Source organism: Amblyomma americanum, chromosome 9 (genome assembly GCF_052857255.1).
Source record: "Amblyomma americanum isolate KBUSLIRL-KWMA chromosome 9, ASM5285725v1, whole genome shotgun sequence".
Taxonomy (NCBI): Eukaryota; Metazoa; Arthropoda; class Arachnida; order Ixodida; family Ixodidae; genus Amblyomma; species Amblyomma americanum.
Genome location: NC_135505.1, coordinates 109,279,503 through 109,423,681, shown reverse-complemented (window position 1 = coordinate 109,423,681; position 144,179 = coordinate 109,279,503).

The following is a 144,179-nucleotide window of genomic DNA, read 5'->3' as shown; positions in this document are numbered from 1 at the left end:
GGAGAGGCCTTTGCCTTCCGGAGCGTCACACCGAGGTTCCCCGCACTCCTCAGCTGCTTTGAGGAGAAGCGCAAAATTCAATCGTCGGTTATCTCACTATTTTAAATGCAAGCGCAAAACCATTTTGCACGTTTTACCTACAACCTATATAGATTCGGAATTGAACATCGCAGAATTCTAAAAGAGTAGTACATTTGCCCTATAAAGCAGAAATATGACTAAGGTATTGTTTGGGAACAGCCAATCTTTCTTTTTTTACCGGCGACGTATAACATCCCCTGAAAACTATTTCTGGCTACGCCACTGTTCCACAGATATGTTCTGCAAAGTATGTCGGGATAACATCTGCTACCTCTCTCTCCCCTGGCGGACACATATAGATCAGGTTGCTGCGAAAGTGGTTCGGGCGGTCGGTCTCCTGCGCAGCCTGAGTAGCCCACGCTGCGGTATGCGCTGACACGCTCTTCTGATGATTTACATAATGTATATCGGGCCTGTCTAAGAATTTGGCTGCGTTCTGTTTTCTGGAGTGGCTGTATACAAACTGTGCCCAGTTTTGCTGTTAAAGCGTGAAGCACTGCGCCCCTATTTGCGACTCCCTAAATAAGTGGCCAACAGTGTTTTCTATCTTGAAGCGCAGCGGCCATCTCTTACTGCAAGGTTTCGCTGCTGGCTGTACAAGCGTTCTTAAAGTTTTGCGATTCGGAGCAGCATGTGTCCCAGTTGATTTTCCGTTGGGAAGCCAGCGGATTTCTTGGGTCTCGGATGGTCTCGTTTTCAAAACACAAATCTGTTTGGTTGAATCCTTCTTTAGCCCACTAAACGAGCGAATGCCTGAATTTGTGCTGGTGCGATCAATCACCTCATTTGTTGACATCAGTTTCGAATATATTTGTCCACGAATGCCAAATAATCAATTTCCCCTTGTTAAACAGTATGCTGAAGCAATACGCAGATGTAGGTATTTTCTTCTAATCTCTTGACTGGTCTTTTTCTCTCCGTCTTCAAGACTTCATGTCTATTTGGCGGAGTTTCAAGCGGTAGCTCTTGCGCTGCGGAAGATACTCAACTCTTTTACCGCAGTACTAATAATTGTGGACGCACTATGATTATGCACTTCCCTGTCCGCGTTTACTGATTCGCAACCGTTTCAATATCCAGATTACGGATCCCTCCACATGTTCAATCAATTTCGTTTGTTTGAGCGCTTAGACATACGGGCTTTCACTTAAATGAATCAGCTGGTGCTTTATCGAAGGCAGCCCTGAGCGGCCCGATCCTTGACTCCCTTCCAACCTGTGCGTTCATTACGGCGGCATGGTTTCGTACGTGCATTTAATAAAAGAATTTGGTGCGTCAGCGCTTTTTTCCTTGGATGATTTTCAGCACTTCCTGTTCCCTTGGAGGAGTGAAGCTTGATGATCTGGCAAACTTGAAGTTCAAGTCTCCTACACGCGACTACATTGTCATGAGCCGCAACTAAATTTTTACCTCTGCTGGCCCGGTCTTGAGATCTCCCCACTATTTCCGTATTGGGCTGAGCCGGAAACGGTAGAGCACTTTCTTCCCTAGTTGTCATCGCTACTCATCGCTAAGGAGGCGATTGTTAGAAGTTCCATTGCAGAAATTCAGTTCGCGCCTGACTTCCGCGGTTGTTTTATCCCTTGGTACTTCTAGAAATGCTTGGACATAAGAATAGAAATGTTTACTCCACCATTCAAAATTTTCCTATAGAATCAAAACTGTCAATAACATAAGCTTTCGTAATGCCCCTTTTGCCCAATTTTTGATATTTCCTATTTTGCTATTCCTGTATGTTTCTTTTTTCTCTTTCTTTCTTTTACTCTCTACCTCCTACAAATTTAAGCCTAGTAGGCCCCCTTACCACCTCTGTCACGGAAACTGAATTGCCCAAATTTTTTAGATCATCCCGTGTTTGCCGCATGCAATCTGCAGTATAGACTCACCGCATGGTTATGAAAATCCCCCTAGTGGGTATGTGCCATTTTATGAGGCCGACAAGAACTTAACACGGGGCGTGACGGATTGCGGCGATCGCATAATTGAGAAGAAGAGGTCCTTCTGAATGGCCACATTTAACTATGTTCTTAGCCGGAAACAGCGCACAGACCGCTGGTCGAGGTATTTCCACTCCTGGATTTGTGATGGACGCCTATAGGAATGTGCTGTCTCGTCTCCCAACCGGTAACGTTGTTTTCAACAACGTGTTTATGCATGCAGAACTCAATGGCCATCCGTACAGTTTCCTGACTTCTATACCCATGCTACCATTATGGATCGTCGGGATGTTGTTTATATAGCACAATACCAGATGAGACACGTTTGATTGTCACATGTGAAACGAGTCTTTCAAAGCAGAGGCTAGCTCACATGACTGAGCTTTGCGTTAAGGGCCTTAAATGTGTGGTGTTGGATCCTGAAACCAGCAAAGTCACGTTAAAGCTTCTATAATTTCCACGCCACATGGAGCACCACCGGATAATGGAAGCTGTGGAGCCGTACGGCTGTGTCCATTCAGTGGAACGAGAACAGGTGCCGTGTCAGGACATCGAACACATAAAAGCGGCGAGTCGTGAGGTCTCGCTGGCACCGAAGGAAGGTGTTTCAATTTTTAGTTGCCCCATAGCCTGTCGCTATTTGGCATCGATTAGTTGGTTTTATTCCACTGCAGAACTCATCTGTGTCTTCGATGCAGCAGGGTTGATCATGTACGAAGAAATTGCCGTACGTACGCCTCGACGTACAAAATGCCGTCGCTTTGCCCACTCTGTCAATAACTGTGTCATGGCGTACGCCGAGTAGTTGCGAAATGAACATTGGTCGAAAGAGGAAGATGGCGCCACTGATCACATCATGGATATTTCGGAAGTTGTGGAAGTTGTGGCCTCTCATGAGGTCAGCTGTGAGGTTTCATGTGTCGACCGCCAAAAGCTGGTACCGCTCTATAGCGAGAAAGCGGAAGGCACTGGACTGAAGCCTCCTGATCCCACGCATCCGGACCCTGGTCTGGGCGAGCTTGATGCACTGCGGCCTGCGCTTTGCGAGAAGCCTTTTGTCATCCAAGTGCCTCAGCTGATGGAAGCTCCTCCCGAGGGGCCTCTGGATGGTGCGTCGTCAGAGTGCAGTGCTGTGCCGCTGGCACAGTCAGCCTCGGGCATGCGCGTTGAGCTGTCGACTGAAACAAGGGCTGTGGGTAACGTGGTTCTCCCGACTTCATGGGCGGAGGCCTTGACACAATTGGATGCCTCCATGGACAGCAGCGCACCGCTGAAGCGTTCCGCAGAGGAGGAGCCATGTAAAAGCGGAGATCGGAACATGGCCTCTGAAGCTGAGGCAACAGGAAGAACGGTTTCAAAAAGAGGGCGGCTAGTGTACTGAAAGCCGCCAACTCTAAGGCGGTTCTCCCCGCCCCGGCGGATGTAGTTCAGTAAGGCAAGCAGCAGAAATGGCGGCGGTTGCTGCATTTGAGGTCGCTACCCTCAACTTGAGCTGTCATCCAGGAAACTACATTGCCTTCTTACGAGGAGCCGGAGTTTGCTCTGAATCTGTTTTTGCTTGGCTATAATATTATTGTCAGCTACTAGAAAGGCCTCTCTGGAGGTTGTTCGCTTTTCCTGAACAACAGATTATATATTTCTGGCCTTTCGTATAGCACAGAGAGGTGAGGGGGGGGGGGGGCGCTTTGTATGCTGCGACCTTGCCCTTTCAGGGAAACAGTGCCGGGTGATTTGTGTGCACGCACCTGCTAATCAACGAGGAAGGATGGTTTTGCTTCTGACGCTGGATAATGTTTTGCGCCTTAATAGCAAAATCATATTGCTTCGTAATTTCAATTGTTTTTGCAAAGATGAGTGCTACGTGTGCGTAATGGCGCTAGTTCTGCTATATTAATTAGTTTGCTCTGTGAACACATCCTTGTTGACACTGCGCGACAAAAATACGATAGTCTTGATTTCACCCATTTCCAATTTTCTTCAAACGCTTCTGCTGGAGTGTTATCTAATGTGCATGGCTACTCGATGCGTTCGATTCTTCTAGTGACCATTGCATGTTTTTTACGCTTCGATGGGAAAGTGCAACCGCCGTATTCTCCCGCCTCGGTTGGAGTTCTGGGAGCTTAATAATTCTCTCCTGGCAGATGAAATTTATCAGCGTGCTGTCACTTCTTAATTAAAAGATGCATAGGCCTGCGGCGGTCTTTCGGTTTTCAGAAGTGGGACCTATTCAAGGAGGAGGCTAAAGATATGGAAATCGAAGTGTCAGCACGAATCGCGTTTTTGAATCGTCATCACCTTAGTGAGCTCGGACATACCTGAAATGAATTGGATGAGCTAGAAAGAATTAATCTGGGTCTGATTTTGTTGACATAAACAATATTAAAGCACAGTTACAACCCTTTACCACAGGAAAATGCCAGGCGGCCTTAATTATATATGGGACGCATAATTTCCTTGAAGAACTACCACCTCGACAGGCATTAAGTAATGAAAGGCAAGGTGCTCTTCAAAGAACGTATTAGAAATTAAGTATGATGAAAATACTTATAGTGACACCCCGGGGATTCTCGCATCTATTTATGGAATTATGTTTATCTAATGTATGCCTTTCGTGGGGTTTCGTGGATGATTATTCCGCAAGAAAAGACCCCATACATCAAAAGTCCTTTATCGCCTCTTTCCTTCGCAGCAAGAAAAAAAACTATGGTATCAAAACATCAGATGATCGTACTTTCAAACCAATCATTCAAAACGCCTTAGTTTAGGTTTTTTTCATTTGGTCCAGATAATGCATCACAGCAATAGCCGATTTGCGCATGAATGGCTGTGAAAATTAAAAAAAAAATTGGTATCCTGATTTGAGTCAAGATGAAATGCCAATTGAAGTGCTACAATAGAAAACATTAATTCAACCTTGACGGCCGCCGGTGGAGCGGCTAAGCAAAGGCAGACTTCAATCTAATCCGATTAAAACAATTTACTAGTAACTCGAGGCAATATACTGCAACCTGGGCGCGGTCCGTCGCAACTCCGAGTACACGGGATCCAAAGAACATAAATCAAAGGCACAGACCGGGGGAGTAACACCTGAAGCTGCAGCATTGTCTGATCCGGCTCTCCAATCTGTACAAGTTGATCTTATCTGTTCAACTCAATTGATGATCTCTGTTCGTTTCCTACGTGTAACCTGGCCATGGCTTCCGCTTGAAACGATCAAGGCTGGATTGTACAAGCTGGCGCCACTCGGTACTGTGCCGTGCTTCGTATCGATTTTCCGGTGCTTTATTAATGTCTCGGGGGTTCATCTCACCCCCTACCTCAACCTTAGCAAGTCTTCGTGCCGTTTTCATACATCTCCCGGTTGGCTGGGCTGTGTTTACGTCAAGCGCAGTTTTCGGATTGTGTTATTGATTCGTGTGCGATACAACCAACACAAACTTGCGGCGCTGTCTGGTGGCGCTCTTGCGTTCTCCCAAGGCCGGCTATGATTAGGGGAGTGGTCGAAGCGGTGCAGCACTTCAGACACCTGCGCCATGACTTCGTCTCCTATTGAACTATCGAGTTATCCCGTCCTTTAGTGGATTTGATCTGTGTGTGGTGATCGATTCACTTCTTCAACTACCTTCATTTTGCTTTACTGCACTGCGAAAAAAACTAATTGAAACGGACCGGACCTTGTGTGAGCTTTGCTATTTCTTTTTATACTTGTTCTTTCTTTTTCTTTCACTATATATTTTTTTTACATTTCACTGTGTATTTTTTACAGAACGAACACAGGACGGTTCGATTTTTTCGTCTATAATAGCGCATGTCATGTTCCACGAGTTTATGATTTAGTTGAACGGCAATTGCTGCTGAACACACAAAACGTTTGTTGGCGAAAAGCCGGTCATGCCTGCCTGTCAGTGTTGGTGAATCGTTATTTCTCGATCTCCAGACAAAAAGTATGAGAAAGGCAGCTGAAGAAAGATATGTATTGGTAAAAGGTAAAGTCTTTAGACCGATTTGGAAAGTGTCGCTTAGTGAAGATATATTTGTAAAGCAAGTATACATCACGGGCGGAATAGGGGTGTAGTCGGCCAGAATACGTTGGCATCTTTCGCAGTTCAGCATATAAAAATATTTCGCAAAATTCGCTCAGGAGATGTGAACCGGTTACGTTCACGAGTTCACGGTTACGCTCACGGTCTGTACGATGTGAAGGAGGAATTTAGACGTCGTAGCGGTGTCATTTTGCAAACCTGTGATCTTGTCATATGCAGTTCAACGAAAAATTTAACATCTCTGAGCTTTTAAATCAGTGATTGAGTACTCGCAACCCACACAATACACAGACAAATGCCCATGGTGCCATGAAACACCCACGCTCTATCACACAACGTGAGCCTGCCGGAAAATAGAGGTGGCACCAAAAATACCAAACCCGTGTGCGGAGCAATGGGAAGTAATGTCCTCCAGCGACCGTAAGGACGTTCAACTTGGTCTAATCGGGCGAGCGCAGCTGGCACCGGCATCCAGCGGAGCCCTGGACTAGACGCAGACGACCATTGCTAAGAAGATGGAAGACACCATCTGACTCCGCCAAATTCCTCACCGACTCTCTAGAGCTCAATAAACGTTTTCCTTCCTTCCTTCCTTCCTTCCTTCCTTCCTTCCTTCCTTCCTTCCTTCCTTCCTTCCTTCCTTCCTTCCTTCCTTCCTTCCTTCCTTCCTTCCTTCCTTCCTTCCTTCCTTCCTTCCTTCCTTCCTTCCTTCCTTCCTTCCTTCCTTCCTTCCTTCCTTCCTTCCTTCCTTCCTTCCTTCCTTCCTTCCTTCCTTCCTTCCTTCCTTCCTTCCTTCGCTCTCTTACTCACTCACTGAATAACTGATCGGCCGACTGTAGGCCTCAACAACCAACCCATCTCCTATCTGGCTGGCTTAGCAACCAACCGATGGCTTACTGACTGAGCAAGCGAGAAACTAATGACTGAGAAATGGACCGATCGGCCGACTGACTGATTAAACCACTCAGCCTGATTTTTAAATGGGTTAATGAATGAGCGAAAGAACAAGCAAAAGCGTCACTGAATTTTGTATGAAATCTGTCATTCTTTTATTCTTTTATAGACAGACTGGACGAGAGATAGTCCGGATGATGGTAGCGTGCTTCGATGGGAAACGTTACACAAAACATCAGGATTTCAGCACTAACCTGAAACCAAGAAGTCTGCGGAATTTCAGGACGTCCCTGCTTCTCTTTGCGTTCCCTGTCCCCCTTCGTTCTCTGCCCGCTCACTCTCGTCCCTCCCTTCACCCGCTCTATTCATTTTCACCGAAAAGTGGGGAAGAGAGGGAGGTATAACGTGCACCTTAAGCACGTCCGGCAGTGTCAGCTGTGCTCTCGGAGTACGAACATCAGCTAGATTATTCGGGCTTATGCGATCTGGATACAAGCTGTATGTAACATGAATAAAAAACGTATTTATTTATTTATTACCTTACTTGGCGATGTATTTGACACGCGAGGCCAACCCCAGTTTTGCAGCTCGTCGTGTTCCTCCCAATATTCCACTGTTGAAGCGCATCCGAAAGGTTTTGATCACATCGGCTCACTCCTCAGTCTTCCGAAACGATCTACCTCTAACTCACCTATCTCAAGTATGGGGACTTTAGTTGGCAATGTCGGGTTTTACGAAGAAGAATAAAAAATACAAGAAAAACACGACTGGTATTGATTTCTTAAGAACCGCCAGAGGGTGCAACACTGCAGTAATAGTTACGCAAAATTTTTATTTGTTTGGTTTTAATTATATCGTTTTTTTATTGCTACCCATCCAAATAGACCCTCAGACCAGTATTGACTGAATCGATTCCTCCTATAAAGCAACCCGGGTTCAGTACATTGCACAAACAAGAACGGACAGAGATCGTCGAGTGTTACTCAACTGTCTGGTTCAACAATTTGTTTAAAGTCCTAGCATCAGGGTCGGAATTCCAGAATTATGCAATGCAGACATGACAGACATTCGACGATGAGAGATAAAAGGCTGGATATTGATCGATATATTATGCAGTAGATAATGTAGAATGAGAATGAATGAGGAAAGCAGCAAGACAAACAATGTGCTTTTGTTGCTTCAGTATATCTTTAAACATTATGTTTCCTGACAAAACATAAATACTTGGCTGGTTTTTTCAGCGTATGTGGGTACTTTTCAGCTTTTCCGCCGTCATTTCTTTTTTCTGTCAAAAAGGGGACGAAGAAAGAAGGGAAGAACGACATTCCTGACGTGTAGTTGACACCACGTTTACACGCAGTAACCACGCAATCAAGCGTTAGCCACTTCTTGTTGGTCTTCCACTCTGCTACAGAAAAGGGGCGAGAGAGATAAGACCAGAATAATTTGATTGCATTGACCACTGGCAGTTGGCAGCCTTGGACTAGATTCAAGCCGTCCTACATAGCTGGAATACAGAACCCCAATGAATGCTCATGACTACGGTTTGATCCTACTACTCTCTAAGATTTCAAGCATCCACTCTCCATACTGCACACCTGTCACTCAGCGACAAGGCCGTACCCTGTGGTGTCCGTAATTCATCTCCCTTGAACCTCCCTCAAATGTTCTCTAGAGGCCAACAGCGCTTGCGCTGTTGGTGGGTGGCGGTAATGGCGGTAAATATGAGTACCCAGTAAAACTAAGCAAAAACGTTAAAATATAAATTCAGTGTATGAAGTATACAAAAAGAGTTAGCTGCGCATTCAGGTCATACTGTCTATTACTTTCTGCAGCAGAAGTATCTCGGAAAAAAAGGGCACAAGATTTAAAAAAGGCAATAACACGAAGTAGTGAAACCTGCATTCAAAGGATTAGCCCGAATTAAATTCACTCTTGGGTGCTGTCTTCCGTAAATCTGGGCTTCTTCGATTAGGATAAGCCCACAAATCTCACGGCAAAAACTAAGCAGGTTGTTCATTCTAGCAGGGTGATTGCTCACTAGCATCAATCCAAGCGCCGCCCGACGGCTGCACTTTTGTGAAGCGCTTTATCACATGTCTAACATTGTTAGACAAGAATTTTGAATATTGGTATATTCAGAGGTATTCTGAGGCAAGCCATACAGAACCAATCGGGAACGTTTTTGGCGACCGCAAAAATGTTTAGAGCAAGAAAATACAAGCCTGTCAACGGGAGGTCTACATATGTATTGGTTGTTATAGCGAAATGTCCAAATACATGAAAAATTGACTTCGTAAACTCTCTTTCGTCGAATAATGCTTTCGTCCAGAATTTTTAATTATGTTTCATAACTACATGCTAAACTTCAGGAAACAATGCTGTCAGACTATAAAGTGGCTTCATTGTTTCAGCCTAGGTAACACTACAAGCACATCGCAATCCACGTTACGAAACACTTAGGCCGAGTAAAAGGTGATTGCTACAGAGCAGCCGTGTCTGCGGCCGTGTGGCTCCTCGCTTGTGGTGACGTCCCGAACACCCCCTGTCAAACGTGACCATGTCACGCCACCCATCGTTTGCGCAACCTGCTTATGATGCCTGACTGTGAAAACACAGCAAGAAACCGCTGCGTGCCTATTCGTTGCTAAGCCGAAGGCGACACTGTCTCAGTTTTGTTTGCTTTGTCCCAGAGAGGACTACGAGTGAGACAACCATTATCGTAGTTACGGCGGATCAACCCGTTCATTCGGAGGCGAAGCTGCTTAATGTATGGCATTTCCTGCGCTTGGTTGCACGGGTCGATGACAGGGTGTACTTTGGCTGGGCCAGCCATTCACCGGTACAACCCCTTCTCTAGCTGTAGGCTGGTGAAGGCAGCGTTCATGGCTGTATGTGCTTAGCTGCTCACTTGAGGAATGGTGTCTGGACGGCGGATCAAACACAATCCCCCTAATTTCCTGTTGGCGTCCAACCGAAAAGCGGGTGTCAGAACGTTTCCTCACTAGCTTCGTACAGCTTTAACATAGACGAGCACAATGGTGCACTCAAGGGGGTAGGGACGTGAACATCCGTTAATGCGATGTGTCGAACTAATTCGCTGAGGCAACATCTAGAGCTCTTTACGAAATGATTTCGTGAGCGCGTGTGCGTAGCCCTGAGTCAACGGGACTTCTTGAGCTAAACGTTACAAGTCATCCAGAAAGGCGAGTTAATTCAGTAAGCAGGCGGTGATAATGAAATCAGTGATGCAAAATATTTGAAGTGGCTCATGAGTTTACGATTTGAAACAGCATTCCTTGAAAACGACGAGTGGCTAAAGGACCTTCGACGAACAACACCTCGGAAAACGTGGAAGGTGTAAGGGAACTTGTGCATGGTGATCGTCGGAGGTCCATCTATAAGGAATTTCAGGTATCCTCGGTGTGTCGTACGCGTCAGTGAACACTGTCTTTACTTCGAAATCAAACATGAAGCGTGTGACTGTAGAGTCGGTCCCCCGGTTGACTACCCTAGAGCAGAGGGAACAACGTATTCTAATGTGCACCCCTCAACGAGCACTAAACGTTCCGGAGTTTCTTGTTAACCACAAAATACAATCCCATACGTGTCCGCCCTAACATTCAGGATTAGCAGCCGTTGACCTTTTCTTCCCACGAATGAAGACGCAGCTAAAAGGTCGCGGTTCGAACGACATCGTGATATTTGGCCCAAATCGCAAAACATTATGGATGCGGTTTCGGAAAATCACTCTCAGGCCGCTTTGCGGCAATGGAATGAACGGTGGAGCGGCTACATTACTGCATAAGGTGAATATTTTAAGCTTATGCTTTTCCAACTTTGGATCACAATGCACGCGTTTGTTAAAGGAGCCGGTCCAGAAACTTTTCTGACATGCCGTCGCAGACCTTAACGACCAGAACCAAAACACTCCCGACTGTTTTAACTGTGACGCATTGCGACTGCGATGTCAACTGCAGCCCAGCAAGTCCAATATTTGCGAAATCCTTGGATGCTATCCACATCGATCGTTAGCCCACAGAGCTTTCGAGGGAGTGCCCCTGATTTTGAGGGCATCATTATTGATCGGGGGATACGATGTGACTTGCCACTATACCAACGTCCTTAACTCGTATTCTTAGTCCTTACTTACGCACTCTGATTTTACAATTTCCCTTACAACCGTTCTTCCGTTTTACCACTGCCGGGTCTAATTGCATCTCTTGCGAACGTGCATATAAACTGAACCGTACCGCTACTTTGAGGCTTATTGAAAAGCCCATCGAAAATATTTTGTTTCGACACCCCGAATGAGCCATTTGTAATGCCCGCAGTGCTTGCCAATTTTGCAGTGAACATGGAACCACTGACTCTCACTGGTTAGCTTTCATGACTGCATTATAGCTTAGTCACTTTACGCTTATGAGTGTAACGTGAACCCAGGAGATTTGGTGCCTCAAAGCTTGACAGCCTGATGTGAACAAGAGACCAACGCGCCCATCTCCCTTCTTGGCCACCTGGTAAAGGTCATGCAGGGCGTGCATGAATGCTGAACCACGGAGAGGAAGCAAAATTCACAACACGTTACAAGCTTATGAAGCGAATGATACAGCGCTCGGAATCTCTGAAATGAGCCATATGGCACTTCAATGAAACTAGACTGAATTTTGAGGCTGCCGAAAATCGCTGCAGGATAAAATACTAGGGCTCCTTAGCAGAGCATTTTAGCATCTCGTCTGTTTTGCATTTTGCTTTAATGTGCGAAAGAAATTTCGGAGGCTGTACTGTTTCTATCTTAGGTATCAGTATTTGTACATTGTTGTTCACGATTGCTATGATTTGATTTTAATGTCAGAAGAGCGCCATGCCTAAGTTACTAGTTACAGAGAGTAGTTTATAGGGTCAGGAAATCTAAAAATGACTTATGATGCAGCGTGGTTTGGATAAGTGCGAATTAAGCACTTCGGTTTACACTTGAGTTTCGGTTCGAGAGTCCGGTTTCAAGTTCAAACAGGCTTCTGACAATGGGCCTCTGCGCCAGCACGCACGCTGTAGCGTTAATCGGTTAATGTTCATATATGTGGAATCGGCTGCTTTCTACATTATATTCATAGATCCCTGGAAGTCACCATACCACTCCTGGCACTGTAGTGCAGCGGTTAAGCGATGTGCCACCGCCCTCCGGTGGCAGCTGTGGCCACCGGTGGGGCTTGGGAGGCCTAGGTTGCTCTTCCCGAGCGACCAGTGTCCCCAGAGAGAGAGAGAGAGTGGCGAAATTGTTGAGTAGGGGTCTTAGTGCTAGAGCTCTAAGAACCACCGAATAGAAGTCGGCAGCATCAAATCCAGGTTATGTAGTTCCTGTAAGTCTCACTGAATGTTCCTTATTCTCGCAATGAGACAGTGGCTGTGGGCGCATATCAAGGCTCCATCAGGCTCTCAACGTTAAGGGTAGACGGATATCATGAAGTGCATGTTTAAAGAGAACAAATAGGGCTAACAATGATAAGTGATACCTGATTACAACTTTGCTAGAGGTCAAAAGAGTGAAACGCAAATAAAGCTGCACATTGAACGACCATTTGAAAGTAACGGGGAAAGTTATTGATTATACTGCTGCCGATTCTCACATTTTAGAGCTGAATGTGAAGGTACCCCAGTAAACTATAGTAAGCTATACGAGAGTCAGAGGATAAAATTTTTTCGAAAAAGCAGCACACAACCAAAGCCCGAAACGAAGTTTCTGCCTTCGCAAACCACTTAAGTTGTTGCTGTTTCCTTTCTCCCTCCCGGTGATATTTTTACCGGGCCGGACTAAACTCTGCCCGATCAGGGTGCACAGCCTTCCAGCCTAATCTCCGCCGACGGCTGGACAGTCCGTAACACCGCCATCAAAGGCATGTCCTTTACCTGCGACCTAACGGGACCACAGCACACTCTGAAGCCTTGTTCACAGACGCTGTCACGCCTCGTTCCATCAATTGCAAAGACATGAGGCCGCCTTTCGACCCACTTTCCCCTTCTTTGTTACTTTATCTGTCCATTCACCGCAACTCCGGTGTCTCTCAGCGCGCCCTTCCTTGCGTCATAAAAGCACACAGAAAACGGCTCATATAACAAAACAAAGCGAGCTGGGGTTTTCTGGCGCCTGCCCAAAAAGCAACAATGCCTAAGGAATAAGCGGCAGATCGACGGTGTATACAGACGCAGGAGCACGTTTTCGCAATACCCCATGAGTCGCCTTCTTCCACCTCTCCTTCTCTCACACTTCCGAGATATTCTGAAGGACAAAGAAGGCTCTAGCAGCTCCGTGCACTTCCGGGGCATTGTTGTGTCCCAGTGGGCATCAAAGCGTAGTGTACAGTTCGGTCCTTAATCTGGCCGGAGGCTGCTTGGCGTTCCCTTTGAGTCCTGCGGGGGTAAAAGAAGAGAGAGGGAAACCTGAGCAAGACGAAGGCCGAAGAGGATTTGGCGCGAGATAAAAGCGGTCTCGTAGTGTTTCTCCTCCCGTATAGGGAATAAGCGGGCAGCCAATGCGATCTCTTAATTTCGCCGGGGATATCGCGCCCGATCGAACCACATGGGGCCTACCGGAAACTCTTTGTGGATCCTCTGTCTACGACGCTTGATGGACACTCAATGAAGCTGTGGTTTGTACATGCACTTTGATTGTATTAAAAGCGTGTCATCATTTTGGAGTGTATAGAGAGGGTCGTGGAGCCCTGATTCCGTTAAGAAAATGCATAGTAGCGCGAAACTCTTTCACGTGAAGATAGAGTTCGCATCTTTTGATATGTCTAAAGGAGCAGACGTAACAGTAGTTTCACGTTTGAGAATTTTCCGTTTTACGGATTATCCTCACTCCTTCTTCATTGCTGCGACAAAAGTTTGTAAAGAATGTAAGGCAAGCTCAATAAATCCTCACTGCTCACACTTTCAGAAGACGGTAGGTCTTTCTTTGTGGCAGGTTCATGATAATAAGAGCTTACTGGTGATTACAGAGGGTGATTTTGTACCCCCCCCCCCCCCCACGCTTTTAGGGAACGTCCATGACCGTTCCTTCATTAGTTTGTGTTCTGTTCGTTCTTATCAGCTGTTCTCTTTTCCAAACTCATCGGCCTGTAGGTGGAACAAAAGCAATCCGATAAAGCTGAGATTTTGCGAAGTTGGTAAGCATTCAGCGCCTTTGTTGCGCTGTTGGCCCACCATGAAAGCGTCCCGGTTTTGTGAACTATGCTGAAACCTGCATCGAGAAACATTTCGATTCGCACTGTGAAGGTTGCAGAAGTAACATAAGTATGCACATACTACAGCTGAGTGTGACAGTGAACGCCAACCAATAGGTTTTGTTTGGCTGCCAAATACCGTGCCGTATTGAAACTTATTCGAAAATTCCACTGTAGGTCTTAGAACTGTGTGAACGAATGGGCGATAAATGCATGACAGAGCACCGAATTTCGGCAGATCAAAGAGACCAAGCTTGCCGGACGAATGCCCGCCTCTTAGCAATGTTTTAGAGTAACCAAGAAGTACACCAAAGCTGCTTCGCCTCAGGGCGCCATCAATACCACATAACACACGCGAAACCTGCGGCGGAATATGCAAAGTGCTAGGAGCCAAAGCAAGATCAATGGCCGGAACGCAATGCATTTAGCGCAAATAAGTTTTCCGTGAACATTTGGAATCCAACGCCACCTTGAACTTTGATTTCAAATCAAATCTGAGAAAATTTATTGTAGTAAGATGTAAACATGGCCGAGTTGGTACAGGTGCATTTTGGGTGGCACATTGCCGCCGGACGAAAGACAGACAGATGAAGGAAAACAATACAGACGAGCGCCGAGTTGTCTGCCTACCGTCCGGTTGCGCTGTTTTACCCAATATGCACATGTACCAACTCGCCCATGTCTCCATGCTCCTTCAATGAAGTTGATCTGATCGATCCGCCGTGTGCGAGAAGCCCTGTCAAGCCCGTATTGTTCTTAATATCAATGGCGGGAAAACCCAAAATAAAATCTCAAAAGGCGTTTACTTTTGCGTAACGAGAGAATCAGCGGTAAGTGTTCAGGTAGTACTCTCGCTCTTTCTTCCAAGATAAGTACTCTCCAAGTTCTTCCCGTGACAGAAACCCTTCGGTTACTCATTCCTCCGGACTCGTCATGCCCTCCTCTTTCCATGGTAATTGCCCTCCTCGTGCTTCGAGGGCAAACACCCATCGGTTACGCCGACCCCTACAGCTACCACTACTATACCTACGACATTGATGTGCAACCCCGGAATGAACAATTAACAGCTGTCGCTCTTAAAGAAAATTACAAAATGGAGATACTTTCATGTACCATGCCTACCTGGAAAACACTTGCTTCGCTCCTTCCTGCTCGTCCATACACTTCCTTTATCTTTCAAGAACTCCGCTCTGTGTCACCCAAACGAAGTGGTTTGAGCGAATTCTGGTGCCTTTTCCTACACTTTTCCACTTCTTAGACACCTCACTTGCAGCGCAAGTGCAGTGAGAGGGACAGAGCACGCCATGACTAACCACACAATACAAAAAATGAGCGAAAACAAGGTTTTGCTCCCTTTTGTTAGCGCCAGCCGGCGCTTTGTAGAGATTGGTGGCTAAAATGAAGACAAGAGTAAAATTTCACAAGTCATGGCTAGGTGGCTTGAACCGCCGCCCGATTTAAAGTTAAAGGGTTAAGCCTTATCCATCCATCCGTCCGTCCGTCCGTCCATCCATCCATCCATCCATCCATCCATCCATCCATCCATCCATCCATCAACCCACCGACCCACCCACCCACCCACCCACCCACTCACCCATCCATCCATCCATCCATCCATCCATCCATCCATCCATCCATCCATCCATCCATCCATCCATCCGTCCGTCCGTCCGTCCGTCCGTCCGTCCGTCCGTCCGTCCGTCCGTCCATCCATCCATCCATCCATCCATCCATCCATCCATCCATCCATCCATCCATCCATCAACCGTGGGGCATGCCAGCAGCTCGAGTTATGACGTCAGCCGCCGCTTACAGTTAATGGCGCCACATCGCGATGAGTTACGAAACGAGTGGTCGGAAGTGATGTTTATCATGAAACTATATGAAAACAGCCAGACACAAAGGAAGGAAAGGTGTGTAACTCTCTATCCTATTCGGACAAGTTCGGCGCATTACTTTGCCCAAAGAAGAACCTTCAAAAAACGATGACGGTGATGGATTTTTACGACGCAAGGGCATCTGTGGCCAAAGAGCGCCACGGCGCAAGGTATTTTTCTTCAACTCAAGTTGGGGTCAAAGACCCATTTCCCAATCATTCCACCCTAGATAAGCCGAGCACCAGACAAGGAGAAAGCTTTTAACCATTTGTACCACCGGTTGGTGGATATCCGGCGGCACTAGGGATCGAACCCCGCACCTCCCGCATGTAAGACGGATGCTCAGGCCAATTGGGTACCGCTGCGGTCCTTTTAAAGAAAGAAAAAAACGTTACGCAGAAGTTGGTCAGATGGTTCTTGATAATCACAAAGTGAACAAGGCAGGGAAAACGTCAGAAAGTGCCCAGACGAAGACAAGTCCACTTGTCGAAATGTTGGCGTGAGGTTTCCCCTGCCTTGTTCACTTTGTGATTTTCGGAAAATGTTGTTGTTCACTTCGCTGTCAACCCTGTGCTTAGCGTTTTTCTCTAGTTTTCGATGTAGGGTATGTCAGAAACCTGCAACAAGGGTATCGGATTATTGGATAGATTGCGCCTTTGTTCCTCATTATTTTTTCCTCGTCTCTCAGCTGACACCCGAGGTGGCCCTAGAGGAAGAAGACCTATGCAAACAGCTGTGTCCACTGTGGAAGTAGGGTGAAAAGAAATAGTTACAAACAGTGGCATGAGCGATATTTGTGAGTACGGTGCTTCTATGAAGGACTGTGCCGCTTTCATTTACTCAGTTAGATCTAATATTTCTTAATTCTCTTTTCGCAGGCTGGATATCGTAAAGCTTCTCTTGCTCCAGTATTTTTATGCTCTTAGATGAATTTTCTCATATTGTTTGTGGCCAATTTTAAACCTTGTTTTAATGTTTGTTCTTTTCATTCGCTCCTTTCCTTCAGACCGTCTTTCTTTCTGGCCGGTTTTTTCTTCCGTTCCTTCTTTTTTCCTCCGTTGTATTTATTCTATCCATTCATCTATGATGATTTCCTTTTTTGGGGTTTTGTTTGCTATCATAACCAGTCGGGAATAGACAAAAGTTTATACATCCTGCCAGCTAACCGCCGCTATACGCGCTCATATCACACCAAAAAAGTCCTAGATTTTTTGTGCAGGACTAACGCATTTAAAAATTAATTTTTTCCGCGCACTATTTGCGATTGTAATGCGTTATCCGCCGACACGGTTGATTGCCCAACGGTTTCGTCATTCCTCTATGCACTTGCGCATAAATCCTGAATGACATGTGCCTCCCCCCATAAAAATGACATTCATGTTGTAAATAGTACCTTGTGTTTTTGTTTTTGTTCTGATTTATTATTCAGCGTCCTGTATCTTGTTTGCTGATTGGGATGTTTTTGAATTTGTTGATTTGTGTTGTCCACTCCTGCCTAAGGCCTGATAATAAGGCTGGCAGTACCTGTAAAATAAATAAAATAAAATTACTTGTTTTGTCGTTTGTTTCTCGCATTTTTTTCTTTCCTAATTGACTCCTTCCTTCTTAAATTTCGTTACCCTTTTCTTTCCATTACGCACTCCTTTCACTCTTTCTTTTACTCTCTTTTTCCTTGCTATCTTATTGTTTACTTTTGGCTTCCTCACTTTCTTTACCTCACCGCACGACGCTGTGGTCTGTCGGTTGCAGCAAGTGCGCAGTAATTAGTTTTCTAGCCAGCATGTCTCGTCAGCCACTTGGCGGCGAGCCTGTCCTGCTGTGCTGAGCGCTACAAGGGCTCTGCAGTGAAAACATACGCAAGTGTTAAAATAGCGCCAGAACGTGTTGGGTCCGGTCACTGCCCCGCAAAACGAAAAACGAAAGCGTCGTTAGCCTGTTACCTGCATGTGGAAAGCCCTATAGCTTTCTGTTACATAAAATTCAGCGAATTAATATGAGTTAAGGTCTCGTTAACCACCTAAAAGATAAGAGCCGGCTGCTGCCGCATCGCCTAGGTGCGCCCCATTGCGAAGATCTGTTCGTGAGATGCAGATTTTTTCCCCGCTATCATACTCCTAGAGGCTTGCTGGTGAGAGTATTACAGATGGGCAGGGGCGAGAGAGGGTTAACATTTTAGTACAAAATGAACAAAGTAAACGACACATCGAAGAAGTTAGCTATAAGATAGCAGTCTGACCGAAATTGCTAAAACTATAAGACACGTACAAGACAAAAAAATTCGATATCCTGGTATTGAATAAAAAAAAAATTAGGCGCTACAAGCCACATAAACCAAATGTTATCGTGCGATTTTGCACGCGCATTCCTCTTGGCAGCGCGTGGAAGTTAAATCCAACGGCCCAAACATGGTAAATGCTGATGTTCGCTAAGGTACCGTCCATCTGTGCACTGAAGGCATAGAGCACCGTGATTGTTCTCTTCACTTGTGCCCCTGCTCATAGTGTGACGAATAAAAACTCGAAAAACGGGGCAGCGCACTAACACTTGGCCAGTGGTGGATACGTTGCACATATATGAAACAAATATCTTCAGACATTTGCTATGCGTTAGCGTAGCTAATTATTGCTGCTCATATTAACGGTCACCCCTAACTTAATTCATTGCCTGATTCATTGCCTAAATCATTGCTTAATTTATTGCCTAACCACGACGGCTTCCCGAAAGGATTTTTATGGCAGATGCAAATACCACGAATTCCCACTGAGTTACACTTCATTATGACACTAATTTTTAAACAGAGTATGTTTGTTTAGTTCATCTTTGGTTAAAGGCGTGAAACAGACACGGACACAAGTAAGCTATAGATGGGACTGCGCACCTCCTTTCCTTGTACCTGTGTGTGTGTGTGTCGTGCTTTTTACCAAAAATGAACAATTGCCAACTAATCCAACAAGACGCTGTTTTAAAATATTTCTTTAGATTTGATAAGCTTTTGACAGTTGCCCACTCCAGATTGCTTTTTAAGTTATCTGCGCTTCGCCTAGTCTCTTTAACATTGTGATGGCTTTGCAACTCTATATTATTTCGTTGGCTGTTCACAGAAGCTGGCATTTTCTCCTTTCATGCTTTGAGAATAACATCAAGTTCGAATCAGAGCAATGTCCTAGGCACAATTAATTCCACAGATGCTCTCCTCGCTTCCCAAAGTGAGCTTAGCCTCATTTGCATTTAGTGTAATATATGGCAGATGACGCTTAACTTAACGGAAAGCAAGATCAAGTCTGTCAACCACAAATGTGCCAATTTTTGTATCTAGCACATCATAGATAGCAGTACAGTGTCTCGATCATCAGTCTATGAATATTTCGCCATTCACGTCACGCATTGTCTTTCACGAGCCATGCATATTAACGCCATTTAAGCAAAGCTCACAGGTCGCTTAGATTCTTGAGCCGGAGCATGAGAAAATTGGGACCACAATAGAAGAATTCTTGTATATCTCACAGCTATCAATCAATCAATCAATCAATCAATCAATCAATCAATCAATCAATCAATCAATCAATCAATCAATCAATCAATCGATCGATTTGCCTATTTTCCAGATACAACTGGAGGGTTTCCTTGAGAAATGCTGTCTATGCAGCTTCACTGGGTCCAGGAAACCCCCCAGCTGCATCTGGAAAATAAACCTATTGATTGATTTATTTATCAATTCGCCCCTAGCAAGAATTTGTGTCACCAACATGGTCTCCAAACCAAAATTACTTAAGGACCATGCTGGGATCCGCACAGGATATAGCCGATCGCTTCATTACACGTAACCGAATTCCCAATTCGGGCATAGCACACAATAAGCTTAACGTCTCTCTCGAGCCATTAGATATTCGTCGTGCTATCCCTCTTTTATGTCTATTTCACTATTACCATTACAACCCCAACCTCTCGAAGCACCGACACGCATTTCACTCCGAGTCGCCATTTCTGCTTGCGAAGACACTTGTGATGCTAACGCATTATAAATTCTTAAATATATGGTCTTACTGCACTGGGAGAAGACTTCTAAACATTTCGTATATTTAAAATATACCAAAAAAAGTGCTGTCTCCACGTTTACTTGTGCACAGGATCGCGGCCTGCACACAACACACTGAGTAAAAAAAAGAAAGAAATACAAAAATGTGGCCCATCTTCTTGAAGCAGGATCAAAATGTGAGCACACAAAACGAACGAACATCGAATATCCTTTCGTCTCGAACAGCAAAGTAAGAGTCTTCTACTTTCTGATATAGCGTAACGATTTTTAATTTTGTTCATTCTTTATATATTTTCCACATTCTCATTCGGCAATGTCAAGAAGGGATCACTGCCCAGAAGTTCTGATTGATTGAGTTTGAGTTCCTGCCGGGGCAAGATTCCGTTTCTCCGAAGAACGTTGAGATTCCCGTCGTACTTTTTGCTTAGCTCTTGCATGTGGCCCCCTTATATCTCGCTCCTCTCTCTTTCCTTCTTTTTTCTTTCTTTCAAACGGTCTTCACTCCGTCAGGGCCTCCACATATCATTTCCTGCTGCCCCGAGCCCTTCAAAACGCGCTCCCCCAGCAGCCAAGCTCGCGAGTTCCCGGAAAGTTCTTCCTGGCAGCGCTTGCGGCTCTAACACCACCCTCTGAATAAACATTCGAACCACTGAAGTTCACGTAAGCGAATTTTGGGAGCGCATACTCCCCGCTCCTGTGCTAGGGCACTCAGGTCAGCTGTATGAGGTTAAAACACGCTCCAGTTTTGATTTCGTGTTCACACTACATACATCAACCGCGTGCCTTGAACAGAGACGTTCATTGCACTAGCAGATGCCATAGAAGAAAACTCTTATATCCATTTTTCTCTTGCGATCAAGCTTATGACACGCTTGTAGAGCATTGAAGACTAGATAACGCAGAGAAAGTTGAGTTTGTTATTTCGATCAACTTTCAAGGGAAAGAAGTGCCTGACGGTAAAGTATTGATTTCTGCATAAAAGGAAAAGGTAAAGCAAGAGATGGAGTCAGAATAGAAGACAGCATATAGTTAGAGCAGGCAGTACACAATACTGTCTAGAGAACATCAGTTAAGCTTGCAGTGAAAGGTCAAGAACACAGACAAAAGAGATAGCGCAGCCTGTTGTGAGCGCTCCAAGACCGTGATAAGAGTAGCATAAAAATGCAAGCAAACAATGGTCAACAAACACAACCAAACAAAAAATTGAAACAAACAGAAGGACATTGAAGAAATTAGGCAACAGAAATATGAGAGGAGAATGAATGGCATGCGTCTCGAACCATCTGCTTTTTGAAAAAATTGAAGGGTACAAATAAGCTCCGCCTTAAGGGTATGATGCGATAGCGTAATTGGTTAACTGAAATTTATGCAGAAAGTCATTGTCATCTTTACGTTCATAGATCCCTGGGAGTTCTCGTGCCCCTACTGGCGCAGTGGTACCGGGGGGAGGGGGTTAAGCGATACAACACTGCCCTGCGATGGCAGGGTCACTAAGCGGTGGGATTTGTGCGTCCCAGGTTGCCCTTCCCGAGCGACCAACCATTAATTTAACTGCCACCTGCCACGGTGTGCAGCCTGCTCGCAATCCGGCGGGGAGGTTGTGATGACCCAGCAAAGTCACGTGACCAAGGTAGCCCACCTTCAAACTACGTTTCTCTCTGGGGACCGCCTGCCAGAGTCATGCTCGTGAGTTTTCGCTCACAACGCAGACGGGGGATTTTCTGTACATTGAGGCCTTTAGCGCTATCTCTTTAATATAAAAAATACAGCGTCGTGAGTGAGACTACTGTATATCTGCTGTAAAACAGCAAAAATGAGCAATATGTTTAAAGTAGGCGCCAGTTATAGAATAGTGAGATGATATTTAAGTTAAGAAGAAGAATCTTCCCGTTAACTAGAAGGCATGTTCTTGATACGTGCGGATTGATGCCGTCGGCGTTGCAGAAAAATCCTTACGGAACTTTTGTTTGCTTTTTTACCGAGATATTACCATGGTTACTTCTAATTGTGTTGTCAAAAGGAATCATCTTATTGCCTATTAGCAAGACAGAGTTTTCAGTAGCAAATACTGGACGGAAGAACGGACTGGTCTGTTTTTCTTATCTTCTTTCGCTCTAAATAAATACAACAATTTAAACGAACGGCTACGCTACTTTAGGAGAAAATAAAACAGTAAAGGGGTTTAGATAATCCGCATGTTTTTTCAGCCAATTGAAACCAAGCTTTCCTTTTTTCAGGCACGTATGCACCTGTGCAAATCAACAAAATATGTCCCCTGCCTTCCTAAGATCTATTCCTTTACATCCACTCCCCCACCCGTTCAGTCATTTCGAAGCCTGAAAAGCCTGATGTATGAAAAAAATAAGCAATCGTGTCCTGGAATTCAAACATCATTGAGCAAGAAGTATTGCGCTAATTAATTACCCTGCACACGCCTGTATCATAAAAAATGAAGACGTAATCCTCTTCCTGTTCATTAGAGAATAGCGCGAGGCTTTTTTCCTCATTGGCGCACCGGGCGCCGTTCGATCGAAGGGCAGCGGTACGCGGGGCAGTGAATTTCGTTGGCCTTCCATTTCGATGCTAGCTTCCCTTGTATTCCAGTTTATTTTCTTGCTTAGTCCGAGTTTTCGGCGTGCTGTCGTCTGGCCGCTCCTGGCGCAGTGCCTGCTGAATACAGAATCGTTAACAAGCGCTCCCAGCCTCTGTGCGCCGCTTTTCGATTTTAGCTTTACCAAAAAGCGCTTCTCTCACCGTGCATTTATGGCCGAATTCCGCGTTGCCGACCAGCACTTCTATTCTTCGTGTTGCTCCGGCTCATTTCAGATTTGTTTAAAAGGTCTTCTCTCGTTTCACTCCCTAGTTGAGTCGGGCGAGCGAGCGTTTGGGCTCATTTTACAATCATCACTAAGTTCAGCATTGCCTATAAGCGCTTCTGTTCACTATGCACTGCTGCTGGTTAAGTTCAGCATCTCAGAAAAGTGCTTGTGCTCACGCGCACTCCTTGCGGAGGTTAGCGTTGCCAAGAAATGCTTGTGCTCAACGTGCATTGCTATTTGTGTTCAGCATTGTCAACAAGCGCTTGCTCTCCCTATGTACTGCTGAGTTCAGAAGTACCAGAGAGCGCTAGTGATTAACATTCGCTGCTGGGTAAGTTCAGCATTGCCAACAAGCGGTTGTGATCAACATGCATTGCTCATTGAGTTCAGCATTTCCAATAAGCCCTTGCATCCAACATGCACAGCTGATTGATTTCAGCATTGCCAACAAGCAGTTGTGATCAACATCCACTGCTGATTGAGCACAGCATTTCCACGAGCTCTTGTGCTCAACATGCATTGCTGACTCAATTCAGCATTGCCAACAAGCAGCTGTGATCAACATGCACTGCTCATTGAGTTCAGCATTTCCAAAAAGCCCTTGTGTTCAACTGCACTGCTGATTGAGTTCAGTATTGCCAACAAGTGGTTGTGATCAACGTGCACTGCTGATCGTGTTCAGCATTTCCAACAAGCCCTTGTTCTCAACATGCACTGCTGATTGAGTTCAAACTTTTCAACAAGCCCCTGTGCGCAACATGCACTGCCGATTGATTTCAGCATTTCCAACAAGCCCTTGTGCTCAACATGCACTGCTGATTCAATTCCGCATTTCCAGCAAGCCCTTGTGCTCAACAGGCACTGCTGATTGAGTTTAGCATTTCCAACACGCCCTTGTGCTCAGCATGCACTGCTGATTGAGTTCAGCATTTCCAACAAGCCCTTGTGCTCAACATGCACTGCTGATTCAATTCCGCATTTCCAGCAAGCCCTTGTGCTCAACATGCACTGCTGATTGAGTTCAGCATTGCCAACAAATGTCAGGTGATTTATTCTCTTCATCTCTGTGAATGCTGTTTTTAGGCTGTATTACTGTTGCATCATGGTTGCATTGTATGTGCTGCACTTTGTTACCTTTCTTTTCGTTTGTATGATGTGTTATTCCCCCCCCACTGTAATGCCACTTGTGGCGCTGTGGGTATTACAATAAACAAATAAACAAATAAACAAGCGGTTGTGATCAACATGCACTGCTGATTGAGTTCTGCATTGCCAACAAGCGGTTGTGATCAACATGCACTGCTGATTGAGTACAGCATTTCCAACAAGCCCTTGTGCTCAAAATGCACTGCTGATTGAGTTTAGCATTTCTAACACGCCCTTGTGCTCAGCATGCACTGCTGATTCAATTTCGCATTTCCAGCAAGCCCTTGTGCTCAGCATGCACTGCTGATTGAGTTCAGAATTGCCAACAAGCGGTTGTGCTCACTGCCACTGGTGATTGTGTTCGGTGCTGCGAACAAGCACCTGTGTTCTGGTGCACGGGCTGGACTTTTAGCGTCGGAAACAAGCTCCTCTAATCAGAGTGCATTACTGGCCTATATCAGCGCTGCCGACAAGCGCATATGCTTCCAGCTGAGTTCACACCGGCGAGCACAATATTCTAACCTCCTTGTGCTCACGAATGAATTCAGCATTGTGAACAATATTATTTGCGAGCTTTTTCTAGACGTACGTCTGACTGCATTCGTTCCAACGACGGTTTGTATTGCAGAGCTTAAGAAAGACTTTTTAGCAATCTCTATTCTTCATTTTCCTAGTGCATACAGTTTATTAATGCTAAATTTGGTTGGATGTCCATTGATGCATACTGCGTTATTGCTTTTTGCCGTGTGCCTTATCCTTCTAGTCTCCTCAACAACCTATTCGTTTCATTAACAGATAGGGTATGGTATCAGGTTTGACTACGAGCTTGGAGCCGGTGAAAATTGTTTTGACTTTTCGAACTTTTCAGGATAAAAGTGTGCCTTGCAGGAAAATCAATACATCCCGTGTGAAGAATCCTGTCAGAACTGAGAATGCTGTGAAACCGTGGTCACTTCCACTCTTTAAGAATATACTCCCCGTTCTAACGGGACTATGTTATGTGGGACTAGGACGAGAAAAGGTAGATGCTTGCCCGAGCGCTGTGGAGCCTTGTAGAGGTCGCTATTAGAAGCCACGTGTAAAGTAAATAGGGAATGGGGAGAGTTGGAAGCATGCCTATCGTCACCTCAAAATTTGTAGAGAGAGAAAACATGTGGATTTTTTTTGCCTGTTGAAGATCAAGAGTGTGAAAAAAGCTGGAGATAACACTTAGGCTCTGTCTTAGGAGTATGACGCGATAGCGTAATTGGTTAGGCTTTCCATTTTGAGCAGTTTGAAACCTTTGAACGCATTTTTCATTTTTTATTTGTTTCAAATAAGTAGTTGATCATTTGCACACTCCAATTTTCTTAATTAGCATCATAAAGCATTGTATTTTTTTTATTTTTAGCATTTTGACACCTTTGAACCCCTTTTCTAAAGTTTTCTTTTCTTAATGAATCAATTAATTACAATGATTTCATTAACTCGTGATCGCCTATCACACACCGATCAATCATCATTCACTAGAGCGACAAATTACCATGATACGATTTTTTTTACGCAGCCCCCAATTATTTCTGACACGAGGTGCTACGCCGACGGCTTTTCGACCCAACGAGCTGTATACGCTCTGGCGTAATAGAGAAGCCTCGTTGTTGATCTCTATTCGTATAAGCGTGAAACCTCAGTGGTATGAAAAAAAAAAATTAAGAGCTCCAAAAGATTATCGACAGTCTTTCAAAAATTATCATTCTCTAATTCAGCTAGCTAACCTAGCAGATTTGATGCAATGACTGCCGCGCAACTAGCCCGTGCCCTGATGGCTCAAAGTGTGTAACCACTCAGAGAACGCGTAGTGACCAGATCTCAATACAACAGTACACATCACAGCATGCACACTTTTTATCTGTCTCGTGCAAAGGCAGGTGCACATGTTGGTCGGCCCGACACTGTAATGCACGAAACTAGACAATGCGCACGCATATATCCCTTCTGCTTGATTGTACTGGCGCTCCTTACCCCGCACGGTTCACGCAATGTTCCGGGTCCGAGATTAATTCTGTTCGCTACTTTCCTTTTTCTCTCTCTCCGCTCGGTCACCTTGCACGGTAACAAATTTTATTGGGAGTGAAACGCCTAAGTATGTCGTGTTCGGCATAGCGACGGCGTACGAAGCCGAGATGAGCATTCGCGACCCTTTTGTGTACTTTACTGCCGTGGATGGGTCGCGACTGCGGAGAGAGAGGGTAGGAACCCAAAAAGCACAGGAAATCAGCCCAATATTGAATATGGATGGTTTTACTCCCGCCCTTTGTAGCACCAGCCGTTTCCAGTATATTTCCAATGTTGTACCAATTACTTGTGCTGCTTGGGAAGCCATAAAGAATAATAAAGGAATCGACGCGTTGCTGCAATTTTTCTCCCCCACTCCACGTTTTCATCAGATTCTGCAACTCACCGCAGAAGAAAGATTCCATACTCTGCCGAATCTTGCTTGCGTAATATATTCGGTTATGAAATGGAAACATAGAAACGATGGCTCTGCAAACAGAACTCTGCGAAACGTAACGTGTGCCGTCAGTCTTTTTTATTTGAAGTTATGCTCTGAAATCAATATTTTGGCGCGGAAACTTAGTCTTAGAAAGTTTCTCTGAAGACGAAAAATTGCATCGTCTAAGGAATGGTGGCGAGGTGCCGGTATGAAAAAAAGGAGCGATCTGATTGATTTTTCAGGGTTAATGCGTTTGGATATGATTGGTTTCTCAGGGTTAATGCGTTTCCCCAAACTTTGTACAATTTACCAGATCAATATTGAAGCGTGTAGACGACGACGACATTGATCGAGTGAACGAGTGGACGAAGACGACAACGAAGTTCTGACGGTGTTCTGTGTGCCGCTCGTAGCTATTACTTCGCTTGTGTACATAGCTGCAAATGTATTCCTTCCCGCGACGTATTTGGTGCGGGTGCGGCTTTCCCCTACGCCTACCGACGACGGAGCTCCGCGCGCAGCGGCCGCCAGCTGCCTTCGCTCACCATGACCCAAGACACTTTCCAGCAAACATCGCCATCGGCCATGCCATCGCTCGTTCTTTCTTCTCCTCTTGACCCTGGGACATTTTCTGGCACCGACTACGCTGATGTGGACGACTGGATCCACATGTATGAACGCGTGAGTGGATACAACCTCTGGGATCCGACACTTTTGCTCGCGAATGTCATCTATCTAAGACACCGCCCGAGTCTGGTACGAAACTCACGAAGATGATTTGAACAGCTGGGACGTCTGCAAGCAGAAACTGCGCGAGCTGTATGGACGGTCGCTCGGCCAAACACTCGCCGCTAAGAGGGACCTCGCATCCCGAGTTTAAACTTCTACGGAATCTTATGTTTCCTACATTCAGGACGTGCTGACCCTCTGCTACAAAGTTGACAATAACAAGCCCGAATCTGACGAAGTGGGTCACGTGTTGAAGGGGATCGCCGACGAAGCCTTCAACCCTCTCGTTTACAAGAGCTGCACTACTGTCGACGTCATTATTCAGGAATGTCACCGCTTCGAGGAAGCTAAAAGCAGGCGTATTAGCCAGCCGTACACACGCCTCCCCAACTCGGCTGCGACTTCCTAGCGTGAAGACCTGCTGCACCGGCAAACTCCAGCGCCTCCAGAAAATGTGACCCGCATCATTCGACGCGAACTCGAAACTATGTCCCCTGCCTCCCTGCATCTACGTGATGGCGACACCCACTTGCCCACCATCTCTATGGTGCAAGCCGTCGTCCGTCAAGAGCTTGCAAACCTTGGTCTCCAGCCCGTCAGCCCCGTAAGTCCTTCATCACCACCCAAAATCACTGCTATTGGTCCTGAACGACCTTCGTACTTCACTCCACGTCGACGTAACCCGAAAGACTGGCGGACACCCGACGACAGGCCCATTTATTTCCCCTGCCACCGCATTGGCCACATCTCCCGTCACTGTCGCAATTATTGGTCTCGTCATAGCACATACAGTCCTCTATGCTCTCACCTCAACGACGAAAAGTCCAGCCACTTCACGCTCCCTCCAGCCCTGCAGAGTGCTACCGTCGACGGCCAGATTTCCCGCTCCAGCCGCTCCCCGTCCCCCCTGCGTCGACAGTCTCGTTCGCCACTAGGCCGTCGCTCCTCTCCTGGCCCCCAAGGACGCTCTCAAGCTGAAAACAAGACAATGCAGTGTCTGGAGGTGAAGCTGCAGTACAGCCTTCGTCCCAAAATCTTCGCTTAGCCCTCCGCGCACACCAAAATTTGCTCTATATTCATGTCGATGGAGTCTCTCTGAGAGTCCTGATCGAAACGAGCGCGCACGTGTCCTTCATGAGTTCACCCCTACGACGCCGCCTCAGAAAAGTACTGACTCCTGCACCCACAGCCTTTCTACGCGTTGTCGACGGCAGAACGCCTCCTGTGGTTGGACTTTTCACAGCCCGTGTGACCATATCCGGCCGCCATGCATCCGTTCTTTTATCTGTTCTGGACCAGTGCCCTCAAGACGTCATTCTTGGCCTCGGCGTCCTGCCTGAGCATTCAGGCCTCATCAACTGCGCCACCAGTGTTGTCCAGCTTGACATTCCCCTTTCTGCTGAGTCGCCGTCCCCAGTTGTAACTCGTTTTGTGCTGTCGAGTTTGTCCGTCTACCGCCTCAAGCCGCAATTTACATTTCTTTCTCATCTGTTCTCCGTGACCCTGATGGTCCCTACGTAGTCACTCCGGACCTTGACGTCGCTCTCTCGCGAAGTATTGCGCTTGCTCACACTGTCTTTACAATGTCGGCCAACCAAGCGTACTTTCCGGTTCTGAACTTTGACTCGTCTATCCAACCGCTCCCTTAAGCCATCTCACTCGCCACGCTGTGCCTTGCTGCCGAATGTGTTACATCAGTGCTGGACAGCTGCTTACCTTCCACTCATCAATGCCTGTTGCCTGCGGCCACATCAACAGAGAAACCAACGGACGACTATGCCGACATGATCTGTACTGAACTACCGCCGATGCGAGCTCACGATATTAAGTGCTTTTTAGCATCTTTTTGCTACATCTTCGACTTTGAGGCCCGTGCTTTCGCTCGTACCTCTGTTGTGACGCATCACATAAACACCGCTGATGCCTCTCCTCTCTACAGACGTCCCTAACGCGTGTCCAGAGCTGAACGCACCGTCATAAATCAAGAGGTGGACAAGATGCTCGCCAAAGACATCATCGAGCCCTCGTCAAGCCTTTGGGCTTCACCAGTTGTCCTGGTAAAAAAGATGGACAGCAGCTGGCGCTTCTGCGTTGATTACCGGCACCTCAACCGCATTACAAAAAAAGGACGTATATCCTCTCCCGAGGATCGATGACGGCGCCAAATATTTCTCTTCAACTGATCTTCGATCGGGGTACTGGCAAATTGACGTTGATGAAAAGGACCGCGAAAACACCGCCTTCGTGACGCCTGATGGCTTATGGCAATTTAAATCATGTTACTCGGACTCTCTAAGGCGCCGGCTGCCTTTGAACGAATAATGAACTCCCTTCTTCGCGGCTTTAAGTGGTCTACCTGCCTCTGCTACCTAGACCATGTTGTGGTTTTCTCGCCTACTTTTGCCACGCACCTCGAACGCCTCTCCAGTATTCTGAAAGTGTTCCGTAACGCCGGACTTCCGCTGAACTCATCGAAATGCAAATTCGGTGGTCGCCAACTCACTGTTCTCGGACGCCTGGCTGACGCTTCTGGTGTCCGCCCAGATCAAGTAAAAAATCAAGCCATGAAGGACTTTCCTCTTCCTAGGTCATCGAAAGATAAGCGCAGTTTTGTCGGCTTGTGCTCGTATTTTCGCCGTTTTATCAATGATTTCGCCGGCATCGCTCGCCCCCTCACCGAATTCTTAAGAACGACACTGGGGCCCTGCTCAAGAGAACTCATTTTCCTGCCTCGTTCATTTGCTAACCTCTCCGCCCATCTTAGCCCATTTTGACCCGTCGTCTCCCACAAAGGTTCGCACCGACGCCTCCGGATATGGGATCGGTGCCGTGCTAGCCCAACGTAAACAGGGCTAAGATCGCGTCATCGCTTATGCCAGCCGCCTACTTCCCGCCGCATAGCAAGTTACTCCATTACTGAGCGCGAGTGTCTCACCCTTGTCTGGGCTGTAACTAAATTCCGACCGAACCTGTTCGGCCGCTCATTCGCTGTTGTCACTGATCACCACGCTCTCTGTTGGCTGTCTTCACTAAAATATCCGACTGGTCGCATTGATCGCTGGGCTTTGCGCCTACAGCAATATTCATACTCCGTCCTGTACAAGTCCGGTCGTCACCACCAGGACGCTGACTGTTTATCCCGATACCCTGCGGAGCCACCTCACCTAGAAGACGCTGAGACCCTGCCCTGCCTCTTAGCTATGCCTGCTCTCACCGATATCGCCAACGAACAGCGCCACGACTAATCTTCACGACCTATATTTGATGGCCTCCGCTCTGCAAACCGATCTCCGTCTGTGCAACTTTATGCGCTCCATAATGGGATTTTTGTATCGCCGCAGCCTACGCTCCGATAGTCCTCCGCTGCTGCTCGTCGTACCTCAACATCTACGCTCTTTTGTCCTTGAAGAATTGCACGATCTGCCGACAGCCGGCCACCTTGGCTTGTCCCGCACGTACGCTCGTGTGCGGCACCGCTTCTTTTGGCCTGTTGTGTATCGTTCCACCAGGCGTTACGTTGCCGCTTGCCACCTGTGTCAACGTCGGAAACGCCCTCTACTTTGCCTGCCGGTTTTCTACAACCCATTGACGTACCTCCGGAACCTTTTCACCGTGTTGGCCTCGACCTTCTTGGCCACTTCCCACAACAATAAGTTTACTTTCTCTAATCCATACTTTTCTAATGGAAGCAATAAGGTGCGGTATCTTGCCATATTTATCCCTAAAACGAAGTGGATTAAAATAAGCAGAAAGAGGTGTGAAACTTCCTCCGAGGAGGAACGTACCACCTTCGCCAAGAAATAGGGTGCATGTTGTTGGGAAATAGATCCCGAAAGGTGTTTAATTTGAGAGGAACTTCTACGTCACGCAGTTATCGCATTTGTGGCTCCCGCAATGTCTGCGGCAAGGGGATATGTGTTCGAAAAGCGGTGTGTGGTATTGTAACTTCAGTTATCACGCATAGTATGGGCCTCTTTGCTTCTGACTTTCTGGAATCGTGGTGGTAGGGTCGTTGTGTGTTTTAGCAGCTCTAAAAAGAGAACTTTCTTTGTGCGGCTGCCAGGGATGTTGAGGTGGATTGTAGCATTCAGGACAGAGCATTGGAGGTCCTGGACCTCCTCAAGCGCGGCATGCAGAGTGCATGGGTACTTGAGCTTCCTATCGCACCCTTATCTCCTATCGCACCCTTATATCTGGTATCCTTTTAGAATGTGTGGAAAGGTCAAGATGAGACGTTTGCGGCTGGAGCGGGACGTTTTAAGTATAAAATGTAGCGGAAGCTAGCAAGATCCTAATAGAGGTATTCGTTTTCCTGCTTGTTTTAGAGCGCTAGCTCTTATAGTGGCCATTCCCCGCATTTAGGCTTTGTGCGACTTTCTCTGACTGTCTGTCTCAAGCCGATTTTGTGGCAGGCTTCCCACCAGATGGTGGCCAACCTGTCCACCATGTCAGGTGGCAGCCCATTTAATCGCGAGAGGTGCTCAAGAAAAGCAACCTGGGTCGCAACCCAAACCAAAGCAACCCAAGTCCCACCGATGGCAACACCTGCCATACCACCTGCGTTCTGCAGTTTCGCCACTGCTCACCTGCTCAACAGGTGGCTTACTTGCCGAAGCGAGGCTGGTGGCAATCAGGTGAGAACCTGGGGCGCAATTATGACGGCACCTCCACCCCTAACGCACTGAGCTATACAGAATAAGCAGCAGCGCTAGAAGTAGAATGAGATTTGTATGATGTTTGCCAGTAGCTAAACAGAAAAGCTTGTGTTGGTAGCCTGGTTTCACTTAGTAGGTCGTAGGTTCAAACGGCAACTGACGTCATGCTAGCGCACATGTCCGTATTTGGCCCAATTACCCAAGTCGAGTGATTTTTTTTTCTTTGCAGTAAGATGCATATGAGTTGGTTACACCTCAACCCTTTTTTGTGAGATGTACTCCTTTGAGTCAAAAGTCAAGAATGGAGTACGTGTCGTTCCATAAAGAAAGAGAGGACATGGAGTAAATTATCCACAAGTAATTTGCAGCAAACAAAGGGATTCCGTTCGTTTCCCGTGCCCGGGATGGCCCCTTTCAGGATTCTACGCGATAAGTCACATAGAAAAATTACGGTACCGAATAACTGAACTATCTGCTGATGTTTTATTAAAAGCGCGCCCAAAAAAGTATGAATCGGCTTTCTCTTATCGCTGCTGGTTTCCGGCGACGAAGCATGCATGCACAAAGCCTCGATCGATCACCTTAAGCGGCGGGTTGGAAACGTTAATGATACACAGCTGGTGTGAACGGGTATCATAGAAGCGATCGGCCGTCCGGATATGGTGTGAACGGATTATTAAAAGCGGCACCACGCACCGGGGTTGCTCTGTGGCTTTGGCATTCGGTTCCTCAAGTGGCTTATGATTACTTTTGCTTTCAGTGGGGCGCAGCTTAGACCGTTTCAAATTAGTTTTCGTTGAACACTGCTAAACTTTTTAATTGTTCAACAGATCTGCGCAAATTGATGGCTGCATCACAGAGTGAACGAATAAGAGCCATATTTAGGCATGTAGTCTTCTGGGCTTGCTTCACTCCCAGGAAGAAAACCATAAAACGGGATCTAATAAACACAGGCCCCGGGATGGAATCACCGCCGCCGCAGCCGTGTGTCGATGGAGACGAAATACAACAACGTCTACGTGCTTTGCAATATCAGTCCAAGTTAAAAATCCCTAGGTACTAGAAATTACTCTGCAGCCCACCACTGCGGCGTCCTTCTTAACCCATGTGTGGCAAAGGGGCGTTATATCCCACATACAAGTTCAAGCGGCAGCCAATGGTTTCCGCCAAACATGTCCCAGTCGCAGTTTTGCCAGAAAGAACACAACCGTAAATAAGCTGCAAGGAGATCTAAATAAGGTACACCGAGGACGACCTCGTGAGATGTCTGTTCTGTGTAAAATTCGTTTGATTGGCTTCGTGTCGCTCTGTTGAAGTTCGCTTGGTATTAAAAGACGCACTCATCGCTTAGAAAGTGACAGTTAAAACACGTTCTTTTACAGTCATTAGGTCCAAACGTGGGACGTTGATTATGGCTCTGATTACTTCATTGAGACTGTTAAGGACTACTCCTATTATGCTCGCTATCTGGGCACTCAAGATTTCGATGATACTGACTGTGCTTGTGCCTACACCTGAATGTATACTGCCACATTCTAGCAAAATATGCACAATTGCTACATCAGATTCACGACCCCTGCATATGTTTCAACATCTCGGTTATATTTCTTCTCATACATGCACATTCTCTGGCACAAAACAATAAAGCTTTGTCTCTTGAGTAATCATAGAATGATTCATTCTTGATTTTCCTTTTCCATTTTCTATATAAATCCCCAGCCTGCTTTTCTTTTGATTTGAATTTCTCTCTTTACAAAACCTGCCTTTTTGTTTCGGCGTTGAAGATTCATTATTTCCCCGTTCAAGTTTTCTTCATGCTTACTTACAGTCACATGTCCAACATTCTGGGGCAAAATTTTTGAAAACTGAAAGCTTGTAAGCTACTCTAATGAACACAATGAAAGTAGTAACACATTCTTTTGATATGCAGCAAAAACTTTATTTTAAAATGTTTCCATTGATTGTATCGAGCAGTGAAAGCTCGCGCAGAAACCAATGGGAACGCTTTTGACGATTGCAAAAACGTGACTCGAAAAGAAATGTAATATTACCGTCTCATCTTAGGATATATTGATTGTTATGCTGAAGTCTTAAATTGTATGAAAAACTTGCGTTCATAAACAGTTTCTCGCTGAAAAATGCTTTTTTCCATAATTCTTCGGTATAACCTCATCCAACGTTTGTCAAGCCGTTTTCATTCTAATTACTTGAATTAATTTGCTCCTTCGTTTGAAGATAAACACCCTTACTCGACAAAGAGCAGTGCTAATACATTTTTCATAATCTTCCGCTGAAAACTGATCTCAAGTTTGCTGCCCTTCCGCCCCCAACCATTTGCGGAATAGCCTCTCAGGAACCCTTAAGGGTAACGGAGTAGATTCCAAGAGAAAGAAAGCGTAGCAGAGGGCGGCAGAAAGTTAAGTGGGCGGATGAGATTAAGAAGTTTGCAGGCATATGGTGGATGCAGCTGGCAAAGGACAGGGTTAATTGGAGAGAAGAGGCCTTTGCCCTGCGGTGGGTGTAATAAGGCTGATGATGATGATGATGAAAAATGAAAGATACCACTTGCTTCCTATGATTAGCATGTCTTCAGAAATTGAAAGCTTTAAATACAAGTGATCTTCAAGAGGTGAATCTCAACGAATTTGTTGCTCCAGGGTACAGCATCAGTAGTGTTTGGGCTGGCCAGTTTCGAATGATATCGGCAAAAAAGCACTCAGAACGAAGAAAGCAGAAAAAGCTTTTCTTAGACTACCCTCGATTCCAGATAAATTTCAATGTGCTATGCTTAATGTTTTATAGGAATCAAAGACGTTTATGGCGAAGCCTTCTCTGATGATCGGGTGGAGTCCTTAGTAAAGGGCCAGTGCGCAGCAGCTCACACCCAGTGCACCGCGCGTCGCTTATGCTATAGTTTGTTTTTGTAATTTGAATGCTACCTTGAAAATGCTTACAAAGGAAGTGGTTTGCAAATTTCTAAGGGAGGATGCATATGTTTTTTACCAAGCAACCCTCCGCAACAATGAAAAGTCATTATTTTGCGCAGCACTATCGAAGCGACACTAGCTTTCGCACTTACCGCCAGGATGCTATATTTCTCGGCTTCTAAGATCTCTCCCATTTCTCATTCGCTCTTAAAATACTGGAGAGGATACTTAAGCTCTGTCTTACAGTTATGGCGCGGTACCGTTAATGGGTATACGGAATTGGTATGTTGATATATGGGTATGCGGATACACGGAATTGGTCATTGTTTCTATTTTACGTTAATAGATCACTGCGAGTCCTAACAACACCCCTGGCGCAGTGGTGCAGTTGTTAAGACATGCGCCACTGCTCTGCGATGGAAGGTGCTGCGGAAAGTTAATCTAACTGCCACCTGGCAGGATGGACAGTTAATTCAAAATCCGGTGGGCAGATTGCAATGGCGTCACAAGGTCACCTGACTTAGGTGGCACTGCTGCCACGTAGTTCGCTTCCCAAGGGGTTTTCCGTGGTTATTTCACTTACGGCCAACGATGCCGAAGCAGGCTTTTCTTTGTCACGGGACGCTTAACACTGTCGTGTTAAAAGCGTTTCCCGTCTTTGGAGGTCATGGAAGAAGGCACAGTTTTAAGTTCGAGATCCCAGGTGTCCTGCTGCCTTTACTTTCTACTTTATAATCTTGCTTATTTAACTTTGATGACACATTTTCCTCATTGTACACTGCAGCATTTCCCACCAGTGAAGTGCACTTTATATCAACCCTTCTGGCCTCTTTTAGCATTTTGTCGGACGTCGGGTTGTGTAAACAGGCTTATGGACAATAAAAACAAATGCATCATTAACTACTCACGGTCCAAGCCATTTGTAAGCTTGCGCCGGGAAGCATATCATAGACACTGAAACCGCACTCCATTAAAATTCAGTTGGAAGAAAGCGCATGTTTGTCTTTTGGCGTCTTCGTGCTTTGGGGCGCTTTGCCGTCCTCATAAAGCACAGTAGCGGCATATAAATAAAAAAGAGATGCCGACAAGTTCTGGCTGCGACATGTGCTTCGCAGATGGATTGTTGGGCTTTGCCGCTTGTTGAACTCGATGATGTTCTCACATTACCAGAACTTTCAACTCCGTGTTCTCACAGAGTTTCGCTGGAACAGTGCCGGACTGTTCAGTATTTCGTCGCATCGAGTTCCCTTTCTACATTAATGAGCTGGAATAACATTAATTATCATACAGAAGCTCGGTCCATCGCGGACGGTTTGAATCTAAAGGGTCAAGTTGAAAGATAAAGATAACTGCGTTAGTGTGAACATTTCTTTCAGAATGTGGAAGTAAGCCTGTTAATAAAATATGAATATTCATTCCAAACCTAGCTACATTAATGATTCCGTAGCATATCACACAAGGCATAATCCGGCAAGAGAGCTTGTTTTAGCTTCCGAGGGCCCCATTCGGCCATTGCTCTCACCGGAATGGGGTTATTAACATGGTTGTTATTAAGAACAAGTTGCACAGGCATTAACGATGAACGCAGGGAAGATTATGTCTTTCATTGTCTTAAGTCGTATTTCCTGTGTTCGTCTCTGTGTCTGCTCAACTCGTTCTTAACAATAGCCTTACTCCAACTCGTTAATCAAGAAGTTCGTCTAAATTAATATGGTGCTCCGCAAAGACGGCTGAGAGGGAAAGAGAACGGTAAGTTTAAGGTAACATTTCAAGGTCACATTGTGCAACGACCTTCCGCGATCGAGATTCTTTCCATTCATGTGGCACTTACACTTGAACGCACACATGCATACGGACAACCCAACGTTATTTTATTATGCACCATCAATGTGAACTGTAACCCAAACAGGATAACCTAAACACTAACGAAAGAACATAAAAATATTTGGTGCTGAAAGGAAGTACACGCAGGGCCCATGAACACTTCCCGGCAGTAGTCTTCACGCCATCCAAATCAAAATTAATTGTGTTGAATCCAATATCACTCAACTAAAATCTAGTTTTGCATTTCGGTTCAAACTGGCTTGTTTGTGTTTCATATAGCACTCAGATAACGTAGAAGTAAACACATTTCATCTTAATGCACTAACAAACCGTGCCGCACAGTTAAATCTTGTAACTGCGCCAGGTAACGCCACAGCCTCATGTACGTACACTGCTGCTACAATGTCTGGCCAGTAACGAAAAACGAGGCACCACATCGGTGGTCAATCATATGTGCGATATCATTCATGAAAAGAAAAAAATAAAGCCAGAACTGTACCGCTAAGGACAGCAGAAAGCACCTGATTTAAGACAGAACGTTGTCCATCAGCAGATACATTTGATAACGGCGCGACAAAAAGTCCTTCTAGTAATTAGTTATGCTGTTATTTTCAAAGAAGTCGCATAAATGTATACAGAGAAGTTTAGAATGTGACACGGGAGCGAAGGCTTTAGATAAGTCCAGATATATCACATCCTCTTTTCCCGGATGATCTATTTTCAGGGCAAAATCATTTATCGCTTCACTCAGTTGTGTGGTCGGGGATCCGCTTTTTCAAACGCAGTGCGGGTTATTGTCAATTAAAGTACTGTCTTCTACAAAGGTCGTTATGTGATTAGGCACAATGTGGTCCAAGAGATTATAGACACTGCACGTAAACGCGATAGTCCTTCAGGTAGAGAGAACATGGCCAGAATAGCAAGACACCCCAGAAGGCTAGACTCGACAAGCGCTTACGAGGGACGAAAGCTGTTACTGGAACGCTCGAAATAAGCACACGTACCGTCATGAAAGAAGGCCAACTTTTCTTGCTACACCTATGGTAGTTTCCAATCGTACATCAATTGCTAGGGGGATTTGGTTCCTGCACTACAAAATCTGGACACAGCAGATGCAGCAAAAGAGCAGCAAAGCTTTGTTAATACTCAGCACTCTCCCTTTACCTGTCGTCTCCCTCCTTCCGCTCCCCTTTGCCCCTCTCCTGTAGTGCCCGGCGATTGAAGGCGTCGCTCGAAGACCACTTCCCACAGGTAAACCATGCCCGAGATATTCTGAGCGCATGATATCTGGTCTTTACTAAAATGGAAACACACTCTGCCTGTATGGATCAATACTGCATGCAAAGGGATATACCAAGACAAAAAATAAGGAAGTCCTGATGTCTGACTGCACTTTTCACTTTTTTACTTTTTGTTTGCCTGAGAATAAAGAATTTCACACTCATCTAAAGAAAGGCTGTGAACACATGTGTACCCCCCCCCCCAATAAAAAAAATCACCAAAACACTGACTTGCACGCGAAATCCAGGCGACCACAAGCGGCGTGCAGGAAAAGAAGTATCCCAGCTGATTAAGCAGCCCCCCATTGTATTTGTTTGCCTCTCCGTCAAACGCGTAGCGCTTAGTCTTATACGGTGTTCATCTTAGAAAAACGCCACAGGTCCAGTTGTAACGCGCGTGAGGGTACTTAGATGACCAACAACGCCATTAAGGCAACACTGAATGGCTCTAGTGATAACTGCATCCAAAGGTGGTGTTGCGATATTTGAGCGCTCGACAATCCAAATTTCATTTTCAATGTAATATTCTTCAAATCCATGCCTTCATGGTAGATACAGCACAGGAGGTGAAACTCATTGAGTTGCCCTTTTATTTGATCCACACGTGCACAGAAAACCATGGGTAAGCGACATGCAGCCGACGAAGGACAAAGCAATAAGCAGCGCCAAACCAGCACGAGAATCCTAAAGCTTATCGTTTACTTTCACTAAATGCAAGGCACGCAGATCAATACACTGAGGCATATTTTCGCATAAACAAAGTTTTCGCATGTCTTCCAGGATAGTAGCCCTGTTGGTTCATTGATTTTCTCTCTGAGCAGTGCGCTTATGATGAATATACTTGCGCAAGTCTCTGTTGTGTTCAAATAAAGTTATTAGTTGGCGGTTAGTAGAGTATATGGGCCCTTCTTTCTTTTTTTTTGGCTTCTCCAACTGGACAGTTACCATGCAGGTATGGTTTGGTTTGGTTTACAGGGTTTATTGTTCCAAACCGACCCACGCTATGAGCGACACCTTAGTGGAGGGCTCTGGTAATTTCGACCAACGGCGGTTCTTTAACGTGCACGGATATCGCACAGTACAAAGAACTCCATAATTTCGCCTCCGTCTAAATGCACCGCCGCAGCCGGGATGGAACCTGCGTCTTACCGGTCAACAGCCGAGCTCCTTAACCACTGAACCACCACAGCGGCACTATGTGGGTATATCGGCCAACTAGACCTACAGCGCCTTTTCGCCTTCTCTTCTCTGTCAGCAAGCGACAATTCATAGCTGGTTTTGTTGTCCTTGTATTTTACGTTAGCATTACACGCTTTTTCATGTGTTGAAGACATTGTTTCAGTGTGCGCCCATGATCGATCAGCGCAAGAAGTCATGACTGTTGCTGCACTTCCTTTTGTCATACACTGTTTCGCTTAAGAATCCGTTTACAACAAAGCGCGTACTTCATACTAAGTTGCTTAATATCGCTTGAGCTTAAGTTTATTCTACGCTGTGCGTCATAGAATTAGGCCTACAGCTGGACAATAATTAAACTCCAAGGGCTTGCTTTCTCAATGACCCACTAATTAATAATGATCTAACCTCAAATAAAAGCTATCGATACAAAGTCAGAACACGAAAACAAGGCCCTGAAAAGCGAATTGATTGCTAACTTTGTAGAACTGGTGCTTTGTCGAACCGTTCAATCGACAGACGTCTCGGCAGCTTTGCAGAGCTCTTCGGAAACATCCCGCCGTGCAAGGAAGCCGATAAAGATCGATGAGCGCAGCTCGGCTTCAACTCGACAGGCGGCGACATTTGTGGATTCACCCCTAGTTCCACCTAATCATCAATACGGCAGCTGGTACATTATCTGAAAGAAGCCAACAGGGCAGGTTGAGAGAATGAAAGATGTAAAGAAGTGTACTCTTCAGTCTTTAAATTTGTTGTTTTTTTCGCAACCCTGACTATGCGTGGCAGTGTTAGTCATTAGTCGGTGTATTAATGTGGTCTCCGAGGCTTACCAAAAGCGCCCTGCGCTCATGAGCCTGCGAAAGAAACATGACCAACTCGCCACGTAGTCCTTGTCGATGGGTTGTAAGCACGCTAGAGTTGTCCCAAGAGGCTTTTATGTCGCGACTGCATCCTGCATACGGAGATAGATTAGACTCTGCTACTCACCCCTGTAGCGTACGCCTTCGAACCATTCTTCCGCTAAGTTCAAACTAAAATGATGAAAGGCTCGTACCTCTAGACGTGGTCATATTAAATAGCCCTTGTCATCGAGGGTCCTGTTGCACACACATTTGTGCGGATTGACTGCGTTTATTTACGGCATTCTTATTTACGACAAAGAACGAAACATATGTCAGCCGTATGCCTTATCCTACCTGTCAGGTAGGAATAAACATAAAGCTCCTTATAATTGATTCGGTGCCTTTGTCTCATTGTTTAAAGACAGCATGTTTCTATCAAACAGCTATGTGCCGGCTGTCGTATTCCGCTGACGACAAGGTCTAGAAATAATATAAAGGATCGAAGCCGGTACAACGACAGCGATTATTGCGATGGGTCTTAGTTCATGATAATGATCATGGCAGGAGAAAGGAAGTGAATGGAAAGACGGAATAGAGATGGTAGTGTTAATCTCGTGGCTGTTCTGCAGCGCAAAAAGAAAAAAACTAAAGGAAAGCAGTAACTGCTGTGGAAGATGTGAAAACAAATAAAATTAAAACAATTTGAAAAGGTTCAAAATATAAGGCACAAGAACGAATATAGCATACGTGCACACACTTCTACACAGTGTGAAATCTGCAGCGCTGGATTGTGGGTCCTGCATAAGAAAATATCGAATGGTACATTCATGCGCACAACCGGTCTGGGTATATCACGATGAACTTAAAAGGCATGCAAGAAATGGAGACCTATATGCATGTGGGAATTCTGTATAACATGTACTTCAGTCAAGCTGACAATGTAGACAACAGCACAGACATTTGGGCGAGTTGATGCATTGCTCTCACGTACAAGTGCAAAGAATATGGATAGAGAAGGTCTTGGACAACACGAGTGCCGGAAAACACGAAGCGCTCGCTTTGTCCAAGTCCTTCCCTGTCCACGTTCTTTGCGATTGTGCGTGATTGCAATCTAGACAAAGTCAAGTTTATCAAGACGGACATATTAATAAATCCTGTAGTCAAATTAGCACTTCTTAGCGACGAAGAGCCTAGTTTTATTAGAAGCGGAATCTCGTGCGCCCACCTAATTAACCTTCTGCCGCCCCCTGCTATGCTTGCCTTCTCGTGGAATCCACTCCGTTACTCCAGTGGTTATCTTGCCTTTGCATTACATGCTCTGCCCATGTCCATTTCTTCCTCTTGATTTCGACTAGAATGTGATTAATTCGCATTTCTTCCCTTCCCAACTCTGCCACTTACGGAACCTTTACGTTGCACCTATCATTTTTCTTTCCATAGCAACAAGTACGCTGTGTTCTAAGTAATGTTCTGCCATGTCGTTCTGAGTAATGTAGCCAAATGGTGTACTGATAATCGGTTAGTGATTAATCTTAATGCGCTAACTGTACTGTAATTATTTCTTCTATTATTGATCTACCGAGGGTCCTTGTACAGTCTTTGACTATTGGACCCTCGTTTGTACATTTATCATCTTTTGTATATATTCTGGAACCAATAAACTTCTTTCTCACCCCAAATCTAGCGGCTTGCGAAGCATCCTTGTCCTCGTGAGATACTGGCATCGGTATAAGCCTGTGCCGCGCTCTTAAACATTACTCGTTTGAATGGCACAAGATTTCTTTTCACTAGATTCGAACACAACTTAAAACTCCGACCACACTTACGATTGCCGCAAGCTGCTGATATTAAGAAAAAAGAACAAGAACTTGGACTACGCTTAGCATACCTTTGAGAGTACAATGCAATATCAATAGATATTCATCCAGCGCAAGTACTCCTTCTCTTTCACAGACTCATAGACCGCGGAGAGTTCTCATACTGCTACTGGCGCATTGGTGCAGCGGTTTAGAGATGCGCCACTGTCCCGGCAGGTAGATGTTTCAAGCAAGCATAGCCACCGCTGGGGCTTGTGAGACCCAGCCTTCTACTCGTGACGTCCTGTAAGGCTAATTTCGCGCAGTAGTTATTCGGAAGGCTGTCTATCTCCCGATCAATGATCTGATGCAAAGCACCCCGATGGGCAAGTAATAATTGAATTGTTAAATTTTAATTAATTTTATTCCTACAGGTCGTGGCGGGCGGGTGGCCCACAACCCGGTGGACAGGTTGCCACCTGCCAGGTGGCTGATGAGCCACCTGTTTTTTGTGACGAGGATGGACAGACGCCGGCTCTTCTCGGGAACGGCACCATTAATGGTATGGCATTTAAACTACGACTGCAAGTATTTGGTTGCCATGACTTCCTCGCTACACTGATTATTGAGTATTAAAATGCTTTTTTCGCTTATTGCTCTGATTGGCTAACAAAGTAATGTTGCACCCTGCGAGCCAATTCAATGTTGTTACATCTCTTGTTCTCTTAAGTTGTCTCATGCATGCCTACGTTATGCGATAAGATTCTTGCGCCATGGTCGGTATCATTTGTTGTCTATAAGAGCTCTCTTACGCTCTGCTCGCCCTCTACCATAATACTATGAGAGCGGTCAAGAATGTTAGAACAAAGAAAGCACATTATTCTAGGACGCATCATACCACTCCCGTAAATAAAATTGTGCTCGCACAGTTTCCACGTTGATTTTTATAATTCATTGATAGCATCTTATCGTTTAAATATTAGACATAGTTTGGTGGTCTGAAAATAAACATGAAATTCAGAACATGCTTAATTTTTAGCTTAAACTCAAACATTCGCTCATTGTCGGATTACTTTCGCGCGTTATTCATTTCCATGGAAATGAATAACGGCAGAGTTCTGCTTTTACAAACGCACTCTATACCGCTGCATTTAAAATATGGCCTGGAGCAAGTACTGTACGAATTTGTAAGGCGGTGTACTGAGCTAAGACGACAAGGGAAGAAAGCAGCGATGTCGACGAAAAAGAGAATGAAATAGAATTAAACAGGCAGCGTTAGAAGGAACACCTGGTCCAGTTTGAACCTTCACAATGGCACAGTCGTCTAAACAGAGACCAAAGACGATCCACAGTCAGACCCATTCATGCTTCGGAACGGGTAGGAAGATCCAAGGTTAGTTGCCTTGTCGGAAGCTGCCAACCCTCTCAGCTTTCTCATCGATCTATCCAGTCATCATTCTACCTAACTCTGAGCAGGAATTGCATCTCTTGTTTTGGGTCTGCACCAAACTCTGACCAATAAACCGCCATGGGTTTGTGCCATTTCAACTAAAGTCAAACAGTCTGATCGACGATTTTTGCCAGGAACATCCCCAGGCCATTAAAAACAATCAAACTAACCCGCGCGTAAGTAACATGCCTGTAGAATAGTCGTGTTCTCCCCTCAGAGAGCACGCTGTGCAAAATCCGGTGAAAGCTTTGGACAATGATGCTTTCGTCTAATGGTCTGAGCTGCATTTAGCTGGCACCTCAACGTCAAGGCGAACAAAATGTTGCCATAAAGAACACGGCTCAAACTCAGTCCTTACATTCGGCACTCAAGTCTGCCTCAGATCTTTCCTTCAATACACCATCACTACCTCCTTCTGCCGCACCCTAGCAGCGAATAAACGCTGTAACACTCAGTGCGCAAACACATCCGCAGAAATGTAGGCTTCTTTATGAGAGCTTGAGCCGACGGGACAGTGCTTACGGGACTCTGTCGACGTACAAAGAGAGAAAACTCCAGTGGTCCGTCCGGTGCACTCTGGGACGTCATAAATATTTGACGCGTTATGCGTGAAGAAGCCAGGAAGTGGGAAGTTGGCTGAGTTCCCAGCCAGCTTTTATTTGCAGTTGTTTATCGCAGTGGCGATAGTTTTGCTTTTTCTAAAGCTCTTTTGTGCCCGCATGTATTCAAGCTCATTCTTTATTCATTCGGGTCGGTTATTACGCCACCCATGGTTTCCTCGCAGACGTAGTCGTCCGTCCACTGTCTGCTCGGTTATGTATTTCTTGATAGAACCATGTTTACACGCCGTCGTTAATGAATCGATGACCCGAGATCAACGGCGCTCGGTCTGCGCAAAAGTCGAGGACTGGTCTCAGCCTAGCCAAACATTTATGTTTATTACGCACTGCATAATGCAGTCGCGAAAGAGCCGAGCAAGGTGTGGACGCCACCGCAGGATCAGCAGTGCATCCACACGCTACGAACGTGTTTTTGCAGGTTTTTGGATCCGGAAACTGTCTCAGTTGAGCAGACGAAGGCGAATTTTAGGCACCTTTTCACACCCAATAACTTGTCGAAGAAAATAAAAAGCGTCAGAGCTGCCTGGATGGATGGAAGATAAGCACGTCCCTTAGCCTCATGTTGCAAATGACATTGTCAGGTAGAGAGACATGGGAGAGGCCGTTGTCCTGCAGTGGGCGTACTCCAGCTGATGATGAAGATGGTGGTGAACAGGGTGATGCCACCACGATCGGCTTTTTTCTTTCCTTCAATTTTTTTCTCTATGTTTCTTTAACGCTGTTATAAATCGGTCTCCACATTCCCCTATATATTCATAGATTCCGCTTCACTGGCGCCACCAAGCGGCCATACCGGCTTAAAGGGCATCCCAGCAAGCCCAGTCAAGGCCAGTGGCTCGTCACGTTTCTCTTTTGTATAAAGTTAGTTCATTACCTGATATACAACTTGGCGTCAATCTTCTGCAAGTCCTACGCTTGGAGTCCTACGTCCTACGCTTGGAGACATATTAACGTTATCTTGTTTTCTTATCGTAACGACGTAATTTTCTTTAAGTTTTACCTCCCGGTCTCGCAGTTCAACAGAGAGGACACTAACGCGCACCGGAAAAGAACGCGCTTCCTTTTTTTTTCCTTTATGTCGGCAGACATGGCTTAACTTCGCGTGAGACCTTCGTTTCCGGAACAAAGCACTGAGTGCATTCAAGCTCGGTGCCCAACAGTGCGCCTTGTCCCAGCGGACAAAACACGGCTGTGCATTCTCGGGCCGCCTTTCTTTTCCTCCGTTCGCCCATCTGCCTGCGAAAGTACCTGCATAAAAATGGAGAGACAGATAACGTGCTGCATGTCGCGGTGGAAGTGGAAATGCGCTTGCAGCGTTGCGGACGTATTGTTTCCACACCGCGCCGGCCGCCGCCGAGAGTTCTCCGTGGGGACCCGAGTGTCACGTACGCGCAGGTGAAACGGAGACGTGACTCGGCGCGCTTTTCCGTTGATAAACGAACCGACAACAGACGCTTCCTGCTGCGTGGGGGTGCTGATGCGTGTATCTTTGTTGAGTGCTGGCATCCGGGTTTGATTCCGCTGCCACATTCTACCCCATATTTTTTACCCCGGGGTTTTTTATATGTGTCTCCTGTCCCGGTTATATCTGTCCCTTCCCAAGGGACTGAGAGCGCAGACGTCTGAGCTTGTTTTGCGATGCGAGGCCTACCTATATATTTCAGGACGACGAGCCACGCTAGCATATTTGTATGCGTGCACAAATCGTTTTGCTCATTACTCTAGTGTGGACGTCGTGTGTGCGTGATCTTCTTGGGGGCGTATACGCGTGCTTGCGTCGCCGTTATGTGCGGAGTTCTTCAGTCGTAAACATTACGCTCCTAATAAGTCAGAGTCCGAGAGAGGCTTCGTTTTTGAATACCTCGCTTCGTTTTTAAATGGGCCGCTGTTCGTTCAAGGCTTTTGGCTCAGCGAACTAGGGAATTTGATTCGATAGATACGGATGGTTTGTATATCCGGCTTTTCAGAGAGATTGGTATCTAGTAAGGTCGTCTTTAGCTGCAATGTGTTACCGGATTGAAATAAAAGAAATCCACAACAGAAACTTGTTCTAAAGGTTTTGAATCAGATTACGATCCGGTCAGTTTCGTTTACGCCTGATAACGGCGTCCACTGGAAAAAGGGTCGGGTCGTTGTCCTGACTTCCCCATCTACCTGAATGTAATTTGCCGATCGCTTGGGTGCAAGCACATTATTTTGGTGCTGACAGCCACCAAAACAAACTTAGCTACTTGATAGCGGGCCTGCGTCCGAAGTCTCATCTATTTAGGCCAATCGATTCGACATATGACTGCGATATGCTTGCCGCAGTCTAATGCCACAAAGCACGGCTACTACGTGGATCTGATAACGAGTACTACATCTTTTTGGATTCTAGAAAAGATGTCTTCTTCCACACGTCTTGTTTGAAGAAAAATGTAGCAGGTCTAATTTGTTTGAATGGAGTGCGTTCGATGCCTGCCCGGCGTGGACAGCGGGCAGCGACAAAAGAGAGCTCGAAAAGTTCTTCCAAGGCAGTCATGTTGCAAATGCGCTGAATTAAAGTTTGGTTTATGGGGAGGTTTAACGTCCCAAAGCTACTCAGGCTATGAGGGACGCCGTATAGTGAAGGGCTCCGGAAATTTCGACCACCTGGGGTTCCTTAACGTGCACTGACATCGCACAGCACACGGGCTTCTATAATTTCGCCTCCATCGAAATTCGACCGCCGCAGCCGGAATCGAACCCGCATCTTTCCGGCCAGCAGCCGAGCGCCACAACCACTCAGCCACCGCGGCGGCCTGCGCTGAATGAAAGTGACGACCTCCATACTGCGCGGGTCCACACGGGACGAAGAGGCATAGGAACACCATTTGACTTAGTTGGAACAGAACATATATATCCCAGAATTACGTATTAGCGAGTACTTGATGGAGAGGCTTGGGTGCCCAAGCATACATGCTGCTGCGTTGGCGCCAGAGTCTTCCTTAGAAGGAATGGAGGGACTGCGGATTTGACCATGTAGCTCAGGCCTATCTTCTTCCCGGATGGCCTGGGCGCTTCGGTCACCGGAGGACCGACTGCCAGTGGCGTCGTCTCGGGTCTCCCTCGTCACCCACCGTGACTGGCTTCTCTTCTCCTTTCTTTTCCTGTCCATTCGGGCGATCATTCTTTCCAGGCTGCAGCACCTCTCTCGCTCTCCTCTCAGCGCCGGCGCCTGCGGCATTCCCCGTCTTCCCCTGCACCTTCCCACTAGCTTGGGCCTTTTCTCCTACGGTCGGCGCCGATGTACTTGATCAGTTGAATACTCTTGAAGATGAGGGCCAGGTAGTCATCCTTCAGACCCATAATGAGCCTTGGCCACCGACATCCGGCGATTCCTGGCACCATACATTCTCTTGCTCAAGCACCCTCAGGGCTCCCACAAAGGGAAGATGTCGCCGTAGATGGCGACACTCTGGAGACGCACAGCGCACTGCCACACAAGTCAGCTATGATTCTCATCATATATGTCAGTATAGACACAGAAGTGGCCCGCTTGAAAATGGTGTGAGCAGCTTTTTAATCACTGATCTATAAGCAGAGTTCATCACCTGCGCTTGCTTCCCTGCGCGCCATCTAATGTGTCGAACACCAAGTCTGTGACCTCAACATAGCGTGAAGTTCGTTCAGCCAGACTGCGGCATAATAAACAATAGCGTTTAAATGACAACTGAAGTTAATTTGACAAACTGTTGCACTTTTGTGGGAGGCACCGTTCTGGCTCCTCCGGCTGTATCGCCCAGCAGTCAGGCTGCCTCCAAAAGAGGCCGCCCTCACCTTGCTTTTGGGAGATGCCTCAACGCGGGCAGTGACTATCGCGAAACAGTCTTGATCCTAACATAGCATAGCAAGGCTTCACTCTATAAAACTATAATTGTAAAATTCTTAAACGTGCATAGAAAATGGATTTGTTTTGTTAAGTGTAGTGCGAATTAGCCCTTCAAAATTAGCGTTGCTTTTGTTCAAAATGATCTTTATGATATTTTCTATTTCTAGATGCCGCATTTTACCCTTTCGGGAAAATTCTTCACCAGTTGCCCAGCAAAAGGAGGCCGCTGCAAACCCGTATGCGTTGTTGCATACTATGTAAACATCACATCAAGATATTCTTCCCCAAGTAACCCAAGAAACCTGCGGCAAGCCTTCTGTGATCATAAGACGGCAGCCTCCTAGGACTGCTTTCTTCGGCTAGCAATAGAGCAGATTGTTTCGTTACGCCCAGCTGCTCTATCCTTTCAGGCAATGGCAGACGATGCGCTGCTCCTGTTCGTATATGGGCGTCCAGAAAAGTGGCAGAAATGCATTCCTGTGTAGTTCCAGCAGCTGTTTGAACACTTCACTGCATAGCTTATTTTTGAATTGTCCAGATATTGCATGAGTCAGAGGCTCTATTTTTTTTGCCACTTTTAATTCACACGCACGCTCAACTGCGTGGTAAACTGGCGTCGGCAGCCCCCCCCCCCCCCCCCCCCCCACCCCCTCAAATTTTACTGACAGCGTTTCGCGTCGTCGACGGTAGGCGCCGCCAGCTTAAATGCTCGCGGGCATACCTGCCCCTTTGCTTCGGCGGCGAAGCAAGGAATGTACCAAACCCCTTCTGATCACGGTGCCTTTTTGTAAAGAAAACACTTCAGCCCGTTTACAAAGAAAGCACAAATGGGATGCGTTTTAAGGATTTTTAGGTAGACGAATTTTCTTTTGAACTTTTTAGCCCGAATGGCGGCATTAGTTCAGTATATTATATCGAACATGTATCTTTGCTCGCCAAGAGAATTCGAGACAATGCTCTTAATGGCATACGGACAAGGATATGCATTTCCTGCAACGTATAGTTCCTTCGAGTACCTTATAAAGCGGAATAACTGAGCCCATTTCTTAATTCGAATACTGGTTTAAATTTCCTTCAGTATTTGTTTTTTTGCCAGTCTTATATTTATGTTATTCGGCTTATTACTTGTCATTCATTGATAAATACCACATAACATTTTAACGTCTCTCTATATCATTTACAAAAGCCACTGTTAATGGGCTGCATGCTTCAAGCGAACGGTAAACCTTTCCCGTCAATTATTCCCGTTGTTGATGTGGGCATTCGGACAACCTGGCGGCATTTTCTCGAAGTGCATGGGTTGCTATTTGCAATGAATTTTGAGTGTACGTAAAAACATCAACGCAAATCTCGCTTGCTCATTCCTCGCAAATGCATGAGCATTGTTCTGCAATTAAACGCAGTATCAGAAGTTCTTCACCCCCATCAGCATCATATGTGGTTTCGTGCCATTGTTCATCGAAGCCGATTAAAACGACGCCTTGTAAAGAAAAAAAAATTGGTACATCGTAAATTGAATCGAAAGCGTCAGAACGCCTTTTTTTTCGTTTCGACGACATAATAAAAAAAAATAGCCACGTTTTCAAAGCTCTACTGGCTGTGAAAAGTGAGACTTACACACCTTCATTTGGCATCCGTAAGATACAATCTAATCAGTTAAGATAAAACGTGAAATTACGCAATGCGAGAAATCGTTACCTTCTGCTGCGTGTGCCCGGAGAACTGCTATATGTTCGGCTAGCTTTTCATGACCCCACTTAATTAATTTACCAGTTAATTCAATGATCTTGGGTAATTTTGGCGCAATCTCTTGCGACACGTACAGGACACGCGGGGCGAAAACAATAGGAACCAAATGAGTACTCCAGAATCTATTGTGTTGTCTTATCTGACATCTGGCTTCCGGGTCTTTACATGGTGATCTAATCTGTTTACCCTTATTGATGGTCTAGCTCCGGTCCTTCCCCTTGAGTACCCTGGCTAGAACATTAGCTGCTCTGGTCAAAATTAGCGAAGCCGGCTCGTACGCAGCGCCGCTCGGTGCCGGTCTGCGCTTCGTATCGATTTGTCGGTACCCGTTTTATGTCTCGGGGGTGCGTCTAAGTCCCCTCCCTTTAGTACCGTGTTCTTACATCTCTCGCTTCGCTAAATTTGTTTACGTCGGGCAGCTTACGGGCTTCTGGTTGTCTTATTCACTTGTGTTGGAGGGTGTTAGTGTTGGACGGCTGGGATTAGGGGAGGAGTGGTCGACGAGGTGGAACACTTGAGACACCTGCGCCTGGTCATCGTCTACTATTGTGCATTCGATTTTTCTTGTTCTTATGTCGATTTTATTGGTCTGTCTTCATCGATTCACTTTATAAGCACCCGAGCTTTTTTCGAGCTCCACTGCACTCGCAGAGTGGGGATAAAACAGCTAAGGGAACAAAAAAAGTTCATTCTTTAGTTTTATTTCGTTCGTTCTTTATTTGTTTCTTCGTTACTTCTATTTTCTCAATGATACAATCAACACTCGGCAACTTTATTTTTCTTTCCACCTTCCTACTTGTTCATCTACGTGGCGACGCCTTTTTGCCCGAAAAGCACTCCACGACCTTCAAAAACCGCCAAATTTCGAGTTATGCTGATGGCAGAAAAAAAAATTGTTGACAGAAAGCCGGCATCGTTTACGTGCCTGTATAGATGAATCATAATCCGCTAAACTCGAGGTAAAATAACGTGAGAACACTATCCCAAGGCAAAGACTAACTGACGGCTAAAGTTAGCTTTGACGTTTCGGAATATGTTGCTCAGTGCACAAATCTGCAAAACAGGGAAAGAACTGGCGGGCAATAGGAGTAAAGCTGACCCGAATATCTCGGTCTCCTGGAGAATAAGCCTAGGCAAAATACTTTTTCTGGCTAGGTTAAAGCTATAGATCCACCTATGTTCACCAGATCAGCCGCTCTGAACTGTGCAGGAGATGAACTGGCTGTGTCCCTCAAAACACTGACGACACCTTCATACACATTCCGAGGGATGTCTTCGCAGCCCAAGAGAAGTGATAAGCGATGACCTACTAACCATCGACCGTAAGCCGGTCTGTTTACGTGCCTGTATAGATCAATAATAATCACCTAAATTCGGGGCAAAATAACGTATAATAAATATGACAGAGCGACAGATTGATCGACTGACTGACTGCACTGAATATATGAATGAATCAAAGAACGAAGAAATGAATGCTCCGCTGTAAAATCAGTTATTTCTTTATTCGTTGACCCAGCCTCCAACCAGAAAACAGACCAGAGGATGTTAGCGTGCTTCTATCAGTGAGAGTTACGCAAAACTTCGGGTTTTCAGTGGTGCCCTGTGCCGATGCAGCGTCTGTGAAATGCCAGGAAGGCCTTGCGTTTCCAATATACTTCTTCTCTCCTCCTTAACCGTCTTCACATCGTGACTTTAATTTCGCTATCGCCTGGAGGAGGGACAGAGTTTCAGGAATCACCCCCTAGTGTTTACGGCGGTGTCACTTGCATTTTTCGTGTACTAGGGGCAGCTCGATTTGCTAAGAGGACGCAGTACGCGTGGCGCCCTCTACTTCTGCAGCTCGTCACTTCCTTCCGAATCTGCCGTCGTTGAAACGTACCGGTGAAATTGCAGGTCCCATTTCTCGCACCTCCGACTCCTGAAAAGTATGCGCACTCTTAAATCGCATCATCGTATTGAAGAAGGAGAAAAATGCAAGACTCAATGTAGAACAAAAAGAGGACGGGTTTGGGCTTCTCAAGAAATTCCTCGGGGAGAAACAAAATTGGAGTTAAATCTTCCATTTTTCTCTTCACTTTTTTCCATTGCGTGAGGCAAATTGAAATTAAGGTCTGATGATGCCCGTGTAATGAGACAACGAGTGCAAGAGACTGAGCGCTATGCGTACAGGGAACGCCCTGTATTACTCAGCTGTGAGCTTCAACTAAATTTGTGGAGTATTTTGAGTCGCGAAGGAACTATGGACACACTGCCGCGATTAATAGACACGAGAAACACGATGACGGAAGATAAAAGCGTGAGATTCCTCGGTATCATTAACACTGTGCATTGCACAAAATATAAGTTGATATGTCCAGCGGGATAATAAACAGTGGATTTTTTTTCATTCAAATGGGATCATATATCTTTCAGCACAATCGTCAGTGGCAGACCATCGAATTCGGGACATGTGGCGATAGCACATGTTTTTCCGATTCGATTTTCCTGCTACCTCTGTTTGATCGCGGTCTCTTCATCACCTAAAAAGTGGTTTCATGCGGGATATTTATGCACATTGAAGGAATAAATTCATCCCACATCTAGTAAGTGCGAAACATGTTTTGAAGCGCATGTTTATTGGCCGTTTTCTTCTCTGTGAATATCACTTATTACAATTGCGAATAATTAGGATAACATACGACTCTTACCAGACAAAAGGTTGTCAAAAGGCGCTGCAGGGGCTTACGCTGTAGTGACGTAATCAGATCACACATAGCAGTAATTAAATTACTGAAGCGAAATTTCCTATCAATGCATTACCTTCCTGATCCAGTAACTTAGGGGCGTAGTTTAATATAATTTAGTAATGTGACTTCAGGATGCATACTACTGATGTTTTTTATATCCGCCTTACAAATATCGAAAAACGCCTGCAAGCGTGCGTTAAACAAACGCATTGTCGTGTTTTGCAGTGTTCACTGTTTACAAGAATACATCATCAGATATTTACAGGTTCAGCTTTAGTTTTGAATGGGCAGCGGGAACTACTGATTTTGCTACGACAGCCCTCAGTGTAATTACCCAACGAGCTACAGCGCTTATCGACCGCCGAATTCCGCCGCAGCAGCTTTCAGAATCGTCAAACAGAAGCACACAAAGAATCCGTAGCACGGTATATGGCAGCATGACAAACGATACAAGCAGTGATATGGAAAAATGGGAACGTTAAGCAGCCATTTCAACATTTCTCGAACCTATCGCGATTTATCATCAAAAAGGGTAAGACATCATTTGCAGTCTGAAGTTTGAAACACAAGCCTGCAGTATCCAAGCAAAGAAACGGAAATCCCTTCGGGTCAGTTTTTGAATCCTCTCAAAATAAAAAAAAAGATATGAAAGACTGGGAGAGTAAAATGAACTGACAACGTTCACTACGGGAAATTCACTCCCGTGCACGGCTCGAGTCAAGCCCGCCTACGTTGCTAAAACATACAACACCACGAAACACATGTGACTTCGGCTACTTCAGACTACTCTTCAAGATTCAAACGGCCACTCTCAATACCTCAACGCTCCTGCCCAGCAAGGACGCTGGAACTTTAGATAGACACGGTGGTCTCCTCACTGCCTTGCACGTACCAGGCTACGACGCAGCTGCAGTCCTGAAGGAAAAGACACGTGTAGTCTACTCTGACTATGCGGGCTAACAAAGTTGAAACTGCAGTGTTACTTTCTACTTTCCCAGGATAAGCGCTGCCGCCAGACACAAGCAACGCATGTTGCTTGTGTTTCGGAACTCGGCCATAAAACGTGCTTCGCAGGGGTTGCTTCGCACGAAACAGAACGGCCGAGCAGACGACGCTATAGCTACAGTCGCATGATGTCACATGATCGGCGCGCATGCTCGTTCCTTTTCCCGATTTCCGCTCTGCTTCGCATCAGCACCGCTGCACCGGGCAATCTACGCTGGCGCGTTTATGTGAGAAAAAATGGAATAGTGTACATCTACAGGTGAAGGCGAAGACAACTGTATTTACCTGATATAAGAACTACTGCGCAAGGTAGAATACCCCACGGAAATGGTAAAATCCCAAGGGACGGCTATTGAACAGCTGCAGGCTGCTTGCGTAAACTGGTAGCGTATAACGCCCACGCTCCTGCGTCAACCGAGAGTGCATCTCGTCAACCCGGTCAGTCGACTAACGCCAAACCTAATAGTACAACCTACATGGAAGTACTGATGCACGCAAACGTTCTACTTAGAGTGCACGTCCCCCTCCTTCTGTCCCATTGTCCAGCAATCCACCTTCTGCTAGATGCACAGCAAGTGGCGTGTGCCAGGATTCAAGCAAGTAGTTCGCCGAAAGCGTCCAACCGCAATAGCCGGTACAGGAAACTTGACCGTCATCGTGAGTTTACCGGCGCCAAAAAGGGCTCTGTTTGTATCAAGGCTCCACCAAAACACCACAGCGGCAAACGTGAGTGTATTGCTTATTACTGTATTCGAAGCAAAGATGTACAGTACCAATGCATAGAGATGAAAAGCAGATTCAATGGTTGCGCATCTTTGCACATTGGTATAGACGCTGCTCACTTAGAAGCGATCAATGTTCTGCATGCTGTCCCGAAGGATGTCTTTCCCGCCCATTTCTTGGCCCTTTATGGGACCAAATGAAGTGCGCTGATTCTTTGGGGAAGGAACCTGCCACCAATAAAAATAGCTGCAAATAAACTAACTCTACATTATCAGAATGTTCTTGGCTTGGGGGTAAATGCAACCACTGTGTCAGTAAACATCGCGGCTTTAGATTACGACGTCTACTGCTTAACCGAGACCTGGCTGCACGGAAGAATTCGAAGCGAAGAATACTTCGGCACAGATTTTAATGTATGTCGCAAAGGCAGCGACTACAAGGCGTGCGCTAAATTTACGGTGGCAACGCTCTAAGAGCTGTTTGTCAGGCGTTTAAGTCGATCCGAAGACACGACATAGAGCATGATGCGGAATCCGTATGGGTGGAAATCCTTACACATTGTGGAAAACATCTTGCTTGGAATTACCACTTTCCTCCCATATCGCCTCTTTTTACTCTCAGAAACCTTCTGTATGAACAACTTGATTTTGCCAAATATACTGTACATGTCGTGGGTGACTAACTATCCAAGGTTAAGCTGGTCAACTGGGTTCTGCGCTTCAAGAAGCTCTGAGGTTGTGGAACAAGGTAGTCTGCTACTAGAATTCGCAAGCTTTGCGCAGCTCGAGCAAGAAAAAAAATGCCTTGCTAGCCCTAAAGAAAACCTGCTTGATCTTTTTCTGCCAAGCGCCAACGATTCCGCTATCTCGGATTCTCTATCAGTGCTGGTGCCGACAGACGTCTGGCATCGTCCTTTTGATGCTTTTGTTGAATCTGAAATTTCATTTAACCAGATGCATTGTAGAAGACGGTTCAATTACGTCAATGGGGACTGCATAAGACTGCATGAGATAATTGGAAAATGCTGATTGGGAAAACGCTGTTTTTTTTCGGAAATGTGTGGTGCACAAAAGATCACCGACATCATTGCAACTGCATTGCGCTCTTACATTGCTAAAAAGATGTTAAAAGGCTCAAGGTATCCGCACTAGTTCAGTGCCGATTTAAGTAAAGAAATGAGCAAAAAATTGCGTTGTCAACGACGGTATCGTCTGACGTCACTTGAAGAAAGGTATACAAAATACAGTGCTCATTGACCGAAGGCAAAACGCCTTTACCTTCGCGACCACGCTGCTTAATTGCAGTCTCGAGAAGATAGACACGGGCGCTCCACTGCAGATTTATGGAAATACGCGTGATCAGGTTTAGGGTCAAAAAGATCCTAAACAAGGAATAATCTTGTGTGAGGGACCAGAAAAAGTCTGCGACCGTGAGGCCGTCTGCAGTAAATTTGCTGATTATTTCGCTAGCGTTTACGCACAAGCTCCAGTCGTCCGCAAGAATCATACCTTCCTGAACAAAACGAATCTTTCCTTCATATTGACAGTGTTAATCTTAGAGAAGTAGAAGCAGCTGTGCGCACCCTGCCATCCAAAAAATATTCATGTGCGGACGAAATTCCGATGTCTATTATGAAAAGCTCCGTGAATGTTCTTACTCCGGTTTTATCTCATGTTTTTAGCATATATCCTTGCACCGTCGAGAATTTCCACCTTGCTGGAAGCTACCACTAGTTGTGCCAATAGATAAAAAAGGAAGCTTAACCGACATGTCCAACTATAGACCAATTTCTCCGCTGTCATCTCTGGCTAAGGTTTACGAACATGTTCTTTATTCCTGTTTGCTCTTCTTTTTTAAGAACAAGCAGAACAATGAGCAACATGTCTTTGTTACTTGGCCGCTTTGTAGAGACTAACCTGGTTTCTTTTCTAAATTACGTTGGCCAAGTTGTTTCGGAAAACAAACAGGTTGATGCCATATACTTTGACTTAAGGTAAACACTTGACCAAGTTAGACATTCATTGCTGCTAGAAAAACTATTATTCTACGGACTCTCACAGCATTTTAACGAATGGCTTCAATCTTATTTTAGAGATAGACCGATTAAATGTCGTCACGTATGGTGGATACACATTTTCATGTTACCCTGTCACAAATTTGACCCCAGGGTGATATTTGTCACCGTTGTTATACAATGTGTTTATGAGTGATGTTGACGATTGTATCAAATACTCTAAGATACTACAATTCGCTTACGATATTTAGCTCTTTGGGACTATCGATTGAATTCTTGACTGTGACCATTTTCAAAAAGATATGCTCTGAGTAAAATAGTGGTGCTCGCGAAATGCTGCAACACTGAATTCTATCAAAACGATGGCAATCTCTTTCACACGTAGAAATGAATCATTTCTGTTTGATTACTCCGTTCATGGTGATCCAATACAGTGTGTTAATATTGTTCGCGACCTAGGAGTATATATTTGCAGTGAAGTCAACTTTGAGGCCTATTTTATTTAATTAACACGCACGAGTTTTCAGGCTTCAGACGCAGTGCCGCGCTTATCTAAGCAATTTAAATCCCACTACTCTTTTATCATGCTCTACGAATCACTCGTTCTGTGAGAATTGGAATTCTCAAGCGTTGTATGGATCTCTGACATCTGTAGAGCGCACAATCACCGAAAGCGTCCAAAGGCGGTTGGTCCGTATCCTATATGACCGATATATGGGGAGGCGATACTAATACGATTATGATCGATAACTGTCTAAACTGAATATTCTTCCACTGTTAGCAAGGAGCGAACTTCGTGATGGTTCATTCTGACAGTAATGCTTGCAATGACCAATACATTGCGCTGAACTAACCTCTGCACTTAAACTGACAGTGTCCAGGCAAAATGCAGGAGGCCATCGGGTGTTTCATGCTGACAACCGCAGATGCCTCTCTCCATCAATGCGATCTCAATACATGCTTAATACATCTACATTGCTCAAAATTGCAGCTGTGGACATTCTTACGTGTAACAGCTTTAACATGCATGATCTAGAGTCTTAATAAAACACGTTGCGGGGCAAGTTGGTGACGCTTTTTTTCTTGGAGTCAGCGCTCGTCCTGTCATGTCTTTCTGTGTATCCGTCCATATATGTAGCGCTGTTTAATTTCAAGAAAAGGGAAAAAATATCTAGTGTCCTTGTCCTTAGAAGACTACCTATTTCGCCTGCACACCGTGCATGCTTGAAATATTGCAGCAAGATTGAATATACAAGGGTGCATCACATCAAAGGCAGGAATGCTGTTTATGGGCACCTAAATTGGTCAAATAAATAAGTAACATGAATGTGTTAAAAAAAATACTCCCAGAACCAACACCCAAACCGGCATGGGAGGAGATGCTGGCCAGCTAGCGGACAGAGCAGATCGGCTGGTAGTCTCCAGTGGAGCCCTGGAAAGGGAACGCACACATTGAGGATTTATATATAATCAATAATAAACATTTTCTCTCTCTCTTTCTCCGCTAAATGGGAACGAAAATGTATAGGGAGGAACAAAAGGAAGGAGTGAAGAATGCCACAAAAGGATTAATTAAAATAACAAAACGTTCCTGCGTGCTGCTTTTCAACACTTGGCGTTCTCGATTTGAACAATTGTAAAAACCGCGCCATAACAAGGGGCTCTGTTGCAGCGCATTGCACAAGTGAAAGAACCTGTCCTAATGTTCAGCGAACCAAGCCAGTTAGACTAGAGTGGCTCTATTGATTCAGTGAATTAATCATTAGCGGCACACCACGATCCTCACTGCGAAACACTTACGGCAAGTGCAAAGTTGTTTCGACACAACGTAGGTGTCTGCGATTTGTGGCTTCAAGCCCTGCGGCTCTTAGTCTGCTGGAGTTCTCCGTGTGCCCCGTGGCAAACGTGATCAGGTCACGCCACCTTTCGTTTGCGCAATCAGTATATGACTGTTGGCTCTCAAAGCATAGCGAGCAGGCGCGACGTGCCTTCCCGCCGCCCAGCCGAAGGCGGCAGTGTCACAATTTTCTATGCTTCTCTCGTGCGTGGAGGAAGGACCACAGGTGGGACACGCATTACCGTAGTTAGGGCGAACCCATACTCTTGTTCGGAGATGAAGTTGCATAATGTACGGTGTCCCCTTGGCTCGGCTATGGGGGTCGATGACAGAGTGGACGTGTCGCTGCGGTGTTTGGCCCTGGCTGTGCCAGCCATAAATTGGCACTACCCCTCGCCTGCATCTTGGCTGATGAAAGCAGCGTTCATTAGTGCATGTATGTAGTTGCTCAAGTGACTTATTATGCATGACCGACGCGTCAAGCGCACCCCCAAAAAGTGCCTCGTCGGTGTCTCACGTAGACGTTATCGCAAGAACCGCATGAAGAACATTCCGGGATGTTTTGGGCTGAAGCGCATTGGGACCGCAATGGTGTTTACCGCTCAGCAACGCGTCATAAAGAAAAGAAATGACTGGGGTTCAACATGGCCTGAACCCAGATATACGAGGGAAGCCTCTGTTTAGCATGGCCTCCACTGTCTCAAATCAAAGGCCAAGGTCAAGGTCAGGTGCCCAATTGTAATAGTCATATGATCACGTTGTCATGCTACAACTGCTCGGGGCCTTACCACAATCAGTCAAGTTCGGTTTGACCTTGTGAGGCATCGCAGGTCATTGTCGATGTGGTGCCCACTGTCTCAAGCCAAATGTGAAGGGTCAAGGTTGGGTATCCAAAGGTCGTAGTCATATGACCACGTGATCATATCAGCATATCTTGAGCCACACCACAACACCACACCCCCCCCCCCCCCCCAAATAAACGTCTATATCAATCGACGATCCGTCAAATAGGTACAAACCATGATAATACTGGGGATGTAATTACAAGCAAATGGAGAGAATAAGGACACACTCACTCAGCTAAGAACCACGGTAGAAGTGACGGCGTGATTAATCCGCCGCATAGATAATCGACGGCAAAGGGTGAGGGAAAGAGATTTATACCGAATAGTGCAGGCCTTTCCGCTAAGCAGGATATTCTATGCCACCACTTATCTCGAATTTGCGAAAACAGAAAAGCAGAAATTGAATAACATGATACGGCAGGTCTACAAAGCCGCCTTAAGACTCCAACTAAATGCCTCAACCGAAAAGCTTATGAGGTTAGGAATACACAACACCTACAGTGAACTGAAAGAAGCCCAATTAATGGCTCAAACGGCGAGACTAGCCAAATCCAGAACTGGCAGGAGCATTTAAACCAAGCTTGGATTTAACTTCCAACCTGCGAATAAAGACGCCAAAGTAAGACTATAGGGTAGCCCTAATAATCAAACCCATTCCGAAAAACATGCACCCCATACACCACGAGGGTTGAAGACAAGCACGAGCCAAAGCCTTACACAATAAATACGAACAGTGTGCCGGAACAATTTATGTATATGCGGCCGAATACAAACATACGAATTCCTTTAAAATTGTGGCTGTGAACGAGGACGGTGACCACATCGTCTCCGCTACAATCAAAACCAAATCCTCTGAAACGGCAGACGAGGCAGCTACAGCTCTCGCCCTAGCGAATACCGAAGAGTGCACCATTCTGTGCGACTCTAAAATGTCTATCAATAATTTCTCAAAAAGGCGAATTACAAACACCTCCCTTAAAATACTTAACACCACCAAATTCTCACCAAATTACTCCTAACTGGTATTGACCCCAGCCCAGTCCGAGAATCCGGGGAACGAGGCAGCCCACAGTAAAGCCCACGAGGTTTTGTCACCCTGCAGTGGATGAGTCTGGCTCCCTGAATTTCACGAAGGACCCCATGGTCACGTATTACGACCTAATTAATCATTTTAAACTAGAGAGAATGTTCCACCTCCAAACAAAAGCCTGACTAAAGAACAAGAGGTTGCGTGGCGTCGTCTACAGACGAGATCAATACGCACCCCACAACTCCTCGCGCACATTTATCCAGATCAATACAACCCGAACTGTAAACACTGGGGCCAACGAGCCAACTGCGATCATATCTGATGTGACTGCAAAATAGAGCCACCTCCGGGTGTCCTAGTTACAGATCCTTCTCTCGAGCGGTTGGAGGCCGTGCTGGCTAGCTCTGACGCCAGAACGAAAATTCTGGCGGTGGAGTGGGCTGGCAAAGTCGTCGAGGGCTATGCACTCTTGAATACATAACGTTACGTCTCAGCACCAAGCTCTTTCCGACGAATAAAACGCTTTACAATCAACAGTCCTGTTCAAATCTATTTGGCGCGGAAGGTCCACGGCAGAGCTATATAAACCTGTCTGCGCCAAGACGGCTCCTAGAAGGACCTGTACATACATGTGCAAGCTGGTCCTGTTCAAACCTATATGGGACATTAGTTTAACACCAGACCTATTCGAGCCTGTATGCTTCGAGACAGCTTCTAGAACAACCTTTACATACCTATATGCTCGTCATACGGCTCCTATAGCGACCTGTACGCGCCTATATTCCCGTCCTCTACATTCCTAAATGCCTGGCAGATGCTATCAATAAGAATCTAAGCAGGCCTGTCCGCTCCTATATGGTTCCTTTAAATACCCATACATACGTTTACGATAGGCTTTGTGATAACGATACACGTTTTTTTTAATATTCTTTTGAAGCAGCTATCGGGTAGTAGTAAATGTAGTGGCGGTTTATTTAAAAAGAAACAAAGCAAAAAACAAACCGAGAAGATACTGCCGACCGCGACAATTGCTAACATCTTGACCACAGAATCAAAGGCATAAATGAAACAAGACGACGATAAAATGAAAACCAAAGGGGACTAGTAGCGAGAAGAGACAGGGGAAGGCAGTTCTAGTTACGTTTTCAGCGCCACCGACGAGATGGAGAGCAGCAGTTTGCTTTTTTTTCCTTGCAGATGGCGGGCTGTGCAGCAGAATAAGTTTATTATACAAATGGCAAATGAGGCACGGGCAGGATTGACTGATACGACCAATCGCGAAACAGCGGCTATGTATAGAGGATAACGAAGCACGCCATGGAAAAAAAAGATACACACACGCATGAAGAAATATGGAATGCTGAGAGAAATGCAGAATGCCTTCAGGCAAGGCAGACATTCGATGGATGATCTGTTTGTAATAACGCAGGGTACTGAAATAGCTGCAACGTATAAGCGGCCGCTATCGTGGGTTTTTGTTGATATACAGGCCATTTGACAATGTAAGCCGGTAATCGCGGTGGGGCTTTCTAACGGAAGCAGTGCTAAAATTTTGCGTTATAAAGATGATGAGGGCAGAGTACAATTATATTACAGTGAAAATAAAGTGGGAAAGGGCTATATTGTACGGTGGTGCTGAAAACAGTGTTAATGAAAGAGGTTTGCCTTGTCACCACGGTTATTCACTATTTTACAGCAAGGATCGGGCGTATGCTTGAAGAGAGTAGAGCTGAGACAATGACTGGGAGCAGCACATTTTTTTCCAAATTTAGTGCAACCGGATAGGGTGGTACTTTTTGGAGATGGCTAAATCGAGCTACTCCCCTGTCGTATAGTATGTGGTAAAGATGCAGCTAACAAACAATTTGATTTCAGTTCTGAAAAGTCTTGCGTTCTGATATTTTACGATTGCGAGACGCATACAGTATCAGCACAGTCAAATTAAATGCGGTGCGTAGAGAGGTAAAAGTGTGCGGTGGTGTGCATTTGGTGAAGGAAAACAATTCTGAAAGTGCCATGAAGAGCACCCCAGAACGAAAGGAAAGAGATCACGCTAGGTCACTATGGGGCTTCAAAAGATAATGAGTACAAGTACTGTGGTACGCTGCAATGGTACTGCGCTTGAAATGAGATATGTTATAAATAATAGAAATTAACCAGGAAACAGTGGGCAGGTTTGTTCTAGGGGATCATGTTGCGGACACGTGATGTACATTTGGTGACGGAAACCAATACTTAAAGGGCCATGAAGAGCACCCCAGAACGAAAGGAAAGAGATCAATCACGCTAGGTCACTATGGGGCTTCAAAAGATAATGAGTACAAGTGCGGTGGTACGGTGCAATGATACTGTGCTTGAAATGAGATATGTTATAAATAATAGAAATTAACCAGGAAACAGTGGGCAGGTTTGTTCTAGGGGATCATGTTGCGGACACGTGATGTACATTTGATGAAGGAAAACAATACTTAAAGTGCCATGAAGAGCACCCCAAGACGAAAGGAAAGATATCACGCTAGGTCACTATGGGGCTTCAAAAGATAAAGAGTACAAGTACTGTGGAACGGTGCAATGGTACTGTGCTTGAAATGAGATATATTATAAAGAATAGAGATTAACCAGGGAACAGTGGGCAGGTTTGTTCTAGGGAATCATGCTTTGGACACGTGACGTAGAAAAAGGACTAGACAGCATACGACAGGCTACAGAAGCAACTGCAGGGAAAATTGGGCTGCCACGAACATGAAAAGAAAGAAATCCTTGAAATACGGACCTTTGAGTGGAGACAAGAAATGAGAAGAAAAGAATGTTTGGCTGAATGAGCAGATCGAAAGTGTGATTCTCGTTAGGAAACGCAGTTCGATGGCTCAAGCGGCTGTGTTCAGTTATATCAGGATCGATCATGTTTCCTGTGATTCGTGAGGTACTGAAATCATGTGAAGAGGGAGGCGGTAATCGTGTAGCATGCGGGAGAAATGTAAAAAAAAAACATTAAAGAGTTCTTATAGACTGCAAAGCCACAAAATTATGTTTCAAAGGGGACTCGGCCAGCTTACCAATAGCTTTGGGCTTTAGAGATTTTGAAAGCAAAATTAAATCATTGATGAAGACAGGAGCAAGGAAAGCTTAGAGTAACGATTGCATAAAACCAAAATGAAAAAAAGTGCTCGAACAGCCACAAAAGTCAAACTACTATAATCCATATCTTTCAAAAGAAATTCGCATAAAAACAGGATTCAAAATAAAAAATTGAGGCTTGGGGAATGCAAAATAAATTAAACAGCCACTTTTATATCTCGGCAACGTGACATTCGACATCGTCATGATTCGAGGGGAATGCCGCGATAATGCCTGTCTGTCAATATTGAGTCACAAGAAGTGATTTTTACCCCCCCCCCCCCCCCCGTCCCATGCCTTAGGGATGTCCGTGCCCCTGACTGTATCTCTGTTTGTTCTCTTCCCTCTTCATTCCAACTCTTCCCATTCCCAATCACAGGAACATCTAGCTTTTTACTCCGGAGGTGAGGCTGAACAAACATGATGAAATCCGCATCGAGCAGCATTTCGTTTCGGCACTTCGAAGACTGGAACTGTAGCACAAGTACGTACTGCACGTGAGTGTCGCAGTGAACGCCCACCAGTAGGTTCTTAGTGGCTGGCAGGTACCATGACACAATTATTTAAAGTTTTGACTGTTTGAGAATTGCGGGGCATAATGTGTGAGAGATGCATGTCAGTGCATCAAATCTCCGCTGATTGAAGTGACCAGGCTGTCGTACGACTAATCGGTATATTGGCAATGTGTTGAGGGAAACCAGGAATACATGAAACCTGCGCTGCAGGGCGCCATGACCACTAGATAACACACGCGACACATACACTGCAAAGCGCCAGCAGCCAGACCGTAATCAATGGTCAGAATGCAATGCAAGCGGCGTAAAAATACTTTTGACGAACGTTTCGACTCCAGATTGTACTGTAATTTAATTTAACGAAGCACGCTGACTTTAACCGGATTCAGCTTCGGCTCCAGCTTCACTTTCAGCCACTGCTCATAAATGGCCGCCATTGTATGCATCTAGCCAGAAAGAGCGAAAACAAAAAAAAAAACGGCGTTTAATGGTTCGCAAGTTGTCATAATGGTTTGGAACTCCTGATTAAATTCACGGTGGCACAAAGTCCTCCAGAATTTTTCAGCCGTCCCGATGGCTGATTTGTGAGGAGTAAGCTGATTTTACGTGGAGCCGATCATGTGCCTTAGCAAGGTTAAGCTGCAGCATAGCTCAAAAAATATTACAAAACAGAAGAACTGCCAGGTACTAACAACGGGACGGGAACATTTTGCAACACCGTCGGAGCGTTTGCAAATAAAGAGCACGCCCGCGCCGGGATTCAACGAGGCGATGGTGAAAACGTGAAATACAAGTGAAAAACGCAGAAACCTAACCTCCACCGACATCTTGACAGCCCGCACACCGACCATTAACGATATATTCTTTGGCTGCGGCTAAATCGAGCTCCACCAAACTCGCGAGTCCCAACACATGAATGGCTTAACGACATTCTCCTCCAACAGCTGAGAAAAAGTCGCCATTCTACCCACTTTTGTTTACCTTGGTACTTGCTCTCGCCGTTCACCGCAGCTCCAACATCTACCTTCTCTCTACCCGTGCATTTCTTTCCCCCCTGGACGCGCTCATAAAACAACCCATCCGACAAAAGAAAACCTAGCGATGTTCTCTGGCGTCATCACTAAAAGCAGCACTGCCTATTCAGGAAGACTCAGATTGAAGCTATATAGAGATGGAAGAGTACGTAATCGCTATTGTTGAAGAGCCGGCGCAACCCTCACTACCCTCCTCTTACACTTCCGTGATCTTCAGCAGACAAAGAAGCCTTCGGCAGCGCAGAGCAGTTCCGGGGCAGTGTTGTGTCTCGGGGGACTTCGAGCGTGGACCAGAGTACGGTCCTAGATCTGGCCGCACGCTGCCAGGCTTTCCGTTTGAGCTCCTCGGGGGATAAATGCAGAAGAGACAGAAATAGAGGTGGGAAAGATGAACGTCGATGAGGATTTGGCGCGAGATAAAGGCGGTCTCGTGGTGTTTCCCCTCTCGCTTGGAGCTCAGGCGAGCTCTTAATTTCGCCAGGGATATCGCGTCCGATCGAGCCACGTGGTGGCGTGGAACTCTCTCTTGTTCCTCAGTCTGCGGCACTAGATCGCCGGTTCCCCGGAGCCGCTAAGGGCCCACACAACTAGATCGTCTTGAAGCGTGTGTGATCATTCGGGATTGTATAGAGAGAGGAATACGCAGCCGAATTTCCCAAAGGGTAATGCATGGATACGCGAAACTCCTTGCAGATGAAGAATGGCATAGCCTCTTCGGATGCATCGAAGGCGAGAAGGCTGGGGAGGCGTATGCACAGTTACGATGAGCTATTGTACGGGGAACTGCAACTGATACATCGGCGCGGTTGGCCTATGGAGTCTAAAGATTGTACAGAAAAGTACTTTCTGCAAAGAAAAAAAAGATACGTTCAATGACTGCTGCATGCGTTTGTTTCTGTTTTTTTCAGTTAACCATTTCTCATTTTGTGTTTGCGCTCTTGAAGCATATTTAGTGGTTTTTGAGAATGGCCCAGGAACTGTCTCACTGTCTTACTTGTTTCGGTGAAAGAATCTCACCTCAACCGGCTGTTGAATCAACGGCCTCACCTCAACCGCATCGTAAGGGAAGGGACGAAGCTTGGAGTGAAAGAAAGAAAGATTTGCCGTAGAGGGGATCTCCGGAGGAACTCTGACCACCTGGGGACCTTTAACGTGCACTGAAATGTGCGATGTCAGTGCACGACATTCCGTAGTGATGATTTCCGACAGGTCAGAAGAAGGAAAATGTTTTCGAGGGAATGAGAGGAACAGTAGTTGTCACTCTCGTCGTGAACGCTTGAAGCTTTCCAAGAGGGAAGCTGCGAAGTTCGGGATTAACTGAAGCAGAGAGTTACACGGTCTGGAAGGTTCAGCTCAGGAGGAGGAGGAGGAAAAGCTTTGTTACACCGAAGGGTGTTTATAACACGTAGGCCCTTCAGCCCCCTCACGACCTCACTACACTCAGACGTTCACGTGTCCATGATTACATGAGTCCGCGGACGCGGACACGCAGATGATCGCGACAGACCGGGCCTCCGACGTTATGGACAGCTCGGGGTAGATATCGACCACATCCACTTCTTCAACGTTCATTGGCATTGCACAGAGTGCGGGTTTTTTTTTTGCATTTCGTCTCCATCTATAAACGACCGTCATGGCCATGTCTTCGTTTCACGACTTCTCTCTCATGCCGATCGACCTCCATGGTGACCGTGCCACCACGGCGAGCACCAAGGACATTTGGTTGTTTCCATAAAACTGGCTGCCCTTGGCACCATTTGAGATCGCAGCTCTTTGGCGCCTGTTGGTGCGTTGTTGGCGTTGTCATCGTAACGGGTTGGCCAAGCAGCAGAGCGAAACGCCTTGAGAAGATCTTGGAAGGTGGCTGACAGCGTGACACGCCACCTGCCAGTGGAGGCAGGTGTGGTGTGAACAGCTGCGTTCAATTTTCGCAATACCGACTATGGTAATCATCCGTCAATTTTTTTGTGATGTCACGCGTTTAATGCGACTAATAATAATCATAATTGGTTTTGGGGGAAAGGAAATGGCTCAATATCTGTCTCATATATTGTTGGACACCCGAATCGCGCCGTAAGAGAAGGGATAAAGGAGGGAGTGAAAGAAGAAAGGCAGAAAAAGGTGCCGCAGTGGAGGGCTCCGGAATAATTTCGACCACCTGGGGATCTCTAACGTGCCCTGACATCGCACAGCACATGGGCGCCTTAGCGTTTCGCCTCCATAAAAAAGCAGCCGCCGCGGTTGAAGATGCAGAGATGTGCAAAGTGAATGCGTTCAAAATCTCCTTTGTTCAGAGCACAGGTGTTTTGTTGTTTTGGTTTTTGGGGAAAGGAAATGGCGCATTATCTGTCTCATATATCGTTGGACACCTGAACTGCGCCGTATGGGAAGGGATAAGGGAGGGAGTGAAAGAAGAAAGGAAGAAAAAGGTGCCGTAGTGGAGGACTCCGGAATAATTTCGACCACCTGGGGATCTTTAACGTGCACTGACATCGCACAGCACACGGGCGCCTTAACGTTTTTCCTCCATAAAAACGCAGCCGCCACACAGGTGTGAAAGTGTAAAAAAAATTATAGGTTTTTTAGGAAAGGAAATGGCGCTGTAACGGTCTCACATATTTTCGTGGATATCCGAACCGTACCTTAAGGGAAGAGATAAAGGAGGGAGTGAGAGGAAAAAATAAAGAGGCGCCGTAGTGGAGTCTCTGGAGTAATTTCGACCACTTGGGGATCTTTAAAGTGCACTGACATCGAACAGCACACGGGCGCCTTTTGCGTTTCGCCTCCAACGAAACGCGGCTACTGCGGCCGGGATCGAACCGAGGTACTCCGGCCACCAGGGTCTGCGAGGCAATGGGGCCGCTGATGCAGCCGCCCGGACGCTTACACACCGGGCTCCTCACCCTAGTTCTCCTGCCTCGGAAGATTATCAGCCGCTTTTCTTGGTTCTGCTAAATCCTAATTCATTACTGCGACAGCCACCGCCTCTACCCGGTCCCTGCAAAAGGGCTGAGCGAGGCGGAGGAGTGAACTCTGCGGCACCAGCAGACAGGAACTCTTCTCTGTCCTGCCGTAGTCAAACAGTTTAATCCCAACATAGATGGGTTATGGCTTCAGTGTGGAGAGACCTGCGATATATTTCACGTGGTATGGGCATGTACTCAGAATCTTCACCTTCCCCCTTCCCCTACCTGAGACGCACTGGAGACTGCGCTTCTCAAATTCTCCACACTGGAGCTTCAAAGGTTTCTAGTAAAGCGGGTGTCCGACGGGGCCTCGTCGTGCGCTGTCCCGGACTAAGAATACCGACTATGTAGCGGGGTCTTCTGACTTCCAAACTCTCCTTTTGAGCATTAACAATGTTTTTCGCCACCACCACCGGCTCAGTACACGATCGCCTTAACCACTGAGCGACCGCGGTGGTTAATAGAAAGGATACGAATATGTTGTTTTCTTGCCAAGAGAAACATCAGAACTGTTTTAATTGATCCCAGCTTTTACTTTTGTAAATTAAAAATAGCCCCAGATGGAAAATCGTCTCGGATGCGATGCGGAAGAAAGCTAAATTAGAAGCGCACTCCTGTTGCCTTTGGATTTCGCACTATGTAGACCAAACTATTCACTGGCAGTATGCATGTATGCTTGAACTCGCTAAAGAATAGAGTACTGATTTTTTAACTCTGGCATTTTGCGTTTATTTTGTTATTTCCTCAGAAGCATTTCCGGGAAAACCCCATTGATTGTTGCTGCATGTGTTACTGTTTCTGGTTGCGCAATTCTCTCATATAAACTACCTGCATAACTACCCCAAAGGCATCGTGTGCTGCCACAGGTGTTTTTAATGTCGACCTCACTACATTACACTTGTGCACCGGCTATTTCAGAGCTGATCGTTACGTCACCATTACCATAGCATCATTTTCCGTCACATTTAGCGCATAGCGTCCAATAGTGCGGGGGTATCGTAGGAGGCGCTCCCGTGTTACACATTGTTTCTGAACCATCCACTACCTTCTCGTTAAATGCCATTCGTGCGGATGTATTGCTGATAACGGGGGGGGGGGGGGGGAGGGATGGCATATAGAGATGCAGTTACAAATGCTATTTAAACGGTAGCTTGCCTTTTTCTACGAAAGGATCGAGTGAAGGTCATGGTAGCTTTTATAGACGGGACGCAGAAACTTTTATAACCACACAAAGAAATATAAAACAAAGGCATGTTAGGAAATCAACCGGCAGCATTACATCGAAAATTAATTAACAAAAGGATTAAAGCGCCATTTATTAGCATACGCACTCACGCACACTGCAGTTTTAACCATTTGTTATTGCAGGACTGCAATAGTGACCGCAATTAATACCAATAACGGATTTGGCTGTTTTAACAGACGGAAGATTGTGCACTAGCAAAAGTATAAAAGCAGGTTTAAGCTAGAAGAGTAATGCAGGAGTACGAAAAATTATTTGTGGCGTTGTACTATGAGCGAAGTTGTCGGATAAAAAATTTGAAATTCGCTAACAGGACTGGTAAAAATTGCGCCCTCTGCTATTTGTAGGCTCAAAGTAGAACTGAGCGGTAAATGTACGCAGAGCTGGCGTTTATACATGCTGGCCTTATTTGGCTATTTCCTCGTTTCTGTCGGCACTGAAACAAGTTTGCGAACTTGCCCAGCCTCCTACATTAGGTAGATTAGCTTCCCTAAATCGGTTAAATTAACCATGAGACTTAAACGCGCTAATCTATTAAAACAAGCATTGTAGCTGACTGCGTTTCCACACAACCGTGATAAAACGTGTACTGTGCGATGTCAGTGCGCGTTAAAGAACCCCAGGTGGTCTAAATTTCCGGAGCCCATCACTACGGCGTCTCTCATTGCCTGAGTCCCTTTGGGACGTCAAACCCCGATAAACCATAAACCTAAACATAGCCGTGGGAGATGGGAGGCAGAGACTAAGCTGCCGAAACGAAATCTGGCTCGGTTTTCCAAAAGGAAAATTGAGAGAAAGCAGTTAACAGCATTTCCGTGAGCATGCAAATCTTATTGCAAAGGAAAACCCTTTGGATGACGATGTTTCCACTTGTTATCTTAGCGCTCCTTGCGTCTTCTACTATAGTACACGAAAGAGAGGCTCGCTTTAAAGAAGTCTGCTCGAGCTGTGTTCTTTTCATGGTAATCGAAAAGCGGTTAAAACTCTAGCCCCACTGTCATAACAACTTGAAATTTGAAGGAGAATATGGTGGCATCTGACACCTGAATTCTGACGTTGAATAATAGTTCGTGCGTATGTTTTCAGTTTTATTTTTCTTTGAAGTTAAGAACTCATTTCATTTTTTTATTTGATTGTACGGTAATGCAACTCCAAGGTTTCTTGAACCATTCCTCCCACCCAGGAGCGAGTAATGACGAAATGACGGACGCTCACTACTTTTGTTGATATTTATCTTGCGAACTTTTTGAAAGCCTTTTTAGCAGTTTCTTTTTGTTGTGGTTGGGCGTTGTGTGAAGAATCTCAAGACGCTGACCGGCTCAGTTATGTAGCAGTGGATCTGTAGAGTACCAATTTTTGACGAAGTTTAGTTCTTATTACTTAGATAGCGTTAACTGCAGGGCCATGCCTTAAGTGAGGATATTGCGGGAGGTTGTCAGTCGCATTTGTACACAATGCCTTTTTTTTTGGATACGGGTGTTTCGAAAATTCATGATACGCACTACTGTCTTGAACTCCCGCACAATCTACTAAATTAGTAGGGATTGCTAATTACGCTAAGCGTTACAGGAGTCTTCTGCCCTCCTAGCAGCACGAAAATCTCCCTCAACGTATTTTGTTACTAAGCAAAGGTTTATGGTAGCCGCAGACCTGGGGTCGTAACGCGACCGTCTGAGCAATGAGCATCGCATTCGCCAAACGCCTGAACTTCGTACCGTCATTTTCAACATCCTTCTGATCCCAAAATAACTTCAAATGCATTGGACACTCCAAGCAAACCAATGGCATAAACCATGTGTCAGTGCACATTAAAGATCCTCAGGTGGTCGAAATTATTCAGGAGCCCTCCACTATGGCACCTCTTTCTTCCTTTCTTTTTTCCCTCCCTCCTATATCCTTTCCCTTACGGCGGAGTTCAGGTGTTCGCTGATATGTGGGACAGATACTGCGCCATTTCCTTCCCCAAAAACCAAATTTTCATTTTTCATCCGGAACACAAGACGTCACCGGATTCCTTCTTGACAGTGCGTATACTTTTTGGCCCAAGCGGGTGACGTTCTCATTGGCAAAAAGGTCACGTGACAGTTCACGTTTCAAGGGGGACGAGGTAACACTAGGTGATAAATAGATTTAATAGGTTATTTAATAGCCTGCGCACAGTTGCTCTACGTGGCTCGGACAACCAATGGCTGAGAAGTGAGGGGATGGCGACGCTGTCGAATTCCGGAACGCGATTTGGCTTTCTTTTCACACGTGTACTTACTTGCAGAAAGAGCCGGCTGTCACGAGTAAGTTTTGTTGATATTGTGGCCTTCAAGAAAGTTTTGGCGATCACTGCGTTTACGAAACTTTCTCCTCTTTCTTGCACCCTTCACCCTTCCTTGCATTTAATATATGTCCGGCGTGCGAAGCTGTCAAGCGGCCGCCAACGTGTCAGGCAGATTTCATACGTGCCAAAAATATTTATTTATGACACGTGGAAACGATTCCGCCCTCATGTTTACGAACGCACAAGATATGAACCTGCAGACGTCGAAGCAAAAAAAAAATCTCGTTATTTTCAAACGGTCTGGAGACGTGAGCTCGCAAGAGGAACGGACGTCGGTTGGGTTTTCTTCTCCCGTTGAAACGAGACGGCCTTCTCATTTCTGTTCTTAAGTTCTTGCTTTTTTTTATCCTTTCAGATGCACATTCATTTTATTTTCTTCTCCTTCTTTCTATTCCTTCATTCGGCAAGACCAAAAAGGAATCGGCGGCACGAGATTCTGATTGATTGAGTTTAAGTTCCTGCGCGGGCAAGATTCGGTTTCTTCGAAGAACGTTGAGGGCATCCCGTGGTATTTGCTTCTCAGTTCCGGCTCGCGACTCCCTCATTTCTTCCAACTATTTATTCTTCTCCTTTCTATTTTTTGCACCTCCGTTCATTTTCGTCTGTCGCTCTACATTTCGTTTTCCACAACCCAAGCTCTTTAAACACGCATAGCTCCGCCGCATTGCAAGCTTGCGAAATGCGGGCAAGTTTTCGTTGACAGCGCACCGCTCCAAGTACAGCGCCCTCTAGAAAAAATACGCCACGCTGAAGTTCGCGAAAGTGAATTTCCGGAGTTTATCAACAGCACCTGCACCCCGTCGTTCAGGCACTGCAGGGGCCTATAACAACGATGTACTTTCGATTTGGGGCTCTTATATCCACTGTGCACCGTCATTAAAGGCTTGCTTGATTCCAACACTTGCGAGCGAATAACTCGTATATCCTGTTTTCCTTTGCACTACAGTTTGTAGCACTACTGTACAACACTGCACAGGCAGCTGAACGTGCAACAAGCTTTATTGTTATTTCCGGTAACGTCGAAGGAGGGATTGGCGCCGGCGAGTGGCTCCAAAGTGGTCTGTTCGTCATTGGGTAAAAATGACGAGAGAACCGACGACTTAGTACAAAACAGAGAACGGCTACGGCGCGGAGTACACAATATGGTTCTTGATATGTGAGAAATGCAAACAATAATTGGGGCAAAACAGGCAGCGCAAAATGCGCACCCTATTTGAACAGTGAACAACGATGGTAAAAGTAATAAAGTTGAGAGGTGTGTGGACGCGCCGCGCCTCAGACACTCGGCTTCCCGAAATGAAATGCATAAAAATTAAAAGTGGAGAACGCGATAGCGGTATTGCAGAGCAAAGTAGCAAAGGCTGAGCAGTATGTTAACTTCTGCTTATAGTAGATGAGAGACACGTTATAGGTAAGACGGTCCTGCCGTCGCTTTAGTTGCCATGATTTTGGTATGTGTATATTATCTCTCCCCCTATCCCTTTTTCCTGTCCTCTCACCTCTTTCATTTAATTTTTCCATTCTGCCTGCTATCCTTTACTTCCGCTGCCCCAGCTCAGGTGACTCAGTATCGATGGCAGATGTCGGGGCTAAAAAAATCTTTTCCTTCCTTGTTTATTATTATTTTATTAAAAAAAACCACTTACGTACCTACTTATTCTAGAATGTCTTTTCTGCCAAAAAAATGTTTGAGAGACTTTTAACAAATATTTCTTTTAGGAAAATTCAGCGCACGCTGCACTTTACCTCTAAGTGCATTAACTTAAGGGATGCTGTTATTACCAGTGTGATAGCTATGTTAGCAACAAAACGGCTGAAATACCTAATTGATTCGGTTTTCAATTCTTTGCTTCGCTGCTCTACGAAACTATCAGCATTTAAACAGATGGAAGGTTCCATTATAAACTAAACCATAAACTAAACAAGATGAGGAAGTCCGCTATTTCGATCACCCCGTTCTAGAGTCTCTCCCCTATTTGTTTATGGGGACTCCCGCATATATAAAGCGGAAGAAAACTGCGTTCCTGTTTCTCTTGAATCCATTATTTCTAATCCAAGGACTTCGCTCTCGTTCCTCTCCTATTTCTACTACAGGGAAAAAGTAAAAACAGGGCGTTGCGTTCGAGAACTGAACCCTGAATAAGCCAAGAGTATCTCGCTAATTAATTACGTAGCATTCGCCGGTGTCGTGTAAAAAATGTTCCCACCATCCGGCGCTGTTCATTAGGACAAACCGTGCGGCCATTTTTTCTCATTGGCGCACCGGGCCCCATCGGATCGAACGACGGCGGTAGGCGGAGCAGCGAATTTGGATGGTGCTCCACTGCGTCACCCGTTTCCCTTTTTTTGCTTTATCTGAATTTTTTTTATAGTTTATTTTCATATTCTTCTGAATTCAATGCGGTTCGAGCTTAGAATTGCAATAAAGCTATATCAGTGTTCATGCACGGGTGGCTGAATTCAGTACCAACGAAAAGTTGTGCTCACTGTGCACTGCTATGGGCAGCATTGATAACAGTCACATCTGCCAGATCTCTTTATGGATAAAATTTTTTCGCCTGTATTGGTTTTGCCTACGGTGCAAAATATGGAGCATGCGGTGGAGAGTGGGCTTAACGTGACACAAAATTTCAGATTGTCAACATAATTTTGGTTCACACATATATAAAAAAAATTGAGGCGAAAGAAGATTCCATACCGTCCTGGCACATTGCTCACGAAATATGGGAAATTCTGCTGAATAGGAAAGCAGTGAAATTGAATAAAAGTTTAAACTATACGAGGTCACATTTTGCCCCGCTAAATAGCGCGAAATGAGACAGTGCAAAGGGCAAAATGAAACGGCCTTCTATGTTAACCATAAGACATCCTTGCACTAAATACTCGTGAAGTTGCCTCCATGGTTACAGACAATTGTGGCGAGTCTATTTGAATGACAGATACTGCACAAAGAACAAGTCCGGCACTGGTTTCTTTCATTGCACACTTCAGTCTATATATATATATATATATATATATATATATATATAGTGCAAGGATGTCTTATGGTTAACATAGAAGGCCGTTTCATTTTGCCCTTTGCACTGTCTCATTTCGCGCTATTTAGTGGGGCAAAATGTGACCTCGTATATATATATATATATATATATATATATATATATATATATATATATATATATATATATATATAATGTAGACGTAGTTCTTCTGCCGTGCTCTCTTTGTAGCCTGGCGCTCGACGTTTTAAAATTTCCTGCCTCCATCAAAACTTATTTCTGTTTTAGTGTCGCAGTTGTTGCACTTTCGCTCAGCCGTATTGAATAGACAAGCGATTTGTTTCTACCCGTATCGCCTAAACACGAGATTTTTTTTTGTTATTGTAGGCACGATAAACAGCTTTTTCCATTATCAGCCTTTGTGCGAAGCTAAGATTTTTTATGCTCCTTTTGATTTCCTATTCCCTCAATTTCTATACTGTTCTATTGAGGGCGCCCTTGGCTACATGCTAGACAACATCCATTTTTTATTGTTGTGCATTCAGACTATCTTAATGAGCGGGCAGAACATGGCTAGAGCTTTAAAGCAAGCAATAAAACAATTGCAAATGTTTTGGTGCAGCAGAACACCATAACGTCGCGTTTTTCGGCACATGTTTTCTGCTGCTAAAATAATTTTATCTTAATTACAGCTGACTCGAAGGACGTGGGTTCGATCCCGGCATCGGCGGGTCGAGTTTCGATGCAGGCGGAATTCTAGAGGCCCGTGTGCTGTGCGATGTCAGTGCACTTTAAAAAACCCCTAAGTGGTCCAATTACCGGAGTCCTCCACTGCGGCGTCCATCATAGCCTGAGTCGCTCTGGGACGTTAAAACCCCACAAAACCAAAACCAATCTTAATTACGGATGGTGCGAAAAATCCGAAACCGTGTTATGAGGTAAGACCAAAAGGCAATTATAGTTACTTAAGGGGCTCTGAAACACCTTCCAAAGAGAGCACATTAGCTCATTTAATCACTGCACTGTGTTGCTATGAAAACCAGAGCCAAACAATACTCTTCTACACGCAGCAGACGACCCACAATTACGCGTCAAAGTTGGCGAGCCCTTCCCGGCGACTTTTTCATGCTCGAGCCCTCCTCCGCTCCGTTCCCCGCATCTGCGTAGAAAAGGTGAGAGGTGGCCATTGGTTAGGTTCTTTCAGACGTCAGGCAGCTACTGTGGTCGCGGACAATGAGCCGCTTATCTCCGGCGGGTCGCGAAGCTCCGCTCCCAAGGGGGGTGTCGGCGAAGGAACGCTTACCTGTCAGCGTGCAAAAAGAGACGAGGGAGGGAAAGGCGCGAAGGCGCTGAAATTCAAATTTTAGCTACAGATAACTCTGCTTGTACAAAGCGCGTTTAAAAAATCCTTGTTGGACACTATTCGTGAAGCGGTGTGCTTCAAAATATCCCAGGAATGCCGCCACTTTATTAAAGACCCCTTCGCAGCCCCTTTAACCCTTGCGCTAATCTAGTCCGCTTGATTGAGCTGCACAGTTTTCAGAAAGGTGACTAGCAGAATTTCGTGTTTTTATGACTGGTTTTTCCTTCAAGAACGCTCATTTCAACATTGGTTTCTCTGTTTAAAAAGGACAAATCTGATCAGCCTTGAAAAAAATTCTTTTAGAAATGTGGCCAGTCACAGTGCACAAATATGAAGTTAATATTAGGGGTTCAAAGCAACACAAAGTCGCGTTGCACCACACTCCCCTTGATACTTCATATGAAGACTACAATCTTGGGCTTTAGGCATCATCGCCATCAGCCTGACTACGCTCACTGTAGGACAAAGGCCTGTCCCATACCTCTCAAACCTAACTACCCTATAAACTTCTGTCTATGGTTTTGCTGGCCGTTTCCATCCTTCTTGTGCTGTTGTGTCGCGATTTAAGAGAACTTGCAGATGGTCTAGATGGTTTTGAGATTCAAACTATGATGCTGTTTTCTTTTTGCTTTCTTCTATATTTTGTCTTATCGCTGATGTTTCGTTAGAGAGCAATGTACGCGTCAGGTTCATCAGCGGACACAACGTGAGCGAAACTCTCTCTGCCTTTCGCCTAAATTTACTTCACTAGATAACCAACTTATGAAGGATTTTGACTGCAGTGCGTCACGTTCAACAGCGATACCTAAATCAGGCAAGCTCGTTTACTCTTCACGGGGTTGACGTCGTCATGGCACCTTTGTATTACTCCTGCCGTACATATGCTACACGCACGTCACGTGACGCCCTCTGACCTCTAAAAGCAGCACAATGCCGCTTTCAGATTAGGGCTAGCGAGAATCTTCCACATGCGGTGACCTGTTCCGTAAAAGTATTCTGCGGGCGTTTATTTTAATTCTGACACTTTCATATGACATAAGTTGGCGCTGACGGTGTGCAGATATTGTAGTGCAGCCTGGTTTCATGCAAGAGCCTGACCAGGCTCCTGCTCTTATTTTTTTCCGCAAACCACTTGGTGAGATCTTTCGTTTTGGAGGCAGTAAGTCGCAGTTGCTGTAATACCCCTGTCCTTGAAGCCTTTGTAGTTGCACAAGTTCACACGAGGTGGCGAAGATTCACTATGGCGGCCGGTGTGGAATATTTCAGGCACGTACTGGGTTCTGCGCCTTCTTTAGAGAACCACCTCGGCAGATCACCGACGGGATAAGACCAGGCTTAACGACTGACTTCTAAAGAAAACTTCCTCCAATCTTGTTAAGTTGCGAGGGTAGGTGAAAGTTCAAGGTTTAATCACGGGACATGGACTTTTCTTTCAAGAGAACGTTAAGATAAGAAGAGCAGAGTGGGCATCAAACGTGAGGTTAATAAGAAATTCATTACTGCTCGGCGCTTAAAGTTACGCACTGTGGCGCCACTGGTAAAGTACGGCGCCACTGAGTTAGAGTGTCTCGCTTTCTCTGGCTAGCGTACCCAGCATCTTCTCGCGTCCAGTGCATCTGGATGCACTTCTTGAGTTCTTTATTGCGAGCTTGCGTCCCCTGAGTTACGCATAGTGCTTTTGTCACCCATTTAGGTTGTTTTATACCCGCAAGGGAATCTGTCTAAATAATGGCTGCTCTTATAGATATTGTGGTATTTATAGCCTCGAATATCAGTGTGGACTGCGTACAGCTCTATAACAAGGTGGTCCGGGTGGTCCGATACGTATTCACGATGTACGCTTAGCTCCCTGTGTGACGGGGTAGGAGCTGAATTGCTGGCGCCATTGTTTTACTGTTGACACATACGTATATGCAATACGTGTTCCTTGACACGCATCAACCTGTGGTTAAGTTGTCGGGTTTCTTTTACGAAGAAGTTTAGTGGCCTTTTTCATCGTTGTAGTCAAGAATGCCAACGGATCAGGGTCTGCTAGTGTCAGTCCTTGCACTGCTGCTTGATCGCACACGGATGCTACGGGTATAACAAACTTTCACTAAAAGTCTCATGTTTCCTCACCCTATTTAAACAGTTCAGTGAGTGTTCTCAGCTATGCATATTCACTGGAGAATCAGGATGAGTGTTTTCTGCAAGGAAGTGATCATGCGCATTGCATTGATATTTGCTGCTTCCAACTTCTCCTACTGTGACCTTGTCCTGCCGTGGCCTGCTGTGGCAGCGTCTGACTTGAGCCTGTAAAGTATCCCAGGTTGGATCACCGAATGTTCAAGCCACTTCATCTCCGTCCAAGTTCTTTCTTTCCTTGTTGATATGCGGTTTATTATGTGTAAGTCGTTGCGGTTTTTTCCTCCCATGGAAGCATTGTGTTGCTTGGCAAGCCTTATGAATGTTTCTGCCAAGGACTCTCAGGCAATGACTAATTTTCAATTTTCAGCCGGAGTCTTTTAGTTGGCAACCGCTTTTTGTTCTTAGCCAATTGAATGCAGACAGATGTTTCAAGCGTAGTTTCAAGAAAGGCTGGGTATAAATCATTCTACTTTTAACGATCTCATAGGCTAGTATAAAACGCCTGTGACAGAAAGCGTAACATTACTCTTAAGTTCGGAGACTACCGCGAAACGGCCACTGTAATGAAATTCCTATTACCAAAAAGTAGAAACAACCTCAGCTGTCCGAAGATGCGTCCATCAGGGCGCGCTAAATGAGGAAACTGGTATGGTTGAGATAATAACAAGAGCGAAATAAGGGCCATTTTAAAAAAAGGCAGTATAATACTTTAAGCTTTGACTTCGACTCGGTTGCGCGGGTTGAAGTGGAGTATAATTTTTTCAGTAAATAAAAAGGAAAATAAAGATAGCAATGCGGTTGTTTGTTACCCTAACTCTATATCATACTAAACATAATTTCTAGAAGCGTAGACAATAAAAAATCTGATACTCGGAGATTTCTATCCTCCCACGATCCAGATACTGCTGTTTTGCTGGAGAATCATGATTTAACGATTATATTAAAAGAGAGTACTGCTCCGGTGAGGCATGAAATGCTCCTTAAAAGACTTAACCGTAAGGTCACTGAAAACCTGTGCTTTCTAAGGAATGAAATTTATGAAGCATGCAAGAACTGCCTTAACGAATGTTCTTTTTTGCAAGGCCTCTACCACTCCAATATGCGGTGCATGATAGGAGCATTTGACTGAACTGCTCCTATCATGCACCGCATATTAGAGTGTATAGGCCTTGCAAAAAAGAACGAATGTTCATTTTTGCAAGGCTTTATACTACTGTAATATGTTTATAGAACCGTCCCTTATAGCCTCAGTCTCTTTGGGACATTAAAACCCCGCGAATTAAACTAAACTAAATTTATAGAGCTCCTCGCGCATCTGTTGCTGACCTTGTAGAGCTAAAAGATTCTATAACAAATTTTTGTTAGCCTACCGACAGGGTAGTTTAGATAACAGACTCTAATTCACCAAAATAAGTTTAGGAAACAGCGACACTCCAAACTGGGAGTCCGTTATGAGCTGGCATCATGCTATGTACAGCCATTTATGTTGAATTGTTGCTAATATATAGTTTGAACACTTTACGAGAATCGAAAATTATTCTCCAATCATACTGGTCTTCCTTGCTTCCTTTACAGACCAATTTCTTCTGAAGCCTGTTCTGATGCCTATAGTGGATCCTATCATCAAGTCATTTTACTCAGACTTTTATGAAGCTGTAATCCATAGGTAATTGAAAACATCCGATTTCCACAATTTTTCTTGCTCAAACATCGCCTTGGTTATTAAAGCCGTTCCAGTTAACTGCAAGTTTTTATTGTAGCACCAATGGCAGCAGTACATGATGGCTCAGTGCACCGGTGAGTGCACCGATGGGTGCCGGTTATTGTGAAAGAAAAATTAATACAAATATCTTTGAGCTCCTCTGGCAACATTGCAGCAAAACGGCAGCTGACACGGGAAAAGGAATAAAAGAAAAACAAGAAAATATTGACTTGCCTCAGCGAAATATTTATGCACTTTCCGCCTGGATAAAAAGCCAGATAGGAATCATTAAAAAGCAGTTCTACGGTGAGTCGCTATAAAAGTCCTAGCTGCTGTTTGCTTCATATTTCAAGGGTTCTGATATCTCTTAAACGAATGCAATCAAGTTCAGAGAAGAAATATAATTTTCGACGCTTTTGTTGAGCACTGCAGGTCGCCGTACAGAAACGATAATTTCTTACACAGCTATGAGTAAACTACCGTGGCTGCCAGATGTTACTATTACCGGCCAAGGAAGGAAATCTTGGCTGATATGCATTATTAGACTAGGTGCCTCGCTTTTACTCGAGGTGAGGTAAAAGACTCATTTTACAAGCATGTCACTCTAAACAAGGCGAGTGCCTGGCCAGGGAAAAACTTATACATAGTTACTAACCGTTGGACACCCGGCAGCTGTGGAGGAAGAAGCACACATCTCCCGCATGTGAGACGGATGCTCAAAGCACTGAGCTGCCGTGGCGGTTTATTCTCGATGCTTAGAAATAACCTAGGACAGATAACATTCCCAGTGAAGTTTTGTAAATACATGTAGAATGATTTCCAAAATATTTGCACGCTTTTTATTTGTTGCTCAAAGGGCGAAGTCCAAGCTGAGAATGACTTGGGAACAATCAAAATAAAATCGCTTCTTGAAAAAGAACGGGACAATGGGCCAATCCAAAACTTCCACCCAGTCTGACTGAGTTCAATACTAAAGACCTTCTGAGCACACCATTCATAGTCAGGGTTAAATTTTCTCAGAGATGGCAGACAGATTCATAAAAGGTTTTTCTTCAAAGCGTAGGCAAAGACAAACGACAGTAGAACTTTACGGGAGAAGTGCTTCGATCAACTAAAGTTATTTTAAAAAATATTCAGTGCAGAGATTGCGTGGGCAGTCACAGTCAACATCCATTTGCACAACTCAAGCGAGAAGGGCAGAAAAAATAAGCAAAGAGCTTGTCAACATACATTTAAAGGAATGACACCACGTATCAGCACTCCTTGATATGACCCCAAAGCGCGTGCCATAAACACCAAATCTTACTTGCACCTAAACACGAACTGTTTTTGAAGCACTACCACAGCGTATTCACTCACACACTTATCATCCAAACCATAAAAAAAAAAACACGCTTCTAGTATCGCTCTTCCAAGCTGTTTTTTTTTAATATCCTGCGATTAGTGTTATGGAGTCCAGGAAAGCTTCTACTGCCGTTCCAAAGGAGCAGGGGCAGATTCGCTCCACTGCTCATTCACAATTACCATGAATGTTCCGTAAAGAGGTCATTCATACACGCACATATCAGAACACACGCGCTAATACACTCATTAGTCAAGCGGCTCTAAGGACTAGCCTGCGTGTACAATCGCGCTTTTATTTAAATTCAGTTACTTTACGAACTTCCGTGTCCGAAATGGCAGCCAGATTAAATTTACGGCGGATAACGTAAAGCAATTGTTTTTCCCGGTAAACATTTTTTATCTTCTTTAATAATTGGCCCTACAAGATTGACCTCACCAAAATTATTTCTTTCTCAGCTGCGTATTTCATTAGACAAAGACATGCGAGAACAATAAGTTGCTTCTTCGCACTTAACACTGCTTTAGAGACTTCTTTTTTCTAGAAGAAATTTTTTTAGGAATACCGTTGCTAGAGATGTAATCTTGAAGCTGAAACGAATTATTTTTTTTCCTCAATGCCAACCTGATGACTCCAATGCATTAAATATATTACCTTTTTCGCGACTTCGTCCTTTTTTTCAGCCTTCTGTACCTGCGTAATTTGTATTTTTGCTCGCATACTTTCTATTCTTTGTATCATGCATTCGAACTTCAAATCTGATGTTTTCAAAATTTTTTGCGAGCGTCAATTTGAAAGTTTATGTTCCTCTTTGTCCCTGTATACATATTTTGTATACAATCTGACACAATTCGTACATTTCCTCACAATGCTTAAATCCGGAGAAGGGAACTCTAGTTCCTCGCTAAACGTTAGAGCAACGTAAAAGAATCACATAATATGAAGACAGGATTACGCTTCGTTCATTTGACACAATTGTTTTATGCTGCGCTAACGCTTACCGAAGAATACGCACCAACTCGCCCAGCGACAAGTTTTACCTCAGCACTCTACTTCTAAAGAGTCAATGCAGTCCTGTGATGAGCCAAGAGGGCAAAGAACATAGCGAGTGCAAGGACTACATATGGCTGCTGCAGCTTAGTACAGAGGGCTCGTGCTTTTTTACGAGAGAGGTGCACAGTGCCTTATCTAGTGCACTACGCACCTGGGGAGCCAGCTGCGCAGTGGTCGCCACCAATACCTAATGCACCCAACTAAACACTACAGCATACAAGCAGCTCTCCTGCTGGGATCGACTGCCGCTCGTTACACCTTGCATGTGGAGCAAGCCTCCGGACCTGAGAGTAATTCAATTTCATCCTTTCGCCTTTATCTCTCTCCCCGCTCCGTCGCCTCCTACGGCAACAAATTACTCTAGGAGCGAAAATGTCCGGGTGGTTCAGCCCATGCCTAGCAACCGTGTACGAGGACGAGATGAACTTTTGCGACCCTTCTGCTTACCATACGGCCCCGGGAGTGAAGGGTGGGCCAACAGGAAGCCAGGTAAGGGGTGAAGCCATAAATATTAATAAAGGCGTACGCACGTCCCACCGATTTCGCCCCATTCTGTGACTCATTCTGCAGCTTGCCGCAGATGAAAGGTTGTCATATGCCGTCGGTTCTGGCGAGCGGTATGCTCGCTTATGAAACGGGAACACTGAATTGATTGGTGCTTCAAACAGGACCGCGTGAATCCTAATGTGTGCAGTTGGCCTTGTTTCATTTTTACGCCATGCTATATATAAGCGAATTCGCGTGAGAACTGAGAGCCATAAAAACCTTCGCTGCCAACGACGGGATGCATTACGAAAAGGGTGATGCCACTAACAGGATTCGAACCCGGGAATTCCTCAGTATAGCAAAGCGCCCTCACCACTGAGCCACCGCACCGGATACAGGCAAATGTCGCTTCGTGATTCAAGGCGTAATAATTAAAACACTGCCCTTCTTTCTAGGATTGGAATGCGAACTGTATATTAATGGCTGTATCGATGGCAGATATTCTTTCGGGCGCGTCTTGTAGCATATGCGTTCGTTTAGTGGTTTCAAGGTATGTCGGGAGATTCATGGCTCCATGCTGATCGCGGTGGCTTGAAACCTATTTCGTCATTATTACGTTGCATTCCACGTTCACTCTTATTATTTCCCTTACATGCAGCATGGAAGAGTGCGAGTATTCGTGCGACTGACTGACCATCATAGTGGGAGGTCAGATGATGTGTCTCGGCACGCTTCAACACCTGCTAGAAAAGTCTGGGCGTGGATTCCGGATGGAGTTCATGCTGAAACACACAGCCTACGCCGACGCTGGGAGGTTGGCTTCAGCCGTGGAGCAGCAGTTCTCTGGCATCAGGCTCACAGACTGGCACGAGGTAGTGTTGTGGATAAGTCATGAGAAGAATGAGCGCTAGGTCAGTGTTCGATGTAGAGAAACAGGCGTGATCGATGAGTGCTCACAAAAGTGTCAGTACTTTTAGGTGGCACGCCATCGCAGTGACGTAGATGTGACAGCATTTCATTCCTCATCCCCAACGCTTCTCAGGCCATCATCATCAGCAGCAGCAGCTTTACTACACCCACTGCAGGGCAAAGGCCTCTCCCATGTCTCTCCAATTAACCCTGTCCTTTGCCAGCTGCGCCCACCATATGCCCGCAAACTTCTTAATATCATCCGCCCGCCTAACCTTTTGCCGCCCGCTGCTACGCTTGCCTTCTCTTGGAATCCACTCCGTTACCCTTAAGCACCAGTGGTTATCTTGAGTTCGCATCACATTCCCTGCCCAAGCCCATTTCTTCCTCTTGGTTTCGAATGGGATGTGATTAACCCTAGTCAGGCCAACATGTTCACTTTACTGCCAAGCACAGTATGTCAAGCCGAATACATATAGCCGGCGCACACGGTAATACTCTGTATAGCCCAGGCCCACGTTGCCAATATATGCCAGGGTCTCAGGGAAGCACCTCTCTCCCCCTCCCCCTATTTTTAAATATATAGGTTTCATCAGATAAGATTTCCTGCGTGTTATAGTAATGCCAGTATTAGCAGACACCAGTAAACTAGGAATCACTTTAACCAGTAAACTGCAAAGCCAATTTCAAATTCTTAACCTTTTGTACAGTACAGGCGCCTGGCTGTAGTTAGGAATGAGTAGCGGTCCATTACCGATAGGCTTTTCAGGTTTTAGAATTTCGAAAACGCGGTTAACCTAGGTGATACGGCTCAACAAATTGTGGCAATTTCTTGCGCAATTCGAAAAGCGCGCGTTCGCGATGCGGTGCCCGCAAGTGCACGTCACTTATTGACGCAAGTGTCACGTGACCTTCTCTGCCTCGCCTAGGCAGGAACAACGAGCAGAGGACAGCAGCGTAGTGCCGGTACACAGAAGGTCGCGTGGCAGTTCGCAACACCAGCAGCACATGGCATCGGCCGAAGATTGGAAATTTGTTGGCAAAGGCTGCTCTTTTAGAGGCCCGTTTTTTCCCAACACACAATATCGGGCCAATATTCTGTGCCGCTTCGGTATAGTCAGCGACGCACAGCATTTCCCCACCTCCCAATTGGCTACGTTGCCTGAATGAAAATTTGTTTTATCGTAGGGTTCAGCAAGCGCTTCAGCACCTGGCAGCAATGAACATTCGGATCATGAAAGCGGCCTTGCGTAGCCCGTTTTAGTGCCTCTGCTGAATGCGCTGCTTTCTCTGTAGACTCGGTACAGTACCTCTACGACTATCGATATCGTATATTATTCTGTCAAGCGTCCAAGTTATCGCAGCAAGCCGCCACTTGAGGCATGCTTGTTGGTGCTGTCGGAGCGAGTTCTCGCACATCAAGCTCAATTTCGGCTGCCGAACTGGTTGTGTTTAAGAAAAAGTAGTGTCACAATGATTAGGACAGCTCGTGAGTAATGCGCCGGCTGCACTAAGTCCTATTTCAAGGAGCTATCAACAAAGTACTCGCCATCAGGATCAGTGGCGCAATGTTCGTAAACGTCACAACATTGAAGCGTTTTATTTCGGAAATTTTGAGAAATCATCCGTTAAGTTGAGCGGCCTTGCCACAAAAACTACTTTTCGGTGAAGATGCGCACTGGAATTAAATGGAAGACCACAGAAAACAAGAACTGTAAGGCGCCCGTGTGGTGTGCGATGTCAGTGCACGTTAAAGATCCCCAGGTGGTCGAAATTATTCCGGAGCCCTCCACTACGGCACCTACCTCTTTCTTTCTTCTTTCACTCCCTCCTTTATCCCTTCCCTTACGACCCGGTTCAGGTGTCCAACGATATATGAGACAAATACTGCGCCATTTCCTTTCCCCCCAAAACCAATTATTATTATTAAGTGAACCAATTGAGTTCCAGCAGCAGACGGAGCCTTGAGGGTTCGGAGGTGTTAGTTACTCGGCACTGCATGGATGGCTTTGAAGCATGTAATTGCGTTTGGCCAATAGGGGCGCTACGGCGCATGGAAAACAAACGCTAGACGCTGACGCTACACGATACCCATTAGACTGGTGCAGGAACACCACCGAGCGGCCGATAAGGCTGCCGTGTGTGGCTGAAATATTTGGTGGTACCACTCTAGTGCTCTGTGCCAAGAGCCTGTTCCGATCGGAGCCTATAATCTCGGTGCGCATAGTAACGCGCCAAATTGGAAGCACAGGCTAAGCAAGTTAATAATATAATGTTGAAAAATACCAAGAAAACAGGTGTTCATACATGTATGAATCGGAGCGAATTGCTCGTTTATTGAAATGAAATTGGTTTTGAGGAAAGGAAATGACGCAGTAACTGTCTAAGATATCTCGACGGACACTTGAACCGCGCCGTAAGGGAAGGGAAAATGTGGGTCGGGTTCGAACCCGGGTACTCTCATTTAATATGAAACAAAACTCATGTCACACAAGAATGCCCATAGAAGGCTTCGGATTCAGACACTTTAAATTTTGGCTCCACGCCGGCTTGTCTGCTACGTGTTGAAACGTAAACGCTCTTTGTCGTCCAAACTTCTTGCTTCTTGCAGAACGTGCTGTGCTACTACCTCGAGCAGCGCATACCCTGGAGCACTCTGTTCACCAAGCTGGCCCAGCTGGAAAAGGAATTTGCGCTGGAGCACGCCCTCGTGGGCGAAAACACACTCGACCAGATATTTCTGTCCTTCGCCAAGATGCAGGGGCAGAGCGTTCAGCCGGACACGATCGGGCAGAACGCTGGATTGGCCCCGCCCGTTGTGATTCTACCGCCATCGTCCACGCCCTCACCAGCCTCCGCTCGCGTCTCCAAAAGCGGCTCCACCAAAAGCAGCTTGACCTCGTAAAAAGGCTGAGGATGCAGGGCGATTAGAACCCCCTTTGAGCGCTCTCTAAGTTCCTCCTTAGTGGCTATCGGTTTGTTTTTATATTAGTAGCAATTTAGGTGGTTTCTTACAATATTGCAACCTTCGACAAAATTTCACGTCCCGTGGTCGCCACTATCAAACAGAATACATTTAATGTAGCCTGGAAGAAAATAAAAATAAAAATATCGCCTTTTAACTTGTGCCTTGACGCGGTTAATTCAACTACAGGACACCATGGCAATCTAACGTTCGTATCTGCTTTGGCTGATGATTGGACATACACAAAGTTTAGTGTTCGGTTATAACTTCCTTTGCATGTTCATTCCTTAGTGCAGTCCACAATCACTGCTTTGTGACGCTTTTCGCCTTCTTGTTCCCCTCATCCTCTTCCCCTCGTTCTTTCTCGCCGCCTTCTTAGCGGACTGACTGCACTGATGGCTGTCAGGATTATGCCGCTTAGCAGCTTAATTCTAGCTTTAAAAAAAACCAAACATTAGAACTACATGGGAAGGTTAAAGGCAGCTAATAGAAAGAACAGAACAAACAAACCGGGGTAGCTTCGACCATAATACGTGCGTTTATAAGCGGGGATTATCTTCATAGACGGAGAAACTTGAAATTATTCAAATTATGTCGCTCCTAGATTACCTACCGTGGTGCTCGAGCAACAGGTTGTATAACCTTTATATTCGTTGCGCCCGTTATAGAGATTGCCTTAATCTGCTTATTAATTAACCAAACACGCATATTGAGGAAATAACAGGGCCAGTAAGCGCGCAAAATTTTGCAAGCCTTCATCGTTCACCAGAAAAATCAAGCCTGTGTCAACACGACGTCCCTCGCCGTTTTCCCTAAGGAAATAATGTTGAAGTGAAAGCTTCACTATACGCTACGTAGAGCTCCGCTTCGCGGGGCGCTAAATTTGACCTTCACCGAGTTAGGGGTCAAGCATGCCTATAAGTCGCACCACAGCTAAGCCCTTCAGCCTAAACTTGTGGGCCATCTTCATGTCGCTGCACATTGTCAGGACCTTTCACCTTGACCTTTGACCTTTGGCTGACCTTTCAGTCTAAGGGTGAGAGGGGTCATGTTATTAGTCGTGTGGATGGCGTCACGTCGCGCCATCATGTGATGGAAGCAGCCATGACGTTACCCGTTGGGTAACCATGCAAGTGTAATCATGCTGTGAATCTTGCGCTGAATACCACGTTTAATTAAGTATGCTAAACTTCTGCAAATTTTATCTTAGTCACCAGTTCCTTGACATGCGCTAATCCGCAAGTTAGACTTTTTTTGTCACTGTTTACACACCTTTTTTCCGTGAACCTTTTTTTTTTTTTTTTTTTACTGACAGTTCTTGGCTGCTGAGCTGGGCGCCTGCGTTCCTTCTCAACATCGCATGCTGAGTTCTGCCTTTTCCATTTGCGCCTTTTGCTTGCAAGCCTTTTGAAGCCTACATTTTCTCGCCTTATGAAATAAAATGGCCACTCAGCTCTGGTATTGTTTTTCTTTTTTCCAGTCTTTCGCTCTGTTTCTCAATATGAACTCACAAGAGCCCCGGTATCGTAGCCAACATCACTCCTTTTGAAGCGAAAAGCTTCACTACTCTCGGTAAAGCAGTCTTCGGGTAAGCAGCGCAACCTTGAACGATCAGCCCAACCAAGGATAGCCGTGTATTACCGTATGTGGTATATTTATGGTGTCGAACCCTTGACCCCTGACCTTGACTCATGACCTTTAATTGACCTCTTACCTTTGACATTCGGTGACCTTTGGGTTGACCTTTACCTTAGAAACATCCGATGGGGTGATTTGAAGCCACGTGATGATGTCCAATAAGGTTGTCTAAGACGATGTGATACCACATCATAGCCACGTGGTCGTGTGGGTATGTATAGAACGGCTGTCGCGAGCGTGTAGCGGAGCTGCCATGGACGAGCCTCAGACGCTTAGCAAGTGGGCTTGCTTTTCGCTCAATTCCAGGGTAAGACAAGTTATGCCACTGCCATTTTTAAAGTCGAAATTTCCCACGTCTAAATTTCCGCATTAGTTTAGACCACCTGGATTTCTTTGTGTACTGCCGCAGCACAGCATACAACGTGTCTTCGAGAAATACGGCCGGTCTTAGATCCCGAATCTGTGGGCACAACAGCCGGATGCCATTACTCCTTACGTACCACTGATTAGCAGCGGCAGGTTTCTGAGCTATGCATGCGCTTTCGATCGGCGTTAGTGCAGGCACAAGAAGCATAACAATCGAATTTAATCAAGAACGACAACTGAAGCCGGTTGTCCTCAGAACATGTTTTCTATTTGTACCACCGCGACCGGAACATGTTTAGCAGGAAGCCCCTCCGGCACCTCGTAATCGTCCTGCCACGTGGTCTCCAGACACCCTGTCGCTTGTACAAAACCTGTTCGCATCAGCTGAGTATTATTTAGCCTTATCAACCATTCCCACCCGCCTCTTCAAGTGACCTATCGAGGCATTGCGCATGGTATGCCGCCAGAAAGCAGCTGCAGTAGGGGAAAGCCGTTTCTTGCCTTGTTGCGATAGGCTCGAGGAAAGTGCCTGCACATCGTTCCTTTGTGTGATAAAGATGAAGTGTGGCAAGTGCGCTCCACGCACTCGCGCGCATGGGGGAAGAGAAGACGACGAAGTAGGAGAATACAGATCGGCTCGACCGTATGCTACGTGTACTGTTTCATTGCTAATTATCATTACTACGATACAACATTTTTTGGCGACGAGGACGCTGTTTTGATTCGGGACCTTCACTTGGCCTGCTCACCATCCGTCATGAGCTTTTCTGGGCTTCAGCCACCACCACCCTTCCTGCCGACTCCTGGTCGTCCTGCCCTTCCATGGGAGCAATGGGAGCTGGCGTTCCGGAATTACATGCTGGCCTCTGGTGCCTCTACTCTGGGCGCGGACGGGCGGAAGGCCATCCTGCTGAATTGCCTCGGACTGGAAGGTCAGCGCATTTTTTATACATTGGCGCCGCCGTCGTCCACTCCAGCGCCTACAGCTGCGGCTTCGCACTCCGGTGACGAGGCGCCCCGCCTTGACGAATTTGATGCGGCGATATCCATCCTGTCGGAGCATTACAAATCGTCCGTGAATGTTATCGCTGCACGTCATCGCTTTCGCCGTCGAGTTCAGGCTCCAGGAGAGACAACCGATGAGTACGTCGCTGTCCTTCACAGCCTTGTCGGCGACTGCGGGTTTGGGACCATGGCGGACGATATGATCAGGGACCAGCTGGTGGAGAAGACCTCGAGTTGCCATCTGCGTGAGCGCCTACTCATGGAAGGCTCCTCCTTGACTCTGTCGCGCGCCATGCTCCTTGCTCGACAGTGTGAGCAAGCTTCCCGGGAAGCCAGGGAATTGGCTGAGGAGGACGCTCCAGTACATCGTGTGAGATGCGAGCGCGGATCGAGACAAACACCACCTCAGGCCCATTGCTCCAAGGGCCAAAGTCAACCATCACAACCTGCTGCTGCAATACCAGAGCGCATGTGCTACCGCTGCGGTTCTACAACTCACCTAGCGAACAACCCTGCATGCCGAGCCCGCAACCGCAAGTGTCGTCGGTGCGGCAAGGTGGGCCATTTCGACTCTCTCTGCAAGTCGTCCGACCGTCCTGTTCAAGTTCAGCAAGTTGCAGATACTGCTGACACATCGTCGATGCCGGATGGCTCCGGCAGTGCGTCTATTCTTAATGTTGAAAGTCTGTCTCGCCTTCCCTTACCGACCACATCGTGCAGTGAGCCCAGTGAGTTCGACGCCAGTGACGACGACTTCGTCTGCCTGCTATCGCCAGCCGTGACTCTACAAGAGCTTCAAGAGGCAACCATCAGCGACACGGCAGTTGCTCAAGCCATTCAGTTTACATCGGCGACATGGCCGGACAAGAAATCCCTACCGGAGAACCTTAGGCCATACTATCTCCTGCGCTCGAAGCTGTCCGTCGTGCAAGGCGTCTTGTACCGAGGTGACAGGCTCGTCGTTCCCGAAAGTTTGCGACGACGCCTCATGGACATCGCGCACGAGTCACACCCCGGGATCAGCCGCACGAAAAGTCGACTGCGAGAGCTCTACTGGTGGCCGTAAATGGACGAGCACGTCGAAGAAATGGTACGGACATGCGTCGTGTGCCAGTCCTGTGACAACTCGGCTCGTCCGGTGGCAGCTCCTCTGCAACCTGTCGCCTTCCCAGAGAAACCTTGGGATAAGGTTGCCATTGATATCGTGGGGCCTTTCGACCAAGCTCCCAGTGGCTGCCGCTTCGCGATTACTCTCATGGATTATTACAGTAAGTGGCCAGAAGTTGTCTTCGCTGATGCCATCACAACTCAAACCGTTCAAGAATTCCTGCTTGGCCTCTTCGCTCGTGAGGGTTACCCTCAAGAGATTGTCTCTGACCACGGACCTCAATTTTCATCGATGGCCATGCAAACTTTCCTCCGCGAACGGGGGATACGCCATTGCTACTCTTCAGTGTACCATCCCCAAGCTAATGGACTCGTTGAACGATTCAATCGAGTGCTTAAGTCCTACATTCAGCTAGCGCTGTGCAAGCGACGCGACCTACGTACAGCGATTGTGGACTACCTCGGTGTCTACCGCTGTACGCCCCATGCCACGACAGGAATTGCACCAGCTGTCCTACTTCATGGCCGGTTGCCCCGCACAAGACTTAACGTCGTAGGACTGCCGGATCAGTCCTTCTCAATGGATCCGACAAAAGCGCTTAAGCTTTTGCGGCAGAGGCTTGACGAGAAACAAGCGCAATACAAGCTTTATGCGGACCAGCGGAGTGGCGCCCAGTGTCGTGACTTTCAGATTGGCCAGTACGTGCGTGTCCGCAAACCAAATGTGCGAGGCAAACTGTCAGCTCGGTTTTCGGAGCCTCGGAAGGTTGTGGAGCACCGTGGACCTGCATCTTATTTGCCGGATGATGGGCGAGTGTGGCACTCGTCCAAGTTTTCTGCGGTTCGCCCAGAAGTAGTTCAGCAGCAACTGTCCTCCTCAGCTCCAGCGGCCCTTTTCGCTGATATTTTGCCGCCTATCGACGGCAACCGAATGCCGCCGCCCAGTCCACAGTCCGGAACCGTGGTCCAGGGTTCTTCTTCGGACGCGCCTTCAATCCATATGATGCCAGCCGTTCCGCCCGCTCCGGAATCGGCAGCCGCTCCTCAACCTTCGTGTAGTAAATCCACAGCGGCAACTGCGGCTCCACCTCCTGCGCCGCCTCGCCGAAGTACTCTCAAAAAGAAGCGGCCCGCATGGTTCAAAGACTATGACATCCGCTAGACATTTTGTTTTTTTTAAGTGCGGCGGAAATGTGATAAAGATGAAGTGTGGCAAGTGCGCTGCACGCACTCGCGCGCATGGGGGAAGAGAAGACGACGAAGTAGGAGAATACAGATAGGCTCGACCGTACGCTACGAGTACTGTTTCATTGCTAATTATCATTACTACGATACAACACTTTGTAGCCTTATGTCTGCGCTTGTGTGGATGTCAATGAGTAATCATATTTCATAACAATTGCACACGAATTATTCGTGCGCAGTCGTGTAAGATAGGGGCTCTGGTTAGGCGGGCAGACATTATTTAGTTTTGCAGCGATAGCCACCTTACGCTAGCATTTCGAGCCTTCAGCGTGGCTTGTCACGTGGTTGATCACGTCGTGCGGAGCAACTGTGAGAAAAGGGTAGTGGAGAGGGTTAGAGGGGGAGAGAGAGTAATCCACGCCCAGGGACGATGATGAAGAAGGAACGCTCAGCGAAACGGAGCGGCGAAAGACTGACTTTGCAGTTCGACTGAGCGAGTCCCACTCGGCCAGATGTAACTATGGCGTCACTCCAGGTTTAACCAGAGCTAAACCACAGCCATTTTTTAACCTTCCAAAATTCCTCATGGACGAAGCACTCTTGTTTTTGGCGTCTGACATAGCGGAATGCCGCATACAAGAAAGAAGGTGATTGTTCCCAGCGCACGTGCTTCACTTATAGCAAAGGAAGTTTTCAACCGGGAAGCCTCAATTGGCATTTCTGAATAAGATATGCATGAGCCTGTTGGGCCCTTTGTGTTCTATTCTCTTCTTGCAACTGATCGCTTTAACTTGTCATCCTCGTATAGAAATAACAGTTAAATCAATATCAGGTGATCAGGATATAGGAAGAAGCGCAAGAGCACACCACTAGCCACGCCGCGCTGAAGTGTTTCTGGGTGCGAGTACTCTTTGGGTTGAATCGTTATTACGAGTCTCGCTTGCATGGGAAGCAACGGCACTGAGGAAGAAGAGGTGTGGTTAACTAAAACCTCTAATCCCGGAAGCGTCTGCTGCCACCATCAGTGCAAGTCTGTCGTAACCAAAATGAGATAATTTTAAAATTCCGGCACCTAATTACTTGAAATATATTAACAAATTATTTAACTCTTGCAGCCAGAGTTAATGTTTATACTGAAAAAAGAGGCGGCTGCATTTTTCATTTGGCAGTGTTCTTTCAGAGCTTGCGCATTCCGAGATATTTGGGCTCGAAGTTTCCAGCAATTTCACGTAATGTGGCGTATGAATCAGATCATTCAATCATGTTTTATGCAGCGCATAACAATCATTACAGTTTTAACACGTTTCCTTCAAGCATACTTTTGAGAGCATTCAGGCTGCGCTGTGCGCGAGAGGCTGTTTTGTTTTTAACTTCTTGAAAATGAGCTTCGTAGACCTTGAATCATCAATCCGGAGTTAGTGGCGTCAAATAAAGGAGCGCTCACGCTTGGAAAGGTCAAAGCTTAGCCCTTGGGATGAGTTAGCACGCCGAAATGTTAGTGGCACTGAAATTAGAGCTGAAAAAGAAGGGTCCAGTGCAAAAATGACCGATCTGCAGAGAAGCTGCGGAAAATCACGACTGCTATCCCACCGCTGTCATGGTTACTGTGCAGCCGAGATTTATGTTAGTTGGTCGCGGCGGCTTCCAATTAGGAAAGGCCACCCGAACAACGTTGAGAGAGGTGAAGTAGAAATTAGCCGCAGATTAAGTACTGCTGAACCTGGTTAGAGAGCGAAAGCTGTGGTGTATCGGAAAACTAGACGCCGCTTGGCGTCTGTAGCGCGGGCGCGTTCCGCAAACTGGATAGGCAGCGCGCCCACCCAGGCACCCTAACAGGTGGCAGTTAACGGTTGATCGCGAGAGGTTAATTGGTCCCCCTATGAACGCTTCCGCCAATTCTACCTCCCACTACCGGCGAAGGTGAAAATCAAATGTCAAGGGTCAAGTGGCGCGACACAGTGGTGGACCACAAATGGTAAGGCCTGTAGCCGCACTTGACTTCAGGCTCACTTGACGATAAACCGGCAGCGCACGGAGAAATCGGCTTTACCTAGCGTAGTGAAGCTTTCGCTTCAAAACTGCGTTGTACGCACTGTTTCCAGAACATCCATGGTAAGAGAGTTCAGCATGGAGGCCGACCGCATTATGGCATCTCGAGACTGGCCTCGTACGGTGACGATCAGTGTGCGATCTCTCGCTGTGGCGTCTCTTTCTTCCCTCCCTCTCGGTCTCCGCGACCGCTCTAATACCGACGGGTGGTATCCCGGCATGCCCGAGGGCCGACCAAGATTCTAACTTTAATGACGCTGTCGGATTGCATGATTCTGGCCCGCAGCTTCAGCGGGGTGCTGGTCGGGAGGCTGACTCCATGATGCGGCCATATTGCGTCACCCAGCTCAGCGGCGATTCGCAACCTCCGCGGCCCATCGCAGACAAGGCGGCCATTGGTGGCTATTTTGCGAAAAATTGGCCACTTTACAACGTGTCTGGAAATGAAAATTTCAGCTGTGCTTTCTGCTTACTTTCTGACTGCTTGGAACTTCTATTCTGGCGCATTTGCTAGCCATCTTTTTCAAGTACAGTATCCTCACCGGCCGGATCGGTGCGAATCGAAGCACCCCTACGCACGGCGGCTAGGGTAGGGAGCTTACATGAGCGCGCCGCGACTCTAAAGACGGTGACACCTTCAGAGAGAAGACTTCACTCGACCAAGGAACCGTGAGAGCGCTGCTTCCAGTACTTGAGGCAAATGGCGATAAAACTCCTGCAGCGGCTTCCAGATGCCTCATTGGCTCTTCGGAGGCTGCATGTGATCAATCTTGATGACAAAGAACGTGCGAAAAGACGTGAAGGCAGGCTGAAGATGCCGCTGCATTTTGTTGAGTTTTCCTTCATCTAACAGGAGTCAAAAATGCGGCAACTGCAAAACAATAAATGTGAACTTAAACAGATATCATGTTTCAGTTTGTGGCACTGAGCGGCCGGATCATACAAAGACACTTGCAGCGAATGCCCTTTCCCACACCTGGCGCAATAAGGCACAAAATTTTCTCACTTCGAGTTTCTAACTCTTATGCTGAGCTCGTGTTCTTTTGTGTTAACACGGTAAAAAAACAGATGCGAAACGATATGAACCTCGAATGACTGATGGTGATTCCACGACTCAAGTTCGACCTACGGCTTCGAGGCCAAAAACGACTTCACTGTCCTGCTGGGTTGTTGGCTTGAACGCGACAAAACTACTCTCGCAAGATCCCTCAATCTACATTACATGCACTGATAATGAAATAATTCGTTTATTTATTTGCAACATATCTGTGCCTTGAAGGCCAAGCAAAAGAACCAAGAACGTTTGCTCTCTATCCTGTTTCATGCGTTATTTCAAAATACTAACATTTATTGTTCATTGAGAGAAGTTGTATACAAAATACGGCTTCTATTCTATTTGGCTACAAATATGGCGCTAAGATTAAAGGACATGGTAACTTTTGGCTACTTTAAGCACTAGTTTTGGCTCCATTAAAATTTGTCCAAAGGCAACCAAAAACGTTTGCTCTCTATCCTGTTTCGTGCGTTAGTTCAAAATACTAACATTTATTGTTCATTGAGAGAAGTTGTATACAAAATACGGCTTCTATTCTATTTGGCTACAAATATGGCGCTAAGATTAAAGGACATGGTAACTTTTGGCTACTTTAAGCACTAGTTTTGGCTCCATTAAAATTTGTCCAAAGGCAACCCTTACCTCAGAGCGTTTTCGGCACTCGTGGAGCATCGAGATAAGGTTGCGCTTCATTGTATTCAACAGGTGGCGAGCTGGTGTAAGTTTTGTGGTTTATGGGGGATTTAACGTCCCAAAGCGACTCAGGCTATGAGGGACGCCGTAGGGAAGGGCTCCGGAAATTTCGACCACCTGTGGTTCTTTTACGTGCACTGACATCGCACAGCACACGGGCCTCTAGAATTTCGCCTCCATCGAAATTCGACCCCCGCGGCCGGGATCCAACCCGCGTCTTTCGGGCCGGCAGCCGAGCGCTATAACCACTCAGCCACCGCGGCGGCTACGCGAGCTGGTGTAAGTCCCTTTGCAAGATCTCCAGGCACAACAGACACTCGCGTGTCCCATGAAATACTGAAGTGAACACCCTTATCCATCACGTTCAAAATGTCGTTTTTATTACTTCGGCACAAATCTTTATTGCGCGTTCCAAGTAACTTCGTTCTTTTGACGGCTCATGGAGGAAATTTTTGAAAACAGGCACCGCCCGGGCCCCATTTTTTTTACTGAATTTCACCACGTCTGCTATAATTTTAGACCTTTCCCTAAAACGTCGATATTTTCTAATATTGCGTCCCTTTTCATTTTTTCTAAACAAAGAATAAGAAAGGTAATCATTGAAACGAGTCTTAGTATTTTCAGTCCGCGGAGAAGCATAATAACCAGGTATTTGGAATTTGCGATGACCTCAAATGCTGGGTATTGAAATTACGCTGTTAATATGAGTCAATTCAACATAATCGCTGCTTAATTGTTGTTGAAGATGCGATTCATACTTGGAAGCCAGCAAAGTTTCGCAATTGTTAGGGCTACACAAATTAGTGTAAATGACAGCCGCCTCTCGGTGTTATACACATGCAGTAGCTTCACAGTTAGCATTCAGAATAACCATTCAGCGAGGAGCTTCGGCGGGTCGGTGGAGAACAAAGCAGAAGTTTTTAAAAATTCAAAGCACTGCAACGTTAAACATAAATCAAGCTTTTTTCTAGTAAGACACAAGTAGCGTACAAGATACCAGTTTCTAGTGGCGATTACTATGTCGGTCAGCCTGGATTGCCTCAAGGTCTAATTAATGGAGCATAAAAATCGCTTATCATAGACAGCATTTTCCTACCTATTTGACCTTTGTCCCAAAATTAAAGGTTACCTGCTCTTCTGTAAACTGGGGTGCTTGGTGTAGGATGTGAGCTGCGCAGAGCGGAAGGTGTGGAATATTACTTTATATCCAATGGAGGTGGCAGCTGAATCAGCGATCCTTCAGTCTCATTGGGAAAAAAAAATTTGTCCATCTTACAGCGGCTTTCAAATAGCCTGTCGTGGATACATATTGTGTAAGGAATTTTTGCTAGCCTTTATGACACATATCTTTTTTGCATCCCTATTTTATCAAGTCTTTTCATGCTTTAAATATTTTGCCTTCGTAAGAAACTTGTCAGGCAGCTCTCGTATGTATTTCGTTTCTTTGGTACGCGCCGGTTCGCGCTCAGTTCCAGCAATGAAGCCACTACAGTTCCCTCTCTTCGTCATAGTCTCGCATTTGCAGCAGAAGCTAGCGAAGGGTAACACACATGACTGCCTCAAGTTGCGGCAGTAATGAGTTTAGTAGCAGTTAATGTTTAGAGCGTGAGCACATGACAAATAAAAAGACAGCACAAGTAACATTATTTTCTTGTTTGTGTGTGGGGCGCGGGTGCTACAAGAATCTTCGTTTTGTACCGAGGCATCATTATTCAAGCCAGCTGAGCAATCATTTCCACTCTAGAAACGCCTTAACAATGTGAACTTACGTATCAGCACTGCACGAGGCCTTTGCCGCTCTCATTCCTGTTCACAACACAGTGCCGCCAGACATCTAATGTTCTGGTGCACTGCCCACTGTTTATTAAGCACTGCTGGAATGATTGCCTACAAGTGACTTATGTTTTAGTTCTTCGCTGTTGTCTCATAACCATATGCCGCTTATCTATGAAGTTTACACGGAAGGCCGCTTCCCGCGATTCCAATCAAGCGCACAAGCTCAAGGCACATGAAGAGCCAACAGAGAGAAAAATGAGAGGGTATCAATAAGTTGACGTGTGTTGTCCCACTGGCACATTCTTCATATTGTCCATAAATCTTCAAAGACTAGCGGATGGCAGTGTCTCCGTCGTCACTTCTGCACATACCGTGACTGAGTACGACAATGGCTTCTGTTAGGATTGATGAGGGAGCGATGCGGAAAAGTGCCATGCAACCGTTCTATCAGTTTTTTCACTCTGGCAGGTCGGTCAAACTAAACTAAGGAACTCCCTTGTGTTTTCTTTTGTTTTTTTAATGCCTCCTGCACATGAAAACAAGCTTTACGACCGTAGTGAAGATAAGAGCCACAATACCCTGCCCGCCTCACCTCTTCGATCGGATTGGCACCGACTTATACCGCCGGCTTCCGTACACCGCTGCTGACAAACGCTGGTTCATTGTAGTCGTTGATCACCAGACGAGGTAAAATGGAAACCGTTGCTTTCCCAGCTGCTACATCTTGGCATCCTTCATTTTGCAGCGCTTTGTTCTTCGACACGATGCTCCTTGTGACCTCCTCAGTGACAGAGGACGCATTTACTTAAGGTTTGCCTTCAGGTTTACTTATCGTAGACAAAAAATTTTAAAAAAATTTAGCGCTCAGGAATTGGGTGAAACCAGGATTTACGTGGAAAAACTGGCCATAATTATACTGCGGAACGATGTAGCTGACACCAACGGAAACCCGGTTGGCCACACAATGCGACAAATGTATGCGTGTAGTTGTGTTGGACATTTAGCTTGGCAAAGGATCTTCTCCTATTAAATGGAGCGACGCTCCTTTCACTTATGTCATCTGCGTCATCGTGGGCTCGACAGCAGCCATCTGCGTCATAATCATATCACAACCACCATTACAACTTTTGTGTACCTGTCGTTTTCGTCATTCCTTTTCCCATTATTTAAAATCAGTTTAAAAATGTGTTAGCCCGCCGCGGTGGCTCAGTGGTTAGGGCGCTCGACTACTGATCCGGAGTTCCCGGGTTCGAACCCGACCGCGGCGGCTGCGTTTTTATGGAGGAAAAACGCTAAGGCGCCCGTGTGCTGTGCGATGACAGTGCACGTTAAAGATCCCCAGGTGGTCGAAATTATCTCGGAGCCCTCCACTATGTCACCTCTTTCTTCCTTTCTTCTTTCACTCCCTCCTTTCCTCCTTCCCTTACGGCGCGGTTCAGGTGTCCAAGATATATGAGACAGACACGGCGCCATTTCATTTCCCCAAAAACCAGTTATTATTATTATTAGTAGTAGCAGTAGTAGTATTATTATAATGTGTTAGCACTCCAGTAGAAGCTACGGCTGCTCCAAGCGCATCTGGAGCTGAACTGTATTATTAGGTAAGACATGACGTTGAAATAGGCGTTTCTTAAATAATTATAATCAAAACACCTAGCTAGCACTTGTGAGAACGGCCTGTGGTAAGCTAGCGTCTGCCACTTAGGTAACTGCATTACCCCGACTATCTATGTAGAGTAAAATTGGAGGCCAGTCATAGGCCTTTAATATGCTTTCACCGATAAACCTCCGATTTAGTGGAGGCAGTTGTAGCTTGCACTCTCGGCCCAGCACAATGCGATTCTGAGTGCAGCCGAAGGATGGACCTGCGGCAGTCGCGCCGGTCTTCTAGTGTCTCTTCAATAATGATCCCATTTCACTTCTCGCCCCATTGAATCGCAGCAAAACCGTGTAGCAGAATGCACAAACATATAAATAGTAATGCATGCTTCCATCTGAGAGCCAGCGCTTCCCGCATAGCAGAGACGTCACTCATCCGAGGGAACGAAACCACACCTACACGGCACACCATGCACTCCTGGACGTCATAAATGATGAACGCGCTATGCGCGAAGAAGACAGGAATTGCCGAGTTCGTCGAGCTACCGTTAAAGCTGCGTTTGTGACTGTATATCGCCGCAGTGTTCGTCTTGCCTTTCGCCGATTGTTTTTCAAAATGTGTCACAAGTTCATCTTTTACTCCATTGGGGCAATGATTACAAGACTGACGCACTTCCCCGCTGACGTCGCCGTACCTACCCCCCCCCCTCTTTCCTGAGGAACCCGCTTATCTATGTTGCGATAGCACCACATTTAGGCAGCCGGCGTTAATGAATTGATCACTCCAGCTCGATGACACCCGGAGAATATCAGCGTCGTGGACTGGTCTCGACCTCACTGAGCATTTGCGATGAATGCCCTCTTCTTCGTGCAGCCGCGCACGAGCTAATCAAGGTGTCGGGATCGCCACCGCGGAAACATCCGTGCCATGCTTATAAAGGACAACGTATGTCGGCTATGGAGACAGGCCTACGAAACACATAGCCGCCATGCACGGCCTTTAATTTCTAGGGCATGTAGGTTTCCAAAGTACTCAGCATACCTCAAAGCAAACTGCACGCAATGCATGCATTGTTAATGCAGACGAGGACACAAAACATATTAATATCGTCTGCTCCGCCTACGGAGCAGACGCTACTGAACACGGTTCTGCGACCACCCGAACTCTTTCCGCGGCACCATTATCTACATGTGTACGCCAAGAGAGAGAGAGAGAGAGAGTTCTATATAATACCGAGATACTGAACACAGTATATTTGTCGAATCACGATGTCGGTAGGCAAAGGAGGTGTCTACCTGAAGAGAATTCAGGAAGATTAACAATGCACATTTGTGTTACATTAAAGCAAGGTGGATACGTGATAACCTTGATTCAAGGGCATCTAAATATCACTCTAACAACATTTAAAAGGAATATATGTAATTCGCAGCACCGAGAAAAGCTATATAATAAGCATACACGTATGTCGTCACATCAGGAGAGCTCGGAATTGAAGTGGAAAGGGCGAAGGAGAGAACTGCACCTTTGTAAAACACCTACAGACTAACAAAATTTGGAAGATACCGCGTGCTCCTAAAATTATAATTATCTGTCAGTCCCAGAGGACAGTCCCCAACTTGACTGGGTTAAAACAACATTCTCGCGTTAGAAAAGAGCCCATATTTTAAAGTGGGGCTTATAGCAGTAAGGAATAAAAATGTATGAGGTGTTCTGATAAGTGAGCGGAAAGAACATTCAAATATATGAACATAACTCAACGTGCGCCCTCTGCAATAGCCACTTCGCTGTCACGTGTCGTGTGTTCCACAGGGGAAGAAGGTAAAGAATCGGCGAGCGCTCGGTCCTTTCAAGACATCCTTTCGTCTGACCCTACGTCCGTCCTGACCGCAGCTGTAGGTTCTCCATTACGGGCAAACGAACGCGCACGTCTTCTCTTCAACGGGAGTGATCATGGCGAGCGAAAAGCCAGCGAGACAGCTTCGCAGTGCTGCCTTGTCACCAGACGAGTCAGGTACACCTAGCTCTCTACTGCTCACCCCTACATTGCTTCGAGGTGAAGCAACCTCCACCGGAGTAAAGACCGGTGTTGCCGCAGCTCATAAACCAGAATGACCTGCAAGACCGCAGGTGAATCGTCTTCGTCAAGGACAAGCGAGAACAGAGCATCAATCGCCAGTACGCACCACCGAAGTTAACAACACGGCTCCGGACCACGCTAACGAGGCACGATACGCGCTCCATCCGAGCAAGAAACGACCAACGCCATCGCCTTGGGACAGACCTACCAAGGCAGGAGGAATTGAAGGCGCCGATGCTAAGCCCCATGTGAGTCCGAAAGAGGGCCCCACCAGGAGCCGAAGGATCCCACAGTGGAGTCCTGGGAAGAATCTTAGAAGTCCGGCGCGGACTCCAGAAAAGAAAGTAGATAATTCTTACTACAGGGTTACTCCTGACACGGTGCTGCATTCTCGACCGCAGTCGGTTCCTCTTACCCGGCAGAGCTGTATCGAATTCGGCACTCTTTACGGCATCAGAGCGATGAGCGATGAACGTCATGGAGGAAAAGCTGGGCCCCAACTGGCGCGGCCGCAGCCATCTTTACAGCCACCACCTGACTCCCGCTCCTCCCGCTAGGGGCGCTGCGCTATGATTGACGTCGCGGCATATGTATAAAAGAGCTGCGCTCCTTCGCCGGGACAGTCTTATACCCCTGTCACACGGGCATTTCGAGGGCCCTCGAACCGATAGTCTATCGACTCAAAGGCGATCGAGCGCTGCTACACGGGCAGTTTCAATGGCGATCGAGTCAATAGCCTATCGAGTCAAAGGAGCAGCACGGAACTCCATCGAGATATGCAACGCGTTCTTGGCTTAACCAAGCTAAGCCTGGCCATTTTTTCGCCCACTTAAGGCACTTTGCTGAAGTTAGAGCTGCCAGGCGGGGCCAGCACTCTCCAATGAGGACCGCCTTGCCATTAGTGGTTATACAGAGACGGTTATAATGTTTCGCTATCATGAATGTTGTACGAAATTTGCTGTCTTTTTCTAATGGCCGTGATTTCTAGATCGAGTTACAATACGCTTGTCTATTTCTTACTTTATTGTGTTAAGTTTTTTAACACGTGGAAAAGCTTATTCTTGTAATATTTAGTAACTTGATGTCTTCCGCGATTCCCAAAGGCAGCTTGTAATTCATCGCTTTTTAAATGCAAGTGCAGCTTATCTTACCAGTGCCCTGTGGTATGTAACCGACGCTACTAGTCGCCTTTGAGAAGATGAAATGGAGCGGCCGGAACCCAAAAGTTTCAATTGTGCTTCCTTCGTTGCCTTTCCGGCCTTCTTACATGTGTTAACGTTATCTAAGACATCTGAGGGACGGAAACCACCCATTCTTTTCCTCGTTGCTGGCATTATGTTGTGCAGCAGTGCATGCAGTGTCTGTCGGTCTAAATTAAACTCATGCTCATCCTGTAGAGGGAGTTCAGTGGCCTCAACAGGACTTTGTGGCTGTCCGCGGTTTCCGCCCCACCGGTGGCTAAATGTTTTCCACAGCCAACTTCAGGAGCAGTGGCACATTGCTGAACCGCTCCACCACTGCGCCGGCATGGAGGTATGAGGGCCCTCCGCGAACTATCGGTGTGAGACGTGTTCTGCGTAGTTTCCACAGCCAGAGTTAATAACCAACCGAAGATTACAAAATGGGGAGAAAAAGGAGACGCTTGAGGAAAAGTAATTTATCACGCATGCTGGCGTAACCCTCACGATGTGCACAAATGAGACTTGCCGAGCAAATGAGGAATCGAATTGGAATATAATCAGAATTGGAATAGACTGTTGAGTGAAAGACAATAAAATCAGAATTGAAAAAAAATCATCCTTGGAATAGATTGTCGGGCGAAAGACTAATGCGATTGCATTTCCTCGTCATCAATCCATGCAGTTGATTGCCCCTAAATTTGTGCACTATTCTTTTCTTCGCGTACTCAGAAATTTTCAAAGTTAAGCTCTAATCTTTCGATTTCTGTGACGGTTCGTGCAATGTCTCCACTCTGCTTTTACACCACCAGTACGCCAGGCATCTTTTGCTCCTATCTGCTGCTGGTGTGTTAGTTTTGCTTTTACTGTCCCCAAAAACACAAAGTCACTGGAAGGCCCCATAGTGTCCTTCCATACCTGGATGTATAGCTTTATAGTTTACCAGAGTATGTTTCATGCTTCCTGTACTGCGTCCGAACTTTACACAAATATCCTCTGACTGTTCATACTTGGCTCTATATTGCCTGGTTCTACAGATAGAATGCACTTCGCTCTATTCCAAGGCTGATTTTATTTCAATTTTAACTTCATCGGAAAAAATTAATAGTGCAAAACCCGACACACGAGGAGTGTGAGGAGGGTCTGACCAGTGACAACCTAAACTAGTAAGCCTGGATCATCCATCTAGTCCGCATGTCAGCTGCGGCTCCTGCCCAGGTTTCCTGCCGGGTGGTCGGGACCCTCTCTCTCGCTCTCTGTCCTCTTGAATTACTATGCAGCGTCTTCTTCCGGAAATCATGCCACAGCATAGAAGACAAATAGAATTTTATGTCCTTTGTGTAAGTATATAATTTTGTCAAATACAACTTAAGTTTAAAAATGTCATAAAGACTAAAACTGCATCAGAGACAGAACGGTGGTAGGCGACAACACAGCCCGTCCTGTGTCTGTTGCGCTTTAAGTCATTATGTCTCACCAACTGACCTACAACTTTACACTCTTCAGTTAAACATGTTCTGTGTATCAAAAAGGAGTATATACACTAATTTTGTTTGCGCCTCTTCTTTTTGTAATGGTGCATAAGGCATCAGTATACATATATCACCACGTGAGACTCCCCTTCGACCGCTAAATGATTTAGAATTGAATTTCATCTTTCACCTGTTCCGGTTCCGGTTTCAATAGCCGAGCGATGACTACGATGTTAAAGGACAGTATAGGTCTCGTGAGGCATTTGTAAACATTGATATAATTGGTGCTTCGTTTTAATTCACTACGACGCTATCGCCATCCAGCCTTAAGAGTCGAAATCACAACAAATGAACAAGCCTCAATTACACTGGAGTTTTTTTCATGCCTCACGTGACAAATCCACACCTTTGGCCATATCACCATCGTTCACCTCTTGAAACAAACACTCAGTGAAGTTAGAGAAGAAATTATAAAGCATTTAGCGGGTGTATGAGAATGCCGCCTTGTGGCCAATGTACAGTAATGTTTTAAGCATGATAGCAAATTAAAAACATGCAACAAAAATTTGCGGTGTGGAAACCATCGCCAAAGCTATAGCAAAGACGCAATTTATGTGGACGCAGTAGGACAGGTGAACGGAATATCGGCGATAGCATGCGCGGATGCGCAAGGGAAATTAGTTAACGGGGCATCAATTCGATGCCAGAGAATCGCCTTTAAAATATCGTTTTCTATACTTCACGAGCTAGCGTTAGTTTTCGGAGGAGTATGAAGAACTAGCGTGCGCGCGCGTGGACCTTCAAGAATATTCTGACGCTAGCCCTACGCCAGTCCTGCAAGCAACCTCGCTTAGTCTTCTGGACTCTCCGCCTGAGGGGCTCCGACAACCATGGCGAAACAAAGGAAGACCTCCGAAGAGCAGGGGTCTCAAGGATTGTCTTCAGAAAACGCAAAGAGCCAATCTGGCTCTCGACTGCTGACGCCAACGTTCTTCCGAGGCTCGCCGACAGTCAAACCGGCTTTAACCGCTTCCCCTATGGGAGCATCGTCGGTGCGATCAGGGGCGCCGGGTTCTCGTCAACGAAGCTCTCGATCAAGAGGCGAATCGCGAACACGCCTCAGACCCAATTACGAAGACGTCAATGCCGCAGCACGTCACCCGACCGTCGACGCACTGTCTGTGCGCCAGGACCAGCCAACCTCGCCACGTGGGAGCGCCGCTAGCTGAGCTAGAGCAGACGGAGAACTCACCGCCAACACAGCACTCGGAAGTCCAAAAGAGAGTCCAGACAACCTGCGAAAGACTCCAGACCTGAGTAACCCATGCAAGAACGCACTGCAGATTCGCGTTAAAAGCCCGGTTAAACCAAAGAAAATAGCCGCCGCTGATCAGAGAAACCTCCATTCACCTTATTGGACTACAGCTCCTAGTCCAAGGAGTGCGTTTAGCAGCCCTCCCAGAATCAGAATCGTGCTAGCCTCCAACGCCGGGTATTCAGCTGCCCAGCCCTACGATGGCTTTGCGGGAGTGCCAGCGTTCATAGGCGCCCCAGACGTAATCGTCTTCACGCCGAGACAATCACCGGAACGCTCTCCACAAACGCCAGCAGCGACCAATTCTTCGAACCAAGGACAGAGCATTCAAGTGTACTCGCCTCCCGCTGCCGGCACAACCGCGGTAGCGAGCCCTGCGAGCCCGGCGGATTCGAATGTGACCTTCATGCAGGTGTGGGTTCTATGCGGAGTCGCCATGGGGACGTTTGCCCTACCTCTAGAAATAATCCTTTTGTCCTACGGGGCAACAAATGGACCGCATGTTTCTCCCGCCACTCCGATCACTCCTACGACGAATGATAAGAAAGCGACACCAAAAGCGCCCACTGCAGACCCCTCCCACGGTATCCCAGCCAGTTGCTTGAGACCGGTACGCCTCAACAGAACGATCACAATCAACAATGTATTAAGGTGGAAACTCGGGCTAACAACTTCTCTTCAATAGGTTCAATTTTTTGCAGCACCTTCTTTTCTTGGTGGGAGTATAAAGACGGTTCACCTGTTTGCCTCAGCCTGCGAAATGGATACATAGTGGCATAAAATAAAAGGTGTTGGAGTTGCATTTGCAGTTGACGACGACCAGCTTCCCCAAAATGTAGGACGTAAATGTTGGAAAATTGTGTGGATGGTGTTGAATGTTAGCGCTCCCGGGGGTTCACTATTACGTTCAGGTCGAACTGCAACCTTTGCTCGAGCAATTTTTGTAGGAAGGTGATGCGGGCAGCACTGTTGACAATAGTGTGTGATTGGAGCTCGATTTATCACGCAAATTAAGCTAGAGCCTCTCTGCATACGAAGTCTGGTGGCTTTTGCATTCCCATTGTCGAGAAATTTAGCGCCCCTGGGAAAGAAAGCAGTTTTTTTTGTACGGTTCCTTTCGATGTACCATGTATGGATATTAGGATTCAGCCGAAAAAGTGAAGAGGTTCCATACATGCCCCTAAGTTGTTAAATCGGTTGGTGGAAAACCGTTTTCCTATACCGGTTTTCTTCCCGCCTTTCCCTCTCCTTCTCTTCTTCAAACGCAGCAGGGATAGCGCCGGAGTTATGGAGTTTCCTTCCATACTCTAATGGGCCTGTATTCAGTGAACTGTTATGTGTAGGCGGGAATGAGCTGTTAGTGGCTGAAGCGGGCAGTTCTAATAACAGCCGACAGTAAAAGATAACACACCTGCTCCTTTCTCTCAAAATGCCTTCAGGCCTGTTTTCTCCTTCACGTCTCTCTTCTAATTCGAAGTATGTGTAAACATTCCCGCCCATTCTTGTGGGGGTTTTTCCCAATGAGTCGAAAAACCTCAGAGGCAGTACACGCGTCTATGAAACAAGCGAACAAAAATCTTTAGCGCTAGATTGTTCGCGAGTTCCACAAAACATGAAAAAAATGTTCATTCGCCGTAACCGCAATACGTACCTACGTGTTTACAGTCAATGATTTTGCGTAGAAGAGTTGCTAGACTGCGTTTGAAAAGTGACAGCCAGAGTACTTTGCCGGTGCATTTCTCAAGCCCGGAGCAAAGCAAAGCAAAGCTAGCGCGCTTTATCGCAGCAAGTTTCATCCCGATGGAGCGCGCACAATGCACCGCGATCGATCACCTGAAATTTCGTGTGGGAAAGGTTAATAATACGCAGCCGGTATGAATGGGTTCAATGGAAGGAACGGGGCATCTGCGTACCACATGGGGAGGGATGATTCATAGCGGCAAATGACCCTTCCTGCTAAATATGTCCCATTCGCGTCTGTTCAAAGAGAGTTAGCACTGTAAATAATCTGAGAACAACTTTCTTTCAAAGGCAGACTAAGGACAATCCCCCGAAATTTCTGTTCCGAGTAACAGTCGATTGTTTTGGCTCTTTTTCCTCTGTTGAAGCTGGTTCCAATTGCTGTGAATGTGGGAGTGAGAAAACAAATTTTTCGAGCGACTTGATTGAAACGCGTGAGTTTGATGATGACAATGAGACTGCTAGAGACTGCGTGATTGTTTACAGGAAGAGTGGGGCGGCGTGACCTAGGCTCAGAGATTCGCGTCGTTCGTATCGACATCATTGTCGTCGACGACAATGATGTCACGAGAGGATCCTCTCGTAAAAACGGCGGGGGGCGCTCACGACTTTATTTCATTTTTCAGCCTTGTTTACCTTGTCACGCCTTTGTTTTGCTGAAAATCTTGTCAATTTTTGATTAGAAAATGGCTATTAAAGAAAAATTCAAGCACAATTTGTTCTTAAATTTCTTTTAATCTGGTCGCGCACGCTATTTTGCCTTTCGGCTCTTGACATGCAAATTTCTCATGTGATTTATCATAACTTAAGTGTCTTTTGCAGCAAAGAGTTATTTAATAAAGCACACTCATATTTCTCTCTCCTGGAAAACGAATGCAAAGTTAGCATTTCCGTCTATAATTATTATTCAGTGTGAAGCAGCTTTTTTTTTTCTTTTAGTTCTCAGGACCATGCCGATATATTCTTCCCACAAAGCTTTCACATGGAATATCTGCTACACTCTACCACAAGCACGGAAAGAAATCGCTGAGATGAAATCAGCTCGTCCATTATATTCCTAGAAAATCAAACTTATCACCGAAGAGGCGTGAAGTCTTCCTTTGATATTTTCGCAGGCAACGCGCAGACGAAGCCAACTCATCCATGCCACAAAAAAAAGCTTATTTAAGCAATTTTTTTCTCAGCTCCTCCTATGTCCACGCCATGACTTACCTATGATTTCGGAGGCGCAACTGTATCTCTTTTGAACAATATGTGTCATGTAAACAAATCGGCAAATTGTAGGTTTCTTATAACGCTCATGCACGCAAAATGTGAAAATAAAAACAAACACTGACCTGGCCCACCACAATACCTTGAGCGTCCTTCCAAAAAAATAATTTCCAGCTCTCATTTAACATTCTCGTCTCCGAATGGCGTCACGCGGTATGCGCGAAAGGTTCGAAATACAAGCTACAGTTATTCTTTGAACAATGCATCCCAGCAGTGACCGAGGCAAAAAGCAGTGACCGAGGTGCTTGCTAAGCCCCACCCACTGTCGAGTATCATGTGTGTGGGGAAAGATTCTCTAATTTCTATACTAGAAGGCTCTAGAATGCAATGCGCTTAATGCATCGTTGAACATTGACTCTTCGTTTACTCCTGTCGCCCCCCCCCCCCTCCCCCCTTTATATGGAACTGCCCGCTAAAATCCCTAAAGTGAAACACAAATGACGATTACGACTCTAATCGCTTCCCTAGAACGGCGCGTGTCCTGAACTTGAATGCGGAATCTTCGCGCAGCGCTCGATAGACGTGCCTAAAAGAGCGTTGTCTGATGGTAGAGTTTAGGGAAACGCAGTGTACCCTCACTTGCGGCCTAATTTTAATTGTGCGAAGAATCAGAAGATACTACCCCAATATTTTTGCACTCAAGGTTACTAGGGTGCCGGTCAATGAAGAATAGATAACGTATTTCTTCTTATCCAGCCCCTCCATACCCATGAAAGATAGTTTGATTCTTCTTAAAGAAGTGCTATGCTAAGTGACTTATCTGACTCATTCGTCTCTAGCACGTGCTTTTTCCACTTCGACTATTTATCGCGTGGTTTACCTTAGGCTCCTAAAAAAGGGTTTAACCTTTTTTGTAATTCCAGGAACAGCTCATACTCTGAAAGCGAAAACCCACATTGAAAACCAACATTATAATTGGGCTCTCGAAACAGTCCATTTAAATGACCTCCTTCTTTAAAATATTATTTTCCACAAAACAAAGGCACTTTAAGGACTACTTTTATATTTTTATGAATGGCTTTTTCTTTCTTGCCTCGCCGTGCGAACAGCCTTATGCGAGTTCAAATATACGTCGTCTATTACTCATTGGCGAAGGCGTTGGTAAGCTTTTGCACGGGCGTAACGAGAGGACAAACACTGTGGATCCCCGAGTGATTGAAACTGGTTTGAAAGAAGAGCATTTCTCTCTTTATGACTTCGTCACTTTCGGCGCTTTTTCGTCCATACCGTGCGTAGTAGCAGAAGGTCGGTCAAGAAGCGGCTCCGACCAGTTCTGGTAATAACGGCCGCTCCTATAACTGCTTTGTTTTCATTCGTCCCTAGACGAGGTCGACAAGGTTGCCTCATGACTCCTATTTCACACGATGCCTTCTAAGGACATCTAAAGAACGCTGCCAGCCTACGCAGTATTAAGCCACCGTGAGTTTCTTTTCGATATGAACACCTCCCGCAAGAGCTTAAACAAAACTGATGCTCCTCCGCCGAAGTTTTCCCCCTTCATGAGATTTTTTTGATGAACGTTATGTAAAAAGTAAAAACTTTCATTCAAGCCATTTCCGGAAGCAGATTGTGAACATGTTAAAAATGAATAATTGTTGCGAGAAAAACATTAATATTCCGCAGTATAATCCCAGCGACAATTAATTTGGAAGGAGCACAACTTTCAATCTCTGTATGTTTCCCGTCAGCCTTTCATCTCGCAGGAATCGGATCATAAATCAGACGCCTGGCAGGAGCGTTAAGTGAGAAGGAAAGAGGCGAGCGCGGGACCAGGATGTTTTTTCAAGGTGACCTTGCACGCTCGTCTGGAGTCTGGAGAACAAAAAATTGGTTTTAAGGAAATTAAGTCCAGCAGAAAATGTCTCACTTCCAAGTGCGCACCTCCACAGCGCTGTGAGGGAGGATGCAAGAGTTAGTGAGAGAAATGAGAAAGCGATACGGCTCCGCAATTGTTTTGAGCAGCTCGCGATCTGCTATACGGGCATGACATTGCACAGAATACGGGCGCCTTTTGGGGCAGCGCGCATTAACCACAAAGTCATCGCGGCGGGTTGCGGGAAGACCGCGCTACTATTTGCAATACGCCTGCTGTCGAATGTTCAGTCCTCTCTACCCCGCATTCACGTCTGGCAAACACATCCCCGAGCCGGCATATAACCGAGAAAGTAACCTATATATATTACCATGAACTTGAAATGGAATGGGAACAGAATAAGTGAACCGCAGTAAAAGCGGCCTTGATTACGCTTTAACGCATGCTTGTTCGCGCCATGGAAGTAGAGATCAAAAGCACTGTCATTGGCTCCTTCCACAAAAGCCTTCTCGTTTCGCTGTTTTAACCCAAACCGTCACGTTCGAGTTTTACCTCACGCTGACAGTAAGCAGTAAAGGTGGCCGACATTAACCGGAAGCCCTTAAATATCCGGCGCCTCATTCTACACCCATCATTAAACTCCCTCCTTTCCTCCTTCTTCGAAGGTGGGGTTAAGGCCTCTTCCAAATCTATTGCACTCATGTGCTGACCCGAAAGCCGCGGGTTCGATCCCGGCCGCGGCGGTCGAATTTCGATGGAGGCGAAATGCTAGAGGCCATGTACTGTGCGATGTCAGTGCACGTTAAAGAACCCTAGGTTGTCGAAATAACTCCGGAGCCCTCCTCTATGACGTCTCTCATAGTCTGAGTCTTTATGTGATGTTAAATCCCCATAAAGCATCTAGGTCTTAATTCGCGGCTTCACAGTGCCACAGAAATGACCCTAACATACACCTGAAAAAAAATTGGCAGTGGCCTAACTTGGCCAAGCAAGGACTCTTGCTAAGCGCCTGAGGCTCGTTCATGGCAGCTCCGCTACACGTTCGCGACAGCCGTTCTATAAATACCCGCACGACCACGTGGCTATGACGTGGTATCGCATGGTCTCACGACACTCCCATCGAATGTCATCACATGGCTTCACATCACCTTGTCGGATGTTCTTAACGTCAAAGATAAATCCAAAGGTCACCCAATGTCAAAGCTCAAAGGTAAGAGGTCAACTCAAGGTGAAGTGTCAACTAAATATCATGGGTCAAGGACAGGTGTCAAGGGTTCCACACCATAACTGTACCACATGTGGTCATACCAGGCTAACGTGGTTGGGCTGAAGGTCAATCGAAGTCATTCTCCGGCCCACGCGACGACTTCTTTACCTAACGTAGCGAAGCTTTGTAAAAAAAAAACTGCATTATTTTTGCTCACATTATGACCACAAACCTAGCTTGGCATGAGAGAATCGTTCCAAGAAGGAAACATTAGGCACATTCCAGTTCTGTTCCCAAGAGTGCACCTCTGCCCAGCGAATAAATCAAGTTTGGCATTTATGTTAAGCGTTTCCTGCCGTCCGTTCGCACACTCGCGAGAGAAAATATATGCATACGAATCCAAGGCCAGATAACGTGCAGCGTAGCGCGGCTGAAGTCAGAATACGCTTGCAGCGCAACGGACGTATTGTTTCCCTGTTTCCCCACCGCGGGAACCGCCGCCGTGTGTCCCCCTAGGGATCCAGAGGCACGTACGCGCAGGTGTAAGGAAGACGTGCCTCGGCGCTCTTTTTCGGTGATAAATTTCCGGACACCACACGATTCCTGCTTGCGTGCGCGTGCGGAGTTCTTTGTCTGTGTTAGTGCTGGCGTCCGGGTTCGATAACGCTGCCAGCTTGAAGCGCATATTTTTGCTCTGCATTTTATTTGTTTGTACTGTCCCTGTTATACCCGTTCATTCCCGTGGGAGAACGCGGACGTTAGAGCTTGTTTTCTCGAGTTGAGGACTGCCTATCTCGTTCATCACGACGAGAGGTGTTTGCATATGTGCTTGCGCGCGCGATTTTTGCGCATTATTATTGTGTGGACGTGTGCTTTTGCGTGCGTGTCTAGGAGTTTCCCTTGGAGGGAGCATTCACATGCATGTGTTATTATTTCTGTGTGCATCTCTCGAGGCGCAAAAACGACGCTGCTGTCAAAACAGCGTGACAAGTATCACTTCTGACATTTAATAAGACCTCATATTAGAGTTGTCCTTTGGTTTTCGCAGGTTTTTGTCAAAACGAAAGAAAGACATTCTCATTGATGGACATTCAGGCTTTGAATATTCAACTTTTCGAAGCGACTGGTACCCGAAAATGTCCGCTATTGCTGCGATGGGTCCGGGGAGGTAGCACAAAAAATAATCAGTTGAACAGAAATCAGTTCTCAACCTTTCGATCCAAATTGCCATCCGGCCAGTTTTATACAACTCCTCGCTTTGCGTCGATGGCGAAACAAGATGGCACGACAGCCTACTTAGCTCACGTGCCATTATTTTTTTCGAAGAAAAAGCAATGAGCCTTTTATGAGGAAAGCAGGGGGGAGACGTGCTTAGAGGTTTTCAAGTGGACTAACTTCACGTGGACCTGTTGAGTCTGAACTGCTACTTTATTTCAACAGAGTATAAATAGGGTGCCTACCTGCTCACGTATAAAATTTTCTTGTTGGTGGGGAAATTTCATGCAAACAAGCAATCGTGATTGCTCAAACCCTTAGCTGTGTCAAGAACCTCAGAAAAATGTATACAACTTAGAGTATAAATTGAGTGCCTACCTGCTCACGTATAAAATTTTCTTGTTGGTGGGGAAATTTCATGTAAACAAGCAACCGTGAGTGCTCAAACCCTTAGCTGTGTCGACAACCTCAGAAAAATGTATATAACTTAGAGTATAAATAGAGTGCCCACCTGCTCACGTATAAAATTTTCTTGTTGGTGGGGAAATTTCATGTAAACAAGCAACCGTGAGTGCTCAAACCCTTAGCTGTGTCGACAACCTCAGAAAAATATATATAACTTAGAGTATAAATAGAGTGCCTACCTGCCCACGGATAAAATTTTCTTGTTGGTGGGGAAATTTCATGTAAACAAGCAACCGTGAGTGCTCAAACCCTTAGCTGTGTCGACAACCTCAGAAAAATGTATATAATTTAAAGTATAAATAGAGTGCCTACCTGCTCACGTATAAAAGTTTCTTGTTGGTGGGGAAATTTCATGTAAACAAGCAACCGTGAGTGCTCAAACCCTTAGCTGTGTCGACAACCTCAGAAAAATATATATAACTTAGAGTATAAATAGAGTGCCTACCTGCCCACGGATAAAATTTTCTTGTTGGTGGGGAAATTTCATGTAAACAAGCAACCGTGAGTGCTCAAACCCTTAGCTGTGTCGACAACCTCAGAAAAATGTATATAATTTAAAGTATAAATAGAGTGCCTACCTGCTCACGTATAAAAGTTTCTTGTTGGTGGGGAAATTTCATGTAAACAAGCAACCGTGAGTGCTCAAACCCTTAGCTGTGTCGACAACCTCAGAAAAATGTATATAATTTAAAGTATAAATAGAGTGCCTACCTGCTCACGTATAAAAGTTTCTTGTTGGTGGGGAAATTTCATGTAAACAAGCAACCGTGAGTGCTCAAACCCTTAGCTGTGTCGACAACCTCAGAAAAATATATATAACTTAGAGTATAAATAGAGTGCCTACCTGCCCACGGATAAAATTTTCTTGTTGGTGGGGAAATTTCATGTAAACAAGCAACCGTGAGTGCTCAAACCCTTAGCTGTGTCGACAACCTCAGAAAAATGTATATAATTTAAAGTATAAATAGAGTGCCTACCTGCTCACGTATAAAAGTTTCTTGTTGGTGGGGAAATTTCATGTAAACAAGCAACCGTGAGTGCTCAAACCCTTAGCTGTGTCGACAACCTCAGGAAAATGTATATAACTTAGAGTATAAATAGAGTGCCTACCTGCCCACGGATAAAATTTTCTTGTTGGTGGGGAAATTTCATGTAAACAAGCAACCGTGAGTGCTCAAACCCTTAGCTGTGTCGACAACCTCAGGAAAATGTATATAACTTAGAGTATAAATAGAGTGCCTACCTGCTCACGTATAAAAGTTTCTTGTTGGTGGGGAAATTTCATGTAAACAAGCAACCGTGAGTGCTCAAACCCTTAGCTGTGTCGACAACCTCAGAAAAATATATATAACTTAGAGTATAAATAGAGTGCCTACCTGCCCACGGATAAAATTTTCTTGTTGGTGGGGAAATTTCATGTAAACAAGCAACCGTGAGTGCTCAAACCCTTAGCTGTGTCGACAACCTCAGAAAAATGTATATAATTTAAAGTATAAATAGAGTGCCTACCTGCTCACGTATAAAAGTTTCTTGTTGGTGGGGAAATTTCATGTAAACAAGCAACCGTGAGTGCTCAAACCCTTAGCTGTGTCGACAACCTCAGGAAAATGTATATAACTTAGAGTATAAATAGAGTGCCTACCTGCCCACGGATAAAATTTTCTTGTTGGTGGGGAAATTTCATGTAAACAAGCAACCGTGAGTGCTCAAACCCTTAGCTGTGTCGACAACCTCAGGAAAATGTATATAACTTAGAGTATAAATAGAGTGCCTACCTGCCCACGGATAAAATTTTCTTGTTGGTGGGGAAATTTCATGTAAACAAGCAACCGTGAGTGCTCAAACCCTTAGCTGTGTCGACAACCTCAGAAAAATGTATATAATTTAAAGTATAAATAGAGTGCCTACCTGCTCACGTATAAAAGTTTCTTGTTGGTGGGGAAATTTCATGTAAACAAGCAACCGTGAGTGCTCAAACCCTTAGCTGTGTCGACAACCTCAGGAAAATGTATATAACTTAGAGTATAAATAGAGTGCCTACCTGCCCACGGATAAAATTTTCTTGTTGGTGGGGAAATTTCATGTAAACAAGCAACCGTGAGTGCTCAAACCCTTAGCTGTGTCGACAACCTCAGGAAAATGTATATAACTTAGAGTATAAATAGAGTGCCTACCTGCTCACGTATAAAAGTTTCTTGTTGGTGGGGAAATTTCATGTAAACAAGCAACCGTGAGTGCTCAAACCCTTAGCTGTGTCGACAACCTCAGAAAAATATATATAACTTAGAGTATAAATAGAGTGCCTACCTGCCCACGGATAAAATTTTCTTGTTGGTGGGGAAATTTCATGTAAACAAGCAACCGTGAGTGCTCAAACCCTTAGCTGTGTCGACAACCTCAGAAAAATGTATATAATTTAAAGTATAAATAGAGTGCCTACCTGCTCACGTATAAAAGTTTCTTGTTGGTGGGGAAATTTCATGTAAACAAGCAACCGTGAGTGCTCAAACCCTTAGCTGTGTCGACAACCTCAGGAAAATGTATATAACTTAGAGTATAAATAGAGTGCCTACCTGCCCACGGATAAAATTTTCTTGTTGGTGGGGAAATTTCATGTAAACAAGCAACCGTGAGTGCTCAAACCCTTAGCTGTGTCGACAACCTCAGGAAAATGTATATAACTTAGAGTATAAATAGAGTGCCTACCTGCCCACGGATAAAATTTTTTTGTTGGTGGGGAAATTTCATGTAAACAAGCAACCGTGAGTGCTCAAACCCTTAGCTGTGTCGACAACCTCAGAAAAATGTATATAATTTAAAGTATAAATAGAGTGCCTACCTGCTCACGTATAAAAGTTTCTTGTTGGTGGGGAAATTTCATGTAAACAAGCAACCGTGAGTGCTCAAACCCTTAGCTGTGTCGACAACCTCAGGAAAATGTATATAACTTAGAGTATAAATAGAGTGCACTGTAGCAAAATGGTGGTTTGAGCTAGTTGGTACATATTCACAATTTCACCAGCGCTGCGACTAGGAACAAGAACAGAGAAGGAAGACAAGGACAAGCGCTACTAACAACTGAAAGTTTATTTGAAAAAAACACAGATTATATGCACACAACTGACAACCCAAAGCGCCTGCGCTTCCCCCACCAGGCACGCAAAAGAGAGTTAAAAATCTAGATACAAAATTTCACACTCATGTAAGTTTACAGATGGTGTGCTAACGCACGTGTCGATGTTCTTGTGAATGTGATAGGCTTCACACAACTCCCTAGTTAACTGATCTGGATGTCTGAATTTAATCTTAGCCCTGTTAAGCAGAGGAAAGCATGCTTTTTTGTTAGACACACCGGGTTTGTTTAGAAGACAATCTCTGTAATGAAGGGACAGATTTGATGAAGGAGCACCATTCAAAGAGGTTCTATGCTGACGTAAGCGTGTATTTATGCATTTACCGGTTTGCCCAATGTAACTCTTGCCGCATTTAAAAGGTATGTCATAAACCACTCCCTCTGCACATGGCACAAAGGTTGACTCATGATCCACCTGGCATGCATTTTTTCTTTTGCCTCTTATTTGCTTCTGTTCCCGGGCTCTTTTGTCAACAATAGCACAAACCTTGCCTAGTTTATTAGGGACCGAAAAGAGCACATTTACCCCATATCTAGTGCCAACCTGCTTAAGAATATGGGATAACTGATGAATGTAGGGTATTACCGCATACTTCGTTCTGTCATTGCCGGAATTTTCCTGTGCTTCATGTCTACCGCTTTGGGTTGTCAGTTGTGTGCATATAATCTGTGTTTTTTTCAAATAAACTTTCAGTTGTTAGTAGCGCTTGTCCTTGTCTTCCTTCTCTGTTCTTGTTCCTAGTCGCAGCGCTGGTGAAATTATAAATAGAGTGCCTACCTGCCCACGGATAAAATTTTCTTGTTGGTGGGGAAATTTCATGTAAACAAGCAACCGTGAGTGCTCAAACCCTTAGCTGTGTCGACAACCTCAGAAAAATATATATAACTTAGAGTATAAATAGAGTGCCTACCTGCTCACGTATAAAAGTTTCTTGTTGGTGGGGAAATTTCATGTAAACAAGCAACCGTGAGTGCTCAAACCCTTAGCTGTGTCGACAACCTCAGAAAAATGTATATAATTTAAAGTATAAATAGAGTGCCTACCTGCTCACGTATAAAAGTTTCTTGTTGGTGGGGAAATTTCATGTAAACAAGCAACCGTGAGTGCTCAAACCCTTAGCTGTGTCGACAACCTCAGAAAAATATATATAACTTAGAGTATAAATAGAGTGCCTACCTGCCCACGGATAAAATTTTCTTGTTGGTGGGGAAATTTCATGTAAACAAGCAACCGTGAGTGCTCAAACCCTCAGCTGTGTCGACAACCTCAGAAAAATGTATATAATTTAAAGTATAAATAGAGTGCCTACCTGCTCACGTATAAAAGTTTCTTGTTGGTGGGGAAATTTCATGTAAACAAGCAACCGTGAGTGCTCAAACCCTTAGCTGTGTCGACAACCTCAGAAAAATGTATACAATTTAGAGTATAAATAGAGTGCCTACCTGCTCACGTATAAAATTTTCTTGTTGGTGGGGAAATTTCATGTAAACAAGCAACCGTGAGTGCTCAAACCCTTAGCTGTGTCGACAACCTCAGAAAAATGTATATAATTTAAAGTATAAATAGAGTGCCTACCTGCTCACGTATAAAAGTTTCTTGTTGGTGGGGAAATTTCATGTAAACAAGCAACCGTGAGTGCTCAAACCCTTAGCTGTGTCGACAACCTCAGAAAAATGTATATAATTTAAAGTATAAATAGAGTGCCTACCTGCTCACGTATAAAAGTTTCTTGTTGGTGGGGAAATTTCATGTAAACAAGCAACCGTGAGTGCTCAAACCCTTAGCTGTGTCGACAACCTCAGGAAAATGTATATAACTTAGAGTATAAATAGAGTGCCTACCTGCCCACGGATAAAATTTTCTTGTTGGTGGGGAAATTTCATGTAAACAAGCAACCGTGAGTGCTCAAACCCTTAGCTGTGTCGACAACCTCAGAAAAATATATATAACTTAGAGTATAAATAGAGTGCCTACCTGCCCACGGATAAAATTTTCTTGTTGGTGGGGAAATTTCATGTAAACAAGCAACCGTGAGTGCTCAAACCCTTAGCTGTGTCGACAACCTCAGAAAAATATATATAACTTAGAGTATAAATAGAGTGCCTACCTGCCCACGGATAAAATTTTCTTGTTGGTGGGGAAATTTCATGTAAACAAGCAACCGTGAGTGCTCAAACCCTTAGCTGTGTCGACAACCTCAGAAAAATGTATATAATTTAAAGTATAAATAGAGTGCCTACCTGCTCACGTATAAAAGTTTCTTGTTGGTGGGGAAATTTCATGTAAACAAGCAACCGTGAGTGCTCAAACCCTTAGCTGTGTCGACAACCTCAGAAAAATATATATAACTTAGAGTATAAATAGAGTGCCTACCTGCCCACGGATAAAATTTTCTTGTTGGTGGGGAAATTTCATGTAAACAAGCAACCGGGAGTGCTCAAACCCTTAGCTGTGTCGACAACCTCAGAAAAATGTATATAATTTAAAGTATAAATAGAGGGCCTACCTGCTCACGTATAAAAGTTTCTTGTTGGTGGGGAAATTTCATGTAAACAAGCAACCGTGAGTGCTCAAACCCTTAGCTGTGTCGACAACCTCAGAAAAATGTATATAATTTAAAGTATAAATAGAGTGCCTACCTGCTCACGTATAAAAGTTTCTTGTTGGTGGGGAAATTTCATGTAAACAAGCAACCGTGAGTGCTCAAACCCTTAGCTGTGTCGACAACCTCAGAAAAATATATATAACTTAGAGTATAAATAGAGTGCCTACCTGCCCACGGATAAAATTTTCTTGTTGGTGGGGAAATTTCATGTAAACAAGCAACCGTGAGTGCTCAAACCCTTAGCTGTGTCGACAACCTCAGAAAAATGTATATAATTTAAAGTATAAATAGAGTGCCTACCTGCTCACGTATAAAAGTTTCTTGTTGGTGGGGAAATTTCATGTAAACAAGCAACCGTGAGTGCTCAAACCCTTAGCTGTGTCGACAACCTCAGAAAAATGTATACAATTTAGAGTATAAATAGAGTGCCTACCTGCTCACGTATAAAATTTTCTTGTTGGTGGGGAAATTTCATGTAAACAAGCAACCGTGAGTGCTCAAACCCTTAGCTGTGTCGACAACCTCAGAAAAATGTATATAATTTAAAGTATAAATAGAGTGCCTACCTGCTCACGTATAAAAGTTTCTTGTTGGTGGGGAAATTTCATGTAAACAAGCAACCGTGAGTGCTCAAACCCTTAGCTGTGTCGACAACCTCAGAAAAATGTATATAATTTAAAGTATAAATAGAGTGCCTACCTGCTCACGTATAAAAGTTTCTTGTTGGTGGGGAAATTTCATGTAAACAAGCAACCGTGAGTGCTCAAACCCTTAGCTGTGTCGACAACCTCAGAAAAATGAATATAACTTAGAGTATAAATAGAGTGCCTACATGCTCACATATAAAATTTTCTTGTTGGTGGGGAAATTTTATGCAAACAAGCAATCGTGATTGCTCAAACCCTTAGCTGTGTCGAGAACCTCAGAAAAATGTTTATAACTTAGAGTATAAATAGAGTACCTACCTGCTCATGTATAAAATTTTCTTGTTGGTGGGGAAATTTCATGTAAACAAGCAACCGTGAGTGCTCAAACCCTTAGCTGTGTCGACAACCTCAGAAAAATGTTTATAACTTAGAGTATAAATACAGTGCCTACCTGCTCACGTATAAAATTTTCTTGTTGGTGGGGAAATTTCATGTAAACAAGCAACGGTGAGTGCTCAAACCTTTCTTAGCTGTGTCGACAACCTCAGAAAAATGTATATAACTTAGAGTATAAATAGAGTGCCTACCTGCTCACGCATAAAATTTTCTTGTTGGTGTGGAAATTTCATTTAAACAAGCCACCGTGAGTGCTCAAACCCTTAGCTGTGTCGACAACCTCAGAAAAATGTATATAACTTAGAGTATAAATAGAGTGCCTACCTGCTCACGTATAAAATTTTCTTGTTGGTGGGCAAATTTCATGTAAACAAGCAACCGTGAGTGCTCAAACCCTTAGCTGTGTCGAGAACCTCAGAAAAATGTATATAACTTAGAGTATAAATAGAGTGCCTACCTGCTCACGTATAAAATTTTTGTGTTGGTGGGGAAATTTCATGCAAACAAGCAATCGTGATTGCTCAAACCCTTAGCCGTGTCTAGAACCTCAGAAAAGTGTATAACTTAGAGTATAAATAGAGTGCCTACCTGCTCACGCATAAAATTTTCGTGTTGGTGGGGAAATTTCATGCGAACAAGCAATCGTGATTGCTCAAACCCTTAGCTGTGTCGAGAAGCTCAGAAAAATGTATATAAGAGTATAAACAGAGTGCCTACCTGCTCACGTATAAAATTTTCGTGTTGGTGGGGAAATTTCATGCGAACAAGCAATCGTGATTGCTCAAACCCTTAGCTGTGTCGAGAAGCTCAGAAAAATGTATATAAGAGTATAAACAGAGTGCCTACCTGCTCACGTATAAAATTTTCTTGTTGGTGGGCAAATTTCATGCAAACAACCAATCGTGATTGCTCAAACCCTTAGCTCTGTCGAGAACCTCAGAAAAATGTATATAACTAAGCTTATCTTTCACTTGAATACTGCCTATGACCTCATTTACTTCCTCCTTGTAAGCCTCTGTTTATACCTCCATATTAAAGTTCATTGTTTGTTCTCCATAGCTCAATACTTCATTACATTTAACACTGCTCTCTATTTCACGTACGATGGCAAGTGTTGACGTGCTGCTGAACGCCTAGCGCTGCGGCTGTTACCCTTAACCACTCCCGCCAGCCTTTCTCTATGTTTGTACAATCAATCATCCATCCTATTGGCATTTGCTCGCAGTTCATTGCTTCGAACTTGAATACGTTTATGTACGCGAAAACATCAAAGCAAATCTCTTCGCTCGTTGTTCACAAATAGCCTGAGCATCTATATGCAGGAAAAGATATTATATATTAAAGTGGCTCCACGCCGATCGTCTTCGGAGCCTACAGAAAATGGCAAGTTCTAAAAAAAATTGGACTCATTTTGATTTGAATAGAAAGTTTCGTAACAGCTTTCAATCCGTTCTGATCACGCATTGAAGAAATATGGAATATTTTAGGGTTCCTGTGGTTGTGAACAGTGAGGCACATTCTGAATATTAATGCACCAAATCAAACCGTCAGACCATGAAATGCACAAAACTCTCAACTTCCATCTATATGGGGAAGCTATGGATGCAACTGATTTTCATCTAACCAATTTTTTTTTCCTTTACATGGTAATGCAAGACAATCTAATGCAATTTCGCGTAGTTTCTTGCTAAACCGGACACACGGGACACAAAGAATGCGGATAAAAGGCCGGACGCGGATAGAGCAGCAACTCCGACAGCTATAGCGTTGTCTCATCTGGCTGCGGAGACTGTACAAGGTAATCTAATCTGCTCAGCCCTACTGATTGTCCTCTGCTCCTTCCCCATCTGTACAGTGGCCACAACATTCGCTAAATTGCCCATCTTTGGCGGCTGTGTTCTGCTTGGTATTGATTGGTTATTGCCTGTTTTATGTTCTAGGGGGCATATTCCTCCCTCTTCCCCCCCTCCCTTCAATTTCTACTCCTTCCGTACTGTTTTATTAGATTTTTTCGCTTGGAAAGGTTGTGTTTGCTTTCTGTATCTTTCGGGATTCGGGTGATGTTATTGATTTGTGTTGTATGCAACCAACCGAAATATTCGATAGTCACTGGTACCATTCTTCTGGGTTGTCTTGCAACTCGCTCTCAAAATATGGCCTGTAGACTTTCAATAGAATCTTTATAGACTATCCAGCCATCCTTAGATTTTTCCTTTTGAATATAGACCGTATATAAAATAAAGTCAATAACCGGCTTAATTTTTTTGCCTATGAAAATTCTATAGGGTATTTAGAGACTACAGTCTATAGCCGCCTTAAATTTTTTGTTTGTAGACGGTCTATAGGCTTTCAATTGACTAAAGTTCATAACTGCCATTCTCTATAGGCAATCTATGGTTACCTATAGCCTAAAGTCTATAATCGCTTTATTTTCCTTTTGTCTATGGACGGTATGTAGGCCATCTATAGACTACCTATTGACTGAAGTCTATAACCGTCTTAATTTCATAGTGTATATAGATGGTCAATAGACCCTCCTGAGAATAAAGTCTATAACAGTCTATAACCCCCTATCGAGGGTGAAGACGAAAAGTGAGCAATCACTGACGTAGGCCCTCTCTTAGAAACACTGTTAGAATTGTCTCAAAGTGCATGGTCGTCTGCGTGATTAGCATCTGCCATTTATACCTGTGCGGTTTGAATTCACGTGGAAAAGGGCTGCGATGCAGCAAGGCAGTATTCTTTCGTTCGTCCTCATATACCTGCTGATTCGGAGTCAATGACACGCTGATGTCGCCCATTCCTGTTTTCTAAGCAAGAACGCACACAAAAGACATTGCTTTGCAACTTTTTAATTATTCTAAAAGTGTGCCACATATTATTTGGTGGGAGACGCGGCACGCATGGGCAAAACTGTAAGGTTTCGCTTTTGTTTTTAAAGCGCGAATGTAGTATTTAAGCTAATGAACCAACTGCCCTCTGTGGTCTTGGATACCTGATCAAGCTACAGACGGCAAGGGTGCGAATAATAAAGACAGGACCGTGAAATGGGTTTCTGTTTCACATTTTACCCATCTTGCCGCGAGACGGCGGAAAATCATTCGGGCTGCAAGCAACTGTGTGCGCGGATGTGTCGGTGTCGTTAGTGTCGTCGACGTGTTCTCCCGTGCACTGCGTCGAACTAAATCCAACTTAATCTTCCACTCAAGGTAGGTCTACACGATTATGTTTTGTTAATTTGGTCTCCTGAACCACTCTAAGACGAGCTGTGTGGGCAGCACAAAGCAGAACAGGCTGCGTTACAAGCAGCGGAATGACGCTTGTGTCTGTGCCGCTGTGTCGTTCTTAACGCGCGGAAACGCAGTCCGTGCGAAACCCGTGATGGTAAGCTGCTCCTCTCGACCTGCCTATTGGCTTTTTCCTGTTGCAAGGTAGATGTGCTGCCAGAAATATCAGTTAGCCCCTTAATAGCGGCCGAAATTGAACTACGCGCTAGCGCCGTGTGAGCTCGATTTACTTGGCGCTGCCGGAAACGCACACTCGCGTTATGATGTGGATTACATGTGTATTTTTTTAATCTTTGTGTTATTGCCTATCCGAACCATGCAGTGCTGTTTACTGTGAGGTGTTTGCATTACTTGATACGTATAGATGTTCGCTCGGCACGCGTCCTGGAAAGCGAAGTTTCAACAAAGATATTTTGCAACGCGTAGACTGGAGAACGGGACGTCTGTCAAAGTTGTAGTCAAGCGGGGCTGAAGGAATGCCAATAGTGTGATGGTTAGATAAAAGTTGCCCGCGCTAATGGTCAGCGTGCACAAACACCTCTAAAAACCTACGAGCTGCATCCCGTTTTCAATACCATTGCACAAGCATGGATTCTTCCATCCCTGTTATCTGAGCCGCTGGCCTCCAGCGCTGGCCTGCGCTTTCATTTGGAAAGCTGAGTAAAGGTCGCCTCTGCAAGCGATGCCTTACTTTTCGTGCCCAGAGGCAACTTCGCGAACCCCGCTCACGCGTGTACAAATTTCATGTATTCGGCGACGTCTATACTGCATCCCAGTAGTTCCTCGCAGCACTACTAAAGCTGTGATTAGTGCACACGCAACGTTCTGACGCTGCGGAATGGAGTGCCAGTGTGCATTAGGCATACGGGCATGCGGGACAGCGTGGTTTAAAGTGCGCATGCGCCAAGCGCTCTTTCTTGTCGAATCTTAACGTGCGCTCGCCGTATGTAGTCTGCGTCACGATTGTGCAGAGCGTTTGGGCGCTGCACGTCCCTGCAAGCAAATCCAGATCTTGTCGCAGCCTCTCGGGTGTACAGGCAATACACGCGCGGATGCAGCGCCAGTTAGACCAACAAACAAAGTAGACATGAGCACTTAGCCCAGAAATCACGGGCTGCTCTTTAGTTTTATGATTTTGTAACCAGGTACGCACTGCTCAGCGCTCTACACAAGGGTGACGCATACTGTACGCTATTTATGGAGTAACGTGCGAGATTCTTCCGTGCTCTAAAATATGCTTTCTGAAATGACGGCGTCCTTAGTATCAGGACCGCTCGCTTCGTACGGAATTCGTCGTTTTTAGTGCAGCTTTCAGCACGTTCTGTGGCCATAAGTGGGGCATCTGGCTTTGGCTTCATCTCAACTCGCCTAGAACAAATTGTATAAGGAACAAATTTGCTCTTTTATTTAAAATTACTGTTCTGACGCTTCTAGTCCTGAACAAGAATGTTCGTTTGGTGAAAAGAATGCTTCGCATTCCTTTCCAACGCAGTGCATAAGTCATGTACTTGCTCAACGACGACCAGTTTCAACAAACAGGTTAGTCGTCTTCTGGCAGCTGGTTTTCTGAGGTACTTACCAATCGCGGTTGCAGAGGAAATGCACAGGCGGATCAAGAACACAAAAAGTACAGCTGTACGCGAGGATTGTAACAAAACAGTGATGATGCCGTATATACATCAGGGGTCGCACGCTCTCAGAAAGATCGGTATAGAGATTGCTGAAAAGGAACACAGGTCCCTGGTGGCTAGCATTTCTGGATATTAAGGAAGCCTACGACAACGTAATTTAAGGATTTTTGTGGGTCATACTGGGCACATTGGATGTGGAAGATGATGTAATTAATCTTTTAAAAGATACATGTAAAGGTAACAGAGTTCTTAAAAAATGGAAAAAAAATGTATCAGGGCCTATGAGATAAATGGGGGGGGGGGGGGGGGCATAGGCAAGGATGTCCTCTGTCTCCTTTGTTGTTCATGTTATACCTGCAAGGGTTAGGGCCAAACTAGAGAGGAACGGACGAGGCTTCAATCTCTTTTTTCAAGCAAGGAGAATGGATTAAACAGTCATTACTGGGACTAATGTCTACAGATGATGTAGTGCTAATGGCTGACAACAAGGAAGATTTGCAGAAGTTGACAGACATTTTTGGTGCAAAGGGAGATAGAGTAGGTTTCAAGATTAGTAGAGAAAAATCTGCAGTCATGATATTTAATGATGAGGGCGGCGAGCATAGAATACAGGAGTTCACGCTAAAAGTAGTGGATGAGTACAAGCATCTCGGGGAGTGAATAAATAACGGTGCTGAGTATCCGGCAGAACTAGAAAAATATGTAATGAATAAAGCTAGTAGGAAGGCAGCTGTCATGAAAAAAGGGGCACTGTGGAATTACAATAGGTATGAAGGGGTAAGAGGGATCTGGAAAGGTGTGACGGTTCCTGGCCTCACTTTTGGCAATGCGGTCCTGTGCTTGAGACCAGATATTCAAGCAAGGTTATAAAACAAACAACGCGGCGTAAGGAGGCTATCTTTGGGAGCATATGGCAATACACCAAATCAGGGGGTACAGGGTCATATGGGATGGGCGTCGTTTGAAAGCAGAGAAGCTAGCAGTCAGAAAGCATTTGAGGAGCGATTGATAAAAAGGGGGAATAGCAATGGGCTAGAAAACTTTCTGGATACCTGAACATAAGGAATGTTGCACGAAATGGCGAAAGTGGACTAGAAAATTGACAAGCAAATATCTGAACAGTAGTAGGGGGCAAATCAGCAATTATCGGTTAAGAAAAAGGTTAAAGAAACAGAGAGAGCCCTGTGGTAAACAGGGATGCTGAATAAATCGGCACTGGGAACATACAGGATCTCTAAGCCGGAAATTGCCGAAGAAATGATCTATGATAATTGTAGGGGAATCTCTTTGTTGTTTGAGGCCAGGACGGGAATTTTGCGGACTAAGACATATAGAGTCAGGTACCACGAGACAGACACGTTATGCGTTGCGTACGGAGAGGAGGAGGAAATGGCCGAACACTTGATACTTTTCTGTAAAGGGCTTCACCCTACAGTGGAAAGCAGCAGGGCTGATTTATCCAAAGCATTAGGGTTTAAGGACAGGGAAGGGAAACTACATGTTAAGCGGGTAGACGTAACCAAGCGAACTTTATCGGATTGGTGGCTAAAATCAAGACAAGATCAAAATTTCACAAGTCATGGCTAGTTGTCTTGAACCACCGCCCGATTTAAAGGGTTCGGCCTTAACCATCCGTCCGTCCGTCCGTCCGTCCATCCATTCATCGGTCCATCCATCCATCGGTCCACCCGTTCATCCATCCATCCGTCCATCCATCCATCCATCCATCCACCCACCCACCCACCCACCCACCCACCCATCCATCCATCCATCCATCCATCCATCCATCCATCCATCCATCCATCCATCCATCCATCCATCCATCCATCCATCCATCCATCCATCCGTCTGTCCGTCCGTCCGTCCATCCATCGGGCAGTCCATCCATCGGTCCATCGGTCCATCGGTCCATCCGTCCGTCCGTCCGTCCATCCGTCCATTCGTCCGTCCGTCCGTCCGTCCATCCATCCATCCATCCATCCATCCATCCATCCATCCATCGGCCAAACAGTGTGGAGTGAAGATTTGCATGTCTGTCCCTGAGAAATTGTCACGCATGTGCAAGGCCACCAGCCCTTACAGCACTCATCAGGATCATTGTTCGATTAGGCACCAGAACCCGTTTGTACCGGGCACTGACAACACCGTGTACAAGACACCACTTTCGTGCGGCAAGTCGTACGTTGGCCAAAAGTGTAGTTGCCTAAATGAACGCTTAGGCAAGCACAACAGGGTACGGACATTTGGCACGTCATTGCCGTTTTGAAGAAGTTAAGCTGAAGTTTATTTCTCGCTCTTAGTAGTACAGGAATCACTGGGAGAGAGAGAGAGAAAACGCAGGGATGAAAGCTGCTTGAATGCAGCTTGAGAAGCACCCTAAGCCCTCATATCCGAGGCAACGTATTGCCTCAGTTGTTTACAAGACTGCTACAGATGAGGCAGTCGAAACAAAAACTAAAGTATCAAAATGAATTAAATATTTACAGTAGCATTCAAACATTTATCATAAGAATCAAAAGAAGTGATATAAAAATTCAAAACAAAAGCATCACATCATCCAAGTGTGTAACATAAATTCACCCGCATTATAGTTTTATTCTCAGTTCAGAGCAAGTTCAAGCTAAACATTTTGAAAAAGGTAAAAAATAATTTTTAGGCTCTTCACTGTGATATCTCGTAGAGACATGTTATTTTGTATTATGTTCAGATATTTTGACAGAATTAAAGACAATGATTGCATAATGTATTTGGTGCGACAAAGAGTCTATGGCCAAAGAAAATGAGAGGGGGCATAATAGACGTTGGAATAGCGAAATATTTTTAGGAGCGACAGAGTGGGTTCATTGTTAGTAATAGCCGCAGTTTTGTACATAGATTGAAATCTGAAAGGAAACAAAGAAGCGTTCTTTAGAATGTCAAATTAATGAATATGGGTTTGTGTGGGTATCCGATGATAGGTTTGCTATTTGTCTAATTGCCCGCTTTTGTGTTGTTATTAGTTTGGATATATTGTGCTGGGTCGTCGTTCCTCAAATTGTGAGACAGTATGTCAGTGTTAGCAGAAAGAATGCTTGATAAATTAGGATCTTTACTTGAGACGGAAGTGTGTCTCTATGTTGGCAAATAAGACTCTTGAAGCGATTTAGTTGTTTCCGAACATGATTGACCGTCTCGTCCCATATGAGACACTTTGAAAGATTACTCCTAAGCATTTTGTATTTGGCACGATTTCAGTTGTTTTGGCTCCTAGTGATAGGGTGAAAATTTTGTGAACAGTTTTGTTTCTTGTTCGGAATAAAATGGCCTTTGTCTTATCAGAATTCACTTTCAGGTGGTTATTTCTTTACCACTCGTGAAGAAACTCCAGGAACTTACTTGCTCGCGAAAATAATTCGGCTTCTGTGCTACCTGTCAACTGTGCTGTAATATCGTCAGCAAAGCCCACAAGGTCAACGGCAGGGGTAAAAAACTTGTCATTTATGTAAACAAGAAATAAGGGTCCCATTATGCTGCCCTTTGAAACGCCAGAAAGGTGGCCCAAGGCTCAACAACTTGTTATTGTGAGCAATCATAGGTGCAATCCCAAATTCGGGGATTGCGTAGTAGTAGGGGAAATTGGGGATACGAGAACACGGGAGATATTTGAAGCCTTTGCGGTGGAAAATATTGGGACCGAAAATTGTGTAAACAGTCCATCCTTATCACTATCAACAAAAGACACTGCCTTCTTGTATGCTGGACTGCGAATTTGTGATGCGTCCTTACATGTTTTTCTGTTTTCTTTTGGTTGGAATGGTATAGTTTTGTTTTTGCTTTCGAGATATCTGCTTTCACATCGTCAGCTTGATAATCACTTTTTTTGTCCTCCCTCCTCTTGTTTGAAGCTTCATAAACCCTCAAAGTGGCAATAAAGCATTTTGTGTTAGCGCTGGTGCTCTGTCGTGTCCCTGCTTTTTAGGCTATGGAACCTAATGTCCTATTAAATAAATGATCGCTTTATCTGTTCTTATATGTATATATGAATATATGTTCATATATGACGTACCGAGCGATCTTTGCGTGTTTCGATCAGTGAGCGTTGTGCAAAACGTCAGGCTTTCAGCTGTTTCCTTTAGGCACGCAGCATCTCTCAAATGCTGGCAAGACGCTGCCTCGCCTTCTGTTCCTGATCTCTTCGTTCCCACCCCGTTACCCTTCTTGGCCCCTCACTTGAACTTTACCGTCGCCTCGGGACGGGATAGGGCTGCAATCATCACCCGTTCAACGCCACTAGTGTTCAACTGAGATCTCCGCGCACGAAGATCAGCTCGACTAGCTATCCGGGTGGTATTTTTTTGCTACACGCGCGGAGAAATTTGACAGCTCTTGTAGTTCTTCCCAATCACTTGCCATCAAATCGCATCGGTGAAACTTCAGGTCCCTTCGGCTCACTCTCGGGCTCTGCGAAGCTCGTTACGTCACAGGCGACAAGCATGCGCTATCTTGACTAGCATCACCAGAGTGAAATAAGGAGAAATGGCACAAAACGTAAAAAGCAAAGGTAGCTGATGCCCGATTTCTTAAGCATTGCCTGGAGGAGAAGCAGTGTGGTGATATTTCTGTAATCTTAATTTCCCTTTCTTCTGTGCGTGGAACCGAACAGAAATCAATTTCTGGAAATTGCCGAGTTATAGATCGATCTATCGATAATGATCCAATTTATCACTCCTTTCAACGTCATCCTTGCGCAGTTCTAGTACAGCAGGCGTAAGGCACTGCGGGGCATATGAACTGGGAGCATCGAGTATTCTTCAACTGGCTGCTGCATCTAAGTTTATGGATTCCATGCGCCCATAGGACATTATGGGCGCACACCTGTGATCCAGAGTGGCAAGAAACACATTGAAAGCAGATAAAAATTTTGACATACATTGTTATCTTTAACAGTGTGCATACTCAAAAATGAGTGCGAAGTAGGAAAGAAGAATGAAGAAAAAATTACATTTTCATTGCTTGAATGCCAATAATGTATAATTCACATATTCTTTCCTAACAGACTATACAATACGGAATGTGGTGCCGCATCTCTTGTTTCACTAAATGTTTTGTCTTTTCTTCTTGTATTTTTTTTCTTCGTAGCCTGCTTTTACTTATAAATTAATTACATGCTGGAAAATTTCTCGGATTAGAGGGATAAATCTATAACCGCATCACCAGGGCACGCGCCATATTACAGGCGTACCGTGTTTGCCAAAAGTAACCGAGCAGCCCCGCCGGCTATCTTCGGCGTGACCGCTGCTCCCCGGCTGCGAGGGTAAACTGGATGACGTAAGCCTGCACCCTCGCTCAGTATGAGAGCCCTCCAAAGGTGGGAAATACCTCGCCACACGTGCTACCTGCTCACTTGTTATCATCCAAGGAAGGAGGGCGGGAGTGAGGACTTATGTCACCCAGTCTACCCTCGCAGACGGGGAGCAGCGGCCAGCGCCGGGGACCGCAGCGCTGCCGCTCGGCTTGAGCCATCTCGGCTGCTCGGTTACTTTTCGCAAAGACGGTGCATTTATTGGCAATCTGTCTCTCCCTCATTATGGCCAAAGTTACGGCTTATCATGACCAAAATGAAAATTGGTTTAGACGCAAGGAAATGCCTGAGTAGCTGTCTCGCATATCTCGATGCAGACCCGATCGGCGCCGTAAGGATCGAAGGGATAAAGGATGGAGTGAAAGACAGAAGAAATAAAAGTACCGCAGTGGAGGGCTCCTGAATAATTTCGACGACCTGGGGATCTTTAACAGGCACTAGCATCCCACAGTACACGGGCCTCTAGAATTTCGCCTCCATCGAAACTCGACCACTACGACGTAATGAATAATTTAGGCAAGGACAATAATTGCCTTTACCACGATAATTCGTTACGGAACTCTTCCTACATGGGGTACCAAAGAAAGTTCAACAAAGTTGTGTTGGGATAAACTTACTCCTTGCCCCTACCGTATATTGATATTATAATGCGTCAACAGTGCATGCAGGAGCCCCGCGGGGCCATCTGCGCGCGCGCCGCAGTAGTCTGGCCGGAACGTTATACGGTAGGGGCATGATGTACCACTAGGCTAAAATCATTGTTTCGCGCATTTACACATCAGTGCACTTTTTTCGTTTCACTAGAACTTATTCGCTCATATTTCTGTTTCTACCTATGTCATGGGATGCTATGGGGTTTGAAGTCCCAAAGCGACTCAGGCTAGGAAGGACGTCATAGTTGAGGACTCCGGAAAATTGCAACCACTTAAAATGCTTTGAAGTACACTAACAGCGTACAGTACACGTGTCTTTGGGATTTCGCCTCCAACGTGGATGTGAATGTGAGTCGACGTCAGTGTGAGTGGATGAAAGTGCGGAAACGCAAGTTCTATTCAGTGGATTTGAGTGGGAGTGGACGTGAGCGGGAGTGAGTAGATGCCATTGCGAGTGCGCATTAGCATCAGTGGAGGCAAGTGTCCGATGACACAAGCTTGAGTGAGCGGAAATGACTGTGAGTGGGCGCGAGTGTGGATGGACGTCAGATGTAGAGAGTGGACATAAGCTGCAGTGAGTGGATGTGCCTGTGAGTGGTCGTAAGAGACAGTGAGTGGATATAAGTGTGGGTGGATATGAGTGTTTGAGTAGATGTAAGTGGGCGCGGTTGTGAGGGAGCCGACGTCAGACTTAGAGAATGGAATACTACAGGTTACAGCGAAGAACTGTCCCTCCACCGGACAAAGAGCTTGGAAACAGAGAGACAACAACTTGGCGCAGATTACAAGCAGGAAACTACATAAATCCGGTATGGGCATCACATGTCCTGAAAGACGAAGACATAGATGATAAATGTAAGGAATGGGGGGGAGGGGGACCGTCGACCACATAATCTGGCAATGCACACACTCTCCAGGGGTCAATGAAGGAATAAATAGTAGAGAAGCCTGGGAGACCCTTCTACAAAGCGCGGACCCAAAAGGAAAGCCATCCATCTGGCGGTAGAGGCCGCGAAGAGACAGCAACTCTTTGCCTGCATCTAGTCGCGGAGGCCCCGGCCCCTGCCCGTAGGCCTGCGCGCCAGGGTTAGGGAGTAGCGGGTCTCCATTTCTGATGGAAATAAAAGTTTTTGGAATGGAATGGAATGGAGATGAGTTTGAGTGAATGGATGTGCTTGTGGGTGGACGTAAGAGTGAGCTAGTGGACCTCATTTTGTTATGGTCAGGTTTAAGGGGTTTAACGTCGAAAGGGGACTCAGGCTACGAGGGACGCCGTAGTGAAAGGCTCCGATAATTTCGACCACCTGGGGTTCTTTAACGTGTACTGACATCGCACAGTACACTGGCCTCTATAATTTTGCCTCCATCAAAATTCGACCGCCGCGGCTGGGATCGAACTCGCATCCTTCGTGTCAGCAGCCGAACGTCATAACCACTGATATAGTGCCTAGAAATATAGTGGCTAGTGTGGCAAGCGCGGGCTAGGCGAAGGTCCCGATATCGATGATTTCCGGCGGCACCCGCTTGGTGCGCTGTTGTGCGGGTGGGTGCATCTGCGTTGAATTCGAGCCGTGATACGTGCGCTCGAAGGAGCGCAAAGAAGACTTTTTTTTTGTATTTAGAGCGGTCTTTTAACAAATACTTCGTAATATAAGAACTACGCGAGCTCGTTCACAGTGCGCACAATTTGCAGTACCAAATATAGATCAATTTGTTCACGTATTCTAGCAGTTTGCTTTCGCACGCAAAAAACACGATACTAACCATGCAACCGTTTTTTTTATTTACTAAGCTCTCGAGAGCGCAATTATTTCAGAAAGTCTTAAGCCCCTTACCACATAGCCTTCATTTGACCATACTGAAGTGAAAATAAAGAATGAGAATAAGGTTAAGCAATAAACTGCACACGAGCTGAAGGAACGTGCGATATGTTCATTGCACTGGAAATTAAAACGTTGAAATCAAGAACATTATGGCAGTGAAATTTGAAGCGCCACCCTCGATTAATTTAAAATACACGCTGATATTTGGAAATGACTTTAAAGGGCTGATTTTTTTGAAGGCGAATAATGAACTTAATATGAACTTCCCCAATCAGAGCATTTAAGAAATGCACAAATCTTGCATTGCTTTTAAAAAAAAACTACTATAGGGACATACGTTAAGGTAATAATATTTCCGTTAAAAATCTTGGAACAGCTGTGCTTCACAATGCAGAACATTAAAAACAACCATTTTCTTATTTCTTTCTCATGAAGAGCCTAACCCAGAATATTACGACCACGATTTATAATAACTCCACCGATCTGAACAGCTTCCTCATAATTCAACTAGCCCACTTACCGGATAGCGAGATGTTGAGAACTGAAGCTCGATGCCGCACGTAAAGACTGACATGGCCAAAGCATACCTGCAATTTAACCTGTTTCTCATTTTCATCCAGAATAAACAAGCTTCTAAAAAGTTGTATTTTATACCACTGTTTAAGCACTCCGTCGGATCGAGTCAAGCCACTGGTAATTACGTGCATGAGATCTACGGATATCTGAAAACATAAAAATATGAAAACAAAAATCTGGTCGCCTCCATTTACTGCTCACATCAAACGTAAAGTACGAAATTTATTCACACAACAGTGTACAGTACTTATATAACAAATCAAGGGCTACATAAAGACGACAAAGTATTATTCATACTTCACGCTACTGGCAGTGGCGCAACTTAAGGAGTTTTTGTCGCTGCCTTTGACCTTCTCTTTCCTTGTTCAGGTCCTTAACAAAAAATCTGAACACTAACAAGACAAAACTGCACCACTTCGGATACATTTTCTCTCTCATGGCTAGAGAAGCCGAGCTGCGACAGTGAGAATTAACGTAAGCACTTGGCGAAATCTAGCAAACTCTCTTCACGCAGAATATTTCTGCTGAAGAAGGCGGTGAATTCGCCCTCGATTAGCTTGACTGCAGTAGAAAGGGCGGAACTAGGGTAAACAAGCCCACCGTTGTCAAAATGAGCCGTGAAGTGAGAACTCTCATCCATGTTTGCGTCATTTGGTGTCACACAAAGGCAAGTTTCACACTGCGGGCATGCGTCTTTTCCGATTGTCTTCCTCGCCACATATCCAGCAGCACAGTAGGTCAAGGCAGCGTTACTTTTTCTTTCTACTTACCCGGCATGGTCATTTCTGAACAGAATACTATCAATTGCCTGCTCGACTTCATCAACATTTCCATAGTCAAATAAATCATCAATAATGTTCAAAAGTGGCGCTGCCTTGGTGCTAGACTGTGATACAGGTGCTTCACTGAAGAGTGCTTTGATAACATCTGGTGAGCAGTTCGTACCTCTCAGTGGTTTTTCCAGGTTATAAAACGGCATTAAGTGAACAGTCACCAGAAACTTTGACACGGTAGGGTGGTCGTTACAACCGGATGACTGCCTTATAATACCGACAACGTTTTACAGTTTGTCCTGACTCAAACGCGATGTGAAGAAGTGGTTGTATCCTACAGTGGAGCTAAGGTAAGATAGCAAGTCTAATGTACTTCTTATTGTAACCCTTAGTCCACAAGCCGTGTTTTCAGTAAGAAATCCGCCCCCAGCTGGTTCTGCATGCCGCTGCCATGCGTCTAGGTAATGTAAAAAATTTTCTAGGAATTTTTCATCTGCAGTATCGCTTGACTATCACACACCGGTCCTGTAGCAATGTCTGTATGCTCGGAACCGGAAGGCTTCTGGAGTTCCTCCGATGCGCCTCCACGAGAGACGCAATGAGAGCCAATTAACCCACGTATCGTCGCCGTCGACTGCAGAACACAACTCGGGATCCACCAGCTCGACATTTCGCTTCCGTTGTTTAGGTGCCGGTCCTTGTTCGCAAATGTTTCGCACCTTCCTTTTCACCGTCTTTTTAGGAACAAGATGAGCTGGGTAATCTTCAAATACTGTAGGGACAGCATCGGGCTTCAGGCGTGGCTTCTCTCGGGCGGGTTCGTTCATGACGCTGTTCACCGTAACCTTAAGGGCACAGGGTAAGGTAAAATTAGAAAAAAAATCGTTTTTTTTTCGTTTGGAATTTTAGAAGTTCAATTCTTTCTACACATGTTCCATGATCGCACTTTCCCCAGGAAGCCATATTTACGGCTGAAAAACGCTTTTTCCGAAACCAAGTAGTGAGCGGCCACGCCCCCTTTCAGGATTAACGTCAATTTTTTCAACCAAAAAGTCCACCACCTGATTTCAAAACTTGTCTAAAATCAGCTACATATAAAAAATTGTCTGGCAACTATTGTACAGCTCCTCTTTTTTAGCCAAGACAATCCTGAGACGCTTTGCACGTTTTTTTCCACGTTTCTGCAACCTTCATGCAGCTGCGTACGAGTGCTATCCCTTTCGATCAGTATTGTAAATTGTGCCGGTGTTGGTTGCTGCTGATAAGTTGAGATGCCCAGGGCAAAGAAGGCCTTCGTCAGGCGTGAATTTCACGGCAACCGCTACGCTCATCGTGAAAAAGCAAAAGGATGTCCACGACCGAATGAGATCCCGAACGCCGAACGCGCCAGCTCCTCGGCATCGAAGCTTTCAAGATTTTCTCTGTGCTTCCAGGAAAAGGATGTGCTACAGAGCAACAGCCAATATGCCTTAATGGACATGGACGGCATTTGTGCCGCAATTACACAGATTTGTGTGTGCAGAGAGTGTGGTGGAAGTGTTGAGCTCATCGAAATTGTGACAAAACGGGTAGGTGTTGCAAGCGTTTACAGTGAACTGTGAAGTGTGTAGTGCCGCAGAACGATTTGAGATGTCGAAGAAAACTACTTCTGGCCTCTATGAAGCCAACCTCAGGTTAGTGTATGCCTTGAGGTCCATTGGTAAGGGAATGGCTGCAGGAAATATACTCTGTGCTATGCTAAACCTTCCTAAGCCGCCGACAAAGTTTGCGAAATACAATCAAGAGCTTCTAGGTCACATCGAAGCTGATGCGCAGGAGTCGATGAAAAGGGCAATTGACGAAGCTGTGCAGCTGAATGAGGGGGATAAAGACATCGCAGTTGCTCTTGATGGAAGCTGGCAGAAGCGAGGCCATACTTCCAATAACGGCATAGTCTCTGCGACCAGTGTAGACTCTGGGAAAGTGCTGGATGTGGAGGTTTTGTCTAAACGTTGTCCAAAGTGCAGCATCAAGGGTACAAACAGTGACCCCCTTCATAGAGAGGTGTGCCAAAGCAACTACCAAGGCACCAGCGGTGGAATGGAAGTCGCAGGAGCACTGAAAATTTTCGGCAGGAGTTAGGAGCTTCACGGCGTTCGATACGTCAAATACCTTGGGGATGGTGACAGCAAGGCTTTTATGGCTGTGAAGGCACAAATGCCGTATGGTGATTCCGTTGAAATATCCAATGTTGAGTGCATAGGGCACGTGCAAAAAAGGATGGGCACAAGGTTACGAAGGCTAAAAAAGGAAACAAAGCAGGAAAACTCTTTGATGGAAAGAGCCTCTCGGGCCGAGGCCGACTGACTGATGCAGTAATAGACAAGCTCCATACGTACTATGGTTTGGCCATCAGAAGAAATGTAGGAAACCGGGATGAAATGCGAAAGGCCGTTTGGGCAACCTTCTTCCACTTATCGGCCACAGACGATGACCCATGCCTTGGACTTTGCCCAAAGGGACCTGATACGTGGTGTGCCTTCAACGGAAGTCAGTCAGAGGGCAAGCCATTTTTCCACAAGGAGAGTTTGCCTGCATCTGTCTTGGAGGCTATCAAACCCATTTATAGGGAGCTATCGAAGGCTGAGCTCCTAGAGAAGTGCCTGCATGGGCGAACTCAAAATGCAAATGAGTCGTTCAACCATGTTGTTTGGGAACGCGCGCCAAAGAATGTGTTTGTTAGGCTTCGGACCCTACGGATGGCAACACTGGATGCTGTTCTTTCATTTATTGATGGTAGCATCGCACGGGCCAACGTTTTGAAGGCGTGTGGATTGAACCCAGGGAGCAACACCATCAAGTGGCTTAGGGAAGCTGACCATAAGCGCATGTACTTTGCGGACCGAGCAACACGACAGCTTACAAAAGAGGCCCGACAGCCAAAACGACAAGCCGAAAAGCGAAAAAATGACGGCGACAGTGACTACGAAGCAGGGGGCTATTAAACCAATTACTATGGAGGCATTTCTGCGAATAAAAAATGGTTTTTCACATCTTTTTTCTCTTTACGCTCTATTATCGCAAAACAGTGTTTTTTCTTACAAAGGTACCATTATTTCCAATGCCTTTCAAGACAGACGGCTGATTTTTTTTTTCAATCATCTACATAAACGTTGCCAACTACTGAACTAGATTTAAGCAATTTTACTGAGCAGTTATTCTGTTATGAATTTTGAAATGCGCAAAGAAAGGCCAGATTTGTGTACTACCGGAAAAAAATTTATTAAAAATCGAATTTTCAACACATTTCAAATATTCTAGTTCAATAAAAAGAGCCCAAAATTTGGCAAACAATGATATATGTATTATTAGGCTACTGTTATTAGTTAGTGAGAAACATGTACCTCAACATGGCCTAAAATGCATGGGAAGTATAGGGCTTACCCTGTGCCCCTAAAAGATATTTCGGTACATTCGTTCTCAAACTATTTTTCGCACACGACAGCCTTCGGTGTCAGCCTTCTGTCTGCCCTCTTGATCTTATTTTCCCATTCAGCAAGCCGTGCTGGGTCCGCCGGTGCAGTGAACAGACACCTTTTCTTCGTTAGACCGATAACCTCTTCGGCAGAACGGAACAAAACACGTCCTCTCTTTGCATTACCTCTTAGCCTTTAACATCTCAGGACGTTTTTGCTCACGTTTAGCGTCTTCCAGCTTCACAATCTAAGAAATGATGCCTGTTAAACATTGATTTCACACGCCCTAAGCAATCGCGCGAGGCTGCGGCATCGGCGCGACAGCCGACGACAGGCGCACCCAGTCGACCGGCAGCGCTCCTTGCGGCCTCTCCGCGCAGTCATCGCGGCGGGGGCCTCGCCACCGCGGTGGTGTCGATGAATATGTTTGTGTGGGTGCATGCGAGTGGACGAGAGTGTGAGTGGATTTTGAATGAAACCTTACAAAGCTGAAGGAAAATTTTAGAAATAGAACAAAACCAAGGCGTAAGGCTGGTCTACAACTTTTTAGCGAAAATGGAAATTACTTCGCGTGTCCGGCTTCCGAAATGCTCTTGCCTCTCGGTTCAGTTAAGAGCAGAAACCGTCCCGTGAAATCTAATTATGTTGTTCTGCATTGCCTAATAGAAAGAACTAGATCCTAAAGAACATGCAATGAACAAGGCCGGTACACAACTGTGACTTCACTATTTTCATTCAATTAATCATTGCTACCACCGAAAACTGTTACGAAGCACTTAAGCCGAGTACAAACTTGTTGCTACACAGCCGGTGTGTCTGTTGCCTTTCTGCTGCGAGCCCTCTGCCGCTTTGTACGATGACAGGTTCGCCTCCTTTGCTTGGCAAACATGACTAAGTCACGCCGGCCTTCATTCGTGCCATCAATTTATGATATCAGGCTGTGAAAACGCGGCCGGATATCACTCCGTGCCTTTCCGCCGCGCAGCCCTAAGCGAGGCAATGTAACTATTATTTCTTTTTATCTTCGGCGGGAAAGACAAGAGGCGTGTATGTGTGTGTGTGTGTGTGTGTGTGTGTGTGTGTGTGTGTGTGTGTGTGTGTGTGTGTGTGTGTGTGTGTGTGTGTGTGTGTGTGTGTGTGTGTGTGTGTGTGTGTGTGTGTGCGCGTGTGCACGCGCGTGTGTGTGTGTGCGCGCGCGAGTGTGTGTGTGCGCGCGCGCGTGTGTGTGCGCGTGTGTGTACGCGCGTGTATGTGTGTGCGTGTGTGTGCGCGTGCGCGCGTGCGTGCGTGCGTGCGTGCGTGTGTGTGTGTGTGCGCGCGCGCGTGTGTGCGCGTGTGTGTGCGCGTGTGTGCGCGCGCGTGCGTGTGCGCTTGTGTGCGCGCCTGGTCAAGGAGTTACGACATCTCGTGAAGCTCAAAATATGTGCAAAGGGTACAAGAAAGAGAGAAAACATTTGTTTGTAAAAAGAAGACCGAAGCGGATTGTGGGCGGGGTGCTCAGTCTAAGGCTCTAGTGGCTTCCGCCGACGCATTGGCCATACCTAGTGCCTCCTGGCCTGCCTTCCGGTCTACCAGGGCGCCGCTCGCCAGCGTCACCTCCCAGTGCTTCAGCGCCGCGTTGTGCGGATTTAAGCGGTTCGGTTTATCTGAGCATGTCCATGTAATGTGCGTGAATCTCGGTATTTCGCTACACCAAGGACATTTATCTGCGTATGATGTTAGGTGAATGCGGTGTAGGTGGTGAAGATTCGTGAAAGTAAGTGTTTGGATCCGTCTTAGGCAGTAGGAGTTCTCCGGGGAAAGTTTCTTATGTGGCGGGGGGCAGAGACGCCTATTTAGTAGGAGGGCCTCTAGGCGGGTTAAAAAATGGGTTGAGAAGGGGTAGAGAGTAGAGTAAGTGTGCCCCGCTCGGTTGGTGTAATCTCGAGCTAGGACATCTGCCCTAATATTGCCATCGAGACCTGCATGTCCTGGAACCCAGGTGATGACGTGATCATACTGGAGATGGCCGCCCAGTACGCGGAGAGCAGTGCGCGGGACGCGTCCACTCGTATAGGCTCTACAGGCGGCTTGGCAGTCTGTAAAAATGTGATTGCCGTGGTGTTCCGTGTCGCTCATTTTGATGGTGATGGTTATTGCATTGGTTTCTGCGGCCACAGGATCCTGTTCCGAGAAGGACACTCCAAGAAAAGGGGTATTGGCGTGATTGGCTGCAGCGCAAGCATGTCTGTCGGGCAGTGCATAGGAAGCCACATCCACGTACTTAGCTGAGATGTCTTGGCCATGTTGCCAACGGAGGCTGCGAATACGGGCCTGGCGGTGCAAGCGATACGGTCCATGTAAAGCCCTTAGCGGACAGCATTTGGAAGAGCTCCGGCCAGGGCCATGGTCCCGGTGGCTTGCCGGTCACCTATCCTCGAAAGGATGGCCCTACCCGCCAATGTGTCTAGGAGACGAGTCTGTTGGGTGTTCAAAACAGCCTCCTGAATTTCCCCAAACGTGTTGTGAATCCCAAGTGCAAGCAGTCAAGTAGTACAAACTAATGGTCCAAAAAATATCGGTCTAAACGTTTAGAACCTTCATAGCTTTATGGTCATCTTGGATGCCATGATATGCCGATGAAAAGCAGACCCTGTGACCTGGCAATTTTTGACCGACCCTGTACCTCTCGAAAGAGCCACCCACATGTCTTATTTACTTTTTAACAGCCAGAACTACACAGAAAACATGTTAGTGCACGGTGAGATCCCCAGGAGCCAGAAATTATACCGGAGCCCTCTACTATGGCAACTCTTTCTTTCTTCTTTCTCTCTTCTTTCACTCCCACCTTCATCCCTTCTTTTACAAAAGGGAGGAAGTGTCCATCTAGATGTCCATCGGGTGTCCATCGAGTTCTGAAATAATTAATTCGCAATTTTCTTTCCTCAAAAAAGCAAAGGATTAATCCGGCTAAACCTAAGTAGCCACAGCGACATCTTGAGATTTAAGCCTGGTAAACGGGTTGCTGCTTGCTGCTAGTAACTGACGGTTATTCAATGTTTTCCATAATTAACTTTAAAGCTTTCGCTTTAGTTACTTAGATTAAGCCGGGTCAAACCTTTGCCAATTCTTAAATGGCGCTCAGCCTCTGGCGAGCTACGTCCACTCGGTGATCGGATTCGGCCTGTCGTCTTCGTAACCTGAGACGCGCGGAGAGTTCACGAGGCGTTTCGCCTGTATCGCCCATCACTACTGCTTCCGTGCAATTGTCGGGAGCTGTTGCAATCCGTTGGCATCGGCTGAGAGGCAGCGGAGGTCATCTAGACAGGGCGAGCGCATGGCTCCAGCGTAGCTGCGGTTGAGTGACGTCATAGATCTCATGAGGTTTCACCTTATTTATATATTTACAGAATACTGCAGACCGAATCGGTCTAAGCAGGAGAGAGCACATACATTTGTTAGCAAGCAATATATGCTTTAGGATCAGCAACAATCGTGAAATTACAATTTACAAGAAGAAGATATAGTAACAGAAATAAACAAGGCTACAAAGGAGACATTTTGAGAGTACATGCCTCAAACACAGGCTAAAACTAAGAAGCCCACTATGCACTGTTTATAATAATTATCATTTCTAACCATAGAGTCAGATATATAGTCTCTCAAAATGTTGAAGAAAGGAGATGTGAATCTTGAGGCAGTGTAAATACAAACAGGGAAAAAACGAAGCCGGGCAGATTTCCTTCCAGCCAATGGCTCAAGGGCTGCCTCGTGTAACATGGCGGACGGAGAGTCCCTTCGCTAATACCGGTTATATATATGAACCTTACTTCTATTTTTTATGTTGATTGTGGTGTGCGGGTACCACACTCCTCGGTTCAAGGTAGGACATGCACACACAGCGGAGACGCTACGAAGGGGAGTAGTAATGCATTCGCATTAATAATTTCTAAACATCGTAAACTTTTTTCGACGGGGTAGCACTGTGATCATATAATCTGACACCATACGTACTGAAAATGCTTTAACCGACTGACTCTTTGTGCCACCCTTCATCCCTAACATTTTAAACGCCGCACTATGAACCAGTGGTACCGAAGCTAAAATTGCTATTGACCAGTTCACGTATGCTTTCTTAATTCAAAATGACGGAAAATTTACCTTACTTAAATATATTATTCACGTTTCTAAATTAGTTTTGGTTTTTCAGGAATGTAAACGCAATAATTTCAGTAATTGTCTGACATATCTCGACTAAGTTAAGGGAGGAAGGCGTGATTGAAAATACAAAGGAAGGGCGAGGTGCCGTATTGGATGTCTTCGTAATGATTTCGAGACCTCCGCTACTGCACCTCTTTCTCCCTTTCTTTCACTCAATCCTCTCTCCCTTCCCTATGGGCGCGGTTCGGCTGTCCATCGAGGTTAGTGAGGAAGTTACTGCGTCCATTCCTTTCCTAAAAAAACAATTTTCATTTGTCACCTAGATATCTTTAACATGCACTGACATTGCACAACACACTAACGCCTTATGCCTGTTGCCTCCATAGAAACTCTCCAGTCACGGTTGGAATCGTACCAGAGTACTCCGGCTCAGCAGCCGAGCGCACCAACCAGTGAACCACCACGGCTCGTCATGTCTTTTATGCGAAGCATATTAACGTAGGTTTCGGGCCTTCTCGCGACGCCCGGCGGTGGCCACCATTGACCCTGAAGTGGGGTCACGTGACATGACGTCACGTGATGACGTCACACCGGCTGCAGATGGGGCCTCATATCGCGCCGTCGGACGTCGCCCGGCGGAGGCCTCCACGCTTCGGTTCGCGCCGTCGCGCGCGACGCGGCGGCGGCGCCACCATCGCTGCATCACGTGATATGTGACGTCACGCCAGGGATGAAGCGGCGCGCGCCCGCCGTCGCGTCAGTCTCTGTGCCCGCAACCGCACCAGCGTCTTTGCGCCGGGCGTGTATGCGGTCAAGATGCCTCCAAACGCCAAGGACAGCCAAAGTCCACGACTCAGTGGGGAAACAGTTTAGACTTGGTGTTGTGTAGAAATGCTCAAAGACAATACAGAATAAGTGACGTGCAAACCAAGAGTCATGCATTTACGGACCATAAGAGTGTGTTTGTCGGGCTGCAAAGAATAAAGTACGACGATTAACCTAAAACCACGTCTCCGTTACTTAGCCCCATCCACACTGAGGCAGCTGCTTAACATGCTTCGCATCCTCTGGCCTTAACCTTGATAAGCCTCCAATTTTTAATTGATTGTCAGGGAAAGAAAATGGCGCCGTATCTGTCACATCTCGGTGGACACCTGAAACGCCTTAAGGGAGGGGATAAAGGAGGGTCTGAGAGAAGAAAGGAAGACGTGCCGTATTGGAGGGCGCCGGAATAATTTCGACCACCTCCGGATCTTTACCATGCACTGACATCGCACAGCACACCTTCACGTTTTGCCTCCATCGAAATGCAGCCGCCGCTGTCGGGTTCCAACTCGGATACTCCGTATCAGTAGCCGGCGTATCGATCCGCGGCACCAGGGTTCGAACCCGACCGCGGCGGCCGCATTCTTACAAAACTTTTATGTACTGTACACTGCCAATTTCTTGTTTTTTCAATATCAATACGACCTTATTGTTGCCTTCTTCTTGCAATCTGAAGTCATTGTTATAGCTGCCTTGTTCTCACCATCTCAGGCTACCATATTGCTTCCTGCAATGAGTTTGCAAAATCCGCCGCAGTGGCTCAGCGCTTGAGCCGTAGCACCCTGGTTTAAACCTGATTTGTGGGGGCCACGTTTCGATGGAGGCGAAACGCACAAGGCGCAAGTGTGCTGTGCTGTATCAGTGCACGTTAAAGATCCCCTGGTGGTCGAAATTATTCCGGAGACCTCCCCTTTGGCGTCCGTCATAGCCTGATCTGCTTTGGGACGTTAAGCTCCCATGAGCCAAGGCAAGCTTATCGTAGTTACTTTGGTCACGCTGCGACCCACGCGTAGCTCCGTCCCACGATCGCGCGACCAATGAAGTGACCACCGTACCTGGCGACGCTCTGTCGTCTTCACGCAGCGTGTGAGCAAGGGAGTGGGGGGGGGGGGGGGTCGGGTTGCGGTAGGTATAAGATAGGATAGGATAATTTCATTGAGCTCTAGCGCAAGTGCATTTATGCGGTGCAGATGAGTGCATCTCCGCAACGGTCGGTTGCCCCTATTCCAGGACTCCGCTGGATGCTGCCGTCAGCTGAGCTCGCCGTATCAGACCGATGTGGTCATCGCGGCAGTCGCTGGAGAGCATACCCTCGCGTTGCTGTGCACTTGGATTTGGTATCAATTGGAACCACGTCGACTTTTTGACATGCCCTTCTTATGTGATATAGTTCAGGTTTTTCATAGCACCAGGGACAATTGTTTTTGTAAAGTGTGGGGTGGATTTTACTTAGCTTTTCTAAGTTGGGATATGACCCCATTTGAAGTTGTCTCCATGAAACAGCCTCTTCTTTGTTTAAGGATTTGTGCGGTGGTGGGTACCGTATCCTGCTGCGTTTGTAGTATTTTTTTTATGGCCGAGTATTCCTGAGGTACTGCCAGGGACGCCTCAAGTTCGTTGTCTTTTGATACTGGGTAGATAATATATCCTCGAGCTATCTTTTGCGCCTCTTGGTTTCCTGCCACTCCTGTGTGCCCCGGTACCCAGATGATCTTATGTTTGATCGGTTCTGCATCTGTATGTTGTGTCTTGCAGTTTACAGAGCGGAGTATGCGGAGCGCTCTGTGACCGACTCTGCCGCAACGATTGTTGCGGCAGGCAGCTTGTGAGTCAGTAAGTGTTGTCAGTGACCGGCCATTCCGATAACCCTCCGCTGCCTCTATAGAGCGACGGCCGCCTGTTCAGCCTCGGCTATCGTGCAGCCTTGCAATGAGGCGCTGGTAATGTCGTGTAATTCCGAGTTAACTACAGTTGCCGCTGCGTTTGTTGTCTTGTTTACTGGTGACGGCGTATGTGGCAACGTCCACGTACACATTGTATCCTGGGATGCGTGTGATTACTGTAAGCGGTCGGGCCTTGCCTCTCTGCAGTCTTTGGGAAGGTTGGGGTCCATATTTCTTGGTATAGGTGCCACACAGAGCGTGCTGCGGAGCTCATCGATGATCGTTTCGGTTATCAACATTTCCCGAATTTGCGCGGTGCAGCCAACTTTCTTTAAGAGAACTCTTCCGGTGGGGGTCTGCAGCATTCTGCGCATTTGGGCGAAATGCTGCGCTTCCCATAGTTCTTCGAACGTCTTGTGCAGTCCCAAGGCTAAGAGCTTTTCCATTGAGGTGTTAAGGGGTACTCGAAGCGCGATTATATACGCTTTGCGTAAAATCGCGTCTACCTCTTGTATTTCACCCTTTGTATGGTTGTAGTACGGAAGACTGTATGTAGTCCTGCTGACCATTAGGCTCCTGACCAGCTTTAGTGTGTCTTCGCGCACGCCATGACGTCTATGTGAGGTTCGCGTAATCATGCGGGCCACTTGGAGTGTAAATGCCTTTAATAGCGCTGAGGTGTCCATGTGCTGTGCTATGTCAGTGCATGTTAAAGATCCCCAGGTGGTCGAAATTATTCCGGAGCCCTCGACTACGGTACCTCTTTCTTGCTTTCTTCTTTCGCTTCCTCCTTTATCCCTTCAGTGGTCCCTTCCGTTACCCCTTCGGTTCTGTAGTTCGAGGATATGTGAGCTAGATACTGCGCCATTTCCTTTCCTCAAAAACCAATAATCAGCTTCCAATTTCAGGTGTGCATATTGAAGGGAAATAGAAATCGTTTTCTATGATCTAGTTTTTCATCATTTGCAAGGAAAGGGTTAAATGATCACCATTTCTTTCACATTTTTGGATTCCTGGGAGACGCGACCA